General features: G+C 39.7%; 3 protein-coding genes across 8 annotated transcripts; 2 read left to right on the top strand and 1 right to left on the bottom strand.

Moving 5' to 3' along the window:
* Positions 1–6,199: 6,199 nt before the first annotated feature.
* LOC309448968 (sulfotransferase 6B1-like) lies at positions 6,200–14,689 on the top strand (the record flags this gene model as incomplete). Its single annotated transcript, XM_082070858.1, has 6 exons — positions 6,200–6,344; positions 7,143–7,327; positions 8,291–8,417; positions 10,880–10,974; positions 12,248–12,434; positions 14,571–14,689. The coding sequence occupies 6 exons, from the start codon at positions 6,200–6,202 to the stop codon at positions 14,687–14,689; spliced, it is 858 nt and encodes a 285-aa protein (XP_081926984.1).
* Positions 14,690–24,075: 9,386 nt separating this feature from the next.
* CMAS (cytidine monophosphate N-acetylneuraminic acid synthetase) lies at positions 24,076–38,855 on the bottom strand. Its single transcript, XM_082074733.1, is given in 9 exon segments — positions 24,076–26,755; positions 26,757–26,973; positions 27,729–27,879; positions 29,749–29,920; positions 30,734–30,828; positions 32,114–32,247; positions 34,556–34,711; positions 34,922–35,064; positions 38,596–38,855. Coding segments are annotated over 9 exon segments (1,305 nt in total). The 5' UTR covers positions 38,778–38,855; the 3' UTR covers positions 24,076–26,700.
* A 19,834-nt stretch (positions 38,856–58,689) lies between these two features.
* On the top strand, positions 58,690–134,053 carry ABCC9 (ATP binding cassette subfamily C member 9). Of its 6 annotated transcripts, XM_082043006.1 has the most exons (42): positions 58,690–58,878; positions 65,454–65,528; positions 67,078–67,243; positions 70,161–70,302; positions 70,676–70,797; positions 71,860–72,026; positions 72,690–72,932; positions 78,668–78,862; positions 81,532–81,696; positions 83,216–83,371; positions 85,660–85,794; positions 87,075–87,237; positions 87,872–87,912; positions 88,900–89,042; positions 91,784–91,892; positions 93,346–93,456; positions 94,395–94,467; positions 96,109–96,214; positions 97,811–97,849; positions 101,132–101,170; positions 102,807–102,908; positions 104,292–104,376; positions 104,873–104,953; positions 105,960–106,097; positions 106,593–106,718; positions 107,277–107,373; positions 108,389–108,633; positions 109,565–109,713; positions 111,423–111,492; positions 112,352–112,509; positions 115,193–115,285; positions 118,048–118,150; positions 120,477–120,578; positions 123,213–123,333; positions 124,302–124,432; positions 125,007–125,085; positions 127,866–127,974; positions 128,211–128,314; positions 129,020–129,153; positions 129,514–129,576; positions 130,749–130,928; positions 132,385–132,517. In XM_082043006.1, the coding sequence occupies exons 3-41, from the start codon at positions 67,099–67,101 to the stop codon at positions 130,884–130,886; spliced, it is 4,722 nt and encodes a 1,573-aa protein (XP_081899132.1). In that variant the 5' UTR covers positions 58,690–58,878; positions 65,454–65,528; positions 67,078–67,098; the 3' UTR covers positions 130,887–130,928; positions 132,385–132,517. The 6 variants fall into 6 exon arrangements, with proteins under 6 accessions (XP_081899132.1, XP_081899130.1, XP_081899134.1 ...); XM_082043004.1 differs by lacking the exon at positions 130,749–130,928 and having other exon boundaries at positions 132,385–134,053; XM_082043008.1 differs by lacking the exon at positions 97,811–97,849.
* The last annotated feature ends 10,126 nt before the right edge of the window (positions 134,054–144,179 follow it).

Genomic DNA, 144,179 nt, shown 5'->3' with positions numbered 1-144,179 from the left:
CCTTGAAATAAGCAAGGGCTAAGACAGTGCAGCTCTGCTGTGTAGGGAGGCAGAGTTGGAGGAGACCATCCCAACAAGGGGGCTGTGAGGCTGAGAAGTCTTCAGATGTCGAACAAACTGAAGAGCATGTTTGTAACTCAGGGTGGTGGGTTCTGCTGACCATGTATCTCTCGAGCATGAAGAAACAACCCCACCCCTTCACCATGTCATAGAATGTTGCAAGATAGTAAGTCCTTGATAATCTGACATGCCACATTTGTGATTATCACAGAATCCTCTCAGCTGCTGCAGAGGTGCCACTTCATAAAAACAAAGCATTTCTTCTGACCTTACCACTGTAGATAGGAGCCATGACGCAAAGTGATCTCTATACAGGTCCTGCAGCAGAGTCACTATCAGGTCTCCATGTCGATGACCTAATGGTACTGCCTCACTGACAGGGTGCAGACCTAGAGCCTGTGGGTCAGCCTCCTTAGGTCAGGGAGAGGTAACACGGAGATCGGCACTAGTTGATCACTGCTTTACTTTCTCCTGGGAGCAGGGAGGTCCTTGTAGAGTTGTCATAATGGGCTGCCTGGAGGGACAGTGAAAGTGGAGGTACATGCTCCTGCCTGCCAGACTTATGCTGCAAAACCTTAGCAGACCCTTGGCTGTCACAAGGACATGCGCAAGTGAGACATGGTGCAATGAGGCTATCAGCTGTCCTATGCGAGACTCTCTGCAAGCTTTATGTGCAACTTGGGGATCTAGAGACCTCCATTCCCTGGTGGCCAAGGTTGGCTCACCTCTGGCATTTGCATGAACCCTAGGCTTCCAGCCAGTACCCTGAAATGTGAACTGCATTGTCTCTTACCTCAGGATCACCGCACTCATTTGGGTTGGACCCACCAGACTGCTGGGACAGAGTACAACAGCCTGCACGTGGGGCCCTGTCTCGCTGTGTGTATGGACACAAGTGTTCCTCTCCCCCTTGGTACACTTCCAGTGGCTGTAGCCCATGAACCTTCCCAGATATAGTTGTGGTTAGCTGGACTGCTGGTATCCCAAACTGCTGGATATAAAGGCAGTATGTGAACTGACAGGACAGCATTCAACATCAGACTTGTTTGCTCTGATTTTGCTGTGTACAGTGATGCTCCACAAGGTGTAGGTCTTTGAAGGACATACAACTCAAAAGGCTTTTTTCCTGAATTTATCAGGCTTCCTATAAAATACTTAAGCCTACCATTATATGAATGCTTCAAAATATCACACATTTTCTGTGTACTTATGCTAACAAATCAAAACAAGGTGGAACCATTTCAAGTCACTGGCGAAGTTATCAGCATCACTCGAATTGCTAGTGCACTAGCAATAACAGGGTGACTCATTAGTTTCTGTCTTTTAATCCTATGTCAGTAAGCCTCTAAGTTAGATACAACAATAAAGATAAGTGGAAAATAAACCAGGCCTCCAAGGCCTCTTCTCTCTCCATAGGGACCTGGGAATGTCTCCAGGCAATTCTACCCTGACAGAGAAGCACTTGCCAGGGAGAACACTTACCTGGCTGAGCCTTTCTGCATGCACACAGCATTGCCTTTTTTACCACAATGAAGGTTAAAATCCTTGTTTGCTTTTCTTTTTTGCCACCTCCCCCTCCACCCCTCTACGTCTTCATTACGTATGTGTTCATGCTTTGAAGGTACCATCATGTGCAATTGCAGGACAGGAGCTGGGGCAGTAGTGGTAACCTCACAGCTGTGGCATTTGCCTGCCAGCTCTCCAAAGGGCACAGCTCTGCTGGCAGAAATTGAATTGTTATGATTAGCTGTATCAGTTGTGGATCTGACATAGAGTATCCTCGGGCAATGATTTGTTATGAGAGGAATAAAAGAAGGTCAAGGAACTTTATAATATGACACGTCATAAATGCAGTATCACTCTGCGCACACGGTTGACCTCCCCCACAGTAGGCCTAAAGGCATTGCTGCAGATAGCAAGGCCTATGAAATCAGAGACTTCTGAAATTAGAGTTGTTAAATCATAGTACTTGATTAGCATTGAACTATGGGACAATGCAGAGACGCTTCCCTGCAAGACTCCAGGCACTGCAAGAACACCCACCAGGTAGAGGACTGTTGTTGGAAGTGTAAAGCAATGCAATGTCCATCCCAGCGAAATGGTTTTGGCTGTCACACTACCTGATAGTTTGGACCAGCTCAGAGTGTGACGATGGATGACAGCTCATCTGTGTCTTGATGTGTTGTGGACAGCCCTACATCTACCCTACAACTGAGGGTTTTTTTCAGAACAACATAGAAGTCCAGAGTAAGGTTCCTAAATTGTCGACATGTAGGCACTGAAGTGCCCTAACTTCCAAATCACTCTGAGCACTCATGCTGTGTTTAACATTTTGTAGGCTGTCTCTATTAAATAGTCATTGCCCATAAGCCCAGAAGAGAAACTTCAGATGTAACATTAAAATAAGTAGGGATGTCATCCTGCACTATGGGAAAGCGAAGGTTGGATGGACTGATCTCTGCAGAAAAGACCGTGGGGTTCAGAGGTATGGAAAAGAAGTTGGAGCTGTGGAAGGGACTACGCAGCTTGCCCATAGAAGTGGATTTCCTAGCTGAACTTCTGCACTGGAAATCAGTTGTGCACACTTTGTAACAGGAGCTGTGTTTGATCTTCTGCACTGAAATAGTCTTGAAAGATGCTACTCCATCACTGTTGCAGGCACCGTGTACATATTTTACATAGATGCACAGGGACAATCTTTATGGACATAACTTCTACTAATTTCAGGTGACTGGTATATCTTGTGGAAAATTAGAGCAACAAAATCTTATAACCAGCCATATCAGTTTTATGTCTCCATTCATTAGCCAATATGACAAGACTGAAATATTTCATGGCATTAGGACATTTCAAAAAACGAGAAATCTGATGCTTGACAGTGTTAGCTAAAACCATTCAGAACCCTGAGGGTGTACATCCAAATTCTGACTTGTTTCACCAACACATATGACTTCATCTGCATATTTTCCACAAAGCCACTATTTCTTTTAGTATGTGCTGCCTGGATGGGAATAGTATTGAGATTGGCCTCAGCTGAAAAATCTTCAGTTGAAGGAGATGTACATATCTTTTATCAAGTAGAGAGTAGAATGGTGAGCCTCAAGTGGAGGTGGCAGGGTAGAGGCAGGTACAGAACACTCAAATTTTTTGAGTCATTTAAAGCAACAGGAAGAAGTCACTCACCAAGACAAGGGTGTAGATGGGAGAAGGTAAGTCAGATATGGAGGCAGAAGGAGCTGCACCGAAGCGGCCCAGGAGCACAGTGTCCAGCTACTGAGATGTGTTGTCCTCAAACCACAGGGAAACCCCAGACTCCAAGTTTAACGCTGCTGTCTTGCTAGCAAGTATCTGTGAAACCTGCTGGTAAAACGTGCCTTCCATTTGTGTTGATAGCAGGACAGAGACCAGGACAAGAACACGGGCAACCGGATGCTGGGAGAAGCTCTTCAGAGCCTGTGGCAGAGATCTAGGCAATAGATACAGGAATCCTTTGGTATTAGCTTGCCGTGCCTGGGTTCATCCAATTCAAAGTGCATCAGAGGTAGGCTATGTTCTGTGTTGCAATACCGATAAAGGAGAAAATTAAAGTTGGATGGAGGATTGGGCATGGCATTCTTTAAATCCATGCTTTGTATAATGTAGCTATAATAATGTACCTTTTATGCTAATGTAGCTAGTATAGTTTTTATAATAACTTTTTCTTGTAAGGTGCTGAATGCTCTTTTTCCTTAAGTCATTGCAATTCAGGATGCCGTATCTTTGCAGGGGTGGGCACTATTTTCCAAGTATAACCAGCATTTGAGTAGGAAAATTTTCAGTTTGATTGCTCTAGATTAACATTAGGCATGCTGAAAAGAGAAACTAGTATCAAAAGCAATTGAGATAAGAGAGTTGGAATTTTCTTTGCTACTGTATTGCTTCTGTTTTATACCTTAGCCATTTCATTTGTGAATGATTAATTAAGGTCCAAGTGATTAGATTAGGCAAATGTGCTGACTCAAAACATAATAAGAATTCAGGAAGAAATGAAAGCAAAAAGGCATAGTAAATATGCAACACATTTTGCAATAAGATTATTTCTGCTAGGTCAAGGCAATACAGTTTTATTAGCTTATGCTAATGCATATGGCTGGAATTATGACTGCAAAATAAACCTTAGAAATCTGTGTATTCAGACTAATGCAGAATAATACAGAAACAGGTGTCTTTATGTCTCCAAACGTACTTTGTATACCTGAACTAAACACAGCAAAATCTGTTGACAGAGGATGGGGTTTTAAGGATTTACACCTTAAGAAATGAAGAGATGGCTTACCTTTCAGATTGGGAGCAAGAGAAAAATGTTGAGCTCCTCATCAATGAGAGATCCCCCAACTGCTACTGAGCATTTCTTGTATGCTTACTGCCTCAGTTGATTACCTCCTGGAAAGCCTCTCATCTCCCCTTATCCCTAGTGAAAGGGAACACCTCTCCAGAGTATAGTTTCCATGGTTTTCATCCCCACTTGGCCCTGCGTACCTGGAACTCAGAGTTTACCAATGGAACAGGGCACACTTTGCAGGTGATAACTGTTTAAGGGCAACTTTATAGGCAATACAGGTGAGAAGAATTAGGCTTGCTGATTTTACTTCTCTTTGACTGGTAGGCTGGCAATACTGCAAAGAAATGCTATATTGCTGGCTTTTCTGGAGAAAGAAGAGAGTACAGAAGTAGGTAACTGTCTTTACTACTCATGAGTAATCTTAACCACTCAGGTGTTTCTTGGAAGGGCATCTCTAATCATTAACTTCTTACCAGGGTCATGGAAGGTACATTTGGTAGTCAGCTCCCATGACCAAAGTTTTATTTATGATTAAGGAGGTACATTTAGCAGTCAGCTCCCATAACCAAAGTAATTATTTATGATTAAAAAAAGAACTGGGACCTTGGTAAACTTTGGAAATTCTTGAAGGACTGTTTTATTTTAAAACACGATTTGCATGCAGGTTCTTGACTTGAAAATATTGAAGGGGCTCAGCTGAATATATTGTAGGAGGCTTTCAATAGGAATAGTAAAGCCACTTGATGTTTGAGGAAAATATTATAAAAATAAGTAAATTAATTAATGGCAATTGAAAGGAAAATTGAAAATATGAAGCATTCCAAAATGTTTTGATTCACAACTGAGCTATTTATTTTACTGTGATGCATTCACATTGCTTAAGGTCACTTTAAACAAAAGTGGAGCTTTCAGTTTGAAAAAGTTAATGACAATTTCCACAGATTCCAGTATTTTCAAAAAATACATTTCAAAACAGGTAATTAATTGAGAACTGCTTCTTTCCTCCAAGCAACTTTTCTTTTGATGAATCTACATATTTTGTGGAAAGATTCAAAATTCCTCAACAATTTCTAGTCATGAAACATGCAGAATTGAAGCCAAGGTTAAATATCTATTTTAAATTTGTGATTTTTGTTGCCTGTACTCCTCTTATGCGGACATGACAGCTTAAAAAGTGACTGTGTCTATAAGCGCCTCTGTTTTTAAGATGCCTCAGGATGAAATTCTAAAATGTTCAAAAAACTAGTTCCCGAACATCACAAAATTCAAGCATTTGGAATCGATCAGCACTTTTGAGAATTCAGGCTGGTTTTTATTTGGTAAAATGAAACTGAAAAGATGTAATTCACATAAAATAAAGAATTGGTTTTGTATTCATAAAAGTATTTTAAGATGTAGCTTTTTCCTTGGAAGCTAAAACAGCTTCCAACAAAATATACCTTATAGAATAACCATATTAAGCATATTTTGAGGCAACATAAAATGGTCTTTCTTGAAATTTTCCACAATTAATACAATTTGACTATGACCTCATTGCTTTATCTGGAAGCTAATAAATTACGAAAGACATGCACTTTTCATTACTCTGCATTTCAGTTATTTATCAGTTACCTCTAATATTTCAGTTGCCTTTATCAACTACATGGAAAAAGCAATATCTAATTGCACTCCTTGGTGTGTAGCAAAGTATATAAGCATGAGGTTTGTATTGCTTGGTCTCAGTCTGTCACTTCAAACCATCTGACTCAGAAGTGACTCTTAAATCCTCTTGTCATTTCACTGTTATCTGATTTGCAGGAATCCAAGACCTAAGCAAACATGTCCAACTCCAGTGAGGAAGAACTCATTCACATGTTTAAGGGGATTCCCTTTACCACCAGGTCTTCTCCAGAACTTTTAAAATCCTTGGAGACTTTCCATGCCAGAGAAGATGACCTCCTTTTGGTTTCCTATCCCAAATCTGGTAAGTTCTACTTTTAGATGTTAATTGCATAAGTCTCAATTGTTTGTTTTATGTTCTCTGCTTAAACTAGTTGGGAAATGTTTGTGTACAAGAAACAGGGAAGGATACTTGAGTATGTGTATATATTATTCTGTCAGTAAGTGTGCAAATTACAAAAAAAAATGGGTCATGTATCTAGATTTGATTGTTTACTTGAAAATAATCTCAGCTGTTTCCATATTGGAAAGCAAATAAGTATTTCTTTCTTGTAAGCAAAACCTGTACTTGAAAGATATTTCTGAGGATTTTCTACATTCAATTATGGGCAAGTCAAGAGTTGTATTAGGATGTTTGTATGGCTCTTGGCTGTAGATTTATTCATTTCTTGATCCCTCTCCCCCCACCTCACTCACACACAGAAGCACACACCAAAGAGGAAGCTCAATCAGTGCCTTCCAAATATGGACTCAAGTCCGCTTAGGAAAAAGAAAAATGTTGCTTTAAAATAAATGAAAAAAGTAATATAACCACCTCTCAGCTGACAAGCAATTTGTCTAATGAGATTGGATTGATACCAATATTAACACTTTTCACAGTTACTTTGTACTTCAAGTATAGCCCTAATTTTTCAAGTGTTTATACATTTGCAGCCAATAGGGTTATTCAGTTACATACAGTTTCTTGAATCTGGGGATTAGAAGTATCACTTGTGCACTAGCAAGCTCTTTTCATATGCAAAAACTCATGTTCTCCATATTTTCAAGTTTAAAACATTCCTTCCTTTTTTTTTTTCTTTCTCTTAAAATTACTTCTCTGCAGGCACTCACTGGCTTGCAGGAGTTATAACAAAGCTTTACAATACTCAAGTTACACTAACATCTCCCATTGAATTTGGAGATCTTTCCAAACTAGAAGAACTGAATAAACTCTCATCGAAGAGAATCATCCCAACACACTTAGACTACAACATGTTACCTCCGAATTTTAAGAAGAAAAAATGCAAGGTAAGGCAAAAAGATATAAAAGCAGTAAGATATGTTAAGTGTCTATTAGTGATCTATTTTGTCTTGCTGGCCCTTAATAATTTTTAAATTATTTACAGTTTCCAGAAGTGGTTTGTTGTGAATTTTGGAGACACAGCAGCACGAGCAGACACTTGTGCTAAGGACTGGGTTCTGCTCCTACTCCACTGCTCCCACAGGGTCATTTGTATACCAGGCACCACACAAAGTACACCATCAACATCCTTAAATCAGAAAAAAAATTATTAGGGAAGTGGGGTTGTTCTCATGGCCCCACTTCCTAGTGACTGGTGGCATTTCCTAGTGGCTTAGAAAATAGTTATCTGGGGTACTTACAGGTTGCTCTGGGGGTGAAAGTATTCTGCTCCTCCTATTGCAGCTTTGTGAAGGCCCAAAGAGATTTTGGGCAAACAGAAGAGAATTAAAAGGTAGGGGGCAGATTCAGATCACAGTTTTGGGTTCGTCCCATGCTAATGGTCTTTAAAAAATTAGCTTTAGGCATCAGATTTTAGGTTGGAAGTGCAGAATTTGTGGATTACTCGGATCCAGATTTTTGGCATAAGGCTAATTTGAATGAAGGGCCAAAATTTATGTTTTGCAGCAGTCCCGTGAATGTTAATTAGTAAATGGTTTTGTTTGTTAGATATATGAGATAATATACTGACTCGTGAGTTAAAATGAACACAACCTCTTTGATAAAACATAAACATTACCCCACTGTAGCAAACACACCTCTGTCCACATGGAATTGTTTACTAACCACTACTGACTTCTGCTTAAGCAGGGACAAATATATTTCTATGGCATGGTCACCAATGGAGGAATCCTAAAGGAAAGGGTTTTAACGCTGCAAACAGCCTATAAATATGCTACGTTTATGCACAGAGCTTCTCTAAAATAAAGGAAGGATATTATAATCAATAACCATATCATCTTCATTTACAGATGATCTATATAACCAGAAATCCAAAAGATACCGCAGTGTCCATGTATCATTACTACAGAGATAATCCAAACCTTCCTACTGTAGACACCTGGACTGCTTTCTTTGACTTGTTCTTAAAAGGAGATGGTAAGGATAAATGTTGTGTTTTCTCCCTGCAGTTTACATTGGATTATTATGCACAGAAAGAGTTAAGAAATGTGAACTGTGTGAAATCTCCTTATTGCACTCATTATTCATAGGGCTTTAGTAGGGTTTTGTTGTTTTTACTTTTTTTTTCAGGATAAAATCTAATGTCAAACTAAACAAGAGCAAATAATAGGATGCCATCATCTTCAGCCCTGCAAGAAGACATTTTGATAAGTGGCTGCATTATTTCAGCACAATTATTTCTTTCTTCTGCATTATTTCTTTGCAGGTTTTTGCTGTTCTTTGACATATCTGTTAAAAAAACATATTCTCAGAGACAAGTCACCGATTTAATTTCTTCCCACAAATCCTCTGAAACCCCTGACAATTTGTTGATTCTGATGTGGATATGCCTGTGTTAAAACATTTCCAACCTTGTCTTGCAAACCACAGTAACAGGCGGCTTCCCACCAAGAATTCATGTTTAAACTTTAATAGAGGAGCAATGTGTATGCAGCTCCTCCCAAGCAGATGTAAGGGCAACTGGGCTCCCCGCAGCCACTCCTGTCCTTGGCCAGCAGGCTGGTGGAGCAGGTTCTCTGAAGGCGCTCAACCCGCTCTACGTGGCTAACTGCCGTGCCAAAGTGCAGGCGATAAGGAACATGGGGACACCATCCCCAGGATGCATTGAGAGCTGTGCTTGCAGGTGTCATGCCACATCCAGGCTTGATGACAGCCTCAGGTGGCCCTTCAAAGGGAGTCCAGGTGCTTTCATAAAGCCCTCCTGCACACCACCTGTCTTAGCAGTGGGGTCCAAAGACCAAGGATAGGAGTGAGATTTTTATGAGTGGCAGTCGTGGCAGGGAAGCCGACAATAGGACTGTGTTTCAGTTATCCACTCCTATTTTTAGTGTTTTATTATTCCTTTGAGGACGAGTGTTCCTGCTAAACAACCATAGTGATGACAACAGCAACAATGATAGCTCAGCTTGAAAACTTGAAAAATAAATATGTCATTGCAGTCAATGGGCTTACATCAAAGATCCAGAAGTCAATTAGTCTACTGACTTTTGTGTGGGCTTTCTCTCAGATCTTGCATTCCTAGTTCAGAGCAGCCCTAAGGCACATGCTTCAGCGATTTTCAGGATCTTGGCTTGCTTAGCATCAACTCCAAACATAAAATAGAGAAAAAAAGAAAAGAGGATTATATCAAATTTTTAAAACATCTCTCATTTATCTGTAAATTGGTAACCAGCTTCTTTTTTCTGTGTTTTTACACATGGCAGAAAAAGATAACTATGCTGGTTACAATAGAAATTTGTGTAATTTGCTCCTAGCAGAATCACATGAAGGTCATGCTGCTTGATTCAGATCCTGTAGTACTCTCACAGAGTTAATCTCTGCTCAGAACACGGGTGAGGACACACAGAGACAACTGTGATGCTGTCCCTGGGGTCTCCAAGGTTGTGTGCTGTACCCTTGACGTCAACAGGACTATTCTATGCTATCATCAGCCATATCCCCAGAGTGGTTGACCAGGACAACAGGGTTTAGTTGCATATGGAGCACACCTGCCTTGCGGTTAGACCAGGACTTACACGCAGGAGGCAGCTACAGATTGGAGAATTCAGCAAAATACTTAATTACAACTCAAAATTTGCAATCAAAATGATACCCATTACATTAGTATACTTCTCCGGTGGAAGTTATAAAGCAAAGCCACAGTTCTGGAGAATGCTGGCTGTGGCTGCTCTGGCTAGGCCTCTTCTCATCGCCCTACAAGAGGCTTTCAACTTGGCTTTCGATGCTGCCCATCTTCTCTTTCAACCAGACAGGTCAGAATTTTGGGTTTTATCTTGTAAGAGGGCTGAAATTTAGCTGTCCTCCTGTGGTTCAGCAAAAGGAGCATTCAGACAAAGCAAGCAATATGAGTCAACTCTAAACCCAGTTATCTGTATGTCATTGGCTGAATAATGTCTTTGTATAACTTCTTTACATAATTCTTCTTTGACGTTCAAAAATAATACAGATTCCCCTCTGCTGGGACACAATGGAGCTAACAAAGTGTGCTTCATGTACCAGACTCTTCATTTCATTTCCTAGTGAAGTGATCGTATTTCTAGCTTCACCACAGACATGCAGACATTTAGTGAGATGCTCAGACCTTGTTAGGCCAGAACATTTTCTTTTATTACTGGCCTTTCCTTAGATTTAGAACCTGCTTCCACTGCAGAATCATATCTCAGAATAGTATCTGCATCTCTGATATGAAAATTAATTCCAACAGGAATGGTAACTTCCTCGGATTGCACTTTTGAATCACTTCACAAAAAGAATTGAATTTTAGAGGAATACAGAGTACATTTTATGAAAGGATCATCCCCCTTAAAGTCTGAGGTACCACCAGAGTTATTTATGAATAAAGTTTATAAGAATCTCTTTTACACGGGTTTGCTTTTCAGTTGTCTGTGGATCCTGGTTTGATCATTTCCTAAGTTGGGAAGAACATGAAAATGACAAAAACATCCTGTTTTTGTTCTATGAAGAAATGAAGAAGGTAAATATGCTCTCTGCTCTTATTTCTAATGCATTGCTTGTAAATTGACATAATTAAAATATCAAAGAGTAAATTATAATGAAAAAGAAAAAGAAGGAAAATGTGAATTTATCTTTGGGCATATTTTATATTTCCATAGAACATTATATTAGTGAACTAATTCTGACTGCACAAGTTATATAAACATCAAATCCTGTGACAGTTGCATTTCATAGTTGCAGGAGTGGGACACACACTAAATGATTTTCCGCAGGCTATAGAAAGAGTTTTAAGTTCCTTGTTCTTGGCCCTATAGAAGACCAACTAAGGATATCTGTTGAGGGCCACACATTAACCTGCCATGCCTGACATTTCAGGTGAAATTTTCAAAAAGTGATGTAAGACAACAACTACTCATAGTTAGTGGGATTTGTGCTCCCAAAAAAAAAAAAGAAAATTAGAGGCTCGAGGGGTAGGAAAAAAGTTTTGATGAAAGGAAATTATCATGCATAAACTGCTTTGCTGTTCCTAAAAAAAAAATCAGATACCAACATAGCTTTCAGAGAATTAATTTTGGGATGAATAAGTAGAGAATACTTTCTAGTGTTTCCATTAAAATAGTTTTGTTCATTTTTTGGAAAAACAAAACAATCCACTATGAGGAATATAAATGAACCATTTTGTATCCTGAGTCTCTTGTTGGACCTCTAGATATACCCTGTTTCTCTGAAAATAAGACAGAGTCTTATATTAATTTTTGCTCCAGAACTTATTACTTTTGACATGTATAGCTGCCTGAACACTATTTAAATTGACTTTTAAAATGAATTTTAACTAGGGCTCATTTTTGGAGTAGGGCTTATATGTCAAGCATCCTCAAAAACCCTGAAAAATCATGCTAGGGCTTATTTTCAGTGTAGGTCTTATTTTCCAGGAACCAGGGTAATGAAATATGCTACTTACACAAAAGTTGAGCTTTGAACATTTCTCTATTCCCAGTGAAAAAAATCTGAGAAACAGGAGACCATTTTAACTAACTTGGAGTAAAACTGGCAATGTAACTGTATTTTATGTCACATACTCAGCATTTACTAGTTTTTGTGAGTATGGGTAAGAGGAGAATCAGGTTTACTATATCTGTCATCTATACAGTGCAATGACATGTTCAGTTTTGCTTGAAAGAAAGTAAGTGTGTGATAAACTTTATATGTAATAAAAAGGATCATTTTCATATCAACTAAAAGTCTGATAGTCAGCTCAGAAATAGAAAACCTTTATTTTTTTTGTACCTTAGGATCTCCCTAAGACTGTAAAGGAAATTGTTTTGTTCCTGGGCTTAAACATCAGTGACAGTGATATCCAAGACATCTGCAAGAAGTCCTCATTCTCACAGATGAAAAGCGACACAGAAAAGGAGAACAGCGATCCCAGTCACACCGTTTGTACCCTGACATCCAACAGGAAGCTGATTTTCCGGAAAGGTAATTTCCCTGGGCTGGGCTTAACACAGCAGAAGGAGCAGAAATCCAGCCAGAGGCTGCAGTCCAGGTCTTTCCTGGACTGTAGTGACACTTTGGGTCAGCCCTGGGAAGCAGGGACAGGATCTTTCAATTTGAGGCCATCTTAAAAATCACTTTCTTTCTAAATTCTTTGGTTGCAAATGCAGACTTATACTAGAGAAGCACAGAGGAGTCTGAACAACAATCTAATATTGCTCTGTGGGAGCTTTTGAGCTAAAAGGAAAGGTTCACAAAGTATTACTCTCTATCTTTTTTCTTTATCTAAAAGTTGTCCACCTCAGTCTTTTACAACGTCTCCCCTCTGATATCACCTGCAAAGGTTGCTTAGTTTACTAGAACGAGAAACAGCAAGACACATTCCTCCTTGCAGCCTTTATCCTTCATACAACCTCTTTATCTTACTGAAATGGTCCTGAAAAATGAATATGCTGACAATTACACCAATGAAAGAATGGATGACCCAATCATCTGATGGCCTCAGAGGCAGCATTCAGACCTTGGCCAAACTGGAATATACAGTAAAATCCTCAACAGTGCTTAGCTCAGATGTGACTTTAAAAATACCTGCAGTGGCTCTTTTCTTGCTCCTGACATTTCAGAAGCTTCCTCCAATTTGGATAATAAGTAAATCAAAACAATCACGGTTATTTTTACTTAGTTAATTTTTGAGCAGTAATTGACAGTTTAGAGCTCAGAGTTGTTTCTATTAAGAAAAAAACTTGTTTTCATTTATCAATAGGGAAATGGTACATTCCACTCATTCAGAATGTTGACAATGAGCTGAAGGAAATGCCAAAATACAATCTGTCAGTAAAAAGCAAACAAACAAAAATCTCAGATATTCTTCTATAAGTCAGTGAACTTTGACAAAGCTATGTTGAAAAATTTGAAAAATCTCAACAGTTTTATTTCCAAGTAGTTCCTATGCAAATCCCAGGGTTTTAGCCAATTTCAGCCATTTTATGGAAGATTTATATATATATATACATATATATATATATATATAAAAATAATTATTCAGGCTCTCTTTTCTTGTACTTGCTGAGCAGAATGCTGTTTTAATCAGCAGTTATGAGATGCAGGGTCTTTAGAGAATGCATGATGGGAAACTGTAAGCATTGTCTCATTAAAATATGCCGGTTTAAAGAACAATTTCCTATTTGCTCAAGCCGGCTGATAGTTGAAACACTTTGCTGAACACAAGTGTGTATGGTCACCCAGAAGTTGTTCACTACTGCCTTAAGTAGTGGGACATTGATAGGATGAGAGGAAATGGCCTCAAGTTGTGCCAGGGAAAGTTCAGATTGGCTATTAGGAAAAAAATCTTCATAGAAAGGGTTGTCAGGCATTGGAACAGGCTGCCCAGGGAAGTGGTGGAATCACCATCCATGGAGGTGTTTAAAAGACGTGTACACGAGGCTCTTGGGGACATGTTCTAGTGCTAGATTTAGGTTATGTTTGGACTTGATGATCTTCAGGGTCTCTTCCAAACAAATTGATTCTATGACATCTCATCCATAGAAAGCCCTAGAGATTAGGGGCAGGTGTGAGAGTGGGATTCATCTGTCAGGTCATCCTGGGCTCCTTTTTTAAGGTTCTTCTTTAGTCAATGGAGAGATGTAGCTGCTTTGGGGGCACCATTCATTTGATGAGTTTTAGATGTTGACTGCAGTGAGATGACTTTCAGCCAGGAAGTAATCATTTCCCTCTACCAACTGTAAGAGGCCAGGTGGAGACCTTTAACTGCAGACACCTAAGGTACAGGAAGATGCTGCTCTGCTGAGAGGACCAGGAGCTCTAATTCCATCTAGGAAGCCTGCTGCTCTTCATGTACCACTTAGTGTTGTTGGCACTAAACAAGTCTGAGGCTGAGGGTTTAACAGCCTTTATGGATGATGATCCAGCTGCTTCCATCAGAGTCTCACCAGACCAATAAAACAATTACTCATGATCATGACCTACCACAGAGACTATGGTTAATAATATATTAATAATTTGTGCCAACCGAAACATTAAAAAAACTGGTCTGCCTTTAAATAATTTTCTGCACTATATATTGCTGTCCTCACAGTTCTTTCTCTGCCCCTGCTCTCCTAGGCACTGTTGGTGACTGGAAGAACCATTTCACTCCAAAACAGAATCGAAGGTTTGAGGAGATATTTAATGAGAAGATGAAACTCAGCAAAATGGCAAAAAATCTCACCTTTGAATTTTGACTTCATGTGAAGAACAGTACCCAGCTATCAACACACACAGATAGAGCAGTTGGTGGGAAATTCTGAATGGGGGCTCCTGTTCAGTTGACAATCCTCTCAATAGAAAGGATGGCACACAAGAGATTTTGAGGACAGGAAAATTCTGAAACAATGCCAGAGCTGAACTCAGTTTTCAGTGGGCAGATACATCTGGTTTTAGAGAGTGAGGCATCAGACCCATTTTTCTACAACCGAGTCTGCTTTATCATGTATTTATTTTTTGCTCTAGAGATAGAAATGGACTTAGATCTGATATGGGAATTTTACCTAAGATGTTAAGAAAAAAAGTAAACAAACAAAACAGCACACAACAACAAAAGAAAACACCTGTAAGAATCTGAATATATAAAAAGTCTAAAAACGCATCATAAGAAAATGACCAAAGATTTGATCCCTACTCACTCCCTCTCTGATGTACCATGCTTTGGAAAGCGCCTGTCTTATCGGGCTTTGTTATTGATACTGAATTTGAAAACTGCAGCTGTACATTTCAAGATCTGAAGTTTGTTCATAAAATGTCTTTTATTTTTAAACAATATGTGGTTCTTTGATTTAACTTATTTCTGCGTTAGATACTGTAGAGTGTTTGCATGTTAAATGCAACAGATATAAATCCATGTAAATTTCTGCACCATATCTTGGGGAACTATAAACATGGGTTTTTTTTCCATTTGACTTTCTTCCTGCAAAATACTCAATCCCAGTGTTTTGCTGAGAAGCATTTTACTTCCCATTCCTTGTGCAATACAACTCAACAGTTCCACTGTGGCAAACAAACTGCTACTCAGAGACAGTTTAGTCTGAACATTACTTACTTATTTACCCTGTCCTGATAAGACAGATTTTTCCAAGAATCAGCTGTCTGTGTTTACACCTTAGGGACTGTTCTAGGAACCCAGTGAAGATTTTTCTTGTGATTTATTCCGCGATGTTTTCTGTCCTCGTCTCTAATTTGCTTTGCAGGCTGCCTTTAAAGATTCTTCGCCCCAGACTAGTTCTCCCCAAACACACAATTCCAAGGGATCAGCAGGCAGAAAAAACATAGCAAAAGCTGATCGAAAGGATCACAGTCATGCAGACAAGCATGACTGCTCTGCTTTGACTCCTGTGTGCTCTGAAGGTACACATCTGCTCATCCTCCGGGTGTGTGGCTTCTGAAAGGCTGAGGTATGGCCTTATTTACCATGAACACGAATGCTCTCTCTAGCCATACATTTCACACTTGTCACATAGCCATTTCATACCTCATTTGTGCAAGCTGACATCAATACCTACTGGTTTTGCATCTGCACACATGATACAGGATTTACGTACTGAAGAGGTCAGTGAGAGAAAAGCCCGTTCAATGGCATTCCTTTGCTGTTTACCAATTCAACACAGTTTAAGGGGGATGCTGTCCTGGGCACCGTTTTATGCAAACGACCCATTTGGAAACCAGAAGTTAGTGTCGCTTTGGTCTTCCACACTAAAGTCACTCTCTCCCCCTCTACAATGCCACAAACCACAGTTGCCCTCCTTTCATGTGTCATTCTTTCACTACTAATAAATGGTGAGAGATCAGCTAATGATGATGCTTGAACATTTTACTTAAAAGACTTATTTTTTCTAGCTCTTTGAGCATTGAAAAAAAGCCACAGGGCCCTTAGGCAAATGAAGTCTGCAAGTGAGTTTATTAACAGTGTGAAGAAGACTGCTGTAAGCAGAATTTGTATTTATATTCACAATATGAAACTGTGTGTGAAGGGACAGGGTGAGGACATGCCATGTGGATCAAGGAGGGGGTTAAAGCCTGGAGTCTTGAACTGGCTGAAGGGATAGCATTCTAAGATATGGTGCTTTGCCTGCTGTCCAACCTCTATCACTGCATTGCAGAGTTAAACAGACTTTCGAAATAAAGTTCCTCTCAGTAACACTTTGTATCCACATGGCACTTTTAATCTCCAAATATGGCTTTACTCAAGCTTTACACAATGCAGCCACACTTGAGGTAGAGTGCATCGATTGGCTGGCAGCGAGTAGGCTGGCTGGCCTAAGAAAGAAAGCAGCTTCTGCTAGTAGAACTACAGGATGGCAGGTCCACTATAGGCACTGGCACAGCCCCCCGCAGCAAGACTGACCTGTGCCAGAGGTCCAGAACGATAGGCTGGGCACTATTCCTAAAAGAGGGGGGCGTATGATGGTAGCGACTGGCAACCAGGGTCTCCCAGCAGTTGCTACGCCTACCATTTCTTTCACCCTCTTCTCTCTTGCTCTCCCCAATGTGCTGCTGCTCCCTCTCTCCCTCCTGTGACCGTAGCAGAGGGATTCCAACTGAATTTTTCAAAGAATTATCAATCTAGCTTCACAGGTTTTTGGCAGGTCATGGAGACATTAAAAAATTTTCAGAACTTCCATAGTAAGATGTTGTAAAAATGTCTCTTCCTCTCTCTGTTTTGTTGTTGTTGTTGGTGGTGTTTTTGTTTTGTTATGTTTTGGTTTTTTTACAGTAATTAAAACTTTTGGAGAAAGATAAATTTCGGCCCTACAAAATATAAAAATAGTGGTCCAAAATGTGCCTAGACCACAGCCATGCTAGGTTTGGAAGAAACAAAGCCCTGTGCAATCTCTAGTACATGTGAATGGTTAAAATACTGCTTTCCTATTCAGGTAATATATTCCATCTTCCTGAGAACAGGTTCTTCTCAAGATTGATTTAATTAGAGCATTAAACATTTGTGCTTTGCTTGCTACCCAGACTTACCTGGCCTTTGGGGCAGATGAACAAGAGAGCAAGAACATTTAGAGGGCCAGAACTCTTGTGAGAGAAACATATGAATTCCAGGCCTTGCCTCGAGAACCTTTTCCCTGAAAACAGCACACAACTATCTTCTAAAGTAGCTCTCAGAGAAGAAAAGGTGCTCAGGTAAAACATCCTGGCAACCTGACTTTAACATTAGTTCTGATACAATGAGTTTGATGCCTAAAGCAGTTTCTTGGAGGAAAAAATCTCTCCGAATAGCTTCAGGAATCACCTTGTAGAAGATTCAAGTGAGTCTGGAGAAGTGAGGGCTGAACAACAGGCAGAGGAAGGAATCTGAGCTAGTTCTGGTAATCTTTGAAGCCAGACGTCATAGGAAAATAGAGAAGACTCAGGGAAGGAAATCAACCAGTAGGTTTCTGCTCTGGGTCTAAGTAGACAAAAAGATGCTGAGGGGATCAAGACAAGGGTTTACTTGTAACCATCTGTCAGCTGAAAAAGTAAACCTGGAGAACAAGAAAGAATTTGCATAGGACTTGTTTCATGACCAGCCAATAAGAAAGACAATCACGGACCACAGAGAGTGAAGGGCACCCCTATTTTAAAGACCTAGTGGGGACAGGACAGGAGGAATGAAGCCTGACAAAAAGAGCTGAGTGTGGGCTGAAGGTGACCACAGAAACACCACATTCAGAAAGGAAGAAAAGGACTGAGTGGCTGTATCGCTCTTCCACCTGTTCCAGCCTCACAAATGACCACAATCTTCCTTCTTTCAATGGACCAGCAATGAGAGACAATTCTGCAGCAACTTGTCTATTAACTTTGACAGGAGATAGTCCTCCTCTTTCCCTGAATCTGTTCACCTGTCATGTGTACTGCAGAGGATAAACTGTAGAAAAGACGGTGGGTGTGCTTGGTGAGACATCACCCTTCCTGGGCACCTTGGCCAAGCAGAGAGGAGCAGCAGCACCTCAAGGCCCCAGCAGGGAGCAAGCAGGAGCACCCAACAGCTGCTTGAGCTAAAAACCAGTGAGAGAAAAGCAAGAAATCACAAATTACATTGCTGTACTTCCTTTCAGCCTCTTTCCATGCTGATCCCGCAGGCTAATGCTAAGTGGAGAAATAGTCGCCTTGGGAGCAACTGCAAAAGTGTGACCAGCAGGTCGAGGGAGGTTCTCATCCCCCTCTGCCCTGGTGAAGCCACATCTGGAGCACTGTGTCCAGTTCTGAGCTCCCCAGTTTAAAAAGGACAAGGAATTACTGGAGAGAGTCCAGTGGAGGACTACAAAGATGATTAGGGGTTTGGAGCATCTTTCTTATGAGGAGAGACAGAGAGCTAGAGAAGGCTGAGAGGGCATCTTACCAATGCTTATAAATGTTTCAGGGGTGGGTGTCAAGAGGATGGAACCAGACTCTTCCGTGGTGCCCAGTGATAGGATGAGGGGCAATGAACAGACAGAAGCACAGGAGGTTCCATCTGAATACGAAGAGAAACCTCTTTAGTTTGAGGGTGCCAGAGCACTGGAACAGGCTGCCCAGAGAGGTTGTGGAGTCTCCTTCTCTGGAGACCTTCTAAACCCACAGATACGCATTCCTGTACAATTTGCTCTGGGTGAACCTGCTTTAGCAGGTGGGTTGAACTAGATGATCTCCAGAGGTGACTTCCAAGCCCAACCACTCTGTGATTCTGTGAACCCTATGGCACCAGAGACATGTCCACCCTGGCACAGGCTCTGCAGCCACCCAGGCTTTCTGCCAGTAAAAAGGGAAGCAGCCTCAGAAAGGAATGGAAATGTTTGTTCTTCACTGACATCTATTGACTGCAGTGTTTTAACCACAAAGCTCTGCACAAGAATTAGGCACTCATTTTCGCAGGATGCTGCAGTGCTCAAAAGCAGGAGATTCTGAAGGCAACCAGACACAGGTTTGAGGGGAGCAGGTCTGTCTCTGGGTACTTAGGGACAGCCCCAGTGCACAGGCTGCTTATGAAGTCTTTCATTTCTGACTGCCTGTGCCTGCCAGGATGTACCCAGGAATGATCAATCCATACCACTGAGAATCCACTAGCAGTCAGAGTAGAGATAGGATGATGGGACAGATGACAGCATTCACATGTAAGCAAATACTGATGCTTAGGAGTCATAAAAGCAGATTTTCCTTTTCTGCTGGCAAGGCCTTTCACTAAAACAAAGGATGACTGTCGTTCATTATTCTCTGTCATTTGTGACCTTAGTAAACTACTGAGACATAATCCAACAGCCAGGTAGGTGTGTATCACTGTGCTGCTCAAACTGAATTAGTTGCCTAGCTACTTAAGAGGGATGAGTAATTAATCAGTCTACAGCATTGCCTACTGGCTAAATTAAGGATCTACCTACATTACAATTAAGAAAAAAAAAAAAAAGGTATGGCAGGACTTCATTGTCAGGTGAATGAAATACAATATAAAGCTTGCTCATATATCTCTGTGCTATCCAGGCTCAGACACCATTGGCAGCAGCTTAATTGAAGCTGCCCAGAGGTGAGTTCCCCAGCTTCTCTGCAGGGGCATCACTATAGATGCACTGCAAGGCACAGATCCACTCAGCTGTTGCTCTCCACATTGCCACAAGCTGCCTGCAACTTTACCCTGAAAATGCCTAAAATCTCTTTGCTTTCATTACAAATCAAATGTGTGCTTTCTTTAAACAAACAAGAAACCCGAGGAGACTCACTCTTATAAGCTGCAAGGTGCTCAGTGACACAATGGTGAAAACCTGGCAGTACATGAAGTGTACCAGAGCAAGAAGTGAAAAGCAGCATGGCTTGCAGACAGCCCACAGGTTGTTTTCTTTTCTTTTACAGTGAGAGTGCATCAAGACACAAGGATGTGGCGAGTCAGGACTAAGGCTTGCTTGTGAGCCATCAGAACTACTGCCCATAAAACCCATTTATACTACAGTCTGGTGCAAGCATAGCTCCAGCACCTTTAAGAGAGCACATGGCAGTATTCATAGAATTTAATGAATCCAAAGGCAGGTCATGATAAACGTTTTTAAGAAATCTTTACCTTTGTTCAGTCAAATGAATGGGGAGGGTTTATATTTGTTTAGATGAGATTATTTCATCCCATTCTCAAGCTTTTTAGGCCAGGCTCCCTCTAATCAATCACAACACTCCAGCTGAGCATCACTGATCAGCAGGATCAGTGACTGGTGACGCATCCCCTTCCAAATTAAGACTGTGTTGCTGTGGACAAGATGTAACCAGGAAAAAAAGGTGACAGAATAAAAATAGTCAAACTCCTACATGGACTACACAGGCAATAAAAAGTTGTGCAACTACAGCCTTAGTTAAAAGCTGCATCCTTGGAGAGACGAACTCCACATTTAACTTTCATACAAGAGTGGCCATGCTAACTCAGACATGGGTCAATTTAGCCCAGAAACTTGTCTGCAAGAGTATGTGAACAAACAGGACAAGCACATGATATTTTCCAGTACTATTCTCCCAACCTCCAATTACATTCTGTCCAAGAACTTCCTAAGCAATTTACTGTTAGTATGTATGACTGATGTATGCTGATTCAGCTGATGTCATCATACTCTTACACAGTTCTGTGTGCACTTTTGCCCTATTTTCAATGAGTTTTTAAGATTAGATTATTAATTCCTATTGGTAATAGTAATGCCATCTCCTGCTCCTCACTGTGTCAGAGCTACACATTGACATTTTAGAATGAAGCACTGATTTTGTGAAGTAAGGATAAAAAAGCACTTGGGTATTTCCTATACAAGAAACAGGAGGAAGAACCGAAGGCTTAAAACCTGAGGAACTGTATCAGGTGTCAGACTCATGTAACACACAGCCAAAGGCTGGTTTAGGTGTGCCGAGGTTTATTAAATATCTGTAAACCATGTTCAGCCTTGGAAATCCACGAGCTGCAAATGTTTTGAGGTCACAGGAAAACCAGAAAGCACTGCCAGATACAACATGGCAAGTTCATATTCCTCGGGCAACTGCTTTTGGTCACTTATTTTCTTCAGTGGCTCCCAGTTCCTCTTAGTTTTACATATATGTAACAGAACTCCCTTCAGCTATCCTCTTCCACAATGAAGAATTCTCACTTGGCTCTTGCTCACACTGAACCTGATTCATTCCTTTCCTCATTCCTTTATCCTCCCACAAATCTTTTTAGTGCTATAACCTTTTTAACATGCAAGAAACAAAACACACAGTATTCAAGATACATGCAAATCACTACACAGGGGAATAATTACTTTCATCCTTTTTGTTCTGCATACTTTTCCTAATAATCCCTAAAATTCAGTTTGCCTTTTTAACTACTAGTACACACCTCAAGCCAATACATATTCTTCTGGATTATAAGTGCTCGGTAGAAACGTTTTTTACATATGACATTAGGATTGTTTTTCTGCTACACTCATCTGATGATATATTTCTACTCAGTTTCATCAGCCCTGCTCTCTTACTAACCTGAATAATTTGGATTCATTGCCTCCACATTACTCACTGCTCATTCTCTTTAACACACTCCTCATGAACAACTGAAAAATCCTTCTATCTAGCAAAAAATATAATGGCAACCCTTGCAGGGGAAGTGGTCTGCTATGCTAAAGAGGTGTGGGAGACAGCTATAGAATGGGATTCTTCCCAAATGTTTCTCCTGAACTACCTCTAGCAGCGGGAAAGCTCTACTAAACCAGAGCCACACACATTAACTTATCTAGGATCAGAAATGGGGATAAGACAAATCTGGCCAAGAACAAGAAACAAACCTGTCAGCAAAGGATTTTTCAGACAAGTGCATTAGTGACAAGTTTTTCTAACTCATTTATGCAACAGGTTCATGCATAATATTTTTCTTCCACTGGACATACCTTATTATTGCTCTTAAAACGTTAGACATTTAGAATAACTAGTCCTGCTGGGTTTGATGAGACTAATTTGGAGTTATTTCTGGAAACAGGAAATAGTGTTTTAAGGGAATACTAACAGAAAACATAATTTTTGAAAAGCACTTCTCTCTTGGGCTCTGGAAAATCTAGTTAATTAATATGTACTCAAGGTTTAAAAGTATTAAGAACCTGAAATCACAAGTATTATATAATCTCTCTGACCTCAAATACGACTCATATTGATTTCAAATGAACTAAGGTCAGAACACGTTGGATCAGCCTACAGGAAATAGCAGAGAACTGCAGAGAAACATATATTGAATAGGACAAAGATCAGATCAAACCAAATTAATGGTGCCAGAAGTAGGTGAAGGGCTAACTCTGCCCCTGGTGCCAAAGTTAGCAAGTGTAATGACAATATGTTATTTTTTATCCTTCTCCCCTCTCCTCAACTCTCCTGGCAAGAGCTACCAGACCACCAAAATCAGCAGAGACCTTGAGGTCTAACCAAAATGGAAATCCTCTCTGAGAACATCTGTTCTGGTTTAACGTGAGCCAGCAATACAACCACGATGGTCGCTCGCCTACTCCCTGCTCCTCCCCAGCCCCAGATAGGGGAGAGAATCAAAAGGGAAGGGAGAAACTTGTGGGTTGGGATAAACACAGTTAAATAAAATAATAAAATATCACTAACATGCTGCTACTAACAATAATATATACAAAATGGAAATAGAATATAAAATCAAGATACTCAATGCAAATCCTCACAAACTCTGTCCACACTGAGCAGCCAGCCCCAGGAACCAGCAACTGGTCCTGAAAAGCTGATCCCAGAGAGAGAAGAGAGAAAAAGGCAGAAAGGCCCAAACAGCAGGATGGCAAAAGGCCAAACTAAAGAAACTCCTGAACAAAACTGCCCCGAAACGGAGCAGAACCAGAAGAAGGTCCCGGTTCCCGTCTGTCCCGAGTCCATCTCAACTCCTAGCTCAAAGATCCCAACTCTACTTAAATACGAAGCATGATGCAAATGGGATGGAATACCCTTACTGATCAGAAGGATATCAGTCAAGCTCTGTCCCATCCATGTCCCACTTCCTTACTGCCTCACGCCTGTGGGCAGAGCACTCAGAATGTCCTTGGCTCTCAGACCAGAGCAATTAAAAACATTTACTCTGTTCTGGTGTGTTATTTCTTGTTCTCAAACTAAATACAAACATCGACCGTGCTAGCTATGAGAAAAAAAGATTTCTAACTGCATGAAGAAAATTAACGTGCTTTCAGTCAAACCAGCACAACATCCTGTGAAATACTCAATACATTCTACTCAATTTGCAAGATTATCCTTCTGTAGGAATATTGGGCTGTCTTTGACAGCTCAGAAAACAGAGATGAATCCTGTTCACAAAGCACACAGTGCTGTGAAACCAGCTATCTGAAAACATGGAACACAGGCAAGTGAAGGAATTTATTTAAGAGGGTATAACCACACACACAAAACACTCCAAGACCAGATCAAGATGAAGATTTTTAGTAACTTACTGTGTGTGCATGTCGGAATATATTTGTCCACCTTCGTTAATTTGGGAATAAAATTTGTCCAACTTCATCAGGTATAATCCATCCATCCATATGGTACATGAACTTGGAAGTGTATGATTTACAGTATACAAATTAATCATAAATCACCCCATCACCATTCTCTACTCAAAGGCTACAGGAAATTGTTTATTTCAAATTTCAGGTAATCAGATATTTTTTCATAATAGCTTATTACATAGTTTACTTCTTTTAGTTTCACAAAATTATGATAAAACAGCCCACATTATCTAAGATACTTTTTGGAATACACAAGGTAATTTACAGTAAAAAAAAAGAAAAAAAGTGCTCACATGAGCAAAAGAGATTATTCCAAACTTATCTTACCTTAAGAGAAGTGACCACTGAAATCTAGTCTGAGTGGACCGCATACTCTAATAAAAGGCAATCACGGTGTCAGGATATGTATTGAAACAGCAGGTGTCAGCAAAAGGCACTACATTTTGAAGCTTGCCCGTGACCCAGGAATTCCCCGTGAAGGTGACTGTTAGAGTTATCCTCACTATCTCTGCCCCCTGTGACCACTAAATCCTTCATATGATTGAGAGTCTTCTATAAAAATCAAGAATAGTAATTAAGACATCCTTCATTGTACTGTAGTTTACAGTTAGGCTTGCCCTTGCAATGTGGGCAATACAAATCTGAACCTTTCAGGCAGTGGATCATGCATCTCCCTTATCTTCAAACAGGCTTTATTTTGTAAATAGTCTCTAGAGCTCTTTTATTCTTCATATTCTTCTAATGTAAGATTTTAACTCATTCTTCTAAACACGAATTTGTAGAAGACAAAACACTTATGTATCAGCTACCATGTCTTTCTGCTCACTATCAACACTCACACAAAAGTGCTTCTGTGTCTATTTTTGATACACGTAGAAATGTAAGGTAGAGACCCAATGTATACACAGCACATTCCGCAAGCAGCTGAAACATCAGAAGAGTTCTTGATTGAAACAGTAACCTGCAAACAGTACTGCCAACTCATTCCTATTACAATTGCACTTAATCATATTTTTTCTTTCTCTAACATAAAAGGAAGGGGAATCAAGTTCATCATAGTCACCTTGTTTAAAGGTATTTATTTACAGGAAAATGTTATTGAAATTAAAGTCAGCAAGTTACTTGATGATGACAGGGTGAAGTAACCAACAGCTTGGTCAGTTCTACACGACATTATCAAACCCGAATTGTTCATCCAGTCCAGACTGCTGAAGCTTTACTACAGTCCATACAACTAAAATAATTAATCTATCTATACTGAAGTTTGTAGTACTGTCCAAAATGTGGCTCGCTTGTTATCAAACTCCATGGGATTTATCCAGTGTAGAACCCTAAAACCTCACTGAAAGGAAATACTTAAATGATAATGTAGAGCTAATTAGTAAACTAATTCCCTCTTAACCTTGCTACTGTAGATAGGCAGTAAAAGAATTTCAATTTAAAATTTTGCTTCATAAAAGAAAGTAAACACAATGATAATCAGAGGGTAAAATATCAGGTGATATTGTATTCAGAATGTCTGTTTAGCAGAGAAACAAAATAAAATGACAAGTCATTATTATTTACCTCAGTAATAATTGCCTGTGTACCATGAGGATTTTTTATTTTTTAGCATAACCCAAGGCAGAACTTGACTCACTTATAAATACTATGATTGAAAACTGATGCATATTTTTAGTGTCAGTTCTACCAATTTTAAGGATATTGAGTTATTTAAAACAAAACATGGTAAAAATTGTATTTTCCATAAATACAAACACACATAAACATCAGCTTTAAATTAACATGCTAAACATAGTCTGAATATATATTTTATATAAACCTACAATCAACAACTACACTTTGTTTGGTTGTTTTTTTTCCTTAAACAGTAGTAACTTTTCCATACAATAAACATTAAAGATTTTTTTTTCACTCATTTATGGTTGTAGTAAAGCCTTCACAGAAAGAAACTGAGTTTCTGCAAAGGAGAGATCTCAAAGTCAATGGGAGATTTAACTCCAGATTTGGCAAAGCATTTGGGTATGTTAATTTAAGCACTTCAATAAAACCCAGTATAAACAGATTCAAAGATAAGAGGCACGATTCCAAATGCCATTTAATTATTTATGAGCTTAAAACTGAACAAGTGCTTAGGTGCTTTTCTTAACTAATATTAACTGGTCTTACAGTAACTGATTTGTCTTTTAAAAATATAGGAAAAATTTTCATAGTTAGTTTATACCTGACCTCTCCAGCATATGCTAGAATTCTTACTAACTAGGGATGAATCCTGTAAAAAGCAACCACATAGCTACAATATCATGCTGACATTTGACAGCGGAAATTAAAACCAAATGAGCAACACTGACAGAATATTTTTTTTAAAGTCTGAATTACAAATCGTCAAGTCACGCAAAATCATTGATCCCTGAAAACATTCAGATTAGGAAATAAAAACAAATCATTCCTGTAGGACACAAGTAATGATTAAGGGTGGATGTACAGGACACTACTTTTCATAACATTCCTCCCACTGCACTTAAATGGCTTTTAAAATAATCATGAATATGATCACGATTATCAGCATATAATCGTGAATATCAGCGTGTGGGACCAGCGCGTGAATATCAAAGTGGGACCATAAATTAGAGGGAAATATCTTTTTAACTCTACTGCAATGTAAAACTTGAAAGATGAGCCATCCTTTGAGATGCAGACCTACTGAGAGAAGAAAAGAAAATCAGGACTGGCCAACCGTGTTACTCTTTTTTCATTAGATCCTTATTTCCCCTCCTGCTGATCTCATTTCCTCGTTTCCTTTACTGCTGAATTTATTTCTTCCAGTTGCTTCCTTGCAGAGGTCACCTTTTCTAACAACAGGAATATGTGTTCTGCAAACTCCCGGACAGCTCCACAGCCACCATTGCTTTTACAAATATAACCAGCAGCCTTCTGAGCAACGACACAAGCATCAGCAGGCACACCGCTCATGCCAGCTTTCCTCAGGCATTCCACATCAGACTCTTCATTTCCTATTGAGAAAGATGACAGAAAAGGCAAAATATCACAGCAGGGAAAAAACTGAGCAGACTCAATATTTTTCTGTGCACATACTGATTTGATTTTTAAAATTTATGTTCTTGCCACAATTTTTCATCTTAGCAGCTCAACAGCACTTTGCACGTGTGACTCAGTTCTCAGAAAAATCTTTGTGATACATGTAAACGCTGAACATAGTTCACACAATCTTCAGGTGAGAGAATGGTACTTTTAAGAGCAGTAAAATTATTTGAGCAACTGAATAAGTATTTGCAGGACTATACACTTAAGCTGTCACTGAAATACAGTTTTGTACAGAATCATAGGGTTTTCAGTTTTAATTCTGTCCTTTTGTTTCCATTTCAGAATATAATCCATACAATAGCCAGCTGAAATGAACTAGAATCAGTTCAAAATTGTGAACTGTAACTGTATGCTTGTGTAATATCAAAAGCTTTCCTAAATCTCATTATAAAAGCAACTGAGACTTCCCTTAACAAATTAGACACAAATTCACTAATGTCTTTAATATTAGATTAATATTATATTGTACCCTAGCAAGCCTCAAATAGGTACCTGCTTTTGCTGATTGTGTGCTGTAATTTGCATATCAATCCCATTAAGTTAAGTGTACTAACAGAAAGCAAAGTATTTGAAGCTGAGCAGCACTACAAAGTTTGTATTTGTGTATGCTATATGAAATTTTAGTAAAAAAAAAAAAAAAAAAAAAAAGAGAGAGAGAACTGACCTAGGTAAGCGACTTCTTTCCAGCTCAAACCCATGTCTTTTTGCCAGTCTTCCAGGACTTGTAATTTATTTGTTGCACTAGTCTTTGCTACACATCCCAGCTGCATGGCTGACAGTGTTTTTGAACAATCTCTTTCAGAGATAAGTCGAACCTATTAAAAGAAAGTCAAGTTAGAATAAATTCTACATACAACGAAATAAGATAGGTAAGTTGACGCATTAAAAACCCAAAAAAAAAACCAAACCCCAAAAAACAGAACAGTAGAAGTTTTGCTCATAGCTCTCTCAGATATCAGAAAAGCATTGAATAACTACTTTCTTCAGTCAAACCTCAGAGCAGAAGTTATTAGCATCCAAAGCCACATTACAGACTTGAATTTGCTTTGGGAAAGTGAAACACCATTCCATAGACTTGCCTGAGGTTCAAAAAAATAATTTTACATTTTAAAACGCAACATGTACCAAATAAAATACTGGATGTAACAGTACAGGGCCATACTATCTACTGCAATACAATCTAATTAAGCCACAGTTTGGAATAAGAGAACTCCCAATGAAATTTTTGTAATATTGGTAAAAGTAGAATATTATGAAGTACTTTCCATGACTCCTCTACCTAACAACACCATTTTCTTCACAGTAGGACATCAGAGCATCAACAGAACACTAAACAGACTGAAGCAGCACAGCGCATTAATCTCCAGAAGTTCATTCCAAATCTGAAATTTCAGAAATGATGTACAAGGTAAGCTAGATCTAGATTACTGAAGTAGGATTTAAAAAAAAACGGAGACACAACCCATCCAAATTTTCTGTCCAAGCTGTAGAAAAGTTTATCGTCCCTAGCTGCTTTTAAATACTAACAAATACTTGGCACTGATTTTAAGTACAGAATGAAGAGGAGCAGTGCACAAAGCAAAAATGTATTGGCAACATATACTAGAAATACATGAAGTGCAGCACAAAGACCAGGAGGGTTTTAAGGAAATATTGCAAGTCACACTAAGTATGGAAATGGGCTCCCACAGGCAACAAAAAAAAGTAGTATAAGCTTCCTCCCCCTTTTGCCTCACAGAAAATAAGACTGATGGAGTTTTGAAAAACCATCTACTCCGTTTCATTGCCCCAAGGCAGCAACAGCTGCACCAAAGTATGTCACAAACGTCTCGTCTAACCTGTTACAAAAAAAATCCTACAGTAAAGACTCCAAAAATGTATCTGGAGAAGTCTACTTGAGGTATAGCTACCTTTGTCTTATCCACGCCTATCTCTATGTGCAACAGAACTGAGTTAAGGCTCTTTGAAGGCAGCCTAAATCTGTGCTTAGCTCTTTTCCTCCAAAAATTCTTCTAGCTACATCAAAGGCAGCAGCACAGACAGAAAATAGCCAGGAGGCTAATTTTACATAAATGAAAGCAAAGATTCAGATCAGCAGAATTTAGTAGCAGTAATATAAACCAAAAATAATAGTAGCCATGTTACAATCTGTGTTGTTTCAGTGATTCATTTACACTGAACTCTTACAACTTCAAAGCACATAATCTATGGTTAAAACAATTATGCAGACAGAAATGTTTGGGGTTTGATTTCCCCTCTTTGCAACAATCATGGGCAATCTAGAATGAACCAACTAATTTGCCTGGGTATTTCTTCCTCTTCTGTGGCCAAGAGGTTACAACATATCCCTGCTTGGTAAAGCTGACTTCTAATTAATGAATATCTAGACTACACAGAATATCATTGGTGCAAGCAAAACACCATAAAAAATTCTTCCCACATTTTTCCACGGCAAAAAGAGAAAGATGCTATAGCTACTGTGAGACTGAGAACTTTCTCCAAACACTTTTATTTTTCTCTAAGGATCAAAGTAAAACCTTTGTCCCAATCCCGAACCAAGGCATTATGCTACTTGATCACAATTACTCTGAGAAACTTCAACTTGCATGTTGCAGGGTTTTAAGAATCTTTTAATGCTCAGGTTACACCAAACACAAAGCCTCACACTTTAGAACACCACTTACCTGGATTCCTCTTTTCTTTAATAGATCAATACCAACAATATCTCTATAATCGTAGGAGACCATTTGCTTCTGATCTTCTGTCACATAAATGCGACCATTTGTCAGGCATCCGTCAACACTGCAAACCAATAGCTTCACCTCTTTTAATGGCTCTCTGCCAAAATATCCAAAGCTAAACAAAGAAGTTATCTTTTTAGGATGCAAGTTTTTGAACACTCCAAAACCAAATATTTCAGATACAACTGTGACCTTCAGATAGAAGAATCAGCTTTGAAATTCTTTTTTTTCTAATGTATTTTCTCATCATCATCACGTTCCAATTATGTTGTCCCTCTTCAAAGAGAAGAACAGAATGATCCAAAAGACAGGTCAGTTATGTTGTCCATTCAAAAATTAGGATGATATTTATTTCCTTAGCATAAGAGATCAGGTTCTATAGTTTCTACTTGGGTCGTAACCAAAAAGAGTAAAGGATGAAAAAGGCACAGAAAACATATTCCATTCCTAGTCATTATTTCCTTAGAGAGATGCAGAGTAGCTGCAAAGAAAAGGCAGCTGGCAAGATGTAATCAGCTTATGCCTTCTACACGAACACTCTCAACGATGCGCATCAATAAATGTGGTCCAGATCTTGGAAGACTAGGACAACTGAATTGGAAAAGCCAGAGATGATGCTAACACATTACTGTGGTACAGTGGGGCTTACGCTTTTCCCCAAGCTGAACTTTCAAAAAAACCAAACAAACGAACCACCACCACCACCAACCAAAAAAACCCACCACAAACAAAATAAACCCACAAACATATAACAAAAGTAACTCAGATGATTTCATAGATAGGAAAAAACAAAATTATATAGAATAATGAAGTTATCCAATTATCTTTGACCATGATTACATACACTACATACATTATGAATTCACATGACCATACTTTGAAACAATGAGTGATATCAAATAAATGAAGGAATAAAAAGTGCTTTTACCGCAATACTCTCTGTTCTGCAATAGGCCAATCAATGTCTATATCAATATCCACACTGTGCTCTGCACGCATTTCATAGTAGGCCATTTTACCACCCTAAATAGAATAGAACTCATTAAAAATTTCTGCTTGGGTTAAAACAAAAATGTACAATTTGGTACAATGTAATGAAAACTAAGTATCTGGTTACAGAGTAGTCACAACTGCATGTATATAAGTGAACCATCAATAATGATGTTTTTACCAGTGACACAGAACCAAGCATTTGAAACAACTTTCAATGGCAATGGTTAATAAGCATTTTCATTTTACAACTAGAGAAAGCATGCAAGAAAAACCTTATGCATTATAGCCATGAGGTCACATTGAGTTCATTAGGTCTTTTAATACAGTAAAATAGTAATACCTTCAGCATTTACTTCATAAAAGTATGCTTGTTTGTTATCTACACGACTTAATTTTTTATCTGCATGACTTAATTTCAATTGGAAAAATATCCAGCACACCCCAATCTAATTAAAGAACTAAAAGCCCTGATACTCAGAGAGTTATGTGGCCCAACCTTGATAAAATGTAGAATTCAACAAAATGGTACTATCCAGATCAATACTTGCAAGTCCACACAGCACAAGCTGGCACTGTGTGGGTCTGTGCAGATAGAGACCTACAGTTATTATCTCTGTGTTAGTGAGGTATCTGGAAAAGAGAGAAGAATAAACCCGGTATTCTTGATATACCTAGCAACGTATTCCCATTAGAAATATAGAAATATCTACACTGGGGTTTTTTTCAGTTCTGCTAAAAAGTACTGGATATGATCTGTAAGATCATACCTTGTCTTGCATAAGAAAACTAAGAGACTATAGTTGTAGACAAACAAAATGAAAGCTGAAGTAAATATATTTGTTCTGTATTACTATACTGAGATGTAACCATCAGGAAAGGGAAAAAGACTGTTTAAGTACAAAATTGGCATAAGACTAAATTGGCCAAGAATACAAGTTTATAGACTATACGACAAGCCTACAACACTGCAAGAAGGTCAGTTTCACACCCTTAGACTAAAATGAACTATAAGATATGCACTTATATCCTGGCAAACTGACATGAAATTCCATATTGTATTATTTTAGGCTTATAGATATAAAATGTTCAATGTTATTTGTGCAAATTTGTTGACTGTGAAAGATGCTGTTACTGGAACTGTCCTAGTTACAGCTAGCCCTGTTAAGTTACAAGCAATAAGCAAACTGTCTGAAGGTCGAAGTGCTGATACTTCACACTGCATCAGAAATAGAAATACATAATTGTATTCAGAACCCTCTATAAAAAGAATAAAAGATGTGTTATTCTAAAGAGCATGAAAAACAGAAGCACTAACCTGCAAGTAGCCTTTCTCAATCAAATGCCTCTTGGCAAAATAAAATGAGCCATTTTCATACAACTCCCCAGGCCAATCTTGCCGCCGGTATCGTTTTGCTGGATTCAGATTTTGGGGCTCCGTCATTTTGTTTTCTATTAACAGAGAAAAATGTCAAAATAAGTTTACTAGAATCCCTGCTCAGAATCACTTAACTTTCTTTAAACAGCTTTCTGTTGAAAAATTAAGCAAACAATTCAGTCACCAACTTCTTTCATTATTGCCTCTTGTTGCTTATAAAGATCACTGAATTGCTTATCTTCCTTGAACAGTGGATGACAAACTAGAAGACTGTCCTGCATTTCGAGCAGAAAAAAAAAAAAAAGAAATTTTTCATTCCAACTTACCAAAAAAAAAAAAAAAAAAAAAAGAAAGAAAAAAAGAGGCCACCAGCTCCAAAACCATTTACTAAATGAGTAGGGGATGTATTCTTTTTGACTGTCCTTGCCAATGTGAAATACTATACTCTTTCCATACTCTATCTCCAAGTGCATGATAGGAAGGGGTTTAACTCTCACTGAGGGTAAATGAAAAAAAAAAAAAAAAAATAGAAATCAGCTACCTACACTTAAAATGAAGAATGCCCTGAATGAACTCTGAAAACTGAGAGGACTAATCTGGAAGATGAAAAAAGAGCATATGACAAATAATTTTGCTTATGAAAACACCTTGGCACTTCACCTAAATATCTCCTATTTAAGGATATACATTATGTTAACTTTTTATTAGTGTTTTAATCAGTGTCCATAAATAAAGAAACAAGCTCATTTGAACAAAAGTGATCCCAAAAGATCCCGTATTATTATCAATGCCAGTAGGGCAAGCAGCAGAAACTGAACCAGTGACCAAAGACTTCTGTCCTTGCATCACCCAAATTCACACGCACAAAGGAGCTAAAATTCAACAGGTCTCATGATATATTAATGATAAAACAGTTAGAGGGTATTCTCAAACACCCAAAACATCCTGATACTTTAGTATATATACACACCTTGTACTTCATAAATACACTAGAGCTTTGTGCTCAATGAAGTAAACATTTCCAGTCAGAGAGAGACACCTTTCTCTTTCAGGGTACATCAATATTAAACCTTAATGCAGAAGGAACAACAGAAATACACAGGAAAAGATATAAAATTCTTTTAACATAAAGTGATCTGGAAAAAAGAAAAAAAAAAAAAAGAAAAAAGGGAGAAAAATAAAAATAATACTAAACTGTATAATGCTTCTGCAAATCACCTGACACACCACACTCCTGAAAGGCCATTTGCTTTTACCCTTAAGCTGCTAAGGTTTGCACAAAGTGTTCCTTGTTCTCCTCACATATACTCCTTGCAAGTGAATGATTCTTTATCTCTTGCCACATTGAAAGACTCTAGATGTCATTTTATACTAAAGAATTATTTGCTGGTTTAGGTAGGCCTTGAGGCTTTTTTATTTTAGTAATCTACCTTGGTGGCACATAATCACTTCAGAAAGCCACATGGTACATCCAAATGAGATTTAGTCTTTCACAGATGTCCATTCCAGCATCTCAAGCTGTGAAGTGGACTTTTACTTGGTTGCCTAAAGTGCAATCCACAGAATCCTGAACTGCCATCCAAGATTTTGATATTCCTCTTCTACTTTATGAACGAACTGTGTCATATTATTTCTCCTCTTATGAGGAACAATGAGAATGCTTAAGCTATCTGCTTCTTCTAAACAACTTCTATTCCAACTTATCTCTTAAAACAAATCTTCGTTTCTTTTGCATGCTATTTTAGAGCATGCTTTGTAAACTTAAAAAAATTTTCATCCGAAGCAATTTAGATCTCAACAGAGTAAGTGTAATGTCTGAGCAACACATTCTTTTTTTAAAAAAAAGTAAAAATAACCATGTAACAGTGTCTGAACTAGCCATTTTTAGAAAAAGAAGAAAACATTTCTGCTCTAATCACAGAAACAAAACCAACATAGATAATGTATGGAATAGTTCTTTGAACAAGGACAAGAGGTACTTCTATAGCTATAACAAGGTACAATCTTTATTTGTAAGTAAAGAGTTCAGTCTTCAGCAACTGTAGCTGAGAGACGTATTTTCTCTAAAAACAGTCATATTCTTCTGTAGGAGCTGATTAAAATGAGTTCAGTCCTCGTGACTCAGAGACAGTGTCCAATTTGACATTAAGCCGGCAGCCAAACTACCAGGCTGAAAGCCTAACTCTCCAGCCTAAGAGGTTGCCACTTCCTATTCACTAAAACTTTACCTCACAATATTTATCATTCATTAGCATAGTAAGAACAAACACTGTCAGAGCCCCTGTCTCTGATACCACTTCCTTCTGTAAATACCACAGCTATGAAAATAAACCATTTGAAAAAAAAGAAGTATAACTGTAACCAGAAACAGTTAAATATTACCTCCTTTTTTTACCTCACTCCATCTAAATTGGTGCCGTCTCACAACAGAGAAGACAGAATCAAATCCCTCCTTCTGGAGCAGATCTGCCACTTTTATAAGATCACTAGGATGTAAACAGGGAGATGTTGCTTGAATATTTCCTACAATATCAACCTCTAAAGAAAAACAAAGAAACATTGATGAAACAATTAACATTTTTAATACACACGACTACAAACCATGGTATGAGTGGATGCCACAAAAGAAAGAATCTTTCTAGCTTGTATTTACTGAAGGAAGGCTTTACTTATTCTTTCTAAATAGTAAGCACATCATCCCTCTGTGTCAACAACATAAAAGCTCAACGTATTTCATTACTCATTTACCAGGATGCTGATTAAGAAACTCTCTGATAGCTTCTAGAGACGTTGAGGAGTCTTGAGAAACTTCAGGGCTTCTGCGATGAACTTGAGCACCAAACTGCTTTGCAACCTTCTCAATTTCATCATGGTCTGTAGAAACCCATACACTGTGGGCAGACAGTGAGAGAGATTAATATAAAGAATAAATCCCAGCATTGTTGACTTGCCTGCCATAATCTAACCTGAACTGCGCCCTGTACTATACCTTGCAGTGAAAGGAACTAGTTCTTATATATTTGTGTTGGTAAAATTATCCCTGTCAGTCCAACACGCAGCTTTTAACAACAGGGATAAAACACACATGTTCACTAGATCGTAAAATCTCAAGCCTGAGTTATATTTCAGTTTAGTACTGTAGGGTGGTCGATCTACCTTCCACATAGGAAGCTTAGGCAACATAAAATTCAGAAGTGTTACCAGAAAAATCCAGTGTCAGCACACCGCAATTTATTAGACATGCTAACAGATTGATGAATTGTGAATGTGTTGAATGAGGCATTCAAAATCACTTAAGAGTTCAGAAATAAGGCTGACAACAAGTAAAACTACCACACAGAAGATCAGCTTATTCTGCAAGAGTTTTAAAATGTGTTAATTAGGCTCCACACAATCCCAGAGAAAGAGCTGTTCAAGTTACAATCACACATGTTTTGGCACAGGAAACCTTCAATGCTGGTAAAGCAAGATTGTGATTGTTCAGGGATAATAAACGTTTACAAAAGGAAGGGCTAAGTCTGAATATGATGTGACGATAAACACTGGCTGAGTACTGTAAGGCCACTGCTGCCATCATTGTGACAAAAAGGCATGTGAGATATAAAAACAAAACTATGAAAAATAACCCTTCCTCTCCCAGCAACACTGGCATTCTCAATGCACTGTACACAGCAAATGGTGCTTTAGTTAAGTTTTTTCCTCCAAAGGCAACATGGGATTATCAGTATAAAAAAATATGTATGACAGTGACAGCCACGTCAAGTCACACCCATGTGAACAAATACAGAAGAGGTATTTTCCATAAACTGCTTCAGGCTGGTTAGTTTAAATACACACTCCCCATTCAACTAACAGAGGCTTGTTGTGTAACTAACAGCACAGCTGTTTCAAAGGTGACTAGAAAACACAGAGCACTTCCCTCTAATGCACCTGTTAGGCCTCAAAGTTAGGCTACATAACCCTAATTGGCTTCCTGTTGGGCAAATTCAGGTAATTCAGAAAATGAGGAGGTAGCTCAAACCACCATATCCACCATAGGTCATTAAGCAATATGGATTCACATGTACTAAATAACTATCAGTAAACTAAGTCAGAAACATTTGTGACTGCTTCTTAATTAAAACCAAGTCAGTGATGCTTCCTCTACTTTTCAGATACAGTAAAAAAAAATTTTCAGAATACATAATGGTATAGCTCTCAATCTAGCTGGGCTTCATTTCTACTTGACCGCATCGAGTCCCTGCTCTGAACATAATGCAACAGGTTTGCACTGGGAACCTGTACCTACCAGCTACCTACCAAGTGCATCCTAACCATGCACTAGTTTTAGTTAAATTTATCAGTACATGTGTAGAAAATTCTCAGTTTTGTTCTGGTAAAAAAAAAAAAGAAAATTATAATGCCCATATTCTTAACACTAACAGCATAAGTGGTTCCATCTGAATATGAGGAGAAACTTCTTTACTCTGAGGGTGCCAGAGCACTGGAACAGGCTGCCCAGAAAGGTTGTGGAGTCTCCTTTTCTGGAGACATTCAAAACCCACCCAGACACATTCCTGTGTGACCTGTTCTAGGTTTACCTGCCTATCGAGTGGAAGGAAGTAATCATATCTGCCCATGTGACAGGGAACAGAAGCTCAGTTTGTGGCAAAGTACACAAAACTTTGGTAGCAATAATTAGAGCTAGATAGATACAAGTATGTTCACAGAATCACAGAATGGTTGGTGTTGGAAGGGACCTCTGGAGATCATCTAGTCCAACCCACCTGCTAAAGCAGGCACACATAGAACAGATCACACAGGAATGTGTCCTGGTGGGTTTGAACATCTCCAGAGGAGACTCCACAGCCTCTCTGGGCAGCCTGTTCCAGTGCTCTGGCACCCTCAAAGTAAAGAAGTTTTTCCTCATATTTAGACGGAACCTCCTGTGTTTCAGTGTGTGCCTGTTCCCCCTCATCCTATTGTTCAGCACCACTGAAAAGAGTCTGGTTCCCCTTGACACCCACCCTTGAGATATTTATAAACATGGACAAGATCATGTCTCAGACTTTTTCCAGCCTGAACACACCCAGCTCTCTCAGTCTCCCTAAGAAAGGTGTTCTGGGACCCTGATCATCTTCATAGCTCTCCACTGGACTCTCTCCAGTAATTCCTTGTCCTTCTTCAACTGGGGAGCCCAGAACTGGACACAGCACTCCAGATGGAGCCTCACCAGGGAAGAGTGGAGGGGGAGGAGAACCCCCCTCGACCTGCTGGTCACACTCTTCCTCATGCACCACACCATTAACTAGTGGCTCTCAACCACAAATCAGAACAACTTTAATTTCAAATTACTGTGTTTTAAGACTTTGATTCCTTCATTCCTTTGCAGCTCACCCTCAGCAGGAAGGGACAGCAGAGTTCATGGCAGGGTGACACCTGCTCACCCTGCACCACATCCTGCCCTACCTCGTCCTTCAGCTGGTGCCACATTAACTGCACCCGAAGGAGCAGTTTCAAGGAAGCTAAATACAGCCCAGGGGAGACCAGCCCACAACTATAACTTGAAGGACTTGGGGTACTGGTGGATGAGAAATTATATGAGCCAGCAATGTGCTTTTGCAGCTCAAAAGGCCAATTGTATCCTGGGCTGCATCAGCAGGAGCGTGGCCAGCAGGCCAAGGAAGGTGATTCTGTCCCTTTGCTCTGGTGAGACCCCACCTGGAGTCCTGTGTCCAGCTCTCGAGCCCTCAATATAGGAAAGACATGGACCTGTTGGAGAGGGGCCAGAGGAGGGACACAAAAAATAATCAGAAGGATGGAACAGCTCTGCTGTGAGAGTTGGGGTTGTTCAGCCTGGAGAAGAGAAGGCTCTGAAGATACCTTACTGCAGCCTTTCAGTACCTAAAATGGGCCTATAAGAAAGATGGGGTTGGACTTTTCAGCAGGGCCTGTTGCAATAGTACAAGGGGTAATGGTTTTAAAATAGAAGAGGGGAAATTCAGCTTAGACATTAGGAAGAAATTATTTACAGTGAGGGTGGTGAAACACAGGCCCAGGTTGCCCAGAGAGGTGGTTGATCCCTGGAGACATTCCAGGCCAAGCTGAACGGGGCTCTGAGCAACCTGATCTAGTTGAAGATGCCCCTGCTCATTGCAGAGGTTGGAGCTTTGAAGGTCCCTTCCAACCCGAACTACTCTGATTCCACAACGGCCAGCAGTTCAGCTAGGACTCCGGCGCCAAGGCTCGGAGCCCGTCAGGAAGAACCCAGCCGGGCAGAGGGCTTCCCCAAGAGCCTGCTGCGGCTAAGGGCCGCTCCCCTCAGCACCCCCGTCCCGGGCCGGAATCCCCGCGTTCTCCACTCCCACTCCCGCCACCCTGGTCAGCCCACCCCGGGGGGCCGTGGGGGCGAGGAGGGGACACGCAGCGCGGCACATGCGCACCTGTGGAAGACCCCAGCGTCGCAGGCGGCGCGCAGCACCCAGCCGATGAGCGGCACCCCCGCCAGCAGCTTGATGTTCTTCAGCGGGATCCCCTTGCTGCCGCCGCGCGCCAGCACCAGCGCGGCCAGGTGGGCGCACGGCCGCCCCTCTCCCGAGCCCCCCGCGCCCGCCTCCGCCTCCATCGCGCCCCGCTCCGTGCCGGGGTGCTGCTCCGAGCACCCCAATCCCCTGCCTTCCTGCCCGCCCTCCTGCCTGCCCGCGGGGCGCTCCCTGCCACACCGCCCTTCCCCGCGCCGAACGTGCGTGCTGGGAAGTGTAGTCCTCCCGCGGGGCGGGGCGCTGGCGCTGCCGCGCCTGCGTGCTGCGAGAGCTCGGGGCGGGGGAACTTGGGGAGGCTGCGAGGGTGTCGCGGGCAGTGGGGGATGCGAGGACGTGGGAGTCTGGCACCGAGGGACACCCCGGTTTCGGGGGAAATTCGAGGCGAGGCGCCTTTCTTTGCCTGTGAAGGCAGGGCGCCATCTTGGCGCGGGGACCCCGCGAAACCCAGGCCAGGGGGTGGGGGCAGCTCCGTGTGTTCTCAGGTGACGCTTTCAAGAAGGGAGGGCGAGTCCCCAATGCCCCGCGGTATGCATGTGGCCGGGAATCTATATTTAGTACTTTAGGGAAAAAAAAAAAAAAATGCTAGCCAAAGGCGTGGCTCCGCTTCCTGCCGGCACATACGAGGTGGCTTTAAGGTGATCAGCCCTGGAACTAGAAAACTGTGGCGGGTGGGAGCTGAGCGGCCGCAGCCGCCTGTGCGTGAGGCGCTGCGCAAGCACCAGGCGACCGGAGTCGGCAGGTTTTGCTCGTCAGGCACCAGTGTGAAACCTCAGCCTCTCCCCAGCGTCACGGCTTTTTTTAGTAGGTCGAGGGAGGTTCTTCTCCCCCTCTGCTCTGCCCTGGTGAGACCACATCTGGAATATTGTGTCCAGTTCTGGGCCCCTCAGTTCCAGAAGGACAGGGAACTGCTGGAGAGAGTCCAGCGCAGGGCAACGAAGATTATGAAGGGAGTGGAGCATCTCCCTTATGAGGAAAGGCTGAGGGAGATGGGTCTCTTTAGCTTGGAGAAGCCTGAGGGGTGACCTCAATGTTTATAAATATATAAAGGGTGAGTATCACGAGGATGGAGCCAGGCTCTTCTCGGTGACAACCAATGATAGGACAAGGGGCAGTCGGTACAAACTGGAACACAGGAGGTTCCACTTAAATATGAGAAGAAACTTCTTCACTGTGAGGGTGCCAGAGCACTGGAACAGGCTGCCCAGGGAGGTTGTGGAGTCTCCTACTCTGGAGGCATTCAAAACCCGCCTGGACACATTCCTGTGCAACCTCATCTAGGTGGTCCTGCTCTGGCAGGGGGATTGAACTAAGTGATGTTTTGAGGTCCCTTCCAATTCTTAACATTCTGTGATTCTGTGCTGCGTGCGGAGCCCCGGCAGGGGGCAGCGCAGTCACACTGGAGCCTTTTTAACACGGGAAGGAAAACCTGCCCTCGCTCCTCCACCTCCTAGAGAAGTGCATTAAAATAGCCGGTGTTAAGTCCAGCGGGTAAGTTGGGTGGTGAGTTAAGTCCAATCTACCTATAGAAACTGGATGAATAAAGTAATACGCTGCCAATAAAAGGCTGCACGGGAATTTGCTTCTTAGTGTAATTTGAAAAATGGAAATAGAGGCTGTTGAACAGCATCATAAAGTCACTCGTGGAGCGGCGGGGTCTCAGTCTGCGTGAGCCAATGCAGATAGGTTGCAGGAATAGCCAGAGGCCACAGATGTAACGCAATTTTATTTTTGTTACCTCTCTAAATAGGCGATCTCCAAAACAGTGCTTAAGCTCCTGGGCAGAGGTCACACAAGCAGCAACACAGGTGCTGCAGAGTTCAGCCCTTGGTGAAGATCCACGAGCCTGCTCATTTCAGCCTGTCCATAGCTTTTTACCACACTGCTTTGATCTTTGCCTACAGGAATCTCAAGTATGTATCATAAGGTGCCTTTACAGCTTTTCTTCACAGGCCTGTGAAAATCTAAACACAGAGGTTCTACTTGTGATTTATGTGTTTTTCTACACGCCAGTTGCAGTTGCTTGAGCATAGTTACAATTCTTCCTGCCATTCTTGCACTATTCCCACATGCGGTTGGGATGGAAATGTATCACATGCAGTTCACGGGTTATTCAAGGTGTGTTGCAGAGAAGGACCTCGTCTACCACTGCTGAAGGAAATGTTCCCAGTTATATTCAGCTGTAGGCAGACATTAAAGAAGAATAATCATTTGAGGGATTGTTTTTTCTTTCTGAAGTCATCATCTGTTCAAAGATACCCAGCAGAGACAGACAGCTTGCTCTTCTGCTATGGAGATCAAGTCAGCACCTTTCAGGCCTCTTTTGTTTTGATTTTGTTTTTAGATGAAACTAATAGCCGTAAACTGCTAAGTATCATAATTCCTGCAGGCGACTTTCCATGCACTTAATTATGATTTTTCTTTTTTTTCTTTTAACTTAAGTGTTTCAAGCCTTTATCATATCTAAGTTCCTACCTTTTTAGCACTACATGTCTGTCAGAGGTTGCTGTGCCCATGACAGACAAAGTTCAACAAAATGTGTAACTGAACAAGACTGACTGCAGTGCAAAGTTGTCTGGTCTTGCTGAGAGCTGCCAAGTCTGCTGTGCAGGCAGGAATCTCCAGGAAGGTCTAAAGAAAGTGCTATCGGTGCTAACTTTGTAACCTGGCACAACTATGCTAGACCTTACCTGTCAAGTCTTTTAGACACAGATATAACAAAAAGGAATAGCAAATGCCTGCCAAACTTCTGAACAAACCTAACAGCTACAGGGTGCACTTCTGCTCCAAACCAACGTTCTTTGTATTGAGAAGAAAGATAGAAGTCCTTTTAAGGTCAGTTTTGTGGACTGACTTTGAGTCATATGATTTTGTGCAGCTCACTGAGAAATTCCTCTCAAGTAGCCAGAGATGGCACCTGTATAGTGTATTATGTTACAAAGAAAATATAAAAGACCTTAACAAATGAAGAAAGAGAAATCATATTGTTAAAACTGTATTAAAACTCTTTCAGAGTTTCTTAGATTTCTTAAAATATTCAAAATACCTACCTGTCAAGTAGCAATGTGTTAAAAATATGTGTATTTTATTCCATCACATTGTGAAAATTGGATGATTTATCAATAATAATATTTATACACCTCTACGTAATTACCTTTTCTTGCACAATACTAACATAATTCAGCCAGTGCTTCACTATGACCTAAGATTTGTTTCTGCAAGAGCTGTTGTGTGGCCACCAGATACTACCAGCCTTTGTCTTCACATATGGCTATATCTGCCCAAATGCAGTATCTTGCATTTATTCGTACAGCAACAGATCTGTCCCCACCTTAAAATATTTTCATGTAAACCGCATTCCCCTGATTTATTTATGTGAAAGCCATGTGAGACACTGTCAAGAGTTTTACTAGCTTAAGTTAACTGCTCTATCTTCCTCTAGCCACAGGCCTGTGTTTGTAGATTGAAACTATATTGATTTGACTTGTTCTAGGTAAGTTATTATTGACTGCTAATCATAGAATCATAGAATAGTTTGTGTTGGAAGGGACCTGTAAAGGTCATCTAGTCCATCCCCCCTGCAATGACCAGGAACATCTTCAACTAGATCAGGTTGCTCAGAGCCCCGTTCAGCCTCGCCTTGAATGTCTTCAGGTATGGGGCATCTACCACCTCTCTGGGCCATGTGGGCCAGTGTTTCACCACCATCATTGTAAAAAATTTCTTCCTAATGTCTAAGCTGAATCTCCCCTCTTCTAGTTACCCCTTGTCCTGTCATTACCCCATGTTACCCCATTACCCCTTGTCCTGTCATAACAGGCCCTGCTAAAAAGTCTGTCCTCATCTTTTTTATAGACCCCTCTTAAGTACTGAAAGGCCACAATAAGGTCTCCCTGAAGCCTTCTCCAGGCTGAACAACTCCAACTCTTCCAGCTTGTCCTCACAGGAGAGGTGTTTCAGCCCTCTGATCATCTTGGTGGCCTCCTCTGGCCCCTCTCCAACAGGTCCATGTCTTTCCTGTCCTGAGGGCTCCAGAGATGGATGCAGGACTCCAGGTGGGGTCTCACCAGAGCAGAGTATAGGGGCAGAATCACTTCCCTCACGTGTCTTTTGCTACAGGCCAGGATGGGGTTGGCTTTCTGGGGTGTGAGTGCACATTGCCAGGTTATGTCAAGCTTCTCATCAAACAACATCCCCAAATTCTTCTCGGCAGGGCTGCTCTCAATCCCTTCATCCCCCAGCCTGTATTGACAATGGGGGTTTCCACAACCCCGGTGCAGGACTGCTGTTAGTTCCTTTGATTTCTTTTATGCGCTTTCCAAACTTTGTTTATTATTTATTCCAGTGTGGTTTTTTTTTCCCAGGGTTGAGTGTATGACTAATGGTCTAAATGCATCTGTATCAAAATTTTAGTTCAGATCAAGAGTGCACTTCTGAACCGAGTCTCAAAGCATGTAAACTCTTACTGTGTCACACTACTTGGTAAAGCACACATAGCAGATAGTTCTCAGGCTCTTCCTTTCCTCCCATTTTCGACATAGGGGACACTTTGTGCTTTCCTGTCTCGATAACTCTACCTGGGTCTGAGATTTCATCAGCCAGCTGCTTCAGTATCCAAGGATGGTACTCAGCTCTGAGCTTATTTGAGTACATATTACTCACCTAAATACATTCTGACTCTTTTCTTCCATATTTGTACTGATATCTTGCTCCTGAAGGGACTGTGTGGGTAACAGCACTCAGTGAGATAAGAACAATCGCTCCTCTAATAATAATGTAGCAGAGAACAAAACAAAAAATATAATGCTTTCCGCTTTGGAACATTTACGTAATCATGAAGTGGCCTGCAGGCACATGTTTCTCAGCGTGGAGGAAGGGGTTTCAGCTCTCCTGTCACAGCGAGCTGGTACAGCACACATTCCCACATCACATAACACAGTCAAGGTCTTGTGACTTTACAGCCTGCCTGCTCCTGGTCCTGTCATGCCTGACTGCCCCTGAAGAAGTAAGGCCAAACTGGCTCATTTCAAGGAAAGATTGATATACTAGCAAAATTAGTGGGAATAAATCTATTTTAAAAACATGTTCCATGCCATACAATTCCATTGGGGATAATAAAATCTGTGCATTTCCTTTCTGGTCACTGTTCAGTTGCTATACAGTATCACATTGTAGTTTCTCTCAAGAAAAAAAAGTTCATTTATTCAAGTCTCTGAGCAAAAGCAGGGAGAAAAATGAACAAAACTGGAGGCATCAAATAGGTCTGTACTGAGGTGTTACTGTGATCACTGTTTGAAAGCTATAATCTATTAATAAGGAGCTCATCGTGGAACTTAAGCTATTAATTAGGCAAATGTTTTGTTATGCAGTGTGTAGCTGTTATTAATGTGTATCAGCCATAGCTGAACAAGAAACCTCATTAGTAATGACAGCTGGGGTCTGCTTTCAAACTAACACACTCTGGATTGCCAGTCATGAGATCTGCCCTGCCCTTTCATCTCCTCAGTTCCCAGTCTTGAGATTGGCCCTGCCCATTCACACTGGTCACAACACTGTTCTTAGGCTTTAAGACAGGAAAAGTATGATAGTGATTCTTTGAAGCTCACGTTGGACTCCATGGGCCTTGTGGTGTGTTGGTGAAAGCCCGACACCTTAAAAACCAAGGTTAAAACTCCTGTTGACCTAACTGTGGCCAGAATTTAACTTTGTATATATGATACCCGATTTGGTTTACATGAGTAGAGCTCCACAAGTAATGGTGCAGGTGGGTCCAGTTGTCTTTTTCCAGGACATACCTAAATTAATGAACACTACACAAACAGATAAGAAAGACTCAATGGAAGCATGTAGTGGAAGCTTCAGAGAGTTGCTACATCTGGGTAAACTGGGAGTTACTATTTCTAGGCCTCTCTCTGCAGCAAGAGAGAGTTCAGAGGTCCAGATCTCCTTTCCTGGCCTTGAACCATGGGTAGCTCCAGTGAAATCCCTGGAGTGATGCTGGAGTCAAACCATTGTAAAGGAAATAAGGAATGGCCTTGAGAAAGTCTGGCAAATTACCCATTCCTGCTATTGGAAGCTTCCTGCAAGTCTTGAGTTAATATAATCTGTTCATACATGAGAATTAGGTGAATAAAGGTTAACATGTTGATAAAAAAGGAAAAGGAAGTATTCAAGGGTCTGAGATTTCTTAAAAGCAGGCAGGAAGGAATATGATTACTTAGAGCTTAGAAATGAAATGGGACAAACTACTTTGCTGCACCGTATTGAAATACACTGTGGTTAACTGAATGCCTGATGAATGGATTGTTTTCCCTTTGGCCATCTCATGTACATAGAAGAAATCAGAGAGAACTGAAATATGTACATTTAAGAGTAATTTCAAACTGCTGAAGTCTTTATTACCAAGACTATGATATGATTTGACAAATGGTGTTGACATTACCTGTCTGGCTAGAAAATAATTATTAATTCTTGTAATAACAACACTGATTTATATTTAATCTTTACTATAAAAGAATCTAAACAACTTTGTAAATCAAGTCAATGTTGCAGATGTTTACACTGATACATAATTTTTGATACCATGATTTAGATTCATCCTACCAAAATCCAGGCATCTAAATGAGGCAATAAGCTGAAAGTCTGAATACCTCAGGTTCTTTGTATAGCCAAAGTATATAGTTCAAGTATCCTTCAGAAGGTACCTTTAGAGAACAGTTAAAGGCACCTAAACTTTGAATTGCCTTTAAAGAGGGTACGACAGGAGTTTTCCCCAGCTGGAAAGTGAGTTTTAGCAGCACTGGTTATTCCACGATACTCAGCTTTTTCAGCTGCCAGGTTAGTGTGTGCTGGTTCCATGGGCAAGGTTAAGCTTTTAGCCAGATGTGGAAGCAGACAGAAATTTTCCCCTAGTTCAGACTTGCAAAGACCATTGTTACCTTGATAGTTGTTTTAAAAATTTTCTTCTGTAGTGTGATTTAGTTGTGATCCTCCATAAAACCTTCCTCAAAAGTTCCTTCCTACTTAAGGGACATAGTACATGAATTATATTTTCTTCTGTGGTTGGTGGCTTTTCACTCTTTTTATTGCAACTTGTATGTCTTGTTACACTGTCAGGAAATTTCACAGTTCAGCATTTTGTGATTTTTGGACTAACTCTCTATCACACTCATGACCAGGTGATTTTTTTAGACTATTGTTCTTACATCTTCCTTACATCAACTAGCCTATGGGAGGCTACGTGAACCCCAAAAATATGAGATAGTTGTTGCCAGCTGATAAAGGAAAGGACCAAAAAATTCTGCCAAGTTTTGCTTCTTAGGCTGAAACTGTGAAGAAATGTTGAGGGAAACAGAGCTCTTTAATCAAAGAATGAGTGAGAAGCTGAAAGGGGACATGATAGTAATTGTCACACAAGTAAAATATTGCTGGGGAAAAAAACAAACCAAAAAAAATTTGTTATGTCAGTTTGCCTATGACAAGAAGTTACAAGCTAGAGTTACATCATAGGATATTCAGATGAGCTATTAGAAGTGGTAACTGGAAGGGCGATTACCCCTGCATTGCTTAGGGAGGTTACCTCCCCAGTAGGCAGCTGACACTGACAAGGTTGTTAGGATTTGTTCTAGGTATATTGGGTGACGTAAAGAATCTCTTTAAATCCCTTCCATCTCCCTTTGGGTTTGTTATATTTTATGAAAATTATCATTTGCAAGGAAGACAATTTAACAAAGAAAACAGAGAGAGAACCCCAAACCCACTATCATACACAGGTCTCAGACAAGATTACAATAGAGAGGAGTTAAAAGAGGAGAAGGAGTCAAGGGATATAGGAATATAATTTTTTTAAAAAGGAAAATTCATCATAACAAAACCTAGTGCTAGATCTTAGAGAACTTTTTATCTATTTACAAAATCTCTAGGTAAGTTGATGGTGTGCTCCACCATTTCTTTGAATATTTCACTCACAGTCCCAAATCACAGTTCCAAGCACCTACATGTGTTTCCCTGGCAAGTATCACTTCTGTGCAACATAGGTAGTAAAGGACACTATCAGTCACATGTTCATAATTTCTCTGGAGTTCTTCTTGACTGACAACAATGAACCTGTTTTTTGACAGATCTTTGATGCCCTTTAGGAATCAATCTTTGTTATAGGGCAGTCCTTTGTTTTGGGCTCTTACATACTTCAGCCTTCATAAATCTTAGGCAAAGCTGCTGGGTTTTCTTGTTTGTTTGAAATGTATGTCTGTTTTTCCAGCAGGCCAATGGGAAAAGAAATGCTGTATGTCATATGCTGCAGCCTTGCTGCCATCCTCCTGTTGTGAGGATACAGCATCTTCTGCTGACAAGTCATCTTGTCCTGTGGTCTCAGTGCGGCCTTGTGAGCTTGAGTGCAGGCCTTTGCGGCTTGACCTAAAGATCATATTACTCAGTTTTACTGCTGAGAACAATGTTCTGGGAACAGTGTCAAGGGAATAGTGTTCTTCATTATAAGTACAGGTTATTCTTTTACCCCTTGTTCTGCTGTCTCTTCTGGTGCTTTCACACACATATGTTTCCGTTCATATTGTGTTCATAACACTCTTAATTTTTCTTTTTTTTTTTTTTTTGTTACAAATCTCTACAACTTTAGCAGCCAGCTCCCTCATTTTATCTGTGCACAGGGTCATTAAACAGTTTATCTGCCTGAGTCCATAAATATCCTCAATCTGCTGCTGCTGTTTGCCCACAATATGTGTCAAAACTATTTATGAAATTCATGTTTATTTTACAAATTAACAAATTATTTCATTTGAAGCACAGGAATGTGCATATAGTGCCTCCTTTTTTGCCTGACACTGAACATCCCTGACTGCTGCTCATGGTTTTGGCCTGCCAAATGCAAGGCTCTGCACGTTGCTTATCAGTAGAAGAGAAATGAACAATATGAAGTTGTGGCCTAATCAGAACAGAGCTTGCTTTATTTGCACCCAGTCCACAGAAATTTATACCTTCTTCTATCTAAAGCAGTAGATTCATACAGTTGCTAGTCTGCCATGTCTTCTGAAACTTCTCCTGTAACATAGTCTGGTATAACCCTGAGTAACTCAAAATTAGCATATTGGCGTGTGCTTTTGGCAGCTGGTGGGAACAGGGCCATCTACTGCCATTATTACAGCAGTGTTAACACCATGCACTACAGAAGCAAGTAATAATCAACAAAGAAAATAATCGTCAGAGGTACAATAAGAACTCTTATTAAATTACCCTTCTTATTCTAACAATGATGTTGAAATGTGTCCATGGTGAACTCAGTAAAATCACCAGCTATTTTTACTATAGACAGATTTCCAGGCAGTTATCTATGATTATTACAGATTAAATAGCTTCTGCAGATGCCATTATGCTATTACTGCTTGCAGTTTCTAATCACTGTATTTTTTACTTCTTTTACAGTTGTGTTGAATTGGAATTCCTGTTCCTTGCAGAGCAAGACTTATAGGTACAGAGCAGACAATAGTTTCACTTTACGTGAAATTAATCCCTTGCGCATGCATGTTGCTCATCTTCCTTTCAATATAAACACCCTCCCTCTGTTTAGGCCTCAAGATGGATGGGAAACAAGTACAGTAAAGTGTTGTTGTTTGGACCAGTTCCTATTTCCAATCTCACTGCTGGCTGATGACCCGCAGAGCAAGCCCTAGATAGAAAGCACATGCGCAGCTTGAACATAATTTTTCGAGGTCAGATAAATAGTCCTCTTAATAATTTCTCTGTGAGCATGTGAATCACACAAGACTGTACAAAAGATCAGGCAGAGATCAGGGTGTCCTGATACCACCTTTGTCGTTCACGCTATTAGGAAATCTACTTCCCACTCTCCATTGCTTGCGCAACGGCCAGTAGTCAGAAAGTTCTTGTTGCTCTCGTGCCCTCGTGTTTAGCTGACTGTCTTCTCAGACCCAGAGATATTTTGTGTCACATTTCCTTAGGGTCACTTGCCTCAACACAGCTGCTGAGAATATTACAGAGCTCAGGTCTGCACGTACAATCTTCCTGTTTCACTACAATGGAAATTTTTGAAATATGTTTCTCACACTCTGAGTTAGCAAGTAGTCATTTTGGACTACCCATACCATTGCATGAGACACATTTCACTCGTAGTTGCTGCTAGGAAGGCAAGTCATTGAATACGTATTTATAGACATATATAGCCATATAGCATTTGTGATAAATTCTGATCTTTCATTAATCCTCCCCAAAAGTAGTGCCATGCTCATAATGGAGTAAAGAATTATTTTATTCTGTTAATGAAGACACAGAACATTAATAATATCTGTAATATGAAATGATTTTATAGATAAAAAACAAACAAACAGGAGGTTCTGGTGTCGTGGGACAAAACCCTCAGTCAGTTCAACCATGTAACCTCAAATCATATTCCCAGACCCAGTCCAGGTGTGGTCTAGAGCTGCTCTTTGAAATGTTCTACCCTTCAGTACTACACAGTGGTCTGCTTTCAACTATTTAGGCTACAATTGGCTTGTATTGTATGGCATCTGTTATATACCATGTCTTAAAACAAATTAGGAGATTCACTATAGCTTGTTCTAAGTGATCTGAAGCAAAGATCTGTGTTCAGAAACAAGATGGAGCTTTCCTGGGAAGTCCAAGGCAAGTCAGACATCATTCTGTACCTTGTCTCTAAGGAAAGGACTCCTGGAAAACATTAGTAACTATTGACAATACAGCACTTGCAAGGACCTACCCAGTGAACGGTGCCAATTAAATCATTTACCCGTTATGGTATTTGAAGTGCATTACATCTCCTTTAGTTGTCACTAACTGTGAAAACTACCTAAAATATAGATCTTTGATATGAAAAGAAGCATTTTTCTGAGGCTGGATTAATTGTGCTCAGGCAGAAAGTGTGAAGACAGCTGCAAGGGGATGCTGTTCTGGAGCCAGAGCTCCTCCTGGTGCTGACCATGGCCATGCAGACCACAAGAACTAGCATCCAGCTATTCCACCAGCCATTTTTGTTTTCAGGTTAAATTGCCCATGTTAATGCAGGCTAATTTTCCTGCTGTCTGTCTTCTCATTTTCCCTAACCAGCTACTCTGTCAGCTCAAGCCAAGAACTTCTTGTCTTCCTTGGTGGGTTTCTTAGAGCTCAGAAGGAATGACACTTATTGCTCTGACAGCAAGCACTGTTGATAGGGAGGAGGAACATTCCCCTGTATCACTCTCTTCCACAGCACCATACAAAGATGGAAGATGCCTGAGTACTGGTACATTTTATTTTGGTACCAGTGTTGAATGCTTCAAAATATGTATGAAAAGCAGTTGTTTTAAAATGATAGCAGGATCATTATTAACAGTTACACACCAAGAACTTACAGGAAGGTGCAGCTGCAGTAGGCAGACTAACTTGCCTTGGAAGACTTCATCAGCTCCTGTCTGAGCAAGATAAAGTTTTTAAATTTGAGACTGCTAATGCTTTTGTATTTTATTTATTGAAAGAACATAATGTTTTAGGTTCTGAGAATCCACCAACCTCAGTACTTGGTTCAAAAGGACTAGAGGACAATGTTGTAGATATCTACATAACATGATGGATGCTTCTATTGGTGATACCTGATAATGAAACACATAATGTTTTGTTAAGGGAACTATTCTGCCAGTGTTAGAAGCTTTGTAAATTTCCATGGGAAAAGCGGAAATGCATATTTGCAGGAGAGAAAGCTTTCTCAACAAGAAAGTTGTTTTCTACTGCTCAAAGCATGTCCAGCAACTGTGGTAAATGTCATGGGAATATTATCTATTATCTATTATCTGGTTCCTCCATACATAATAAAATATGTTAGTACATTAAGTAACTACATCGTCCCATGCATTCCCCATCTTCTTTTACTTCAATTAATCTCTCTCTTTTTAGCTCTGGAAATTTTCTCAGAAAATTTGATCCTATGTGGTGTCAGAAAACTTCATCTCCTCCCACCTTCAGTGGAAATGTACTTAACAGCCTTAGCACTGGTTCTTAAGGAAGTAAATTAAGATTTTCAAAATATGGGGCCTAAAGTTAGTGTTTTGTGTTTTGAAAAGGCTGAAACAAATGTCATAGGAATCAGAAAGATAAATTTGTCATGCATAAGACTTTTCACAATTTTATCATGGTCTTCATCTCAACAAATATGAGATACTAAGGACTCTTAAAATGCCTGAAAAAAAAAAAAAAAGGTTTTCCAGCTTCTCCCTCTGTGTTTTGCTACTGAAAAGAGGGAGGAAAAGACAGAAATGAGAAAAAGGCTGTATTTTTCATAAGTCAAGAGTAAAAACATTACAAAAATACTTTGAACTTTTTTTTTTAAATGAGTTAGACAAAAGCTTCTCAAAGCAAAATTCCTATCAGCTGGTATTGAACCACTTTAATTAAACACTAGTTACCTGGGCTGAATGGTAAGGATTAAGCAGCATACAAATCTGAGAAACTTCAAAACATGGCTGCTCCACAATGGACCCGCTTGTCTTCGTAATCCCTGAAAGTGACCAGATTCTTCTCTCTTTTTTTCCTTGGATCTCACCTTTTGAGTTACTTTAGCCAAATACTCAGCTCAAATGAAGCCACCTTGTCTTACAAGAGGGTCTGCTTAATGAAGGTAAGAAGGGTGTTCAGCTGTATTTTTCTTCAAAGACACAAATGTTCCTGGAGAAATCCTCTAAAGCATCTCTCCTTTCTCTTCCCTTCTCTTTTTCTCACAGTTTCTTTCTCTGCTCTGTGGAGCAAAACAAATCAGAATATCATTAACTACTTTTTCCACCAACGTAATATTGCTATAGCAACAGATAAAGTGAGCTTGGATTTTATTTAGTCTAAATAAGAGTTCACATACACATCAGCTCCTTGGGACACAATACAATGTATGAAATGTGTATCGGACATATTGCATTCCAGTGTCATGAACTCATACTTCCATCTAGGATTTTTCTGAAGAGGGAAATGGGCGTTCTACCTCCTGAAGATATCATTTCCTCTGTTCAAACATAGCATGTCATATGTATATGATACTTATCACTAGTGGCTGTTACCTTATATTTCAAATCTAAAACCAGTCAAATTTTACTTCTCTCAGACATGCCTTAGCCACATCTAGCAGATAGTTGCTGCAAGGTGGTGCACAGAATCTGTCTCACAGTAGATAAAAATCCACCCTTTAGTTTGAAACATCTGCTGGATGATGGTACATCTTGCAAACCAGTTTTGGATCTGTGTTGTATGGATGGGCTCATGTTTAATTGCAGTTAGAATGATAAGCAATACATTACTTAACACATAACCCACATGCTCACGCATATAATAGCTGCTTCTTCATCCCTGAGATAACTGGGCGGAAAGTTAAATTAGTTCATCAGAACAGCTAAATGCAGAATCATGTGCAGTCAATTTACAAACCAATTCACAAACTGGAAATTTGGCTGGAGTGATTCTGGTCGCATTTGTTCGATGATCTCCAGATTGCCTCAGCATGTCAGTATTTCATAGGCAAAGTTGCAAAAGAATCCGTTCGTCCACTTGAAATGAGATAGTGCTCCCTATCAAACCCATGACTGCTACAGGGACAAGATGAAAAACAGAGAACGTACACTGATGAGGCCCATTTAATTACTTTTTACATTTCTCAGAATATTTGCTTTATTACAGCAAATGTGATGTAGATCTCCCTGAAGTCGTATTAATAAATCTTATATTGTCTGCCAAGAGTCTGCCTTGAAGCAAAATACACTTTACAGTGGTGTTTTTCTACTACTGTTCTACAGGAACTGCTATCATTTTGTACCATATGGTATTATCTTGTTGCTGGTTTTGAACTAGACCAAGTTGTGTTGTAACAATTTATCCCATTTTTTTTTTGTACCCTTTGACCATGCTATCAGACCCCTGATACAGACTCATGATGAAGTATTACAGAAGTACCTTAGATATATCCCGCCGAGGACCTTCAGAAAGTGTTTTAGGAGAGTCTATGGGGCACCATTCCTTGTAACATAATGATTCTGCAGTTTGCTGGATCATTTAGGATGTTTTTATTTGTTTTTATTAATGAGCTTTAGTGTCTTCTCCCAAGACATTACTTTCCACTGCTGTGCCATTGACATGTCCTGCTGTAGAGTTATTTTAAATTAATCTTAATCCTTTTGACTAACTTCTATTCCAGATTTTAATCCATATAAGCATGGGATTTAATAAAGTTCTGTGTGCTTTAAGACAGACTTTAGGTTTACCATTTCCTGATTTCCAGCAAGGGTTGCAGAGGACATCAACAAGAGAGATTAAGAAAAGATCAGAGATCCAGAAATTTTAGTACCCACTAACTACAGGGGCAGTTAATAACACAAATAACAGGGCGGTGCATATTAAAGCCTCAATTACTACACTTACTACTGCAGCAGTTAAATTACCCAGGTGACATATATTATTAACTGAAATGCAACATAAAGCTTGGCCACAATGATTTTAAATATATTTGGGGTTTGCCTTTTCTATGAAAGTGAATTTTAATAGAAGGTCTGGTCTTTTTTGTTCCCAGAAACCTGAACACAGACTTTGTTAAAAAGCTTCTAGCTTTGTGACATGCAACTTCAGAACCTGGAGTATGAGAATTTAGATAAAAGGCAGATGTGGGACCCTTTACAGTTGAATTTTTTTGAAAAGCAAGGTGATTGCTCTATGTATCTTGCCTGAAAAAGAAGATACGGGTCTTCTTAAGGATCAAATGCATCCCCTTATGGTAGTGGCTTTTTGAAGAATGTATTATATATGATGCATATAATGACCAAAAAATGCTGCATTTTAGATACATCGATGTCAGATTTCAAGGTTAGTATAGACAAATGAATTTCATCTTTTCCTATAAAAGAGATTTCTTATAGTATTGATGACTCATCTTTGCTTATGCTATACATTTTTCCCAACATTGAACATAGCAATGCTCAAGTATGACAACTTCTGGAATTACAGTCAGAGACAGTAAGGCATGTGGGAGAAGCATTGTATGGGTTCTACCAGGTCTAATAAAATGGTGGGGATGACTTCAACAAGATGCTTGTCATGATTGGTACCCTTTTACCATATTCTCTTGCTGTGCACAATAATGTGAAGTAGATACATGCAAAAATACCTCAGGCTGAAAATTTGATACCTCAAAGAAAAAGAAAAGATGTAGGGTAAAATTTTCAAAAATGCTCCAGTGATTTAGGTTCATTTCCAAATGCAGCATAGGCTGCATAGCAGCAGGAGTCTACTTAACTAATTCTTACCCGTGTGAGAACTACTGAAGCCTGTAACAATCATATAGACTCTCTCCTTCTCCATGGGATGAGACAGTCATATCCAGAGGGGAAAGAGGTCTCACTACCTTATATTCCTGGTTTAGAATGAAAAGAATTATCAACTGAAAATGTATTTTTCTCTCAAAATGCTATACAGGCAGTCTAGGCAACTAGCAGAGACGTAAGCAATCAAATATCTGTCATCTTATCCTGGGTGAGGCAAGTTCTGTGTTCAGTATCTAACTCACTTTTCAGGCATTCACACTGAAATTAGACCACTAAACATCTTTTTGTTTCTAACTACTATGTATATAAAAGCCAAAATTTGAAAATGGGACCAGTCAATGTAGCTGCCACATTGAGTTCAATGGGAGAAAAATAACCTGTTCCTAGTTTAGTCCTGTCTTGTTTGCAGAGGGGCTAAAATCTGACTGGTAGGTTTGCTAGTTTAGAAATAAGTGAAGATTTTCTGGGCAACACACAAGAATAGTCTGAATTGTCCAATATCAGCCTGGGGGACACAAATTCAATACAATACAGATAAAACCAAAAAGACAACCCTTTCTTCCAGCTCCATACACACAGACACACATGCCAAATCCACAAAATAATTGTCGTTTATACTACAAGTGGATCTAAGGGTTTGATAGTATTTAAATTATAGTGTAAAAAGTCTACTTGATGATATTTAGGATCAAACTCCCGTATGCTTAGAGGATGTGCAAATCTTACATTGTTCTTGACAGCATCAAAAAGCCCTCCAATATTAAAAACAGCTCTCAGGTTTTGTGGGGTTTTTGAAACTAAAAAGGAGTGTAATCCAAACCATACGTATTTTGTTGCCATTGTGACTGATTTAAAAACAAACAAACAAACAACAAAACAGCAAACCTTTATTAAACAGAAGCAATAAAGCTGGAGATCTGAAAAGTTATATTGTGCACAGCGTCTAAGCTGCAACTCTACAGGCAGATTCGGCCAAGATTAAGAGCTACCAAGACAATCTGCAGCATTGCATTTGGTGCCTCTGACGCCACTGCTGTGCTTATGTGCCGTTGTCCATCAAAGATCAGAAGGTTTGTAAATCTGTGTTCAAGTCCTGTTGCCTTATACGTCTTTCACAGTTATAAACTCTGAGGTCTGGGATTTTCTTGTAGCTCTACATATAGAATTCTTCTCTACTGAGGTTGCTGTGTTAAACTTCTGCTGTATATATTTTCCACAACAGTTTTCCCCATAGAAACCAGGAATAATTACTTTCAAAAAAGCTGTGGAAAATATTTCAAATAATACGAAGCTTCTACTGCTTCCCCCTCCAAGCTTAATCACAGTAAATATTTAAAAGGGACAGATAAGTTATTCAAAGACCAGGCTGCATTTTCCATTACATTAAGAAAAATTAAAATAGAAAATTGAGTCTTTGCTACTTTATTAACATTTCCTTGGTAGATCCATATTTTGTAGATAAAATGAGCAATATGTAATTAAAATAAGTGCACCAAACCTTTCTTTTTATTAAACAGGGTTGTAAGCTTAAATAAAATTTATCTTGAAGCTGTGTCAAGCTGATCTTTTAAATGATGGCACAAGTGCTGACACAGCACTATGGGGATTCTGTCACCGTGACAAATTTAGAAATAAAGACTTGATAGACTGTAACATATCTTTTACTCTGAACTTTTTATATATGTTGCTATATTAGCATAAGGCTCTGGTATAAATGCTATATGTAGGTTTAAAATAAGTCAAGGAATTTATCACCACTTGCTCAGCACAATATCCATGAGAGGCTTTCTCCAAAACAACTACTACTGTTCACAAAAAACCGAGCTGCACATATGGGTGAAATGATGGTGATTGCAGCTCATCACTTAAGAAATTGGAGAGACGAGGAGCCTACATGCAGCAACCTGAGTTTGGCTAATGAGTGGTAGCTTGTTACGGCCCAGTGACTTGATTGCTACTGTTGGTGTGTCATAAAGTACACATAGAGGGAGACCTATGGACTGGTGTGCAATATGGAAAATGGCAGGGCAAGCTGCTGTCAGCTGAAAACAGAATAAGTTTGTTATGTGAATACTGCCCAGAGTACAGATACCCTTCCTTTCCTGTTTAGCGAGTTAAATAAACCAAGGCAATTCAAGTGGAGAGTGCTCAGCTGGGAGCTATGGCAAGTTAATCCATCCCCACAGCAGCTGCCGGGACATCTTCCTCACATTGGTGAGTCCTATTTTATTAAAACATTTTTTCCACTCCCGTTATTCCTCCACCAGTTCGGTTCCTTCGGGTTTAAGACTGCCTCACACATGGAAGCCCACCCACAGCGGGCCGCGGGTTCCACCTGCCTCGGACCGAGAAGCGGTTTCGTTAAGATCCGCTTAGAATTTTTTGCACTCCTCCCCCCAACCCCACCCCCAACGCCATGAGCTAAAGCAGCGTCTGTCTTTAAGCTGCATATCCGCCGTGCTCACCTACACCCGCCCCCCCATCCCCAAGGGCCCGAAACACGGGGCCTCCATCCCGGGAGACAGCCCCGCGCTGCCGTGGGCGCTCCGCGGGGCCGGGGCGAGGGGCGGCTGGGGCGGGTACCGGGGCCGCGCCGCGCCGCTGGGCAGGAGGGTGGCGCGTCCCTCCCCGCTGCCCGGGGCTGTGTGGCTGCGCCGGCCGCCGAGCATGGCGGCCCTGCAGCTGGCTCCGGCCCCCGGCTGGCCCGCGGGAAGGGGCCCAGTTTGGTTCCGCAGCGCTGACACCTCGGCGTGCACCCCAATACACCCCAATAGCTGCGGCTGTGGGAGATGTGGGTAACAGAGCGCTTGTCTGTTGGAGGCTGACCTGGGAAAATTGGTGATATGTAGTACCTGGGGACACCTGAGAATAGTTGGGCTGTGAGTTGTTGCATTCTCTTACAGGTCCAAACATACCCTGAACCATTCCCTTGCTCCTTTCCTTTCCTTTCCTTTCCTTTCCTTTCCTTTCCTTTCCTTTCCTTTCCTTTCCTTTCCTTTCCTTTCCTTTCCTTTCCTTTCCTTTCCTTCTTTTTTTCTGTACTCCCTTGGTAAATTGAAAAGCCCAGATTAACAACAACAACAAAAAAATCAATCATATCAGAGTAGGACATGTTCTAACATTTTAGAGCGTTTCATTTTTTTTCTTAATCCTTTTAAACCTGCATTTCAAAACATTTCCGCTTGTCGTGTAGAGGAATGAAAGTGCTTCCTTCAGAAACGGCACAATGAGGCATGCTGGTTGTTTCCATATTTGTTTACCTTGCTTTTTTTTTTCCTTCCTGTTAGACAATTTGGTAGAAATTACAGAGCTGAATAACAATGAACCAAATTTTCATGTTTTGGTAAAGAAAATGCTGACCATAAATATTAATACTACTCATTTCTGAAATTATAGATATTTTCAGAAACACCACATGACACCACATGACTATTTTAGGTGATGATTAGGTGAGTTAAAGAGTTTATCTTCTTTAATGAAACATAGGCATGTAGCAGAACTCAGAAGCTTTCAGTCCACAATATTATTTTTTTTCTTTTGCAAGCATCATACTTTAATATGTGAAAGGAAAGGGAAAAAGGCAAAAAAATTAAGTGCAAGTAAAACATTTGAAGTGCTCTGGAGGACTCTCGACTCACCACAGTCATAAGGTAAGAAACATCAGAGAAAAAGGAACAAGCTGGGTTTGCCAAGATTTTGATGAGTCCAGCTAGTGTTTGGCCTTAGCCATCCCCATATTATACATTCCCAGCTCACTGTAATCCCTTTCAGAGCATGAAAGCAATTTTGACTGCAATCCATTGGAAACCATTTGCTCTCTAGTGATCAAGATGCAACCCCTGGATTCTGCAAGGTCTGAGCAAATTCTGTCCCAAGGGCCTCCAGCTCAGGTACCTAATGACTGAACAGCCATTCTCAAAAGCACCCTGCGCTACCATGTGCCCTGTGACGCACCACCAAGTTCTGGATACTTGCCATTTGTGGCCTTGAATTGGAGGGCTCAAGTGAAACTATCATGATGGAAAATTTGAACCCTTGTATATCTATCCAATAGCACTGAAAGAAAATTAGCAAACAAACCAGCCAACTGCATGTAGACTCTCTCGGGACTTCGTTCTAAATAAACATATGCAATGTATTTTGCAGGCAAAAAATATGTTAACTGTTAAATAAGGGCTATTGTACTGAAAATAATATTCCTGGTATGAATATCAAATTCATTTTGAATTTTATTTCAAGTTTTAAAAAATCCGTTTCAAAATAAACATATCTGTGTGATCAAAAAGTGGGATTTGTTCTGTATTTTAAGCAGTCTGAAGGGATCTAGGGTAAAGTAAAATATCTGAGTGCACTTGTCTTTTCTGCTGAAGATGATGGAAGATGTGCAAAATTATCCAAGATTAATTCAAAAGAATTCAAAAGCTGAAGCTCCCCAAGCCTGCCAAAAGTTAGACTACCTTGTCTAAATCAATTACTTCAGAAAAAACATCTGATAATAGTCTGTGCGCTGTAACACAGCCTCTTGGAATCTTACTACTCCAGTGAGGGAAAAATGAAAATAAAAGCAAGCAAAAGAAATCCTAGGGGACTGTAGCTTCAAGAGGCAAAAAATTGGTGTTTTTTGCTTGCCTGTCTCTTCCCAGTTTCCTGCCCCCTTCAGCATACGAGGAAGACAAGAAGAGTTTGTGCACTTTGGAAACTCGATAGGAGGCAGCAGCTGATCTTCCCATCACCAGCCTAAAAATAATCCACTCCAGGGCTTGGAGCAGCTTCACTAAGTGGAGGAAAATCCTGCCATCGGGATGATATTGATCACATAGCACAACCGAGTGACAGTTTGGGTTGGTATTTTGTTTTTGTGTTTACAAAGGTAAGCTACGGAGTTTGATCTAACATTCAGCAATCAAACGGAGCATGCGATGACCCTCCCCCATTATCTCCCACTAACCACCTCCTCCTCCTTCCCTTTATATCTGTGGGACAGGGCTGCTCCTTGCTCTTTCCTGGGATTACAACCCCAATCTCTTTTCCTTTTCCATTCGCAGGCATTCTCAGCCTTTACCGTCCCCTCCTGCTGATGTTTTCTTTGCTGCCGTTCACAGGGTTATGTTTCTTTTTTTAAACTGTCCTGCACTGGCATGTGAAGTCAAAGGTTTTACAGCAGGCAGCATTGCACGCTGACATTGGGAATTGCATTGTGTTAAGAAGCTTACCAAAATAGCGAAAGGCGATGTGTTAGATGTGTGCGAGACCAGTGCAGATGTTTGTGTGAAATGCTTTTCAGTGCTAGTAGCTTCTTTAGCACATCTGCTGTTGTGATTTTTCTCTGTCTTTGGAGCATGATCTGAAAACCTACCCAAGTCAATGAGATTCTTTGCATTGATTTCAGTAGTGTTTGGATCAGGCTGCTGGTATATGCCAGAGAGTGATGTGAACACTGACAAGTATCAGAGGTAATTCATCATCTAAAGGCCCAAGGTAACTGAGACAGTGCTTAGTGGGAAAGCAGGGTCTACCTAGGATAGATGGTCACAGCTGAAATAGGACTAAAAAGGAAAATTATATTTTGTACAGGATCATTTTTGATAAAATAGGCTTTAAAGGGGCAGCACTTTTTGCCATTACCTTAGCAGAACTCTTTGCAAGTAGCATGGATCATATATGTTGTGTTAGGTCCAGTGCTTTTAAGAACTTAAGAACAAACTAGTAGGTTTATACCTAGGAAGGAAAAAGATTCGGAACACTAACCTGAAATCTGTGGCAAAACTCAGAGTTAGGCCTTCCATTGTGCTTATCCAAACCTATAAGTTAATAAATTGTGCTTAGTTAAATTTTTTCTCTGTGAAATTCAAGAAGGAAAGACAAATTCTTGCTTTTGTAATGGTTTAATTATTCAGAAGATAAGAACTAATTGCTTTTGTAAAATGCTGACTATTTTCTCCATCCTGCATCTGTATGCATATACACATGTATAGATATGTGTATATACATGTATATATGCAGATGTGGGCATATAATGCACATTATATGTAAGACAAAAAAAATCTGAACCAAGACCCAAGTATGCTTTGGAAACTGATATATTTTAATTAGGAAGTGTAGCTATTGATTTTTTTTTTTTAATATAGGCAATAGTACTACTGAAATAAATATTTTTCAGAATATTATTTCACCCAAACAAAGTCCACCTGAGGAGTGTATTTATACTCATTTCTTTGTAGTCATAAGTATCTTGCAGAGCATGCTGAACAGAGTGATAATCCAGGTAAGATAAAGGTCTTGAATATGAAGACTTTAAAATCCACTTTGAAAGACCCTAAAGTAATTAAAATGTCTTTAACTAGAATCGTTAGAGTTTTGCACTTGGTGAGGATGTTCTCATCATTTTAATGGAAATCTAAATTATCTACTATTTTCCCATTGTCTTCATCACAATTGTTTATGGAAACTATATCTCAGGAACTGGCTTGGTGCCCTGAGAATCCCCATTTATGCTTGTTAAAATGAGGGTTGTAAGTGTTTAGGTTCAATGCTGCATCGTATTGATTTCTGTTTATTATATGATGACAATGTCAGTACACCTTAACACAAAACCAGAAAGTCTCAACTTTGCCAGCGCTGGGGATTTTAGGATGAAAATTTAAATGCTTAAAGGACATAAGGTTTTTTAGCTATTTCATTACAAGATGAACTGCTTTTCAGATAGTTCACATGCTCATTAAAGTAAACCAACAGGGAATCAGATTCCCAAATGATGTAAAGGGGAGCTGAAACTTGCCTTCCAGTGGCACCATCATGGGCCCATCCTCCTGACTGTTCTTTCCATTCCCCTCCTCTCTGGAGTTTTCCTTGTGGCTTTAGCTTGTAGCTGACTACTCAGCAAGGTCCATTTTCAAAAGGGTAAAGAAAAAATGTCTGAAAATTTCTGAGCAGTTCTAGAGTTTGTAAAGACTGAAATTAAAGTGAGTGATTTGTCAATAACTTTGAAGGACAAAGGCCTTCCTGCCTGCAAGTGTTAAAATGAAAAATTGCATGGTATTTGGTACCCCTATAGGAGTGCTGAATGTAGCTGGTACCCTCAGATAGCAGGTGCTTGTTATTGGAAGATCTTACCACATCACTGCATTTCCTCTGACTGAATTTCCTCTGATAGGTTATACCTAGTATGCTTGTCAACATTATTATAAAGCATAACAGTAAGTTAGCAAATAAGTAGCAAAGCAAATATATGATCCTGTACTCACCTTGGTGTAGTCACCCCAGCATAATTTGGTGGCCTACTATATTCAACAGAAAGGCAAATTAGCTCTGGGAAAGCCATTTTGTGTAACTACTGTGAATAATGTTGTCATCTTAAATGAGTATATAAAGATCTCAAGAGTTATTCTGAAAGGCTGCTGATGAGAAATAGTGTTCACTAACTTCAGATGACCAATGAATTTCCAAACAATTTGCTACTCTTCCATCTGTTCACTCTTGAATATTCATGTTTGGGTTATGCATCTTATCATTTTAGTATGGCAGTTGGGCTGTTCCTGATTTTGCAGACATTGCTCTTCGCCAGACAAAGACACCTGCCTGCAAAGAAGCCTTCGGCTCCAAAGATTCCAAACTGAATATGAGTATAGAGAAACAGTCTTGGCAATCTGTATGCGAAGAAGAGGCCTTTGCTTTCCAGTGAATATCCCTTCCAAATAGATAAAGATTTGCTAAGAAACTAGTGAGCACTTATCTGCTGTTATTTCCTATGGCTCATGGGTCCTTGAGCTAGTCCTGAATGAGCTAACTTTGCAATTGAATTATGGCAGCTGCTCAGCCCCAACCTCACACGTGCTGTGAGCAGGTCTTGTGGGAATTGCACCCATGGTGAAATAAGACCATTAATTCTGAGACTGAAACTAGTATTTATGTAGCTCTCCACTAGACTCTGTAGCCTACAGTGAAGCAGGCAGCTGCCTAGAGCAGCAGACTGCTGGGATGATAAAAGCGCCTGTCTTTGCTGTTTAATTCACCCATGTGAATTAATCCAGGAAACCCAGCTTTGTGCTGCTGCCGGTGTTGCCAAAGAAGGCGTGTTGGCAGGTGTAAGATGGCAACCGCTTCTATGGATTGCGATAACCTCCTGAGTTGCAGCATTCACTGCTTTTATCTCTTCCATTCAATTCTACTTGTGTGGCTCTGCAGCACAGTTTTTCCTCTTTGATCCCTCCCTGTGTGCTTACTGTGGCCTAAAAAATCTGTCTCCTCATCTTTGGTAAAGAGAAAATCACCTTTGGCTGCACTGCAGGAAACCTTGAGTCAGCTCTGTACTCTGACTTGTTTATAATTACTGCAAAGATCTTCATCCTGACTATTCATTACAGGGTTAGACTGTTGTCCTGTCTGGTCAATATTTTGTCTTTGGCAATGATCAATAATTGGCGCTTTGGAAAAATATAAAAAGTCTTCAGTGTATTTAATTACGTACTAGCACAATGCTCAGCACTGCGTGAAACTAACAGCACTTCCTCACACAGGCAAGATGTCTCTATGCACCTGTGCACATCTAGTTCTGATGGAAGCCCAGCATTGCCTTACTAGAAGAGTTAAAGCAAATGGAAGAATAGTTTAATTACTATTAAGGGATCCAGATTTCATCAGTGATTGGTCAAAAAAGTGTTCAATCTTCCTTTCTAAATCCAGCTGCAGTTTTTGGAGAGTTACAGGAGTAGCCACAACTGCAATTCTTGAGTTTTTTTCTATATTTGGTGTTCTTCCATTTCACATTTTCGTTTCATGAAATGAAATCTTATACTATTACAGAAGAGGAGTGAATAGTGCCTTTTCACTCCGCCTTTCATTGGTTATCGACAGTCAAGGTCTTCCAAACTGTCTTCATTTCCAGGCTCAGATTTTTGAGTGAAAATTTTCAAAACTGGGACTCATTAAAAGTCACTATAGCTGAAACCTTTTAAAACTCTTTAAAATTTTTAGAATTATTAAAGATATCTTTAACATTAACTCCCAGTACTGAAATATTGTTTGAAAATGCAACTCGAACTCTCAAATTAATCTGAATCATTCTGAACATGCTACTTGCACTGTTTGCAGCCCTAAGAATGTGTACATTTGTAGCTATGCTGAACTTTGCAAACATCAGATCTAAGTGTGGACACAAAAAAAATAGCTGTTATTTTTCAGTTTTTCCTCCGTAGAAATCTGAAGGTTACACTGTTTCCTTGGATGAGGAATTGCATCTGGAAACCTGTCATGGTCTGACTCCTGTTAACTTTGGTGAAGCTGCACAAGCGTCATTGTCCTGGTTTTGTTAAAAACAAGACCAGTTCTCTAGAGCTGTCTAGAGAAATCAAGGACTTGTTCTTCTGCCTTAGGGGCTTTTCTTTCTGTCCTTCTTTCAAAACAGCTTCTTAAACCTTGAGGCCAATGAAAATGAGCTTCTGGAGGCATGCCCTAACACAACAGAAAGTAGCAGCTAATTTCTGCTTCAAACCAAATGGGAATCTCACTCGTGTTGACTGTAGATGCAAAGTATCCTAAGTATTCTCCCTTACATGCCAGTAAAACTTCATCCAATGTATTTCTACTATCTGTGAAACTTGAGCAAAGAAGTAGAAACTGCATGACATGCTTTATGCCTAGGGTGATGGGCCTGTGCATTAGTGCAACTCCAGAGCCCACCGTGCACTCAAGTTTTCCGAAGATCAGAGCAAGGTCCAGTGGTTTGAGTCACATGGGCAAAGCTGTGGAGGGTATATCAGGTCTGCCTTCTGCATCAGAAATGGATGGGAAGGGAATGACGGAGTGGTTTCTGGCTGCCTGTGAGGCACACGGGAGATAAAATTATTTCTTAGAGCTCCAATGTTACACTGTATTTTCATACACCACTCTTGAAGATACAGAGAACTACTAGCAGCCTGTTTGTGTAAATGCCAGAAAACACCTATGGAAGTTGGTATCCATTAACAGATGCACAACAAGAGCCCCCCACTTCCAGTCACGGTTCATTTCTAGCGGAGTGGTAATGGACAAATGGGTGGAAGAAAGGAAGGAAGGGAGCAAGGAAGGATCACTGGGCTATTAATGCTTCTACAGTTCTTATCTCCTCTGCTCCCTATTAGCGTCACACTGTACTAGATGTGTGTCCTGAAGTGGATGCTGCTAAAAAGGGAAATTGGGGAAGTTGTACCTGGTGACTGTTGTATGAGGCCAAATCATAAGCTGCATTGGGTCAACACACCATCATGGCACTAAGCAGAATGTGCTGATTAATTACGAAGTGTTTTATGATCTAGAAACTTGGGAAATTATTGTCAATTACCCTACCTCATTTAAATGGTAATGCAATCTTTTTGATTTTCTATGGGTTTTGGTTTTTGTTTGTTTTTCCTCTTCTTCTTCTTCTTTTTTTTTTTTTTTTTTTTTTTTACAAGCTAGCGAACCTAGGCACTTTGATTTTGTTTCCCATTTATAAGAAGACAATCAAATTCTACCTCTTTTTTGAAATGAACCTTTAACAAAAGCATTGCGAATAAACTGCTTATACCTACTGTTGAAAGCTATCATCAGTATGATTGGCATTGTCTCTATACATCAGTATAAACAACAGGACCAGATTCTTTCCTCAGCCCTGCCAATGTGAAAAAGACAGTTGGTGTTAAGAGGATGCTATCACAAAATCAGGCGCAGCACAGATTCTTGTGAAGACTCAGATGTGGTTCTTGAAAGATGCATCTTTCTCGAGAACTTTTAGGGACCATTGTTTGAGGTGTAATATGAAACCTCTACAAACTGATGGTAGGTCCCAGATAGCAGATAGCACTCTTCATGCAGTTAGTAGTACTTTCTTCCGTAGGAACATCTAATGCTTATATTCCATCTCCCTTCCAAAAAAATGGAAAAAAAAAACCCAACAATTCCTTTATTTCTCTTGGACATGGTTTTAGTCCTTTCTCCCAGATTTATTTTTGACTAGAAGCCAAAAGCTACACTGGAAGTCAATGATTCAGTGCTCATATGAACCCAGGATCTTCCTGCCTTTCGGTACCAATCCAAGCACTAGACCACAATAGTGTCTTATACTGTCTCAGAAAAGAGTTTTCTTTGTGGGAAAGGGAGGAAAATTCCCAGCAGAACTCCCTTTGACTTCTGACCTTTGATAAATATGAGGAAACAACACTTCTGATTTTCGAGAGATTATCATTACCATTACGTTTCTCTTAAAGGAGACATGTCAAGCTTTTAAAAATTAAAACCAAGCTATCTCTGTGTATTTTTTTTAAAGTTCCGTATTTGCTTTGCTAATAACTCCTCAGTCTATTAGACAGAATTCATATTAACATAATGTGGGGTTTTTTGTGTTATTAGTCATATACATTAATGAATATTTTTTTAATATAAAAATAAAATGATAGAATGATAGTGGTCATATCACTCTATCCATTATAGACAAATGGTCAAACGCTCCATCAAATTGTGTTCTATTGAAGGTTGAGTGGGTTGCTCATCAGCTTTTGCACCACAGTAAGTATATGCATGCATTTTTGCAGTATGTCGTCCACCATATGACTCTGAGTTATGCTTAACTTCTGGCAAATCTCGGACCATAAATTGCTGATATGTTCAGAGAAGGGACTGCGTTTATCACATTCTTTTCAATGAAACGCTTTTACAAATTTCACTGATGTATTTCAGTATGGATTATGCTTTTCAGATCCAGCTGAAGTTAGTTAAAAGCAAAAGGGGGTTTTAGCAGAGGTTCAAAGTGCCTCTTTGAACTTTCTATTCTTTTGAAGATCTGTATCTCTAAGGGAGTACTTGAGTAGTTTGTGCTTACCTTGTTTAAACCATGAGGCTCACAGAATTAATCCAAAATATTTGAGGAAAGAAGGAAAGCCCTTTTCTCCCTATTCAGCTAACTTTTTTTAAACTGTGTTCATGCAGTTTTGCATGTCTATTTTGTTCCACAAAACTCATTAGTGACAATGTTCTTGCAGAAAAATGCATTCACCAAAATATACGTATACTTTTCTGAATTAAAGGTATTCTTTCCATTATAGTATGTATAATTTGGAAAAAAAGAGGTGAACAAATGAATTTACAGTCTATTCTACAGCATTATGTCACTGTGTAGAAGTCTCAGGCAAAGAAATCATCAAGGAAACGTTTTGGTTGCAGTCTTCTTTCATCTTATAAAGAAGAACAAATGAATAGATAAACCATGCACAGGTTGACAAAAGCCAGAGGCTGGCCATAACTCTGTGTCATACCATGGCCCACACTCAGCAAGCACGAACACATGAGCTTATCTTGGTGTACAAAGATAATCTCATAAGAAATCATGGAACTCAGAGAACTGCCTTGATAAGGCTAAGCACATGCATAAGGATTTGCAGGATCAAGCTTAAATGCTGATTCACTGCCTATGCAATCTTTGCAACCTACTTTGATTAATAGTTTGGCAGTTATTTGTAATGACTCGTGTATGTGATCATTGTTCTATGGGACAATGAAGAAATACAATACCAGTGAACACAAAGCTGCCAAATAAAAAATATCAAAGGTTCAGAGCTTGCACTGAGGATGTAGTACAACAAGTCATATGAAAGGAGATGTTGCATAGAGAGTGTCGGTTCATCAAAGAAGCAGTAACACACAGTCATCAGCTTATGTGCATTTGAGGGTTTTTATGAGAAATTGAAATAATTTTTTTTCAAAACTTTCTTGTTCTTTCTCTATATTCTCGTAGAGCATTTGAAGCATAACATTTGTGCATGCAGAAAACGCTAGAAGGCGTAGCATAGTGTTTTAAAAAATAGTACGTATAATAAATAGTAAATATAAAGAAATATAAACAATATTAACTAAATATGAATAATATTAATTCAATATAAACACAGGCTTCATTGTAATATGCTTGTACTTGATGGACCCCAAAAGGGTTTTCAAAATACTACTGAATTATTCTCTGTGTTATTCAGTGTGTGTCTTCTGTATCTGTTTTATTTATTTTGTGTTTGGCTAAAGGGGATGCTAGGAGTCTTGGTAGTCAGCTGATCTCTCTTTTTTGTAGTTGTCAGACCTTTCGGAAGCAATGAGGCTCGCGTTTTGTGGTAACGACAATGCTTCAGCCTATAACATCAGTGCTGGTGTCTTAAGAAACGTCTGCTTTGTGGATGCCCTGAACTTGGTCCCCCATGTCTTCTTGCTATTTATCACCTTCCCAATTTTGTTCATTGGTGAGTTATTCAATGGAGTTGTGCAATCCTACAAACACTTGAGCATGTATTTATACTCAGTCATGGTTATATGTGCTTGGAGGCCTGTGGTGCAAACCATTAGATGCTTTGTATTTATTAATTTTAAAAAAGAAGATACAGAATGTTTTGACCCAGAGGATGCGATGCCGACCCACTTGAAATGTTGGGAACTATAGATATAAATCTGAACTAAGCAGCATGAAAAAAATGTACGAGAACCAAAGAAATCAGATTCAAATGCTTTGAAACTGCTCTCTGGAGAAATTTTCTTCAGATTTGAAATTAGCAACTTGCAACCTTTGCTATTATTAGATATTAGAAGGCTTAGGGCAATGTGTCTAAATTCCCTTCAAGTTATCTGAATTTCAGAGAATATCCAAAATGTGCAGCTTGGATCTAAGCCTAGGAGAAGTGTAGGACACTTTTAAAACAGAATAATTACTTATTTTGGTAACATTTGTAACCAAAAGTAGAGTAAAAGAGAGAATCTTCTACAGGAATGAAAATAAGAAATGATAAATTTATCTTGAAGAATTTAGGATAGTGGAGTGGCTCTAACTCACACATTCTTGCAAAAAGTCGTGTGTAAACTAGTACTGTAATGATAATTTTTCTCTATAGTTGTCTCTTTATCCCAGTTATTTGAAGTGATGAAATAAATACATTTTAATACTTTTTCAGAGGTGTCAAAGAGTGGCATTCTAACTGATCATAGAAGATACACTTGAATAGCTGTCAAAAGGCAATAAGTATTCATAAAAATATTCTTTCAACAACTGCATGAGAAATGGCATGTCAACTCTTCCATGTTACCTTCCTGGTGTTGCATGTATACACAGTAGTACATCTCTTCCATCACGAACATTTGAATTTGGGATGTTAGTTGAACTAGAGATTTAAGGATTTCCATTATGCGAAAAGAGTCTGAAGTGATTTAATAATAGGCTACAGGAACCTGTGGGCTATGACACTCAGTACCTATCAATCAAAGGTATAAAAAGATCCAGCGACTGAAAACTAATTAAATAATTAAGAAAGGGAATACCAAACAGGTTCTAACAAAAGAATAACTAAAGACTGGGAAAACTCAAGGGTTATGGAGAACTCTATCTGACAGTGCTAGATCTTTATGGCAGTGCTGGTTCTTTCTTCAAGATGAGATGCAAGTCATCCTTGAATTACAGGGCTTTCTGCAGAAGTGCTTGATGGAAACTCAATGCAAGGTCTGATGGCAGAGATTATCTTTTACAACATTCTGTGTTACGCATGAGGTGGTAGCAGGCTGCTTTAATATTTTTACAGGTATTAGCCAATTAATTTTGAAATAGCATTGCAGCCACTGAAAATTCCCTCTATTTTTTAACAATCTTATGAAAAAAACATAATAGCTTAAGTTGTATGGTATATCTGTAAGTATGTAATTCTTTGTTTTCTGTTTTGTACCTTGATTATCAGGACAAAAAGCTGTTGAACAGAGCATTAAAACCCAACTGGAGTCCACGGTATTGACTGACTCCAAAATAAAAAATTGATGATGAACCGTGTTTGTGCATATGTATGGGCAAAGAGGAAATAAAAATGAAAAGAAGCTTGGAAGAGACAAAGACAGGAGCAAGGCCAAAGAATGCCACCCTAGATTAGGAAAATATCAGGATATTATAGAAAATTAGTGAGATAAATATGGAGAAGAGAGAATATATTGTTCCTGCAGTACTTTGCATATTAAACAAGGTCAAAATGGTGAAATCTTGACAGTTTCCAAGAATGAATAAACCTAGGTTTATGTGTCACCTGATAACCCTCTAGCCGTGATGAGATGCTGCATCCTTGCATATCAAAAGCATATCCTGGATTTTCAACTCAGTTCTGCAGTTACTGAAAGAAACAGGTGCAATGCTCACTGCCCTAGTTCGACAGCTTCGGCTTTGGTTTTGGTTTCTTTTGTTTTGTGTCCTTACTTCCCCAAAACGTGCTGATTTTGGGATTCTCTTCGGGCTTCAGGAAGCCTGTTAATGAACTCCAGGAGCTGCTTACAGTAAGAGGGACATGTACCGCCATTTGGGCTAACTGATTCAGGACAGCCCTGTACCAGGATGGGAAGGGACAGAGGACAAAGAAACATGCAGGACAATACTTGCCATCATGAGAGGCTAACCTCTGACCAGTCCTCAGCTCCCCCCAGCACTGCACCCCCACCGGCTGCTTGGTGTCCCACTTCTTGCCAGGTTGCTGGCTTCAGCTCGAAAAGAATAGGTGCCATCTGAGGTGGCGATGTGAAAATGGGCTTCGGCATTAATCTGTTGGTTAAATCAACTGAGTCCTGGTGCTGTGCTGGGAGCTTTTTTATGCCAGGAATGCACGGGGCAGGGAGGCTGGGCTGTGCCTGAGGAGTGGAGACTGGGAAATCTCCGCTCAGCATCCCCTGAGACAGCACTCCCAACCAAGCCTGAGACAAATATTATTTGTTTGAACTAAATATATCTCTTTGAGGCCTTATTGGAGGATGCAGCTTTTATATCAGTTGGAAACTTTGCCAACTCTTGTCTGTGGCTGGGAAAGACATGATGACGCCATCACTTAAGATCTATCAGTCCTTGTTGTGCGAGGGTGAGACTCTGAGATGTTTCTTTTGGTTGTCTCATCTTTGTTCTTGGCCAGGGACCTCTTCCATTTGATTATGGTTGTGGGAAGTCTGTTGTCACATTGTCTAGAGCATCAGATATAAATTATGGGGGCCACATGGCAATTCAAACACTCCTGGGTCATGTTATTAGTAACAACAATCCCCATCGTCTTATAGGGGTTTTAGGTTGATTATAAACTATTGTGGCCTATGCGTTAGAATAGGGAATTGGCTGTGTGATAACTTTCCTCTTTCATTACTGTTATTTCCCAGGCTGGGGAAGCCAGAGCTCCAAAGTCCAGATTCACCACAACACCTGGCTGCACTTCCCTGGGCACAACCTACGGTGGATCCTGACATTCACCCTCCTGTTCGTACATGTGTGTGAAATAGCAGAGGGCATAGTTTCAGATACGTAAGTGAAGGTGTTTGGTTGGATAGCCAAGCTAATTGCATTCATCAATGGATAGTGTTAATGTGTGAGAGACTGGCTAGTAAGGCATAAGGAGTTTTTCCCCAAAAAACAGATGGGGCATCATTTCATGAACTGTCTAGATTTTAATGGGATGAAGGTGAAATGCTTGTTCTTGGCACATTGTTACTTTCCTCTCAAGCTAGAGCAGCAAGTGAATATTGACAGAAGTTAAAGCATTCACCTGGAAAAAATCTTTTTGTGTCTGGGGAAGTCATATTTGCCTTGTTAAATAGATTAACAGAACACCTGGAAGTACAACAATGGTGAAAAAAAAGACATCAAATTCATTAATTTATACCTTATTAATTTTCAGACAAATGAACTCTCGCCATCTACATCTGTTTCTACCAGCCATAATGGGATTTGTGGCTGCCACTGTGTCCATAGTCTATTACCATAATATTGAAACATCTAACTTTCCAAAGTTACTGTTGGGTAAGTCTAAGTCTGATATTTATGTAGTCTTACAAAACCTAGTAGTTCAGCCAAAGTCAACTTGCATAAATTGCAGATAATGGTGAAATGCATGAGAATATTAAAAGAGCTAGAGATAATTCTCTGCTCTTTGAACTAGTAGTGTTGTAGGAGTATTTGCATGTTTTATAAGGTACACATTGAAAACTATTTTTAAAAATGATAACAAAAGGGAAAGCATAGTATGCCTATTGTATTTCTACCTTAAGCTTTTAGGTATTTTTTAACACTGCTTATTATTTTGAGGCAAAATCTTGTCTTAATTCAAAAGGACTGTTTCAAGGGCCACTTATTTCTCAGCATCCATTGCAGCTGATCCTGAGATTACCCAGTCTAATGAAGGATACCAGCCCTCACTTTTGCCAAAGTGAGGCACTCCTCACTTTTTCCAAAGTAAGGGGAAAAAGGTTTATCTTTGAGAAGCTACTACCTCGTATTTATGGTATTTATCGCAGCCAGGAAGGAGGTGGTTAGAAGAATTTGACTAGATGTTGCAGGATAATGTTTCATAGAAGTATATGGTCCCAATTACCTATAACTCAACAACCTGAACTGGCCATTGACAGATACAAAGCAGGATGCAGGATGTAATTACATCATATTAACTCTTTTTCAAAATGAGCTTACCTGCAATGAACTGTTCTTTTTCAGAGGCAATATATTTGTCAAGTTAAGTGACTTTTACTTCATTTCAATAACAAAGCTCCCCTTCAGATTATCTTCAATGGACTTTTGTATAATAATTGTGTGAAGACCCACCAGTGTGGATCTGTTTGAAAGGTGGTGGCCCAGGAAAGAATATAGTGACCTGGGAAAAGAACGTGCAAAGCAAATATCTCAGACCCAATTTCCTGTAATCTTAATGTGCCAGCCTGCAGGCTGGTGATATAGAGGATCACCATGATTGCATTGAATTAAGCCAGGGAATATTTCTGTTTGAGAGAGCTAAAATTTCTGCAGCACTGCTATAGTTTTGTTTTGGTTTTTTTTTTTTTTAATTATGCATGTGCACTGATTTTACAGCTCTCTTTCTTTACTGGATAATGGCCTTTGTCACCAAAACAATCAAGCTTGTCAGATACTGCCAGGACGGTGTGCCTTTTTCTCAGCTGCGTTTCTGCATCACTGGAATTATGGTCATTCTCTATGGGCTGCTGATGGCTGTGGAAATCAACGTCATTCGAGTGAGGGTATGTGTTTTCTTTATCAGGATCTGAAAGATATGGATAGTATCCCGAGGATGAAGATGGGTCTTTAGTCCCAGTAACTCTGGCTTTCATCAAGTTTAGGCCCAACTTTAATTTATCTGTAGACATCTGGTTAATTGTATAGAGATCAAACGGGACCTGGCATCTCTTTAGAATGTATGTCCTCAATGTGTCCTCTGGATTTGGTATGTGTGTCTGTGTATACACACAGAGAGTTAATACATATTTGTATGTATTAGTGCATGTAAGGGTTTGTGTGTGTGTGTAATCTATACGGTATATGCTATGCTAATACAGTTAAACTACATATGTAGTGAATGTGCAAGTTAAAATACATTCTTACACATGATAATTTAAAATATAATTATATCCCAAGAGTTCTTTTTTGTTGTGGTTCAGATAGAGATAGGTAGTACTGGTAGGCTACAGAGCTGTGTCCACAACCCATCTTGCTCAATTTCTTGCCAGTTATGCTGTGAAAATGGAAATGCTCCTATTTACATTCAAATTTACATTTAAATTCAATGTTTAATTACCTTTAAATGCAAATTTGACACTGTAGTTGTACTATACGTATTTTTTTACTAAAAATTGCTGTATATAAGATAATTCCTGAGCACATGCTGTCTATTTTCTCCTCTCCAGAGGTATGTGTTTTTCATGAACCCTCAGAAAGTAAAGCCACCAGAGGATCTGCAGGACTTGGGGGTGAGGTTTCTGCAGCCATTTGTTAATTTGCTCTCAAAGGCGACTTATTGGTGGATGAATACTCTTATTATATCTGCTCACAAGAAACCTGTGGACCTGAAGGCAATCGGAAAGCTTCCAATTGCAATGAGAGCACTGACAAATTATGTTCGTCTCAAAGAAGCATATGAGGAACAAAAGGTAACCAAAGATGTTCATGTCACTGCTTGGCCTTAGAAACTGTAATGTCACTTGGAAATTTTTGTGCTTCTATGAAACCTTAGTTTTAGGAATTTTTAACTTAGGACTGTTTGTTCCAAGGTGAAACTTGGCTTAGGAAGCTCCAATTCAATGGTTACTGTATGGTTTTAAGTGAATTTACTGCAGGGGAGAGTTGCCAGATTGAGAGCAACTGGAAACTAAAACCATAAGAGACTGATCACTCGCTAGATTTCATTTTAAAAGTGAAGGCTTTGTTTAAATCTTAGCTACTTATGACAGCATCTTAAAGTAGAAGACATTCTGTCCATAGTTTCAGCTGGAAACACTCATCCTCACTTTTTTCTTCAGAAAGACGAGTAGCCAAAGCCACACATTGAGAACAGCCAAAACACTGGTGTCCCGTCAACAGTGTTTTAGTCACCAATCCAAAACACAGCACCATATGGGCTGCCATGAAGAAAATTAACTCCATCCCAACCAGACTCAGTACAAAAACCATGGCTGGGCAAACTCACTGGGTAGGGCAGGAGAAAGGAGTAGTTTTGCAGAAAGGAGGGAGGATTCAGGAGTCTGACTCTCTGATTTGTACATGCATACCAATTCTCAAGCATAAACAGAATACAGGCATTCAGAGGCCAGTTTGGAAAACATAGCACGTAGGACAAAAGCATATAAATCCTGCACACACCTACATGCCCCAAGAAACTGAGTTTTTGTGGCATTCTTAATGTCAGGTGTGATGACTGACTGCAAGCATTTGTCTTGTAGCTCATTGGCATCTGCAGATGCTGGGTGTGCCTGCACAAATAGGCAACTCAGATGCCAAGAGGCAAGTGTGCTATTGCTCATGTCCACAAACCCAAACATTCAGTGTGTAGCTTTCCTCGTGCGTCATGCACATACGAAGACTTTCACAAATGTACCCATGCAGTTGCATGCACCTACATTTATAAAGCTGGCTTACAACAGATTTTTTTTGTTTCCGTAATTGCTTAAAGTCTTGAGATTACGACAGCCTCTAACACGTTTGTGCTTTTATTCAAAATCAGGCTGTAACCCTAAAGTAAACTGATACTTCATAGATAAAGTTAAAGTAAACCAAAGAGCTGAAACCAATCCAAAGAGCCAGGCAGTGGAAGTTTCTACAGTTCACTCCCACAGAGAAATGTGTTGGTTTGTGCATGCTTGCGCCAGAAAACAGCCAAAGAATTAGGAAAATTCTTCACATTGAAGTGTGGTCTGCAATCTAGAAGAGATTGTATGTCACTGTCTCTGTTGCCAAGGTGTATTTTTCACTAATCTTCTCCAGCTGTCAAGGGGAGCCCCCCAGCATCCTCTGGATTAAGTGGGGTTGCCCTGTCTGTGCCTGGAGACAGCTCATCTCTGTTGTGCTCCCATTCCTTTCCAAACCCTTATTATCACACCTTGATGAAAGATGCTGAATTTGACCATCAGTATTCTGTATTGTAAAATGCCTTTGAGATAGCTCACATGATGCTGTCTCGCTATCTCCTCTGCATGCTATTGAAAGCAGACAAGGCTCTCTACCAAATAAGAGAACAAGGGAAATGAGTCAGGTTAAATTTTGATGACCATTTTCTCAAAATCACTGTTTTCCAAATCTGTGCTCCAAGCATATAGGAGCATCAGATAGATGGTCTGAGCTAACTTTTTATGACTGCTCTATTCTACTAAAATAGCATATTGCCACTTGTATAACCATGAAGTCTATGAACATTGGATTCAACCTTTGCTTTGTTTTCTTTGATGTCAGCGAACAACTCCTGAAATGCATATTCAGCTATTCACACAGATTTCCTCTGGGTCCTGCCATATGAAGTTTTGTCCACTGACATGAGAACTAAGCTAACACTTCTGAGTGACAAATCTGAATTTGCTATTCTCTTCTAGGTTTTTTTTACATTTTGAATTTTTCATCAAGCAATGCTTAGCATTATGAATACATTCACTACTTAAAATTCTTTAGTTGTAGTTTTTTCAAAGCATCAAGTCATTTAATTCTAATATTTTCTCCTGAATTTTATAGAATGTTAAAGCCTCTTATCAGTAATTTAATTACAATATTAAGTAATATAAAACAACACAACGCAAGGCTAAATAACTGGTCATGGACATTCTAATTAACTAATAGTCTGGTAGGCACTATTGCAAAAGGCATTCCAACCCTTATAGTAAGATATAGGTAATTTGTTTTATAGGTAGTTTGTGTTTGGCATAACACAGCATATTGTAAGAAAAGAACATAGCATATGTTCATTCAAATTAGAAGATATTATAAAACTACAGTTAAAACAAGCTCTTTTGATAATTAAGCTTACTTAAATATGCTGTTTGAGATTTTACCTGAATGAATTATTGCCAAAAAAACACATTGAAATTGGCTTTCCTTATCCCATTATTTCCCACCATCAGTAAATATGCTAGAAGACGGACATGCTATATTTTTTTGCTTTTCTGGAAAGTCTCCTATAGAATCAGGAATACTTAATCCTACAGTATTTTTATCATACCTTTCTAAGACTCCTGGAGAAATTGTAACTGTATATAGGAAAGTTGCTTCTGCAGAATTAGCAGAGATGCACACCATATATAAAGTTAGACCAATGAACTTGAAATCATATATTATCTTTAATACACATTCACAGTTCCTACTATATTAATAAACATTTTAGCTGAAGATAAAGAATTCATTAATAAGATTAAGAAGATAAGTAAATCCTTAATGATATAATGAAACTCTCACAGGCAAATTTTAGGACCAATGTACTATATGTGGGTGGTCCTTGCCACATAATCTTCCCCCCTCAAAGTTTGATCCTGTTTCTGTTGTTGCTTGGCTTTTTGTTTTGGTTTCTATAAAAGTCAAACCACATACTACTGCATCATACATCATATATCCCAAAATAGGTTTAGCACATTGATATCACATTTGGTTTACTCCATCAACACAAATCCCCTGTAATTTGCCCTGACGGTCGACAAATTTTTTTCTTTTGGGATGGTGTAATAGAAAAAACAATTTTTAAGCCAAGGACTGTTAGTTTCCTATACCTGCTATTCATGTGCCACTGTGGATTTCACCCATTATGTCAAAAAGAGGAGGAAAGAAAATTTGTTAGACGTTACAGGGACAGAGCATTGCCCTTCAGGTCAGCTATTCAGCTGACACTATCAGCTCCAGCACTAAGGGAACAGTCAGATTTCCATACTGATTGAGGGTGACCTTACAGGTGGCTTAGTTTACCAGTTGGTGCCATCTCACTGCCATTAACTCAACCCTTGAGTGCCCAAGGTAGAGAAAATTACAGTGATTTAAAGGGAGGGTGACAAAGACAAGGAAAACCTAAGCAAGTGCCACAGGTGACAAAAGCAGTCCAGCCAGGTTAATTAACAGAACAACAAATGCTAATGACCATTCTAACAAAATAATTCTTGCAAATTAAAACAAACACCAATATGCACAGCTGTGTAAACTGTTTAAATTCATATTTGTGTTGTTGCAACTCTTTTCTGTCTGAAGTATAACTCCTTTTCTGTAGCTCGATCATTATTAACATTATGTTTTAAGATCCTTTTTCTCACCTTCCAAAAGTAAAGTATGTCCTTCCAGCCTCCTGTGACCATAAGGAGATGCTCTTGGCTTCAGTTGGTGTCCCAAGCCACAGTGACTTAAAGGGACTGAGAAAATGCAGAAAATAATCATTGTGGTCATAGCATTTTGCTCATGCAGAAAGGCCAGACAGAGCTTTTTATTTAACTCTTATAAAATTGGCCAAACTTTCAATTCTGGATTAACTGAAACATGCCAGCAGTTGTCAGAGAGCTGTAATGAGTGGTGATTGACAGATCATCCTTCAGCACCTAAATACAGGATAGGCTTGGCAAATGCAACATACTATACTGCAAGCCCATAACACTGGGCCTCAAGAGCCATTGTGGACAAGATCTTAAGATTAGAAGAAAAATCCACTCTTCTTTCTTCCTCTTCCCATGAGATATTTCGACTAATTTAAGTCCTGATTAAAAAAGAAGAAACATCAGTGTTTAGCAATAGAGATTACTAGGTAATTTAATTTAATGTAATTTAATTTAACTTAATTAGTATTTTTCCAGTGAAAACCAAATAGATTTCTAGTACTGATGACAATTATGTGAATTGTAGTAGTAGTAGTGAAAATGGCTATTGAAATAGTAAAATCTCATTAAAGAAATAAGGATTTGCCATTGCCATTTACCAAATTTACTGTTAATTGAATGCCCAGAATAGTATGTGCAATTTTTTCCAAAAGACGGCAGATGTGTTTTCTTAATAAGTTCGCTTAGCTCCTATCAAGCTGTTAAAGTGCAGACTGTTTATCTGAGGAGGATGACAGCAGCCCCTGTAGTGCACTCTGGCTCAAAACCCATTAGGCAACAAATTCAGAGCTTTTTCTCTGGGAAACTCATGTGAGGCCCTTATGCTCTTTCCCGTGTCAGAAGCAGCATTTTCATTCTCACCACCTTCTGAAATGTTAGCTCTAATTTGTCCCCATGCTGCTTGTTTCTCTGCACTAGCCTTCTTGGCATTGGTTATGACCAGCCTGGTCTAATCTCTAGAAGCCCATAAGCAACTATCTGGCTCTCCGGTACACTTATACATTTTTGGCATCATGCACATGTTCTGTTTCACTGTTGAAGTGGCATACATGGAAAAATTGAGAAAAGAGGGCAAAAGACTCGAGGCAGCCAGGCAGGGTACAGGCATACTTGCTTTTCTTTCATTAATTTGCTGGGGCAGGGCGCTGCTATTACTGGGCTATATATGAAATGTCTCTGTGAACACTCAAGAGGGCTTGGCTTGGCTTGCAACTTGCAGGCATCTGTGCTACTTGAAAAATGACAGATGCTTTTTTCAAGTGCCAAAAGCTGCTTCCTGAAGTGCAAGGAAGCACTCTGCAGACCATGGGTCTGCTAAGTAAAATTCTTCCCTTTTTATATTGAAAGGACCTCAGAAATATCAGAACTCCACCGAATAGATACAGAGTTATCCACTGGTTGGTATTTTAGGGCAAGAGTTGCGATAATGCATAAATTCACAGAACCGAAGGCTAGAAAGGACTGTTAGTTGGTTTAATCTTACCTCTCAACATAGCCTGTTACTTTCACCTTTTTGAGCCCAGTGATTAGTGACTGGCTGAAGTGTATCTTCCTAGAAGGCATCCAAGAGATAGAAAAAAAATCCAGATAAATTAAATTAAACTATATATATGTCTGTCCATGTTTTTTCCTTCAATCTCTTTCTCACATCAGAAGCCTTCCCTGGATCAAGTGGTTTCACAGCTACTGTGAAAGTCAAGATAACCCATATGAGTGAGGGCTTGAAAGGTCAGACCTTTTCCTGAATGCACATGTGACAAGGAGCAATGGCTACATGCCAGTGCGATTAATCTGTGTTTGCATTCCCGTGTTTGCAGGTTGAGAAAAGTGTTAGGGTTTAGAGGTAAGGAACCACAGTTTTGAAGAGGCAGAATTTGAATTTGCTGTGAAGAATGGCTGGAACCCGTTGATATCTACAGCTTGTTTGCTACCTCGTCTTCTCCAAAACACCCTTCAGGAACCATTTGGGCATCCAGACAGGGATGGAATGGAAGTTGCTGTGTAGAGCCGGGGGGGTCTCTTCGTTCTGCACTGATACCTGTTTCTCTGTTTTCCAGAAAAAGGTAGCAGACCAGCCCAATCGGAGTCCCTCCATATGGTTAGCCATGTACAGTGCTTTTGGACGACCAATTCTTCTCAGCAGCACGTTCCGTTACTTGGCTGACTTGCTGGGTTTTGCTGGGCCATTATGCATTTCTGGCATTGTCCAGGGCTTCCAGAATACAACCAATAATACAAATACGACAGAAAAGGTAACCTGACAACATGGATTGAAAGACTTTGTTGGTAGTAGTTCTAGTTTTATATCAGATATTTAATACATCTGGCTGCATGCTTTTTTGTGTTTGTGATCACCATTGTGTTATTTCTTTGTTTCTTTCAAGGAAACCGAGTGGTTTTTTTTGTTGGAGACAGTTTAGTGGAAGTCTTTGGTGTAAATGCAACACAGTTAGTGCAGGCTTCCCCCAGTTGCCCAACTCTCTGCCTCTTGGTGGAGTCATCCCTGCAGTTCTGGGGAGAAGAAACAGCTTTTCTACTCCTCTTCAACTGTGCCTGCTGGTTTCAGGCAGGACACCTGCTGGTGGTGCCTCAGTGATGCATCCAGCAAGGATGGGTCTGCGAATTTTGCTTAATTTCTGTCCATCTGTCTATTTGTAGTTCATTGACAAGTTTGAGCTCTCTGAATTCTGTTTTCCACTGGGAAGTAGTAGTCAATCCCTGTTTGTGGCTGATTACACTGGCTGTTGCTGTGATTAAATGCATTGGTGCATGTGGGAAAGTGAAAAGCATTGGCATTCTTGATACTAGAGATGCACAAAAGATGCTCGTTCAGACCTCATTTCAAGTTTCACTGAGACTGAACTCTCAGACACTATCACTAAGCACTGAGCAAGCCTCTGATACAGAATATTTTCTATCATAAGAAAAAAAGCATTTTGTTATGTAACTAGTGAAAAGACACAGGTGAAATTACTTTACTAGCTGATAGCAGAGAAGAAGTGATGAAGAAATTTTCCTACTTCTTTTTTTCTGATATGGAATCATCCCCATACACTTTAGGCAGTGAGTGTCTTGTATTTGGAGCAGACGGGTATGTAATGGAATAATATTTTCTTCTCCAGATAACACATTTGACTGTCATCACTATCCAAACATCATCTCCTTGGCTGCTTGCTCCTAACATTAATTTTCTTGACTGATGGTCTGAATTTGGCTTTAGCCTCTCATTCAGCCATTGCGTTGAAGAATGAGACTTTAATTGTGTAGCTTATAGAATAAATCTCTTTATCAGCCTTGAACCTCCACATGTTGGATTTGAGCCACAGTATTAAAAGGCAACATGTGTATTTTGTCTCCATTTTTTTCATGTTGAACAAACAATATATTTTAGGTTGAAAATTATAATTTCTAGATCGTAAATTTAGGAATCTCTACATTTTCCACTTCCTTTATCCTTTGTACTCTTCAGTGTAGTGGTTTTAGTTGTGGGGCTTTTTTAAGTTTTAATTAACACTGGCTAAAGGGAAGATTAAAATCATTGGAGAACTTGAAAAAACTCTGAGAGTCTGGCTTGTTGGCAGTCACTGTTTCTCTTGGATACATTTCAGAATACATTTTCTTTTTAATTTATGAATTTTGATAAACTCTCTCTTGGTTGTTCTTGCTATTATGTGTTTCTCCTTTAAATTGTCTCTGTCTCTGTGAATTCATTGAATTTTATGCTTGTTCCCCCTTAATTCCTGAGAACCCTATGTGCATTGTTAAAGGTCTCTACAAATGTTATTTTATTATTGATATCCTGACTATGTGAACATGGGGAAGTCAGATGCACCGGAACGTTGAGAAAAGAGTTTTCAAATATATTTATCTAATCAATGATGCACTTAAGCAATCCTCATTTCAAAGAGTATTGGGCTGGTTGAGTGACTGAGTCCGATTATTTCAATGGGATTTAGTTGTCTTAGAGAAACTGGACCTGTTAGGTGCTTAAAGACACCTGTGAAACCCTGTTAGGTGCTTAAAGACACCTCTTGGGTGTCAGCTGCCTCTGGCAGAGGGAGGGGTGTGTGGTGTGGAGAGGCTGTGCCACTGCAGGGAGATGCGCCTGCGTGGCTCGGAGCACCTCTCTCCTCCTGCCTTTCATCTCAGAATCAGTAGAACAGGTGGTTTGGTTTGGTTTGTTTATTCTTCCCTAAGAATTCCAGTACATCCTGCTTCCAGCTGGCTCGGAAATACCAAGGGAACAGCCTTCCTTGTAGTATTTTGGTGCATTTGTTTCCTTTTTCTGCCTGAAACAAGACCAGCACAGTGAACATAAAAGCTAGAAAATGAAAAAAAAAATGAAGTTATTTAAATAAGATTATTTCTTTTTCCCCATTGAGACGTCTAAACTTCATTTTGTGGGAAACACTGGCAAATATATTCTTATTTTATTCAGAATTCACAGGTATCTTAGACTATATTTCAGGAAGGAATTGTTTCCATAATATGAAAATTCAACATAAGTAACTAGTACCATCTAATGAAAAATATTTTCTTGCGACTTCTTTGTGGTGCAGGTAGAAAGAGATTTTTTTTCTACTGAGTAGCGTTTCTGTCCTACAAATAATCAGAATTTGGTGGAGCAACTAAAGATAAGGCAGACATGGTGATCTCATTGTCCCTTTCCAATTAAAACCAATTCATTATAGAACTGCTAAAAGTTAAGATCCTGTCATTGGAACAGGAGCAGAGTATTTAATTTGTGTGCAAGTGGTTTTGATACATTGGACAGTGAGAAATCTGTTTCCTATAACTTTCCCATAACGCCATCAATATTTTTTATTCTAATCAAATGACTGTATTTCCTTGTTTCCAGCGTCTCAAGAGGTACAGCCCCTCATATGCCACTTTCATTGTTTTTTTTTTCCTTTCTTTTCAGGTAAAGGATCCATCAAATTCCTATCTTTCCTCAGAGGAATTTCTCAGAAATGTTTATGTTTTGGCAGTTCTTCTCTTCCTGGCCCTTATCTTGCAGAGGACATTCCTGCAGGCATCCTACTATGTAACTACAGAAACTGGCATCAACCTACGAGGTGCTTTGCTGGTGAGCAAAGATGTTCTCATGATCTACCAAGAAATTCACTAATAATAGCTCCAGCTTTGTACTTTCGTTTGTCTTGTTCTTTATCTGAAGACTCAGTTAACAATTGTTTGAGAGAAGATATGCACTGTGTTTTTATATAGAAAACTGGAAAAAGTAGTATCACTGACGTAACCAAACCAATGGCAGCAATTGCTTTTGCTAAAAACTAAACCCATCATACTAACATGTAGAAGTTGAACACTCACTCTGTATGTATAACAACATATCTTTGCAGATGGTGTTAGGTATATGAAGATAACCAGTGTCGTTTTGGCTCTGCATCTGCTTTGTTCATTCGCTGATGAGGTTACTTCTGCTGACTGTGAACAGAGTCATCTGCAGAGTATCTTTGGCCGAGCTATGTTTTACAGTAGTATTGTCCGTGTATCTTTTGCACAGAGCCGTGTGGGATGGGACAGGAGTGATTCATTTCCAAAACCTTGTCTCTAAAACCAGCATCCATTAACTGTCTGTGAAAGTTGTGTTTATGGACTGGAGCCAGCAGCTCCAGCTCCGCACGTGGGTGGGCTGCAGCAGGGATCTTCACAGACCAACCTCCACAGACACCCGCAGCACCCTGTGCGAAACAGAAGCTGGAACTGATGTCTTGCCAGGTGTAACTACCCACAGAAATACCATCTCAGTGTGGAAGCTCCTTTTTTTTTTTCTTTTTGTGCACACTGTTTCAAACATTTTCTGCCTTCTACCAGGACAGATGGTACAGACTCGGTGAAGAAAGACTACCTGAGTATTTTCTTGTGATTTTGTGACTCGCTCTTGACAGAATGGGGACTCTTAGGCTAATATGAAGCTGATGTAATTTACCATGGTTCTGTAGGCATTTCTGATTAATTTTACAGGATCTACCTTGCTCATGGAAAACACAGGGCAAAAAGCACAAATTATTTTAAAATCTTCCTTGAAGCTGCAATGTTTGATATTCAGTCGGAACTGGGTTCACAATATTTATCTTTAAAATTCTGGTAGATAGAAGCCCTGATTAATTTTAAACCCTGTTAAGCTCCTGCAAATTTTATGGAAATAGATGACCGGGTAAAGGAGAGACACCCAAAGCGACACATACCAACCCCGATCAAAACTTCATAGCGTGAGTTTAACTATCTTATCAGAAACAAGGAGCTCTTTGACAGACAGTGTCAGAGAAAAACAGACTCACCAAATGTTTATTAAAAAATGAGCTTTGCCCAGCCTCCTCAATTTTGATGTTTTGTTGTCGTTTTGTTCTATTTTAGGTCTGCATTAGGCGACAAACCTTTTAAGAGGAAATGGAGTTTTTTAAAGTCAGTTCCCTCTCTTGTGCTTTCTCTCTCTCTGTTTCCCTCTCCCTGTCTCATGTGAGAGACCGGGAGAGGGGCTGTCTTAGGTAAAGACTGATGCAGCAGCTTGAAATGTCCTGCAGCTACTGTTGTGTTATAATTATAATCATTTTCATATCTTCCATTTTATTCCTTTCCTACAGGCAATGATATATAATAAGATCCTGAGGCTTTCTACATCCAACTTGTCCATGGGAGAGATGACGCTGGGACAAATCAATAACTTGGTTGCTATAGAAACAAATCAATTAATGTGGTTCTTGTTCCTGTGCCCCAATCTGTGGGCAATGCCTGTTCAGGTAGAGCATCAAAGTAAGGGCCTGATTTCAGAGATCCTCCAACCTGGTTGAAAAGAGTATATGTCTGTGACACTACTACGAAATCCAGAGAGGAACCTGAATTTCACACTTATTTGCCAGGAAGACTAACAAGCAGAAACGTGGCTCATCATCTCCTCTGAGGGCAAATAACTAGAGAGGCTTTTTTTGAGCAGGATTTCAATGTCGTGGATGTCGTCTGTGACTTACCCTGCTCATATTTCTCCCACTACTGACACAAGTCATTGCTTTTATTTGTGCCACATGGCAGCAGCACAGGCACCTGATCAGCACCAAGTATTGCATTTACAGTGCCCACTTGTAACTGCGTTTTTGTGGCAGGAGCAAAAAACAATTGAATCCTGCTCAAGTGACTGACAGCAGCACCAACAGTGCGCTGCGTGAAATGCTCAGAGGAGCTTTCATCTAAATAAGCTTAGATACTGTAAGTATCTAGTTCTTACCAAGGCTGGGAAAGATCTGTAGGAAAATCTGTAGGAAGGAAAGATAAAAATTATTAACCTGAAAGAATTCTTCAAAAGTGCTAAATGACTTAATGTCCTAAGCCATACTGATTTTCCATGAAGTGTGGACTGCTGTAGCATGTTCAAAATTTTAGCTTGTGGTGGGATTGACATGGTTCTTACCTATAGGTGATCCTGCCAGCATTAAACAAATTTAAAAGGGGATAGAAGCCACTCTTATACTAGATTGGTTTTGCTGAAATTTCTGGAACTCTATCAGATTATAATAGTCAGCAATATTACTACTACTAATAGAAAAAAAATACAGGTTTTGTGTGTCTATTTTAGGGTTGGGTAGGATTTATGGAGAAAAAGACAAAAAGTTTGCATGATAACTGAAGTCAGTAATAATACGGAGGGTTTCATTTTTAGTCACTGTTTTATATTCAGGTTTATTTGGAAGTATTGCTGATAATACTTTGAATGTTCTTAAATTAACAGGTGGTCTGATTCCCGTTGCTAGTGCATTATTATATGTAGCCTAATTCACCACTTGTTTGTCTCTTTAATAAAGTCTCTGTGTCAGCCACTGTAGAAATGTAATGACCTTCCTCACCACTACTGTAAAAAGATGGTTTGAGGAAGCTTCTGTTGATTTTACCTTCAGGCAGTCAGGACCTGAGATCCAAGGGATGTTCCAAAACCCATCAGTTGTTAAGACTGCCCCCTCCACGAGCAGTAGCAAATACTGAATTTCTGTCTTTCCAGTGTGAAACAATGCAGCTATAGCCTGCTGAAGATTGCTGTGATTCTTAGAAAATGTACTGTGTATCCACCAATTATGGCCTGCTATCAAGAACAAAAATTCATTGCAGGATCAGGTCCCCACTAAGGGCTCCGGTTTACCCCAAGTAGTAATTGCTACCTGTAACTTGTATTATTCTACTAAGAAAATGGCATGTAGGTATGCTAATTTGCATTACAGAAGGCTGAAAAGCTAAATAATGCTTTGAAATTGTTGAACTCCACTGATTCTAATTCCTGGTACTGTATAATAAGAAGGCAGATTTAAAGGCAAAACTGACTCATTGAAGAGATAGCAAAAATACAATGTAGGAATCTAGTTCCGTATGCCCTGTTACTGCGGACATCTCTGTACCATAATGTACAGCTTTTTATAAAAATACTTATATAGTAGAGCTTGTATGAACACAGGAACCAGAATTGTGGTAGTCGCATCAGACCCATTCCCAGGTAAACCTGTGTGGGAAGTGTTCCCAAACTCTATGCAGGGCTAAGGTAGCATCTTGGTATTGTCCTACGGAACTACATGGCATTGATGCACACACAGGCTCGGGTTTGTGCTGCTCTCAGCACATCGGCATCATGCTTCAGTGCCTGTCTTAGTTGTGCCTCTGTCTGCAGCTGACAGAGGAGCACTGCGGCAGAATGCGTGACAGTCCTAAGACCTTTGAATACTTCCAGAGTGATGTAAGGAGCGCTAGTGTAAATAAGACTTGAGGCCAGTGATGCTGTAAAATGCCTTGGGGCAAATACCATAATTTAGTGCTTCTTTTGCTCTTTGGAAGCCTTCATCTAGAATTAGGACTACCAGGCAGTAATGCAAACTATGTAGTTAATGTCAAAAATAAAGGCTTCTTGGGTTCATTTCCCACACTTATGGTACAGGCTCAGTTGATTCAGACGAACCATTTAACTGTTTACTGGAAAAACGTTTTTTTTTCTTGCTATCATTCTGGCACATTAAAATCTACTTTTTTTCCTATGTTGCCTTTTTCTTCATAGATAATAATGGGTGTGATCCTCCTCTATAATTTACTTGGAATGAGTGCCTTGGTTGGTGCTGCTGTCATTGTACTGTTAGCTCCAATACAGTACTTCATAGCTACGAAGTTGGCTGAGGCTCAGAAGAGCACTCTCGTAAGTAAATTATTTCAGTGACATTTGTGATCCAGAAATGAGAACAGGGGACGAGGGGTTCTGGCTTCTGTTCTTCTTGTTAGTAAACATTCATTGTGGAAGTTTGGGCAAACTACCCCTTAATTCTTTTGTCCCTCCCTTTCTGTTTTTCTGTGGTTCAGAATCCCTTACTTCCTAACATTTGTCAGACAAGAATTTGAAATTACTATGTGGTCCTTGACCTGCCTTCTCTGCAGAGAGTATTTTTCACCCAGCTAGTACAGTTTCATCTTAAATCAGTTCCATGAAAGGGTGTTATTTCAACATTCAGATGTTGTATTTCATGGGATGTTAGCAAACAGTACAAATGACTGGTAAATTAGAGGAGCACAGTATTAAAGAAGGTGTATAAGCCCCCCTCAAAATGGCTAGAAACTTTATGCTGTCACTCCAAGCTTTGGTATTCTCTAATCATCATCTGGCACTGCTGAATTAAAATATATTGTACATTCTTCAGTGCTATAAGCTTATATTGCTGTCTAATTTAGTTCACCAATTAGAAATGTTTTCTGATACTTTGTCTAATTTTTAACTTTATTCTCATGGTCTTTGAACTTTTAAAATCAACCTTTGATGTTTGAGCCATCAAATATTTAAAGATCCTTTTTATCTTAATATTCAGTGAGCAAGGTATACGTACATGGATCTAATCCTCAGCACGCTTCAATCCTGTTGAGTTGTGCCAATTTATACTGACAGAGGATTTATCTTTGCATAATTTGAGAAATAGTCTGAAATTTTCTTTTTTCTCTTTTCTGAGTTCCTCTGACTCATAATATCCTTTGTATTATGATTTTAACAAAATTTAGGATTACTGTTTTCTGGTGAGAGGCAATTACCTACATATATCAATAAACATCTCACTTATTTTCATTACTAGTCTGTATGAATCATGGAAGGAATCTTCTATCAGCAATTACATCCATGTAGTCTTCTGTCTATTGTTACAGACATCACTGACCTATTAATCCAAAGGATTTGCATGTTTCGGTTTATTTTTCTTTTCAGAACAGGGTCATTTAATTTCCCCCCATGATTGTAAGCATGTTAGTATCTCCAGAGAACATGGAATTTTATATTGTTTTACTCAGTGTGACAACTAAGAGCCTGTGAAAAATCACAAACGAACAAAATTATGAATTTCCAATGGATTTTACAACAGAAGTGAAGGGAAAAGATCATTCTCATTAAAACTACAAACCATTATCAATTTCTTATCCTTGTTTTCTTTTGAAATGAAGGACTATTCTACTGAGAGATTAAAGAAAACCAATGAGATACTAAAAGGCATTAAGTTATTAAAGCTGTATGCCTGGGAGCACATATTTTGTACTAGTGTGGAAGAAACGAGAATGAAGGAACTCACTAGTCTCAAAACCTTTGCTCTTCATACATCTCTTTCCAGTAAGTAACTGATTTTAGTGCTCAGAAATGGATCTTGTTCTTCATGTCAGCATTCCTCCTAACTTCAACTAAAGTGAGATGCAGCTGTGCCTGTGACACTTTTGTGTGCGTGTGTGGAATGTGATTAACATAAAATGACATGACAAATATATAACACAGAAACTTGAAAATATAGAGCATGTCTTTTTGATTTTTTTCTGTAGCAAGTTTTCTATCACCTTCATTATGACATCACGATTATGAGTTGCTTTACAGTTAGAAGGCTCCAGATAATATTAGCAGCTCTGATTGTAGCAACAGACAAATTAGTGTCTGAAATAAATTGTATTTTCTGTAATGCAGAAGAGCTAGGAGGGTAATGTTTTAGTTGTGTTGCATAATAATTGTGCACATGAAACTTTTTATCCTAGTTCACTAAAATATACAGATGAGATAATTCCTTGGCTTATTTGTTTATATGTTTAAGATCTTGCTCTGTCATGGAAGGAAATTTGTTCCTGCAGAGCATTTTTCCTTTGGGAGTTTTAATTACTTGAATTGGAAATAACTGGATTCTTCTAGTGCCATACAACTAATTGTAAAACTGTTTTTTCTTATTTCATATACTCTGATGCCCATTTTATTTCCCTTTCAGTTTTTATGAATGCAGCCATACCAATAGCAGCTGTTCTTGCAGTAAGATACGGGTTTTTTTGCTTTTCCTTATAAAAAAGGAGAGAAAAATAGGGCGGCGGGGGGGAAGGCGGAAGAAAGGACACCATTGTTATTGTATGACATATTCCTCATAAAACCAGCAGATGAGTTAATGTGTCCCTGCTAACTGCAGGATAGCATGACACTGGAAGTGCCCATTCCCAGAGGTGGTATTTCACCAGATGTGGTTTGGATTGGTAAAAACAAACAAACAAACAAAAAATTTTTACTATAAGAAATGGGTTGGACTAGATTATCTCCAGAGGTCCCTTCCAACCCCAACCATTCTCTGATCCTGTGATAAAGAGGAAAATCACTGCAGCTTGAAAGAAGACCCATTTTGAGAAGCTCTCATTTTGAAAGGGCTTTGGTGGCTTTGCTTTTGTATTGTCTAGCAGCAAAAATCATTGCTGTTTCAAAGTGCAATATAAGACACCATTTCAGTATTCAAGAAAGTGCAGTTTAAGGAGAAATAAATTTTGCTTGTCTTCTGGCTAGGTTTAAACCTCAGCCTAATGCACTAGAGGAACTATGACATGCCAGTCAGTAAAGAGTCTTCATAGACCAGATTCTGAGGGCATTACTCAGAGTATGCTCACAGTATGTACCCGAGTTGGGTAAATATGACCATAGTTCTGCATCTATGGAAAAGAAAATATTTATTAGATTCTTATTGATTTTTTCTCGGTTGTGTGCTTCATCTAAACCCTGAAGTCTATTACAAAACTTTACAAAACTGAATCCCTTGATTTTACAACAAAAGAGTTTTTCATTCTTAAATGTGTAAATCTCTTGAAATCACTGGCAAGTTTTAAAAATGTTTTTCATTTTAATAGAAGGTTACTGGGTTTCCCAGTAAATTGAGTTATATAGTTATTGGCCTTAGTTAGGCAAAATATTTTGCTTGCTGTCCTTGCCCATCTTTTTCAAGAGTCCTTATCCTGACATGCTCTTTTCCTAATGTGACAGACCTTCGTGACTTATGCGTATACCAATGTCAAGCCACTGCAGCCTGCCCAGGCCTTTGCGTCACTGTCCTTGTTTCACATCCTGGTCACACCACTGTTCCTGCTCTCCACTGTGGTTCGTTTTGCAGTCAAGGCTATCATAAGGTAAGTGGCCTCCTAGTTTCTCTAATTCTTGAACACCTATGTTCTGCAACACAACAGGGAACGTGCCGTAGGAAAAGTTTGTTTCTACCTGCTCACGTGGGAGAGGAGTAAGAGGTGGGACTCAGATGTTCACAAATGTGAGAAAAATCAGAGTAATCCTTTCTTTTTACTGCATGATACAGGGACAAAGGAACTTTCCACTCATTTTATAATTTCACCAAGTTTGGCAGTCCAGATTCAGAGCCGGACTGTCCTTCCTTGAGTAATGCTCCTCTTCTCACGGTGTGGCCACCCACCCTCATTCTCACCCAGTATTTTTCTGGGCTTTTGTCCACGCAGAGGTAAATGAGAGACTGACCCGAAGCTGCCTAGCAAGACTGGCCCTGCTGATGCAAGGAAAAGCAACTGGCTTAACTCTACCACAAAGGGTGCATTGTGCTTTAAGTGAGAGTTTGGTATTGTCCTGCCTCTCATTGACTAGCACTAGCATGGACTCTCTTAGGAAAGAGAGTGAATGGAGGAACATTGGACACTGAAGGAATAGTTTCTCAAGGGATACTGAGCCTGAAAAGACTTCTCTTGCAGAGGAAATGCTGTTGCCCTGAATGACACTAAAGACACAGGAGAGGAACCATGGCAAGACAGATGTTTGGTAGTTTTAGTTTTTGAGGGTTAGGTATCTGCATAACAGGAAGCAAGGAAGTGGGCACGAAGTGAAAAATACTAAAAAAAAAAAAGGAAAATGATCTCATAAAATGTGTTGCTTCATCAGAAACTTATATGTTCCAGGCATTTCTTTCTGCAAATAGCCTGACAAAACAAATTCCTTTGTGCTAGGCTATGGAGCACTTAATCTCAAGGGTGCTCATTGGTAGTAAGTCAAATTCCAGACTTTTGGCTGTTGCTTCAGTGGTCTGTATGGAAAGACGCATGGTCACGGAGCAGTTACGTACACATCCACACTGCCAAGATGTCCCAAGAGGCACAAACTGACACCTGGCTGGCAGTAAAGTGTTGGATGCCAAGCACTAGCAGGATATGAAGACCAAACTAACTTACCACCCAGAAATATAGTTCCTTCTTGCCAAGACTGAGGCGCATTGGCAAGGTATTGCATTGCTGCTGCCACTGCCTCTTTTTGGTGGGTAAGAATAATAACAAAGAGCAGTCAAGGGGACTTGAGAAATCACACTGACTGAAAAAAATAATAATTAAATAGGGTTTGTGTTTATCAAAGCAGCAGCAGGGCCAGATGATTTTCCCTAGGTTGAAAATTATTCCTGACTAGTGGAAAATCTCAAGTCTCCTTTATAAAGCATCCCAGCCTTTACATCTCTGCACTATGTTTAGCATAGGCCTAATATCAAAATGGTATCTATATTTTCCTTAGCACTACTGGCCATCCTTCAGGACAGTATTTAAAGACCATATTTGCCAAAACAAACTCTACCCTTTGGCAAACTTATTTCCTAACATCTTTCTCCCATGAACATCATGTCCCCCAAGTAAAGAATTAAGAATGTGTTCTTGGCCACTCTATTGCTCTGTCTTCAATCAAATACATGTATATGAGCATGCACTCATTCGTGTTATGATTAAGTGCTTATACTTTGGTTAGAATCTCCATTTTAATGTAAAGAGTAGTTCTAGTACCATGAGAGCTTTTGAGAGTACCTGTTCTCATTCAAATGCAAAGTAATGGTTGATGTCTGCTTAGGCAGATGATCAGAATGAGACCTCTTATCTTCTACAAGACGATAAATTCCCACTTGATGCACTTGTGTAAGCCTGACATTCTGGTATGGGCATTAGACATGTATGTTTTCCTTTCAAAAGGGGAGATAGGAGCAAGTATACTGCTAGGAGGAAATAATGAAAATAATAGTGCTGTCTTGCTAATTAGTATCTCTGTAGCCTGAACATTTATCGATAATTTCATATGAAATGGTCACATAGGCCTTGAAACAGGATTGCTTTCTCATTTGCAGATTAATATTCAAATCACTGATCTGAAGTCATATGTTCTTGTTTTCTCGGTCTCTGGCTCTATGCACCTTGATTTTATTTTTTGAAAACATAGCTTCACCATGCCCTGTGGGTGCTTTTGTTCATTCCTTCCCCAGAACAATTAAGATGACAGCACTCTGAAAAGAAGTGAGGCAGAAAGCAGATCAGATCCTTCTGTGACAAAGAATGGATTGAACCCATGCACTGTATTTCTGAGGGGACAGTTTTAAGAAGCGAGCAAAGAGAGCTTTTGCTCTATTTCTCCAAGGCTGGCCATGGCTGTGCTGATTTGTGCAGTAGTCAGGCTTGTTTGCATGCAGTGTATGCAAAAGCTGGGTTCAGCAGGCACCATTGACGTTTTCAGAGAGTGTAGCTGGGTGAATGACAAATTTATGCATACTGTCTGTACATAGGCAAGAGAAATGCACAGAAGAGATAAGCCTGCCTGGATGGAAACCATTCTCACAGAGCTCTAGTGGCACTTGCATTACTAGCTCCCCTCTTCATTCCCAGTTACTAATACAATATTTAATTATTTTAATCTGTCCTTCTTCCATGTAAACATTTTTTCACTTGCCATCAGGGTGGTAGACCATCCAATAGGAAGCCAAAAGTATCCCATGAACTTCTTTTGGAACACTTCTGATACATCCTGCTGGCTGGGCTGCACCAAAATGAAAATGTACTCATGGAAACCTGGGTTTATTTAACTCACTGTCCTGTTTCCTTTCAAGTGTACAGAAGCTGAATGAGTTTCTCCTGAGCGATGAGATTGGAGATGACAGCTGGAGAGGTGGGGACAGCTCTGTAGCTTATGAATCCTGTAAGAAGCACACAGGACTTGTAAGTTCTGTTTTATGACACTGAATTTCAAAGCAGAGAGGCTGTATAGCCCTGTACAATACCAATGGACTACCTGATAGGGCTTGGGAATTTTGGCTTCTAGCCTGACTCCAGCATTGACCAGTTTTGCCTCTTCCATGTGGGGATCTCCGTGTTTCTACAACATGAAGGATCCAGAAACACATTTAAGGATTGCTGAAGTGCCAGTAGGAATAAAAATCCCATAACACACCAGCACATTTACATAGGGCTCAAATTCAACCTTCTTAGTTTCTATGGATTACTGAGGTGCATTTCCTGTGGTTATAGGGTTTGTGCTGCACTTCACTGGTACAGCCCTTTGTATGTTGTGCATCTTTAGGCAGGACTGATTCCTGCTTTAGGAAATTCTGAATTGGAGGTAGGAAAAAAAACACCAAACTTTGTGAAATAGGAATTCATTCCAAAATTTGTTTTCAGAGTGCTAAACATATAGTGAATTTGAATGAAATTTGAGGGGAGAAAACCCCAAGGATTGGAGTCTGTGATCTTAAACCAAAATGTTTCTATTATTCGATGATTCTACGATTTGGGAAAAGATATTTTTTCATTTTGTCATTTTGCTAAGGCTAGATTTTTCCACTGTTTCAAACTAATTTTATTATTTGAAATGTGACTGAAAACTTAAAGATGGCAAGAGAAAGAAAGGCTTAGCACAAAATAAGTTTTATTTTAAGCTGAATTGAATTAGTTTGTGAACCTCCAACAACATTTTCCTTGTTTTTCTGGCTTAACAGGAAACAAAAATGAAATTGTTACAGCGATTTATTTTACTTCTCTTGTCTACCTTTTGCCCAGCACTACAGAGAGAAACAAAGTCTAGATGATGGGGAGAGGGAAAAACAAAAGTAATATCTGTAAAGGTTAAATCATTCACTGTAGACAGCCCAGTTCTAAGGAATCACTTAGATTACACAGATTCAGCTGAATATTGTGGCACTTATGAAAACCACAGGTAGCTCTGAATGAGCTAGTTCCACAGTCACTGTAATGCATCAGTGAGGTACTCTGCACAAGCTAGTTCGATGTGCTTCTTGCTCCTGCAGCCATTCTACTTCCAAGAACCAAACTGGTAACTGCTTTTGACACAGCTTTGTCTGGAGCTACCTTGGGTAGGGCACACTTACCTTGTGGTTTGAGGAGGATGTTAGAGCAGAAATTTGGGATTTTTATGCATGGGAAACCAAAATCAGAAAGATATTTCCTGTGCTTCAGTTAAGGGTCTTTAAAACTTTACAATACATGCATCTCAGTAGTACATCTTTATTATCACACAGACTGAAAAGCACTGGTTTCTTCTTGTGACCTAGAATGGTGGGAGGAAAGGGAATGGATTGTCTGTTTTATAAGGGAACCAAATGGTGTCCTCTGTTAAGAATTCCAACTTTTCTCCTTTCTTCATCTCACCGTGTAGCACACCAAGGCCATCAACAGGCGGCAGCCCTTGAGGTATCAGCTTGAAAGCTATGAACAGCCGACAAGGAAGCAAACACGTCCTGTGGAGATAGATGATACCGCAATCAAGGTGGTTTGAAAATATAATCTCATTCTTTACATGGAGCAGGTCTGCCTGCAACACTTCTAGATAGTGCCTAATTGCTGCTGTTCTTCCCAAGGTGAATTGTCCAATGCAAGAACAAGCCATTAAGTAAATTAGTACTTTAGCTAAAAATGAAGTGAGAATTGGCTTCAGACCAGGTCTTTGTAGTGATTTCCTGTCTTCTCAGGAAACAAAGAGACACCATGAGTCTAAAGTAGCAAAACCTAGATAATCCGATGTGCAGAAATACAGATATTTTTAGACTTCCCTTTCATTAAATTTCTTTCACTCTTAGAACCAAAACTAAAACTGTTGAGTGTTGGGTGGGGTTTTTTTTGACATTTATTATGACATATCATTTATTATGACATTCTTTTAAATCATGTTGGCCAACTTTTCCCCACGTATGTGCTCTGGGCAAATAATGTTTCATGGCCCTGTCAACTCCAAAGGAAGTAGGCACAAAAAGGCTGGGGTCCACTGGGGAACATTTTTCTTATGTCCTGCATAAACCTTGTGAATATTTAATTTGTACTTTGGGAATCACAGTATTGAGAAGGATTCATTCCTTGATAAGATATGCTGCTTAGATTATCACTTGTGACGTCTTGTGATCGTTGTTCTTAGTCTTTAATCTTATACATGGCAGAGTGAAAGTATTTGGTTAACAGAGTTCAACTCAAGATCATCCCTTTATTGCATTTCATACAGTATATATATATTTGTGTATATAACTTTCCTTATTCACAAACTTTTCTGTGTTTGGCAATCTTTACTAGCCTAACTTGCTTTTTTCATATATAAGTATACCTCACCACGTTTATTAATTGTGATTTATTTTAGTAATATATTTTAAGTCCAAAGTAGACATTATGTTTTTTCCCATCATGTGTTCATAGATCTGACATGTAATTTTTTTGTAGGTGACCAATGGATACTTTTCATGGGGAAGTGGTTTAGCTACATTGTCCAACATAAACATCAGAATCCCAACAGGTAGGATAAATGCACACCTTAAACATGAAATATGTGATACCAAATTGCTACTAATTCAGTTCCTTGATGTGGTGAAAAGCACAAAACCACACATTTAGATTTCTATAAGAAAAAATGAAGATTAAAAGTGTATACAAGGTCATGAACTGTATTGATCATATAACTGTATCATTAATGTAAAGCACTATAAATAAACAACAAATTACATGGGTTTTGAATACCTATATAATTTATATAGTTTTTATAACAGCAGGAACATAGTCAAGAGTAGTTTTTATAACAGCAGGAACATAGTCAAGAGTAAGAATAAATATGGAAAAGTTTATTACAAAAAATTCATTATTATTTTTAACAGACAAAAAAAAAAGTAAGAAGGAGAACTCCAGACTCATTCAAATCAAGGGTCCACCTAATTCAGTATTTCCAGCAGTGGTTATCAGTGGGTGCACAGGAACACAGCAGTCATGGATTATACTTCTGCTACCATTCTTCAACATTACAGTCTTCCAGTTCATAACCATTTTCATCTCAGAGTATTCCTTGAGCCTCATGCAGTTTGTCTGTCAAGAAATCCTCACTGAATTTCTTTCAATTAATGTCTCTTTGTCCAGCTGATCTCCTGTAGCTTCTTACATTCTCAATGCCTTTTGTCTAGGAGTTTCACAGATTTACAAAACATTGACTTGTTTTGGAAGACTTACATAGCAAGTGAAAAAAGTAGCAGCTTCTTCTGATTATTATTATTGTAAAATTCCTACCAGTGTTGGTATTTCATGTTATTAAATAATCTTACATTTTATTTCTGTATCCTATGAAGTGCTTAGTTTTAAAATACCTTATTACTTTGGGTGGACATATCTTAGATATCACGGTTATTAAGTAATTCCAAAGAACTATACATAATCCCCAAGTCTATATAATTTGTTTCACTGTAGCATTAGGTGTCCTGTACATGGATGAACATTTCTTTGTGCTAGTCCAATGCATCTTACAGCACCAACAAAAACTCTTTGCTCCAAGGAGTTTACAATCTAAGGCCATAGGTGTGCAAGGTGGGTAAGCCAGTCTAAGAGTTTACCTCCTTTAGAAGGAATGAGACCATTCGCTCGCCAGCTGGTGAGAAGCTTACCTGGCAAATATACTCACTACCACAGTTAGTGAGTTCAATTAGCTTATGGGAAGATCTGAGAAGCAACATTGCCACTACAGAGTAGGACTGATATAGGAAAGTGGAGGGGCAAGGGGGAAGGAGTGCAGAAAAGATTAATGGATTTTCTTTCAGTTGTAGTCACTTATTAGGTTGGCCCAAATTTTCATGGAACTCCGGACTGAATAATCACTCCCCACTTTATAACATAAATTACTTTCATAAAGTAACATACTCCCACACAATGTATGATAATATATGTCAAAGCAACAATCTCATTCCTTTGGAGACTGATGTGTACCTGGACTGTCCATTAATATATATTTCTATAGATGAATACAAGCAATGCCACCGTTTTACCTAGTGGATGCTAACTAATTTAACCAGCTACTACAAGTGCTCTAGATTTGGATCCAATTGGGCCTTGTGGACTTAAATGCAATTGTTTGTTTCTTTGTTTTTCTTTTTTGAAAATGTGCTCATTATTATCATAGGTCAGATGACAATGATTGTGGGTCAAGTTGGCTGTGGCAAGTCGTCACTTCTCCTTGCCATACTGGGAGAGATGCAGACGCTGGAGGGAAAAGTTCACTGGAGCAAGTATGTTTCATATAGCTATTAATTGCTGCATTCATTTAAGAAGGAGGTAGTTGGGATTTACTGCAAGAAATTTAGACTTCATGTCTCTGAACTGCATGTTAAATGATTGTCATCACCCATATCCTCTCTGGAAGGCATCACCTGGAAACTTATGCAGGATTTTCATGGATTTTTGTTCATGTTTTGTTCATGGTTCAGAGCAGAGTGTCTCAGGAAGGGAAAGAGAGTAATCTGGTGATTAATATCTAATATATTTGCCCTAGCAAATGACCTGAACAGAAAGCACGTACTATTCCTGTTATGCAATAGTCTTCTCTGGAGGGAGTCAGCTCTGGATTTATGGTACTTACTGTAATTGAGGTCAGCATTGTTATGCTGCTACTGTACACACCTGTGAAAGCATGACACGCTTGAGCTTCTTCAGTCCATTGATATGTGTGGGATACCTGCATACAGAAAAGGCTTTCTCACCCAGTGATGCTGCTGCTAGCAGGGAAAAAAAAAAGTGATAGGGTAACACGTGAGCTTTTGTCTTTCCCTGGTATCTGCCCAAGCCTCACCTATGGAAGTCCGTGTCCCTCTTCATAGTTACATCTTCAGAAAGCAGCCTGAGGACACCAAATAAGTAAAGAGTCAAGGCTCTGAAGAAGCTGTTGCTGAAGAGGAAACTGCCTGTGGGGTCAGGCCTTGGGATCCACACAAGTTCGGACCCAGTGAGTGCAAGGCCAGGTGGGGCGGCGACCACTCTTCCAGCCCAGGCATGGCAGAGGCTATAGAAGGGATGTGCTGTAACCCCAAGACTTGTTCTTTGATTTTAAAGATCAGTTCTGTTTCCTTAAAACTACCAAGCCAAACTCCTCTTTATTAGTTTTTTGAGAAAAAAAGGGTGAATTTTGTGACAGAGACCAATATTTTTTTGCCCCATCCCTTGACTAGTAACCTCCTTTGTCGTCTTTTTCTTACAGCAATGTTACAAGCTGGATATTTTTGCTTTTCCTGTGTTAGTATGTATGGCATTTTCTGTTCTCTAGCCATATTTCACTGCTATTCTAAACGTATGATCTCACTGGAGTAGCAGGTACAGTTGGAGCCAAGGCAAGACTTAACGTTAGTTTCATTATATGCGAGTTTTAGCTTCGAAGGAAGAAGAATATGTGACCTACCGCAGTTAATTTCTTTGAGACATAGAATAAAGATTCTGACATCATAATCAGGCATTTTTTTTCTGAGTAGTTTAAGAAAATACAAGGACTGAGTAGAGTGTATCTTGAAATTATTCTCAGAATTGTTTTCAAAGATATATTTGAGAAAGCCTCAAAATTGTCTTAAAGAAATAGGATCTTAGGAAGAATAGAGTAAATGGAAAATCTTAGAAAGATACTGAAGGAAGTTTATGAAAGACTATTTAGATTTCAAATTGTTCAAGAGAAATTAAGGTCATATTGTCAGTTGATTAGCAGTCTGTAAATAACCAGCTAACTCAGACTTTAGCAAGCATCTCAGGCCTTACTGAGTGACTTTTTTTCGTTGCAAACTATAATTTGGTACTGTGATATAACTGATGCAAATACAGTTATATTTTGCTGATAATTTCAGACTGCCTGGCAGACAGATGAATACAGAAGGATACTTCAGGTATTGAATTAAGTGGATCCTGTACTTTACAAAAGCATAATAAAGGTCCTATTTACTCTCTTAAATCCTTTTCCATGTGATTCCACATGCATGACTAACACAGCTACTGATACAGGGATGGAATACAGACTAGACAAATTCCTCAGCAAATTTGGATATAGCAACACAGTAATAGTGATGGTGGATAAGATTTCAGCCGCAGTTATACTGGGCTAATCCTGCAGTGCATCTTTATGGAAGTTCATCACGGGGCTTGAACACCCTGTTGGTGTGTGCACGTTTTCTACATATCGGCCTGTTTTCTGTGGAAAAGGGTTGTTGTGTACTAAGTGAAAATCACAGGAAACACAAGAACTATGAAAAGAATCCTCCTATATGACCTGTTCTGCCCTCAAGCTATGGAAAGCTTCAAGAAAAATTAGGAAAAGCCAGCGCTCCCCACAGAAGAATTGCAAGTACAATTATTTATCAAAAGGTTGCAACCACAGTAGTGTTATCCACAGATGGATAAACAGTCATCCACATAAATGTCAGTAGCCAAAGTCAGCACACCTACTAGTATTGCTGTGCTGTCAAGGCTGGTTGCAGGGACAGGAATAAATTCCTCCAAACTGCTGGCTAGCATTTGTGTGGATGCTCAGTCACAGAATCACACAGAATCACAGAATCGACTGGGTTGGAAAAGACCTCAGAGATCATCGAGTCCAACCCTTGGTCCAACTCTAGTCTGTTTATTAGATCATGGCACTAAGTGCCATGTCCAATCTCAGTTTAAAAACCTCCAGGGACGGCGAGTCCACCACCTCCCTGGGCAGGCCATTTCAATGCCTGACCACTCTCTCTGTAAAGAATTTCTTTCTAATATCCAGCCTAAATTTCCCCTGGCAGAGTTTAAGCCCATGCCCCCTTGTCCTATTGCCTATAGTCCTTGTCTTGCCTCAAAATTCTTGCCTATATTAGCAGAGGAAATTGTTCATTCTGCTGGTACAGTGGTATGGTAGAGATTTTGTATCCCTTTATTCTTCTCCCTTTTCCTTTTGTAGGCTGAGGGAATCTGGGCCTGGGTAGAGATGTATTTTAAAACATCCAGAGTTAGCACAAAAGTTTTCCAAACTTCAACAAGGTCTCTTTGACTTCTCCTTGAAACCTTGATTTAGATTCAGTTCTGTAGTATTTCAGCTTATATATTCAAAATCTTATAAAAATAGCTAATCAATCTAATTAGTTTGGTCTTTCCTACTATTTCATACTTGAATTTACCATGCTCCATTTGGGGGAATATGTATAGTACAGACTAAAAATCAGTATAAATAGCCACATTTCATTAAATTAATACATTAGAGCAAAGATTACTAAATGCAGCAGATAAATAAAATAGTCTTTTTAGAATTCTCAGGAGCTTCAGTTTTCAGTCCACTCTCATACCCTGCAATCACATCAATCTTTCAGATTCAGTAAGGTAATAAAGTACAAGACCAAATACTTCATCCCCTTATTTGTGAAGGCCCCAGCTCAGCAAAGGCCTCGTGTGTTTATTCATGAGATGACTGATGGGCATGGGTTCTCACAGAAATCTCACTCATAATTTGGGAGAATTAAAGTGTATTTGTCAAGCCAAGCATGGAATCAAATTTCTAGTCAAGGAAGAAGAGTTTAAAAAACTGAGAACCTAGAATTAGTCCTTTTTCAGATAATCCACTTGATTGTGATAGCAAGCATATTAAATCTGGTATGGAATTGAAAGTGGTCTTGCAAGGCTTGTGCCCAGTTTTCATTAAATTGCACTTCAGAGGGCATTCCCAAACATATACATGAAAGCATTATCCCTTTCTCTGCCATTGCAATGCTCTGCTGATAAAAGTTTGGTGTTTTTAATAGAGGAAATCTAGGTTTTCTTCCTTTTTGTTTGTCTTGAGCTAATTTTCAACCTGTTTTTAATCTCTCATTAGACTCTATCTTTTGCTTCCTTGTAACTTTTTTCCATTATAGAGAAGACTGGAAGCTTCTGCTGAATAAAGGATCCGCTCTGCTGAAGCAATGTCTGTTTGGGGCCTCAATTTATGGCTCTCTGACCCTTCTGAGATAACCAACGTGGCTTATTCACCTCAGATGTAATATCTTCTCTGGTGACTGGCACACAAAGGAAACACACTGATTGTGTACTTTAGGAGGCATGAATTACCAGCACAGAAAGTAACATTTCTCAGTCCTGGCATTTTGGGAAGATGCTTAATATGTGACTCTGGAATTATGAGGGCTCTGCTATTAGAGTTTTTATGCCCTTTGCCAGACTTGGATCCTCTGCTTATGAGTGCAGCTGCAATTACTGGTATCCTAGCAGGCAAGCAGACATGTCTGTCTCAGCAGTAAAATGTTTCATCTGGAGGATTTGTAGGCTAGGGAGGGGAAGATTTGTTTGTTTGTTGTTGGGTTGTGTTTGTTTGTTTGTTTGTCAGGTCAGGCAAAAACCACATTAATATCAGTTTTCTAGTCCCTTCTGATGCCTGTTTCCATTTACCTGGCATAAACTTACTCTTTCAGGTTTTGCACTTTGCAGTGATGTGTTGTCATGCCTGGACACAAGCACCATCACTGGTCCAGAACTGCTTTGGCTGCCATTCCACACCCTCAACAGTGTTAATAAGTCAATTAATAAACAGAGGGAGCTGCAAAATAATTCATGCCGTTGCTGCCATTGCATGCTATTCAAAACGTATTTCATGGACGTGATGCTCAAGGCATGGAGGTTGACAAGGAAAGCCTAGGTGTCGTAGTGCCATGCATGGCTTGATGCAGCCTTACTGCTAGTAACAGGTTCAAAATCTGTTCTGTTTCAAAAGTGTATCTGCAAAGCTTATCTTCGCTCCAGGAGAAATTTGATGTTAGTTACCAACTTTTGCAGGTCATTGTATAACACATTGTATAACATGTGGTAAAGCTAACTTACTACTTGTCAGCCTTTTATATGCCTAGGCAATAATGACAATTTCCTTTTGAATATGTTTTATAATACACTTTAAATTTTTAATACATTTTCTAACAACATAACTTACCTGTTTAGCCACCATGTGCTATAGATATGACACCATTTATTTAGAAAAGTTATATACTTTTAATTAGACCTTGTTTATTTTCCCTTTAAGAACAAAAAAACCCGCAAACTGATGTTGAGTTCTTAAGATATGTAGTGAACTACAGTATGTATGTATGTATGTAATACTTGCACAAAGTGTTATTCTCTATACTTCCTGTTTACTAAATGTCATTTACCATAACTTACAGTGTAAATGAAACTGAGCCTTCTTTTGAAGCATCCAGAAGGTATTATTTCTGTTTTTGGTGTATCATAATACACTCATTCATTTCTTCAGAATTTCTTCAGGCATTCATCTTTGTACCCTTAAACCATCTCTGTGTTTTCTTGCCATGTGGGTAATCATTTACTGTAGGATTAACTGACAGAATGTGTTAAATCCAGTGGATCCCAATCTTCTCCAGCCATTGTACCACTACCTCAGTCCTGTCTGAAAGACATTCAGTGCTTCCAGCTCCCGTTTAACATCACTGGGAGTTTAGTGTGCTCCATACCTTGCAAGACAGGGCCTCCAGATGTGAGACATCATTACGTGTACCCTCCTATGTGTTTGCGTATTTTCTAATCAGCACTGGGTTTACTTTTGCTTGTAAACCCAGCTTAACAACCATGTGACGGAGCAGGGCACAGAGTGTGCGAAGGAAGCCAGCTGTGGTCCAGCCGAAATCAAGCAGTGACTCCACCCCTGGCTTCACTGAAAGGGGCTGCAAGTTTAAAAGAAAAGACAAGCTAAACTAAAAACACATCGTAAATGATAGAGAAGTAGTGGCACACATAGCTGTGGTTGGGAGCCATACCATGATTTACTACTTGATAATCCTGAGGACATATTTCATACTAGTGCATACTGAACTTCTAAAACTCCTTCGGTTTTGGGGGATACTACTGACTGCTTCTAACCAGCTATTTCTCATACCCTAGCACCCTCTCTCTCAATAGTAAATCCTAGATGCTTGCATACAGAACTAGATCAAATGTGTGGTTTGAAGCAGTATCATCAAAGAGACTGAGAAGGAAGATAAAGTGTTTAGGTCCATTAGCCAGTACCAGTTCACACCTCCTTCCTCACACATCTCGGGCTTCTCAGAAACATGTATGAAAATACATGACCTTTTTTGACATACATAGGCAAAAGAACCAGAAGTAAAGAATATTCACACCCCTGTTGTACACATTTCATTAGGTATTTAGACACAGACACAGTTAAAGTATGTCTAATAAATACTTGGGAGACTGTAGTGATTCCTTCCCAATCAGTATTAAACTGCCCTCTTTTCCAATATCATGTCTGTCCAGTGAGGATCTAATTAATAGACCTGAAGGAAAAAAGCATTAACTCAGAAAAAAAATATTTCATGTGCACGCCATGTAAAATAATATAAAACTTCCAAAACCAGCAAGTGAAGTGTCCTGATGCCGTTTGGACTGTGCCTTTTCACTACTTGTTTTGATACTAGAGAAAAAACAAACAAACAAACAAAGACCAAAAAACCAAAGCCAAAACCAAACAAAAAAACCCACCAACCCCAAACAAATAACTATGCTTGTTAGGATTTAATAATTTTGATTATTTATAATTTGCCTTTGGATTGAAATTGCAGTTACTAAACTGAGGTATGTACCAGGAGAATGGAATACAACCCAGAGTGTAGATTTTGCCATCAGGGGAGAGAGTGGGTGCTGTTCTAACAAAAGCATCTAATTTAAAATTCTTCCTTTTACTTTTGTAACAGTTGCTTTGTCTATGTGTTTCTCTGTATTTTTATGAGTGCACATTCATCAAATTAATTTTTGAAAACTGATTCTCGGGCATTTCATAATGTCGGCACTTTGCTTTTTACTAATGCTCTTATCTGTCTACAGTAGAAACAGATATTCCGTGGCTTACGCAGCTCAGAAGCCGTGGCTGCTGAATGCAACTGTGGAGGAGAACATTATCTTTGGGAGCCCATTTAATAAACAGAGGTAAATATCACCCTCCTTGCAAGAACACCTGGCAGCTTTTTTTAAAGAGGTTTTTGGCTTCTTCTGGAGGGAGTTTGTAGGTTTTGAAAAATATCAATGCACATAAACCCTGGACTGGTGTTAGCTAACCTGACTTTAGCCATCTCAAAGGAAGGTTTCTGTTTAAACTTAGTCTTTCAAGGCTCCCCCGGTAACCAGCGTGCATGTCTAAGATGTTTGTGAGAAATCACACAGCGGCAGTGGCTCTCTGTGGAATACAGCGGAAGCCATGTGTGTATTTTTCAAGCAGCTAAAGTTAGGTGAGATGAATGCCATCTTTGGAGATTACTGACATATTTTTGTTTTGTTTAATGGAACCTGAGGTTGCCAGAGGACTCTGGAAATCAGAATTCTAGGCATGTTTGCACTGAGTTTATGTGCTAATCCTGCTGTGATCAAGTTACGGGAGCAGCCACTTTACAAAAACACTGCATGTATGAAGATGGGGTGCCTCAAGGAAATAATCTTAATTCTTTCTTCAGAAATTCAGGAGAAGTGAGTGTGAAAGTGAAGGTGCACAGCTTCTGTTGTGCCACTTGCTTCTTGTGTCCTTCTAAAAGATCAGCTAACAAATGCAGTGGAAAAAGTGACTTGACTTAAGGAAAACAAATTGCTGATGTTTTCAAAGACAACACTCTTTTTTAAAAATTGTTAAAAATGCATCCCATTCATCTCGGTGTGAGCCTTGCTAAGATGTATAAATCCATTCCCACTTAATAAAACTTAGCAATGACCAGATATCTCAAAACCCAGGTAAGCATTTAGAATTTCAGTGACCAGATTCTTCAACTACTGCATCCATCAGCCTAACTTCACTCATACCAAAGGGGCAAGTCTGAATTACACCACTCAGTCTGATCATCTACAATATATCCACAGACCTGGAAATCTCACAGCAAATTTCAAGTTTGTGCAAGTGGTTTCCTGATTATGGAAAGATCAGAAGCACTGTAAAGATCCTTTGTCCTGTAATATCACACTGAAGTAAGTGAAGAGGCACCTAAACGGGGAAGCATAATAACTCATTGGAAAATGGCTTCAAATGATCCAGAGTCCAGCAAAACAGCTCTGTAATAGGGAGGAATGTACTCAATAATTTACGTAATTGAATCTTTAAAAAGTAGGCTTACCAAGAAAGATCTCTAATAAATATGCCATTTTTTACAATGCTCAGTTTACAACACTCCATGATTAACTGCTTAAGGATCATTTTACCCTACCTATTTTTACAATTATCTGGCTATCAAAGAGCCATAATAACTTAGCAGTGAATTTGAGCTGGAGATTTTTGTGTTGGCAAAGTAAGTGACTGCTTAAATAATTGCAATGACCATATTTTTACAGGTACAAAGCTGTTACAGATGCATGCTCTCTGCAGCCTGACATCGACTTACTACCATTTGGTGATCAGACAGAAATTGGAGAAAGGGTAAATAATATGAATGCTTTTATATCTGCTTAACCTATGTATTACGAAGGCACTCTCTGATGTCACTCAGACAGATCTAGTCTGTATTGGGCTACCAGCCTGGTAAATAGTTGTGATTCACTGGGGATTTGTGCAAAAAAATTGAAAATTCTTTTCTGTCCTCAGCTGTTTCTCAAATGGGATTTTTTTTTATCAAAGTCTCCTATATTTTGCTTGCAGAATTTGATGCTGGTATTGGTTGCATTTTCGAATCTAAGAAGCTCACTGTTCTTAGAGAAGCTCTTCATAATTTACACTTACCCATGATTACTTGCTAAATAATTGTTTTTCTTCTGATATTATATGAGGATTATGCTTGTTTATCAACAGGATTAACATATTAATGAGGCTTTTCATTTTTATTGGAACTCTGTGTAATTGTAAAAAATCACATTTCCAAAGTTCTATCATAATGTTTATTCAAAGATACATATTTCTGATGTATTATATTCATTAGGGGATTAATTTAAGTGGCGGCCAACGACAGAGAATCTGTGTAGCTCGAGCACTCTATCAGAACACCAACATTGTCTTCTTGGTAAGATTTTTCTTTTTCACATGGAGCATGGTAAGTCAGTAATAAAACTGTCATTCCTAATATTTAGCTTTAGGAAAATTTATGTTAGATTTAGAAAACTATAGGGACTCATATTTAACTCCAAATCCAAATTACAGAGATAGGAAATAAACATCCACCAAAGGTAGCATCAAAACATAGTGGGAGACTGATGAAGGTGGGATTTCCTACAGAGACTAACACTGCAACAGCAGAACATATTGTCTAACTTCTGCTTGCTCTCAGTGGTGAACTGCTGTCAACATAGTTCCACTGAAATCAGCAGAACTTCTAAGGAAAAGCACCATAATGCAGCCACTTGTGAGCAATGAACAGATTGGGGTTCAGCTCTCTCCTGCAGACTGCTGTGGATTTGGACAAACTTCCCCTCCTCTGTTACTAAATTCAAGGCATGTCAGGAATTTCAGGAGTCTACTGCTCACGAAGGGGCTCTTCAGAATTAAACAAGGACTTCTGTTCTCAGAGAAGTGTTTGCGTATAATATCCTATAATATCCTTATCTTAATATTGTCTTGTTGCTAGCCACACGTACCCAAAGTGAAAACCAAGGACACCTACACTTTAGTTTACAGGAAATTAGAATAGTTCCTGACTCTGCTTTATCTTACCTGTGCCAGTTTCCCATTAAAATTAGGCCCAAGCTTGGCTCTGGATCCTGGCATTTTCAAATTTGGGCAGGAAATTCCAGTTCTCCTGTTCCTGATCAGATTTACTCCATGCTGTCAGTGTGACAGCATCATTGCACACATCTAGACACAAAAAAATTAACTTAATCTATTGCTATGATTTGAAGAATGATGGATTCTATCTCACTGTTTCATGGTGCAGCCCTGTGACTAGGTCTTTGTCATCAGAGAGAGATGAAACAGTAGTGATGGCACATTTTCTCTTGAAAGAAAAAAAAAATAAACAACTAGTTTTCATATCGTGTTCTAATTTTTTTAAATTTTATTCTATTTGATTGCAGGATGACCCATTCTCTGCACTGGACATTCATTTAAGTGATCATTTAATGCAGGAAGGGATTTTGAAGTTTCTTCAAGAAGACAAGAGGACTCTTGTTCTGGTGACACATAAGTTACAATATCTACCACATGCTGACTGGGTAAGAGAAGAGATATCATGATGCAGATTTGCTAATGGTGAACATACACTTGATGTTAGCACCATAACGTTTGATAACGTAGAGCACTACTTTTCTCTGTAAGAGTCTCTCCTTAATTCCGTATGTCATGCAATTAACTGCAGCTTTACATAATACAGGCTTTATAGTAGAAAGAACAATTTTATTTTTACATTATCTCTGTAGTTTTTTTGATTGAAAGCCACTGAATAATTGTGACTTAATTGCAAATATGACTGTTACTTATTATGTCTTGTCCATGCTTTTTACAAGTACGGGTAAGCATGGCTAATAGAAATTTCAGTTCATGAGGTGTGTCAACAAACTTAAAAAGTAATTAGCAAAATACTGGACACAGTGAACACAGAAATTTCCATAACGGTAATATCACAAATACCAAGATGTGTTGTAGAATCCATATCAGTGCTTATGGTGTATATGTTGCTAAGTAGACCTCTTGAATGCTTTCTGCCCTAGATCATAGCAATGAAGGATGGAATGGTGCTTAGAGAAGGGACACTAAAGGATATCCAAAACAAGGATATTGAGCTATATGAACACTGGAAAACTTTGATGAACCGCCAAGATCAAGAATTGGAAAAGGTAAACAGGAGCATTTCGGCAAGGATGACCTTTCTGAAAGGAAATATTTCTCAGTTGATTTCTGAAAAATAACCCAATGTCAGGACACAAGTTTTAAAGTAGTCATTAGGGAAAAGAACCACATGAGCTGTAAGGAACTTGAAGGACTCAAATAGATTGCCTAGGAAGTGTGTAGTACCCCTGTAATGAGTGGTTTGAAGGACACATTAGACAAACATCCTTTTGGAATGCCGTGCACAACTGATCCTCTGCTGTGGCAAGGGACAGACTGAGGGACTTCCTCAAGTATCTCTTAGCCCTTTATTGTGTTATTGCTATGAGCGTTTGGGATTCTCTAAATACTATTTTTGAAGTTTTTATCATTCCAGAAGCGAGGGAATGAAAGAATGGAAGAAAGCGAGAGGGAGGGATGTTCTGAAAGATAAATCATAAAATACCGTGCTTTTGCATTTTGTGAGCTAAGTGATCCAAATAAAGTCTCTCTGAGGTTACTGTTGGTGCTACAACAGTAGCAGAGAGCTAAGCTCTCAAATTAATAAATACATTTCCTTATTACAGGATATGGAAGCTGACCAGACTACTCTTGAGAGAAAAACCCTTAGGAGGGCCATGTACCCCAGAGAATCCAAATCACAACTGGAAGATGAAGATGAAGGTAGGTTTTAACATTTCACTTTGTTTACTCTATTACCAAGATGGCAATTCTTAGCAATGAAGTGTGAAGATTTTGGGGACACTTGGCAATAACAGTGAAAAGTCACATACTTTTATCTGTTTAGAACATGACTTGTTCAAGGGATTCTCCATAGATTTCTGTAAAAATTGTGCAGGGATAAAGGTGCAGCAAATTAAGTTCGTTCAGATCAAAAAACACATATCGGTAACTCCAGGGCAGAAATATAATCTGACATTGCATTCTCTGTGACCTAGGAAATGTACACAAAGTCTCTGTATTCCAAATAGTGTAGAATTTCAACTTTCAAGAAATCACTTACTAATTCATTTTTAAAGTTCAAAATCAGAAATGGATGGAAATATTGTCAGTTCAGGGCTGTCAAGAGCAGGTCAACATTTGTCTTCCCCAAGTGTGGCTGTCAGATGTATATTCTTATTACCTGGAAAAAAAATACAAATGCAATGTTCATGCACCTATGAAATATGTATTTCCCATAGCAGAAGTCTTCCACCAATTGTATTTCGGTATAATGTGAACAATTATCATATAGTCAAAGGTCAGAGTAGAAGAAATGTTAATCCCACAGCTGTGCTCTTTTATATAGACAAAATTTTGGTACTCAGGAATAAAGTAAAAATTGAGTACTTTTATGCAACAGGTGACAGAGTCTCTGAATGTAAAGCTTTGGAGAGCTTTCTAGAATCTTCCATATGACCCAAAATGCTTTGCTGGCTGTATAATAAAAGCAGCTGAACAGGTTGGGAAAGGCCTAGTCTCTACTATAAATAGTACTGAATGCCTGACTTACAAAAATTTGTCAGGACAGGGGAAGTCTTGTGAAGATATGTCTGAAGTGTTTGCTGGTTTTGAGTGGCAAATTTACTTTCGACATTAAAACTAGAATTCAAATTAAAAAGTCAACCAAATCCAGTAAAAACAGGTATAATCCTTAGTGCTGCATCCAAGCTAACTTGATCAAATTTCTGAGTCACAGAGGAAGAAGAGGAAGAAGATGAAGATGATAATATGTCAACTGTCTTGAGACTCAGGACAAAGATGCCGTGGAAAACATGCTGGAGATATCTAACCTCTGGAGGATTTTTCTTGCTCTTTCTGATGATTTTCTCAAAGTTGTTGAAACACTCCGTTATAGTGGCCATAGATTATTCGCTTGCTACATGGACATCCATGGACAATAAAAAAAATGAAGTCAAGAACGTTGATAAGAGCTCAGATAAGGTGAGCCATATCTTGGAGCTTGACAGGGGAAAAATGTTCTAAAATAATTATTTGCTGTTCATCTATAAGCCAACTAGATTGGAAAGACAGATAAATACCATAAGACTGGCCTTTGTATAGGATGGATGAATTGTTTATGCTAACACATATGATAATTCAAATTTTATCGGTCTTTTCAAACACGCAAAAGTGAAACAGAAGCATATTTGAGGTTAGAAAAATGATTGGCTTTTCGAAGGAAGAAGCCTCATACTAAACTCTTCCATATGGACTTTTTAACACCTAAGTCAGTGACCCCGTTTTCCCAGGTACTGGTTGTCCTGTCATGTCCTGCAGAAAAAAAAAAAAAGAAAAAAGAAAAAAAAAACCTCTTCAAGCGCATGACTTAAAGATGATCTGCTTATAGCTGTAAATTTGACTCATATACAAATATCTCACTGGAATTCACTTAGTAAACTTTCAGAAGGCTTACTTGTATTATAGCCCTGGCAGATTAGTTTAGGATTTGCTCTGGTAATTTTAGTGGTGCTTTAACTTAACAAAGTGGAACTTTCCAACATCTCTCAAATGCCTTAATTCTTGAGAGGTTCTACTTTGGTTGTCTGAGTTTCTTGGCTAACAGTTTACATACTTTTGTATTTATGCAGTTAGTTTATCTTCACAGTTCTAAGTACTATCACTTCAAGGTCTTGAAGGGTACTCATCAGTAGACTGAAGGATCTTAGAGCTGCCAGAACTTCTGATTATGTGAACTTAATGAATTGCAGTTCCACCATAGCTTTTTTATTTCCAAAAGATTATATTAATATAATTATGTAATATATGTGATGGGACATACTAGCTGATTGCTACCAGTTACCTTGGGAACTTCCAAGTAGAAAAGAGAAATATGTGTTTATTTCTAGGACTGATGTATTTGTTCTTTTATTAGACTTATCATGTAGCTGTCTTCAGCATCCTCTCTGGAGCAGGGATTGTCCTTTGCCTCATCACATCTCTGACTGTGGAGTGGATGGGCCTCACAGCAGCCAAGAACCTACATCATAATCTCCTCAACAAGATCATCCTTGGCCCAATCAGGTACAACGAAAATAATATTCCTTCTGAAAAGCTACATGGTCAAATCCTGTCCCCTTTGTAATAGGGAGAGTACCCCTGTGAAAAGCTCCTATATTTGCCTTGTTTCTTCGAGGCCCCAAAACATGAAAATAACTAGTGAGGTAATAAGAGAAAAAAAATTCCATGTGAGAACAGGTGAAGTTCTTCCCCCCTTTTTATCTGATTGAAATGTGTCAGACACCTCATACCCCCTTCCAAGCTGGGGTGTCAAGGATGGATTTGAGTGTGGTTCTAGCTCCAGGACACCCAGCTCCAACTCTGAGAAACAGGCATGGTGTCAACCTATGTGGACACCAGGCTGCTTCTGATGGCTGGGGACAGGGTCTGTGCACAATAACCACAGTCCCTCACAGGCTGCAGGGTGGCCAAAACAATGCTTGCATCAGCAAGTTTGCTGATGATACAAAACTGGGAGGAGTGGCTGGTGCACCAAAAAGCTGTGCTGCCATCCAGCGACACCTGGACAAGCTGGAGGGTTGGGTGGAGAGGGACCTGGTGAACTTCAACAAGGGCAAGTGTAGGGGAGGAATATTCCTTGAGAGGAATAACCTCAGGCACCAGTTCAGGTTAGGGGAGAACCTGCTGGAAAGCAGCATTGTGGAGAAGGACCTGGGAGTCCTAGTGGACAACAGGTTGACCATGAGCCAGAAATGTGCCCTTGTGGCCAAGAAGGCCAATGGCATTTGGGTGCATTAGGAAAAGTGTGACCAGTGGGTCGAGAGAGTACTGGGAGTACATGTGACAAATAGATGTTCCATTCCTCCCCCTCTACTCTGACCTGGTGAGGCTCCATCTGGAGTACTGCATCCAGTTCTGGGCTCCCCAATTCAAGACAGACAAGGAACTACTGAAGACAGTCTGGTGGAAGGCTACAAATATGATTAGGAGTCTGGAGCACCTTTGTTATGAGGAAAGACTGAGAGAGCTGGGTCTGTTTAGCCTGGAGAAGAATGAGAGGGGATCTTATCCATGTTTATAAATATCTCAAGGGTGGGTGTCCAGAGGATGGGACCAGACTCCTTTCAGTGCTGCCCAACAACAGGATGAGGGGCAACAGGCGTGGACTGAGGCACAGGAGGTTCCAGCTGAATATGAGGAGAAACGTCTTTACTCTGAGGGTGCCAGAGCCCTGGAACAGGCTGCCCAGAGAGGTTGTGGAGTCTCCTTCTCTGGAGACATTCAAACCCATCTGTACACATTCCTGTGGGATCTGCTCTGGGTGAACCTGCTTTAGCAGGTGGGTTGGACTAGATGGCCTCCAGAGGTCCCTTCCAACCCCAACCAGTCTGTGATTCTGTGACAACAAATACAGTTATCATGATGCTTTAAAGAAATGGAGTCCTGGTGCACAGTACCAAGCAGGAGGTTGAGTAGCAGCCAAGGACAGGCTGTGTTCTTTGGATGGGATCTTAAATCTTGAGGGAGTGTGGATGAAAAAGCAGAGGGCAAGATGGTAGGTTTTTTGAAGAGGAGACTTAAAAGTTTTGGGGGTAGAAATATCAAGAGAAGCATTTAGATAGGATGCAGGCATTATGATCTCATTTTATTCATATTTACTGCTTGGGTTTACAAAATGGCAGGACACGGCTCTGTGTTCTCTCTGATCAGACTTTTTATCCAAAACTGGAATTCACTTTCAGGTAACTTTTTGGTTTTAATTTCCTCAACAGGTTCTTCGATACAACCCCATTGGGACTAATTCTGAATCGCTTCTCTGCTGATACAAATATAATTGATCAGGTAGACATATCATTATATTCTGTTTTATTACATCTTGGCTTTGTAAATTTTCATTTATCTACTGAATAAGGTGATGCATTCAAATATTCAGTCGAGAAAGATATCAAAAACAGGCTCTGGGAATGACACAAGAAAAATTCAAAATAGAAAGTACACACACGTTTGTAGCAATGAAGGCAGGTAACTATTACAATAAGCATGGCATGAGATGGTGGCTCTTAATTTTTTGCATATGCAGACTAGTTATTTCTAGTGGGAGACCTGGGTTAGCAAAACACCGTATTTTGGACTTAAAACAGGAAACAGGGTAAAATACAGTAACTTGAACTATATGGGACAAATAGATGTTCCATTCTGGCTGCAGCACATGTGAATTTAGAGCATTCAGGGAGAAGAAGGGATGCTTTAACCATTGCTGTGAATTAAAATGTTTGGATGAGCAATAATCCTGAATGTAAGGGTGATGGGAACACGGAAGGAAAATGAAGAGGCTCTGAGAAAGAGCATGCTGTTTCTCTAAATATTTGAGATATAGAGAACAATTTTCTCTTTCTTGCCTGCAGTGGAAATGGCTCCTATTTCTCCATGATCTTTGAAACACTCACCTTTAGAAATAAAACTACTGACTCATTTTTTAACCTCTGCACATTTGAATATCAGACCCAAAAAAATGTAAAGTCTCTTGATATAAGGAGAATATTAATGAAGTGCACAGCAGTATAATTCCAGTTTCCCTGTGGTTCTGTATAGAAAAAGGCATGTCATAGAATCATGGACTCATAGAATTGTAGAATCATAGAATGGTATCATGGTACTACTGGTGACTTTTGCCTTACGTTTGTTATTTGTTTCGCTCCAGCACATTCCTCCTACCCTGGAGTCTCTTAGCCGGTCCACCTTACTCTGCCTGTCAGCCATTGGAATGATCTCCTACGCCACACCATGGTTCCTTGTCGCCCTCGTGCCTCTTGGAGTAGCATTTTATTTCATCCAGAAGTATTTCAGAGTTGCTTCCAAGTACGTGTTTAAAAACCTACCTGAAAATTTATTCTAAAAAATTTGTACGTAAGAATTGTGATGGTATGTGATGTTATAGGAGCTACTATTAGGGGAAAATAGCCATAGCATCCTGCTTTTGATCCTGAGTCTGAGACATATATCAGAGGATGTTTCCAGCTGACCTGACTACAAATGGGCTATTTGGGGAAGTAACACTAGTTGCATCACTTTTGTACATGGTTGGCTATAGAGTCAGAGGAGCATGAAGTTTGTTAATCAACTGAGCCAGCCCACATCTGCTCAAAGCTCCTCTTTGACCTTTTGAGGGTTAGTAGAGAATGTAAAATAGCTTCCTGGATTAACGTCAGTCATGGCTTTTTCTTCATATTGGGAAAAAAACTCTACAGGAAGTAATTTCCACTGTACAGAACATTTCATATTCAGAATGGTTTGCTGGCTGTAAAGAGTACATTTTTTTTCAGCAAAAAAGTGTGTCATGGCTTCTTAGGGTCATGCTTCTAGTGCTAAATCCATTATGTAATTTAGTAGAATATCTTAAGCAATCCATTCCAAGTTTTTTCTTAAATTCAGTCATGCTGTTTCTTTTTTTTATCAGCCAGATTTCTAGCTGGATTTACTTCACTTTCTGATACTTAAAACCACCTGTCAAGGTGCCTGCTAACCTGCTAGGAGGCCAAAATAGCCTACCATCATTAGCAACTGTGACTTTTGGCCCTGTCTTTGCAATATGCACATGGTAACACATCAACAGCTCTTTGGTAGCATCCCCTTAAGAGGCACAGTGATTTTCAACTGAGCGTTCCAGTACAGTTGGCTTCATGGACAGCACTCTTATTCAGGTAGCCTGAGCCTTATATCAACAGAGCAGGAGGGGCACAGAGCGACATATCAATGATTTAGGTTCGCTATAACCTACTTTTCATCAGCTTCACTCAGAATTCCCAAGGAGATTTATTAATAAGAAAACTCTATAATCAGAATTCACAAAATGAGAATGTTTAATTCTGAAATAATTTGCTTAAATTCTTTGAGATTTTATAGAAACCTTGTTCTTTCCCCCCCAAGTTTCCAAACTAATACTCTACGTGGCAGTACACTAAGGTCTCAAGGAGGCTAAGGAATCAGGAGACTTGGTTTTCATTCTTAAATGCATTATGGTCTTCTGAGTGTCACCCTGTCCTGCTACACATAGCAGTGCACACTGTTTGAACTTCTTAAAATACACAAGAGCAGGCAAAATCTGAGATATTAGACCACAGGGAAACAGTACAGTTTCTCTCTGTGATTTTATATTTGATAATAAAGTCTCCATCTGTGTCCAAACCTGGTTTTCCCACATGCTGTACTGATAGCCATACCATGCAGGCTAGTGAGAAGTTGATCAACCCTGTAGGTCAGCAGGTCAGCACACACAGACACGTGCATGCATTGGCTCTGCAATTGCTGATCTTCTGCATGTCCATATTTACCTAATTAATTTTATTCCCCTACAGTTTCCTAGGAAAATCTGTATCAGCAAGTGCGCTTTTTTTTTTTTTTAATCTGTTTAAATTAAACTCTTTTAAATCACTTGTGAAAAATCCAGGGTTGACTTGTGTTCTTTCAATCTACAATAGAAAATAATAAATCTAATTTATTTCTAGAAAAAATTGTCTTAGGAAATGTAGGATGAAGGAATAGCTTCAGCAAGTATTTATAACTTACTTGCATGCAGTAGTTTCCAGGCTTATAAGCTTCACTAATTTTTAGAAATGCAAATATTTACAGTATTTATTGCAGTTCTTTGATTCCTTGTTGTATTTTCCATTACATCTCTCAAAAACTTGTGTGTACTTTCCATCATAAATTTGAAAGAGAGCATATTTGTAATCAAAACATAAGCAATAAATCCAGTTCTGTACACTGTAACATTCAGCATCGTGGAGCAGTGATTTCTCTTGGTCTATTAAATACAGTGTGCGAACATAGTAAGATTTTAATATATAGTTTAAATATCTAATGATCCAACCTCTCTTCTGTTTATACAACTGGCTGCTATGCCAATGGCAGAGTGTTGCAGAAAGATGTATTTATCTCCATGGTTTGGAAACCATTTCTGTTTCAGAAGACTGGAACTTTTTAGACGTAAATGTCATTGCTCCGTGCAGGTCTTGAAAAGACCATTTCTCAATAATTGAGGAAATTTCTCATTCAGATTATTTCTCTGTCAGTTTTGTCTCCGTTTCAACCAATGTTGAAACGCTATAAATAGAAAGTCTGCTATAGTCTGTTATATTTTATGTTCAGCATGTTATGAAACTTACAGATACTCAAAAGGAGGCAAGGTTTATATGGAAAGGCACCCTTTTTGTTAGGCCAGCTAAAAATTAACAGCAGGTTTTTATCCAGGACATATGTGATAATGTCATTATTGCTGTGAGACAAAGAAAAGCTTAGTTGTGACCAAAAGCTAGATATGTGGAGGTGGCTGGGAGGTGATTCAGAAGCTCCTCAGTCAACAGAGAAACGTGCTATTCCCATGTCAGGGTCTTTCTAGACTATAGAAAATACTGGTTTGTGTGATCCTGAAAATAATATGTGCAATAGATAAAATTTCTGTTCTTGTCTGTTATGCAGTAAAATTTCTACAGACAGAGATGTTGACATTGTACTGGCTGCCTGTTGCTTTTTGTGCTCCCAGGGACCTCCAGGAACTTGATGACAGCACCCAGCTACCTTTGCTCTGTCACTTCTCTGAGACAGCTGAAGGCCTTACCACCATCAGAGCATTCAGGTCTGTAAAACAAATGATTAGACTCTCTAATCTCTAATCCCTAGGTTTGAGTTCTGCTCTGGCCTGTGCAGCTTGTTGGAGTATGTCTGAGGGCAAATTATTGGATTTGGTGGACGTCAATTAAGTCATCTCAAAAAAAGGAAGATATTTTTGTTTTCGTGTTGCTTTGCCGTGCCTCTCAACACCTGTGCACATTTAATTTACCTGTATCGATTTTCTGCTGAATTAAAGCTGATTAAAACTTTTTTAGGGTACAGTATTGAAACTTTAAAGGTGTTTAGTTTAACCATGCCATACTTGGAGAGCAGAGTTCTCCTTTGCCAGGCAGGCACAAGCACCATTCTTTCAGACCCCCCCCTTGCTATATCCTACAAGTTGCGCTATCCAAGTGCCCCTGAAGCATTTCTGTATTTAACCCATTCCTCAGGCAGGGAAACATCACTATAGTACTCTCCAGCTGAAAGTACTAATGCAACTAGAAAGACTTTCCAAGAAAACTACAGCAGAACAGAACTTCATCTTAACATTGTAAAACCTAGCCTTGCGAATCAAAACCAAAAAATAAATTCTGGAAGGTTCAGCTCAGTTTTCCAACATTCCATGAATATATATTTTATTCTCCACTTACTACATGAAATATAGGCTAAATTTTCATTGTATATGCACTACATTGTAGCCAGCACGAGTCCGTCAAGGTGCCAGCTTGGTGTTGCTCCCCAATAAGTGTAACTTGCACTCATTCTGTACACTGTAGGATTTCAAACGAGTGCAGATCTCACTGCAGTGCTATTTACACACCTATTTGATCAGCTTAAGAATGCTTCATCACTTCAAGCTAGGTTTAGGACCTAGGCTATTAGTTCAGAGTGCTGTGGTAAGGACTGTGGCAGGACAAGCAAAAATGTTACTGTGTTGAAGAGATGTGAGCCAGTGGTCAACAAGAAATGTTCTAACAAGCTTTATCAACCAGAAAGATGTATTGAAAGAGTAAGTCATGATTAAGAGCCAATGCTGGTGTATGGTGAGTGCTTCCTGAGAGGTCCAGAGTGGCCTTTCATCACATTATCTCCTGAGGAAGATGAAGGAGCTTAGCACTTCTTAGGAGTTGTTCAACTCTTCTTTGCCTTACAAAATGGCAATGTGGGCTTGGATAGCAGACACCAAAAGGCAGCCCTAGGGCAGGATTTGGCATCATAACTGTCACTTCAGTTTTCCAGGATCTCTGGTGCTAATCAAAGCCATTTAATTTCCCTGACTGTGCTCCACTGTCAAACAAACCTGAAGTCTCCAGTACTTTTTGTTAGTAAGCTCATATTTGCTGATAGTCTTGTTAGTCATTCTCTGCAGTTTGAGTTCAGTATGTTCCAGAATTAAATAGAGTAGCTCCTCACATAACTTACCACAAAGCAGCACAGTTGGATCAGAAAGCAATTTCAGTGACCTTTGCTGTTTGTCATCTGACAGGATAAAAGTCTAAAACTACCCAGAAGATGAGCTGGACGTGGATGAAAAGATACAGATTAAGCATGTCAGATTTTCCATTAGGAAAACGGGAGTTTCGCTGCCAGAAAGGCAGATGAGCAGAATAGTCCGTGCATCTTTGCTCCTCCCCACGTCATCACTGTTACCAGTTGTTTTGGGGAGGTTGCTTGCCATGTTTACAAGCTGCGCAGAGGGAAATAAAGCATCAGTGGGAAAACGCAAAAAAAAAAAAAAAGAAAAAAGGAAGATTTTTGGCAGAACAGGGGTTACAGGTGCTTCACAGCAGGGCCTTGAGACTTTGAAACAGTAGAGCTTGCCATGACAAAATAGATGATAAAGCTGCTGAATGAGGCCCAACTAGTTTATTCAAGTGAGGGTATTTAACAAACTGTAGAATATGAAACAACAAAATAGTTTCCATCTGGCTGCAGGTCATACCTAAAGTACTGCAAGGTGCCATGAATTTAGAACACTTAGACCAACAGAGATTTCCCCCTCCCTCCCCAGTTGTACTTCTGCTTTTAGGCACCCTGTCATCCTTGCACTGTTTTATAAACATAACAGGCAGTAGGTGGGGAGAGAGAAACAAGTGACAGTGGAGGTAGCACCACTCATTTTTGTAATTCGGAAATGGTGTACAGCTCTCCCTCATTGTAGTTTTCCAAGTTGCTTAGGCAATGTGTGACCAGCTGAGAAAACAGCTGAGCTGAGTAGTTGAACGGTATTGATCTACTGATCAATGTACAGTCTGCGTTACTCAAAACTGTAGCGATGTCTGCTGTTGAAGATCCTGCAGCTGGACAGGTGACTTCTGAAATCCGATTTTAAGCTCACAGGTGAGCCCTCTGCTCTTCTCTTGCTAGTGGCTTGTGAAGAAGCAGCTATGGGCCATGGCAGCACTTGCCTGTGAGAGGACTGGAGGGCAGCAGCAGCCACAGTCTGCAGCTGTAAAAGCAGATACGCTCTGGGAAGTAAATCCTGTCCCTAGCACCCTGGCATTGAAGTCTCTTTGAGGGGCAGGCTCTGATCCAAAGTCTAGTCCAATATAACGGCTTGTTGAACAAATTCTGCCCCGCTATACGTGTAGTGCTATCTGGTTATGAAGAGTCCTGGCAGCAGGTACAGGTCCTTAGGGAAGAGTTTTTATCCCAAACTTTGGCAAAGGCAGAGGGGCAATAGTTTGGGACTGGAGGGAGGGAAGGGAGAGAAGAGTTTAATGCTTCATCCTCTTGTGTACAAGTGTGTAATGTGTTGTAATATAACAACTTTGTTCTTGGCAGGCATGAAGCCAGATTTAAACAACGTATGCTAGAGCTAACGGACACGAACAACATTGCCTACTTATTTCTATCGGCTGCCAACAGATGGCTGGAGGTCAGGACGGTACGTTCGGTTTAGTCCTAGCCATGGTTTTGAAACCTTGGAAGCAAACAGAGACTTTGTCTGATGCAGAGAAGATAATAACGAGAATTAATCTCACAATGAGATTATACACACTGTTCCTTAAAATAGATCTACGTTAAACCCATGGAGTTTTTTCAGCTTTCTTGGCCAGGAGTAAGAAAATACAAGTCTCTCTCATATTTTGCTGTTGTGATGTCTAGCGTCTGAGGAGAGCACAAGAACAAACATTTACATAACTTGAAATAAAGCCTTCTCTACTACTGTGCAGCATCTGCAGACCTGCAGCAGCAGGAACTACTTTTAAAGAAGAGCAGGGCTTTTAAGTATTGTGAACTGTGCCATCATTCTAGTGGGGCTGTTTTAGGCACCATTGAGCTTCTGGGTCCTGAGGTATCTCTCCAGCAACAGATTTTATCCCCCAGGTGTAATTCAGAGCCCTCATTTGCAATGCCCTTACTGCAGCTGTGAGCCCATACTCTGCCATTTGCAGTACTGTGCAATATCAAGAAAGATGGCAGAACTAGTGTCCAGCTGAAAAACAAATGACAGCGAGGCACAACACAGCCAATGCAAGTGAGACAGGCTCCTGGCTTTTATGAGGTCTCTTCGGGGACAGAATATGAGAAGGTTTCCTGATTTGCAAGGCAAGCAAAATCACTGTGATTTTCTTCTTCATCTGAGACTAAGAAAACAGTAAATAAACAGAGCAGTGACCTGATTCTGCTCTACACAAATAATAATAGACATGATTAATCCTCACTTCAAAGGCTGTATTCTTACCTTTGTTTCCTGGTACACTGGCAGAGCAATAAGGTTGTGCTCCATTTTCTTATGATGGCACAGCTTTCCTTTGTGCATGGAGCTTTCAGCTTCCTACAGCATCCAAGATCAAGCTGACCTTGCTTCCAAATCAAAGACAGATAAATAACACAGCAATAACCAATCCTGGAATAAACTGTGGCAGTGCCTGCTAATGCCTCACAGTCTTAGACTTGCTTACATCCAGAATTAATTTGATCCAAGAATACATATCGTTTCATCATAGCATTAGAAATAATGCAGTCATGCCAAGGAATAGTTTATTTAGCTCTGCCTAGAGGCACAGTGGTACTTATATCACTCAAAACTTCGTAGGGTTTAGTAACAGCTGTGAAGTCCTGTTCCAACTGCTGGTGGAGACTTGAAACCATTGTCCATTTACTCCTCAGCAGATGTTATGTTTGAATCTGTCATGTGCTCATCAACACTTTTTACAGACAGGTGAACTAGGCAGCCTTCATTTCACATCTCAGAGGGAAAGATTCCAGACAGGATTTTATCAGACAGAAGGAAAAAAATGGATGGAAAATGCTAACCCTGTAATCCAAAGTAAATATGATTCAGGGAGCAGTGGGAGAGTGGGAATACCAACAGTCTCATTAATCAGGCACCTTGACAACTACATGAGATCACACGTGGCATTCACTTCACAACTGTGGTACACATCAAGAAGACGGGTTCAAGCTCCTGCAGAGCTTGTGAGAAGTCAGATTGTTCTAATACATTAGCCTATGCAGAAATTTCTATAAAGCAAGTCATCACCACACAACAGAGCTGAGATCCTTCAGGTATCTACCATGGAGTCACTCCAAAACTCAAAGTGCTGTGACAGGAGTAAGTCTTAGTAGATCGTTTGCAGCACCCCAACTACACAGCTGTACTGCTTTCAGAGTCCACACTGCCAGTACCCACATAGTATTTCACTGCAGGCTGTGAGTGTACAGCAGGCTTGGGGATGCCTTCACCATGCACAGTGTCCCTTTGCACCATGTAGACACTTCATGTCAGTCTGCCCACTTGTGTCCGTAAAACGCAAGCATTACCTGTATAAATTCTACCAAAAGTCTTCATGGATTTTGTGAAGTCACTTGTCCTTTTTGAGAAGGCAAACCCATGTTTGAGAAGACCTGATGGAAAGTGGAAAGAGTAGAACTGATCTGTTATAGTGGTAGTAATCAGGGGTGTCAGTATTATGCCATTTTTATGGGTTTTTTTTAATGTGCTCATTAGATTTTTTTGATACCTGCTCTTTTTGGGGTGACCACAACAAGATACGCAAGCCCAACTGGATTTGCAGAATACACTGGCCTGTTTCACTTGTGTTCATCAAGTATCAAGTTCCATGAGAGTGTTTCAGGTTGGGCATCAAAACCCCTGACCTTTTCCAGGAAAAAAAAAAAAAAAAGTGCTCTGTATCTGAAGAAATTGTCTTATTGCAGCATTTTAATGTTGTCTAGAATCTTTCTCCTCCTCTCTCTCGTTCCAGGATTACCTCGGTGCTTGTATAGTTCTGACTGCAGCTGTCACTTCCATCACAGAAGGGCCTACCTCAGGGTTTGTGGGGCTAGGTCTCCTGTACGCTCTGACGGTATGTACCAAGGCAAAGCATAAGAACTTTCAGACCAATATATTAATTTTATGGTATTTCTTTAGATGCTTATACACGGTTATTTTCCAGCTTTCTTAATCTTGAAAAAAACAGTCCTGCAAATAGTGGATTCAAGCCAAAGTTGAGAAAGTTCAGGGCAACTTGGACTTGCTTCGTGTTTTATGAGCCAATTAAAAAAACACAACCATTCCCAGGCCCTGCGTGCTCCCAAACAGACCAGGAAAATTAAAAATGCATAAGGGGACCTGCTGTGCACTCTGTTTTGCACAATGCGGTGTTGGTTCCACGTGTACATGGAAAAAACAGCCAAAAAATACTATTCCACAGACTGTCATAGCATGGGTAATGTTTAACCAGAGACCAAATAAAATAATTGCTGAAGAACCAGAAATGCCAGTCCTACCTTTGGAAGGAAACTACTCAAATGCCCAATATTGTTCATGAAATTCTGAATGGATCTGGGAATTGGGACCTTTCAGGCTGGTAGGCACGGTTCATCATGACAGGTAGCAGAAAGAAAGCAGTGCATCATGAGCATAGAGTACAAAGCACCATAGTGAGGAGAAATATCACTGAATTAACCATGAGAGAGGGGACAAAAGTAAGATAAGGATAATGGCAGGAAGAATTTTTGAAATAATGGTTGGCATGGCAAAAAACTGGCTGCTTTATGGAACTGGTATGAAGGAGAGGTATGGGTACGAATCTAACACTGAGGTTTGGTTTCGCACATAAATGCTGGCAAGCCCATGGTTGCAACAGAAAGTTCTCAGCAGCTGCCTTAGGGTGGCCTTAAATCCCCTTTGTGCCAGTGTTGCAGCACTGCGAGAATCTGCCAGCAACTGAGAATCAATCCCAGTGCTTCAACTTCACTCTGAAAACATTCCTGGTTATCCTGCTCCATTAGCAGAGATCTGGAAGATGTCTGCATCATCTTTGGCTACTTTGTATTTAGTCTATTTGTAAGCAGATAAGTAGAGCAAATTAGCCATTTGCTGAAGTCTGGCATAGCAGAGGAAGAAATGCTTTAGTCACCAAGTGATTACTCTGTGGTGCCCCGCAATAACACTGATGAAGCTTTGAATGCAGTTGTATCATCAGCTGTGTCCCTTGACAGGTTTTTATATCATTTCTCTTTGGAGCTAAGAAAGGCCTGTTGTTTGGACCTGGATAAGAGTAAACTCTTTGTACCAGCCTTTTGTTTACAGTAGACATCCATAAGCTTATTCTCTCCCCTTGTATAAACACTGCCAACTCTCTGGCACAACTGTGATGAAGGTTGAAATAATGGGATGCCAGGCTCTGTTATCAAACCTGCCAGCTCTATGATTGCAGCCTGCTTCTCTGCAAGCAGCAGTTCTGCCAAGTGTTTAGCTTACATGCAAACATGCTCATTTCTGTAACTTCCTGACTGAAAAACTGCACACTGAATGAGCGGGTTTCTGAACAACAAAGACAACAATACCCCCTAGAATAACTCTGTCTTAAGGATAAAGCAAGCAGTTAAATCCTCTAAATTGATAAGAAATGTTATCGCTGAATCTCAGTGAAAATTATTTATGGTAGACCTATTGCATCAGTGTTAGGTTAGTGGAAAAGAAGCAGGGCTTCTTTTATTCATAATAATAGTGTGATTTATTCATAATAAACTTATTTGGCAGATGCAGCAATCTCCCACAATGACAAAACCTTTCTCTGAATATGTTTGTATATAGAATGTTTTTACTGTGTAAGTTGAGTTTTCAAACTTTATTCAGACATGTAAAGTATTTCAGTTTTCAAAGGTGCTTGGCAACAAACTGTTTCTAATAAAATCAGTTGTTTGGTTTTTTTATATGAACACTTAAATACAGACTTAGGAATATTTAGGAAATCAATTTATGGTTTTCAGCCTTTAAATAGTCAGTCTTGACTAGAGATCACTTTCTCTAAGCTACTGGGTATTGTTAGATAGCAAATTATCAACTATGACCTACTACAAGTAATACCTTTACTATTCATCAAATCCTTTTGATTACAAATGGGAATAAAAACCAATAAGTAAATACCGTTGAGCTTATATTACATTTTTGTCCTATATTTCTATGCTAAAACCCCTCAAATTTTCCACAGAGAGAAATGAATTATCTAAATATGCACAGAAGAAAACAGAAGTGAAATGCAAATAGCAAACTTTCTTAATCTTTAGTTGTAGTCTTTGAAATATTAGAAAACGCAGTATTTCCAAACAGCACTTCCAATTTTGATCGTTTCTGTATTTAAAGATGATGACTTTCAGTTCTGATTACTAGATGCCAAGAACAAGAGATTCCCTTAGTCAGTCACATCTTCAAACTCTAGCTACAGCTTTTCCATATTTCTCCTTCAAAAACCAAGGATGAGTATACTGAGCACTAAATTATTATGTCAGAGTAATTTCTGTTAGAGTACAACCAGCTTATTACATTTTTGATGCTGCTGCACTTAGTCTTGAGCTGTTGTAACATCAGTAAGAGACCCACTGTGCCGAGTCAGGCCAAAGACTTTTCCAAACTTATCCAACCTTTACTCGTAAACAGGTAGATGAACAGACAAAAGGCTGAACCCTCTCCTTGTTTTCATTTTGTCATGTAGATAACCAACTACTTGAACTGGGTGGTGAGGAATCTGGCTGATCTGGAGGTGCAGATGGGTGCAGTAAAAAAAGTACACAGCTTCCTGAACATGGAGTCGGAGAACTATGATGGCTACTTGGGTATTGCACTCTAATCTTTTTGGATTTTAATGTGGTAATGTGAAATCACAATAGACTTGGTCATGCAAAATGTATAAAACCCTTTCACCCAAACCTGTTCTCATTGACATGTAGGAACTCCCACTAATCTGAATGACAAGGACAGACAGAAGTAGCTATGAGATATGTAGCCCGTGCCACTCTATTTAAAAAAAACCCTACAAAATGCCAGGGAGACAGCATAGCCCTGTAATACCATCAGAAAGTACAAGGGTATAGTTACAGATGGGATGACTGAAACATCCAAGTAGCTATTCAGAAAACAAAAATATGGATAAAATTAGAAAAGCACTATCAGTCACATGCTTTGCAGCAACTGGGGTCTACAGGACAGGACCACATTGGCAATCAGACCTCAGCATCTCTTCTCTGATCTGCATGTTGTTGTTCATAATCACCATATTTCAAATTGGCTTTGATTGGTATTTTTTCCTTGAAATGCAAAGCCAAAATGCTCGCAGGTCAGCAAGTTTCCATGGAAAGCCAAGCTCCTTAGACTAGAGAAAAAACCTGGCTGTGTATTTGCAGATCAGGCTGAAATATGAGCTGTGATAATGTCAACAGCTCATGTTGTATGGCAATAACAACATCCTTCCTTGCACTGCCCTTCCTGTGCCAGTTACTGACCAAAGAACATGTTAACACTGCACTGACACTGCATTCTTCTCTGCTTGTTTGGCTTCTCCCTGTTTCATTGCCAAGAGCGACTTTAGCATCTGCCCTCTCTCCTTACGTGCCAAGATCTGGAAGTGAAGTGCTGGCATTCCCACCAGGCAGTTCCAAGCTCCCTTTTAGCATGGAAGTGGGACTCCATTTCTCAAGTGGCCTAAGGAAGGTGCCCAGGCAGGAAAGAGGGGGAAAGGGGAATGTCATAAAGGGTGACCCTCTGACAGTATTCATTTTGGTTTGATTTTCTGTAACTATTTCAGATCCCTCTCAGGTCCCCAAAGACTGGCCCCAGGAGGGGGAAATCAAGATTGAAAATTTGTGCGTTCGATATGAAAACAACCTGAAGCCTGTTCTTAAGCATGTTAAGGCGTATATCAAACCAGGGCAAAAGGTACCGTGTCAAGCAGTTGCCTATTGTTCTCATTCTGCAGTAGATCCTTCCTTATTGTGTTTCCTACGGTGGCAGAAGAACAAGGTGTGTGACAGCTATATACACTGATGGTCCTCTCTGAGGTCCCTGGGAGTGGTTCAAATAATGACACTGATGTCATTTCATTCTTGGATGGAATCAGTTTTACTTCTGAGAGTCCTACTTCTTTCCAAGTCCATCTCCCTCACATTGAGTGAGCCTATATGGCCAGATGAGATTAGATGATCACCAGACTGCAACTGAGTAAAAATGCAAGAACGTCTCACAATTTCAGCATATAGTGTCACTGCAGTCCAGGTGAAAATGCTGAAGTTTTAAAAATGTTCCTGGGACAAGACCTTACAATGCTGAGAGGTAGAAAGGAGGAGTGTGCTTACCATGCTCTTTCGTTTTTTTCCCTGGTGTCTACCACTGGCCATTGGGAAGGACCTTTCCACTCACCAGCAGGACAATCCAGTCCAGCTTTCCCCAAAGGACTGCAAGTCTGATTTTCAGCTTCCCTTTGTAAGTAACAACATCTTGCTTTCTTTTGCAGGTTGGGATCTGTGGTCGTACTGGCAGTGGCAAGTCATCCCTGTCTTTGGCGTTCTTCAGAATGGTGGACATATTTGATGGTTAGTTTTCACTGCAGTATGTTGTCACTCCTGATCTGCTCCCCCCTTATTTCTTGAGAAGAAGCAAGGAGACTTTTTGATAGTTTATATCCTGGCTCAGAAGGTACATGATTAAAATGGGGCTTGTTATGCCTGATCCTTCAAAGTACAAAGGGTCCAATTGTGAGTAGCTCTTGCTTCTTTCAGGAAATGTTACACACAGTTTTGTTTGTGTGTTTGTGGGTTTTTGTTTGTTTTTGGGGGGGTTTCTTTGGATGCTCTGACAAAACTATATGCCATTTTTTGAGATAGGAGAAAAGAACATGCAACCCTCTGGAGCCTCTAAATTTCTACCTAAAGAGTAACTGAATTAATTTATGATAGCTGTCAAAATATTAGGAGAATATAAACTAGAACTCAACAAGTCCATTCCCTTGATATTTATTTTTTATTTTATTGTGGTTTCCCACAACTACAGCTGAAATTGACTAAAAGTTTTGGAAATATTTTGCTATGTTTTCACTCCTGCAGAACTTCACTGTGGCAGCTAATGGGCATGAATTGGTATACAGCAATATGCACCCTGGCATTTATAATACATATGTGTACTGTTAGAGGAATATGGAAACCTACTGGAAAGTCATTTTTTTGTTTCAAAGATTTCCATGTTTCTAATTTAGCAGAACATTTGCTAGGGAAACCCCATTAGGATGTGAGAAGACGAGTAAATATGTTGCAGCTAATACTTGCTTTTTTTGTGGTTCTGTGTCTATATGTATCTATGGTAATACGTTTCTAATTCATGACCAGGATTCCTGGATATATGAATAGTGCAAACAAATAATAATTATTTTCATGGCCAGCTCTAAGTTTCCTTCTACTTTAATCTTCTTTCTGTATCTTTTTGTTGTCTGTTGCTTCTGTCTCACTGATTTTTTCCCCAATGGGAATGCCTAAGCCTTTTCTAATTGAGCTCTAATTGAGCTTTTCTAATTGTGCTCCTTTGTGCACATCCTTCTCTCTCTCAGCTAGACCAAATATTGGCCTCTATACCGGTCCACTTTTGGGTGGGGTTGTGACGCTAATATAAGTTACATAACAAGATTTCAGCTGACTTTACTAGAGCCAAGATTTCATTTATGTTGTCCACCTTGGTCCCTTATGTCTCTGTTATTTTTTTACATTTGTATGTGTTCTATTTGCTTATTAATTGTATTCTCATTAGTCCCCCTCATCTTCTGCTAACCCTCTCTCATGTCCTCATTTGTGACGAAAAGGAATTGCTTAAGTTTATGCAGTCACTGATGTCTCATGCTGAAGTCTTACAACCAGATTCAGACTTTCTGAAAGTCTGAAAACGATTGGACTTTGCATGCTACAGATGAAGTCTTGGTTCCCCTGACAATCTAATAAAAGCAAAAAACTATTGGTAATCCAGCTAGGTGGGTATTGTGTCATTCACTGGAACAGGGCCACACAGAGTAACCTACAAAATGCAGTATCATGACAATTGGGAATGACAGAGGAGGCATTTGTGCACAGCTTTGGATATCCATGTATTTGCCAGTTCATGGTTAGGTCCTCACTGTTGGGAGAGAGAACTGGTGAACTTAATGTTAGCTACTTCCCAAGGAGGAGCACAGCTGCCCAGTGAAGTAATGCACAGGGAAACTGCAGAAATGAGCCTATTAAGAGTACCCCCTACCATATCCTCGTTCAGTTTGCCCTGGCCCATCCCTTCCTCATAACCTGGAGGAAGTTTCTGTGTCCAGGGGAAGTCAGTGGGATCAGTAGTTCCCAGATTTTGTTCGAGGATTCAAGGAATGAGAATTCTTCTGCCCTTCTCACCCTATTCTACTTACAGGGCAGCAAACCAGTTTCTCTTGTATGTTTGTCCCACCTCCCTTGCCTGAATATCAGCAGTTGCAACACTCAGCACATCATAAATCACATTTTCAGATGAGATCCTTATGCTCATTGACCTGAAGTAGTGACTAGAAAAGGAAAAATCCTCTTACTTTACCAAGTATCCCAGCTGTTGCAGCAGCTTCTTGTCAGGGAATGAACTACTAGGTTAAGGAGTGATTAATGTGACTGCTTCCAGTAATCGTCTGCTAGCAGAACAGTGTGTGGCTAATTCACAACCAAATACTCCAGGGAAAATGAGCTGTAGGATCCAGCATGAATGGTATTAAAATGCCTTGGAGAAGGACATCCTTTTTGTTTTTCTGATCTACCTCTTGTTAAAAAGTTAATGCCACCCCATTTCTTCTAGAGTGTGAAGGATTGTTTTGGCTTCTTATATATAGATTGCAGATACATACCTATTTTATGCAGAAGAAATTGTGCAGAATCTCAAAATAAATATCTTCTGCAACTGTTCAAGTCAAGGGGAACAGAGAAGGGCGCAGGATGTGGCTAATTCCATACATTGCTCTTGGTTTTGCTCTGTTTGGCTGTAAAGCTCAGGTTGCCCCATAATAAACTGGCCTTCTGCTCCTGTCATCAGTCACATAGCATGGAAGCCACACATTTCCTTTAAGGGAAGGTTTGGAGGGAAAAAAAGAAGAAAGAGAGCAGAGAAACAGCATCACTAATAGGCTGGGTTCTCTCTGGCTTGCGTGACTACATGCATTCACCTTCCCCATGTTTAAATAACACTGCCAAGAGGTCACAGAGGCATGCTGCCTCATCAGCTGGAGTCCAGCCCAAACCAGCTGTTGTCCCTTTCTGTCTGCTACCTGCATGTCACATGCTTTGTGCAGTTCCTTCACATGTCTTCTGCATGTTATTTTAAACAGGGAGGATAGTGATTGATGGAATAGACATCAGCAAATTGCCTCTTCATACTCTCCGTTCCCGACTCTCCATAATTCTCCAGGATCCAATACTGTTCAGTGGCTCCATCCGGTAGGTGTATGCCATCAGGGGGTGACAAGCAGCGTTGCATGACGTGTTTGTGATGGGTGCTGTGGAACTGGAAGGGATGTAAGAGGGAAAGAACCTTCCTAGATCGGTCCAATCTGTCTTCACGGCCTGTCCAACAGAAGTCAAGTGACATACAAAATGCCAAAATGTTCATTTGCAGAAGACCCGAATTAACAGTAATTGCAGTAGGAAGACTCCTCTTATGGTTTTCTTTGCAGCTTTAATTTGGATCCAGAATGCAAGTGCACCGATGATAGACTCTGGGAAGCTTTGGAGATTGCTCAGTTGAAGAACATGGTCAAGTCATTGCCAGGAGGCCTTGGTATGTCTGAATCAGCTCTCTGGGAACATAGGCCAATAATGAAATTATGCATGCATAAGCATGCACACATATAAACAGATACATGGGATCTTACACTCTGAACCATCATGCAGGTGTTGACAGGCACCTAATGAATATTCTGTCTCTATCCTAGAGAGATTATTCTTACTAAAAACCTGAAGAGTTGTCTGGTTTTCCACTCATTGCAGAAAAATCCTGCAGCACTTCAGCATTGTAGTGGGGTGACTATCAGCAGAGAAATAAAACAGAGCAGCTTTACCTCCACTCATTCAGCAGAATCTGGCTCTTCTAGCTCTTGTCTAGAACATTGACAGAGCATTTTCCATATCATTTCAGATCTGGTTGATGAAGGAAACTCACACATTTCCTTTCATATTTAGTGGATTTCATATTACCATGATATTATCCTGCAGCCTACCAGATTTGCTAAGTATTTTGTGCCAACTACTTGCTTAATGACGTGTTGCTCCTTTCCCAAGAAGCTGTGCTCACTTTTCTTGGTATCACTCCATTACAGTGTTCAGTCAAGATTATGCTTGTAGACTTTTTCACAGATTTTTCTTGACTCTGGAACAGTGCACAAGCAGAGATTTCACGATGCCCACTCAAAATCACTGGGTTCTGACTGTACGACCATACAGCATTTCAGTGGTGTGACATTCAAACTAGCTGATTTTATTACAGATGCAATGGTAACAGAAGGAGGAGAAAACTTCAGCGTAGGGCAAAGGCAGCTGTTCTGTCTGGCCCGAGCCTTTGTCCGCAAGAGTAGCATTCTCATCATGGATGAAGCCACAGCATCTATTGACATGGCCACAGTGAGTATAGTGATTAGCACCATTGATGCGTGGATCTACTAGGAGAGGAGGCATCATCTTCCCTAAATGTCAGCCATGGGATCTCTTTAGCAGAAAAAACTGACAGCTTTTTTGCCTTTCTCTTGTGTTTGGTTTCAGCTGTTGCTATTGATGTGTTTTGGGGACTGATGCCTAAGGTGAGGGGAAAAAAGACAAAATGAAATGTTTCAGAAAATCCCCTATTTGGCATTTCATTACTGAGAATCTGGTGCACAGATCAGAGATAGTATGGAACATGGTCCTCTCTCTTGTGTGCTTGAAGACACATGAAATAAAATGTAAAAGAATGAAGTAACTGAAGTAAGCCTTTTCCTTCCACAGGAAAACATTTTGCAGAAGGTTGTGATGACTGCCTTTGCAGACCGCACAGTTGTAACAATAGCAGTAAGTAGTGATGCCAGCAAATGCTCTCTTTCCTCATTCCTGAGGCAGTTAATCTTGCCTCTCGCTAGTTAAATATCGCTATATGAAACTGAAAACATCAAAAACCAAAACTAAAACACAAGGTCAGAATATTCTCAGATACTAGAACAAGTCAAGACACTATTATATCAATGTGAAATTTTGCAGTAGGCCAAACTTAAACACTTCAATCTTAAGAAGGAATTTACAAGGAACTTCAGCACTTACACTGTCTCCAAGAAAATCTGAAGTCATTCTCACTAGACGATTGAAACCGAACCCATGGGTTAAGCCATTATTGAAAGTTGCATCAAAATCTGTATTTGAATTTTGCCTCTTAAGTCTAGGTGTGGATAGTGTCTGCAATCATGGCACAAATTTATAAAAGAAGATGATATTTCTAAATCTTTTGGGTGTGGTTTCTCAAGTTGGGTTATCTTTTCTCTCTTTCAGAATAAAAAGTTTGGTTTATGATAAAGGTTTTAAAAATAGGAACCTACAGGAGTTGCTCAAAAATTCAACTAAATGTTTATGATATTTTTTCCTGTTTTCCTACCATTTCTAGTGACACAGAACATGCCCAAAAGTTCCATATATCTGTGCAGGTATGCACATCTATGTGCATACCTATACATGCATACGCATGCACACACATACAGTGGATACTGTTAAGAATAGTTCCACCTTGTGACAGGAGACTTACTCAACAATCAGATGTTTTATCCATGAGATAAATACGTGTTTCAACAGCTGTTTCATTTGCTGTGTCTGGAATCCAGTCCTGCGGTATAGAGATTAGAGTTATGCCTCCTGGACTCTGGTTTCAAGTCTGTCAGTGACTCAGTTGTGTCAGGCAAACTGCTTAACCTAACTCGTTTACAAATGGCTCTGAGGTTCTTGGATGTGTAAATGCTGAAGATTCTAGCAGTAAGCATATTCTCTTTCAGTTACATGCTGTTTAGATTTTCAGTGTTTTCCTTCTGACTGGAATCTCACTTTTCTTTTGCTTTGCCTTGCCAAAGTTGGTGTCTCAAGCAAAATGGCACATGCTAATATTTAGTTTTTCTTGCAGAGTTGGCTTCATTTCCTTCCTGTCTTCATTCATGGCTGATCCTTCTTTCACCCACCTGTTTTTCTTTTCTTTTTTTTTCCAGCATCGGGTATCTCACATCTTGGATGCCAATATTGTCCTAGTCCTTTCTGAGGGCTCTCTAGTTGAATGTGACACTGCCTCAAACTTACTCCTCAAAGAGGACGGCCTGTTCACCACTTTGGTGAAGACTCACAAGTAGACTCTCTCAGTCCACACTGTTCATGAGACTTCTGGCTCTTTGGTAGTTATTTTCACTTCTTTAGTTTCCTTTCTCTCTGTTTCCTTTCTACTACACAACTTCTGAGATGACAGTGCAAGAAGGTGTTTTGTGTGCTTCCTGGGTTTGCTTAATTTCATGACTATTTATGCTAATCGTATTTAACTAAAGCTTAGACCAGCACTGAAACTATCATGTTAGAGGAATCCACCCCATAAAGTAATGCCTGACCTTCAGCCTATATAGTGAAATACCACACTTTTAGAGTTCGTCCTATCTATAGCTGACTGGCTGTATTCATACAGCATTGAAATCGGACTCAGCCTCGTTTCATTCCTGTTGCCTGTGGGGCTAAGCTATTCCCTGTAGCGCACACAATTTTAATCTCAGAGGGAGCTAATTGATTTACAGGAGGAGACAGCCCAGATGCATTCAGAATACACACTCAGGGTAGAAGGACCAAGGAGCGGAGCAGGACACTAAGCCACCTGACAGCCAACGCATACCCAGGATGTTTCTCTCCCATACTTCCTGTCGAGGGTTTAGATTGTGGGGTGACAATAAAACCATGGCAGATGTATTGTTAACCCCCTCTCGCCAGCTTCCCCTTTCAGCCCCTCCCTCTCCCCCCTTCCCACTCAGGACAGGTGATCAGGAAGGAAAGAAGGACAGAGAGAAGAGAGTTGGAAAAGTTAAAAATGTTTTACTAATACTACTAATAAGAATAGAGAAAATAATACAAAATATACAAAACCAATCTTGAAAGTCTCAGCAACTGCAGAGCCGGCACCCAAAGTCCTGGATTGGACTCTGCAGCCAACCGGAGCTGGATTCAGTCTCTCACTAGGCCTCAGTTCGCAGGGACGACTCGCAAGGTCCTCTTCTAATGTCGGCCATAAGGAAAAAGGGACGAGATCCTCATGATTTCCTACTTTTATATGAAGTATTCATGTGAATGGGATGTTATACTCTGCTGGTCAGTTTCTTGGTCACCTGTTTCTCCTTGCCCCTCTCGTGAGAGGTGCATCAATTAGTTATCAATAACTTCACATTCCATTGCTATGTTTACCAAAACATGTATCTGGTTCTTCAGGAAAATGCAGCTAATAAGAAGGCTTTAGCTGACAGACAAATTCACTAAAAGAGAAACTTGTTTTTAACAAAACCAGGACACTTCCTAAAGAGGAAGATACATTTCAGTGGTGCCGTAGGTTTTATTCAAACAGCTGTGCTGCCCATAATGGCAATTAGCGGACTGAAAGTGAAGTACATGCTGAAGTACTTTCAGGCTTAATGCCAGGAGCTGTAAAGTAATTAGAGATCTCTTCAGATTAAAGATCTAGTACAAGGAACTACTCCAAATACCACTGTAAACAAGGATAGCCTTTCACCATATTGGTATGCCTTGGATTAGACCCATTAATGAACTGCAGTGAAAATTATCGTAATGAAAACTTCTGTGTGCTTTTCTTTATGGCAGCATCGGGTTCACACCATCCTAACTGCAGACCTGGTCATCGTCATGAAGCGAGGGAACATTTTAGAATATGATACGCCTGAGAATCTGCTTTCTCAAGAAGACGGCATCTTTGCTTCTTTTGTCCGGGCTGACATGTGAAGAATCACATGATGCATTTTAATAGCTTATTTTTAAACAAATGAAATGCAAATATTTTCTATTCAATGTAACATCACTTCTATCTTTTTATAAGAGCTTCTTTCTTCACACGTCCATCTTCCAAAATAATAAAGACTATTGCAATACATGTATGCCTCAAAGCAATAAAAATGTCACTTCATTCAAAAGCTATTAAACTTCACACACACCCACATGCACACAGAGGCAGCAGAAGTTTTTATTTCCTGGGAATTTGGCATTTTCCTTAGACTTTTAGTGACTTATTTTCTTTTATAGAGAGCAAAAGAATGCACTGCTCTTATAAACTGCATATGCTGTACTGGACCCAGCAGTCAAACCGTGCAGTTTGTCAAGGAAGTGAGAAATCCCCAGAAGTATTGTGTCCCCAGAGGAGAGGAAGAAAAAAAATCCAATCCTGTAACACTTGGGGCAATCCGCTGCATTCCAAAGGCACAAACTTTGCTCTTCAAGTTATAGTGGAGGAGCAGTGAATGAGGGAAAAGAATTTCGTCAGATATAAGGAAATTCTTCCTGTCCTTCAGTTCACACACGATAGTTGTCCCAGTACTATTTTTCAGTGCAATGATGTCTGATACCTGCAGTCAGTTCCTAAATCCGTATGTGTTCTGCCGACTTTCTTCAAAGATGCAAATCGTCCTATAATTATGCATACTTTGATAAGCGTATAGAGGAATTTTGTACAGCATCTGAAGACTTTGTATTAAAAATAATCTGAATTTATAAACTTGATATTAGCCAACCTTTAAACATGTCCACTAAAATGTACTACTTAAAACGGCATGTACTTAGCCAACCACTAATTGTCTTGTATGTCTTTAGTCCCTCACATAATTTTTTTACCCTGGGACAATCTTTTGTTTCCTTTACACGTTTCTAGAGTACCTCGAAATCAGATTTAGTCCAAGAAGGTATTATTTTCATATTATTTCTCTATCTTCAAGAATTTAGGTGAATTTAGATACATATTTACGTCCTAGAGCTTTGAAAAGATTACCTGCGCTTGACTAATGGATATGACTAGATTCTGAACCGTGACAACTGCACAATGGGCAGTAAGTCTCCAGAAAGAGTTTAATGGGCATATTTTCAAAGGCAGAGCTAGAGACATCAGATTCACTAGTTGTATTCAATCTGATTATTATGCATTTGTTGTTCTAAGGTTTTGGAAGAACATGATGTGCACTTAAGCCTATTTCTAGTATAATGAAAAGAACATAAGTGACAGTACTTGGCAAAAAAAAAGCCATGAATTTGGGGGAAGTTGTAGGACAGTGGTTTATCTTTTTCTTTTTTTTCTTTTCCCACTTCAATGATTGGAAATAAAAGCTCTGTGACACAACTAAACTCAGTCTTTAACATTTTATGAAGGGAAGTACTTCTGTGATTTCCCTGTCTACTGCTGTGAAAAGCTTTTGCTCTTTTCTGGATTAATTCCTTGTGTTGAACTTTGTCATACAAAGAAAATAAAAAAATAAAGCAGATGTTTACAGCGGAAGCACATGTTGTCACACAGATATCGGAGCTAAACGGCCAAAATCACTCTTGATTTAATTTCCTTGTCTTTAGTGAAATTGGATTTATTGTTTTTAGACTCAGTCAGTATGAAGTATGAATAATAACTTTCTTTATCTGCATATCTTTTATGATGATGCAATCCTGATTTATTTTAAGTGGTGCCAACTAGTTTGGCAAGATCCTGGCTCCCACTACAATAAATGGCTCCTGTAGGCCTGGGATTGTGTCAGGTATCTTGTAATACTTAAGAGAGGCCAATAATTAGGACCTCCTTCCTCTTCTATTTGTCCCTTACAGAAGTAAGAAGCACCTTCTTTGCTCCACCATCCTTCCAGAGCTGTAGAACTTAGCACTGCTGTTGAAACAAGTAGAAAAGAAAATACCTCAGGGGCTGAGAAAACAACTGAAAAAAAATGTTTCATTCATTTCTATGTTGGTGTGCAGGAATATTTGCCCTAGTATTACGTCAAAATTGCTTAGTCAAAGTGCTTGATGATTGTTATAGCATATCCCACAGCTGTCTAGCAGGTTTAGAAGCATAATTTGAGTCCTGAAACAATCCTATTCAACATACACAAATCCCAAGAGAGACAGCATACATAAACCAACTGCTGCAGAGGTACCAGATCTCCCCACATCACAAACACTCTGCATATGATGGTATGTACTCACCCAGGGCTTAAGCTGAGCTTTCCTTTTTTGTGTTTTCCTCTAATGGAGGAGGCTGTTCCCAACAATCACACAGCTGTTTTGTTACTAAGAAAGGTGAGAAGTCTTTGAAACAAATTTACCTTAATTTAATATAAATATGTCCCCTTTGGGAGCAGTCTCTTTAGGCTGTGGCTGAAACATGGTAAAGGAAACATCAGTCTGGAGATTTTGCTTCTTCAACTCTTGTTCCACTGCCTCTTCTGCCAGTCGGTCCATATTCTCTTGCCACAGCCTCTTTGCTTTTTTTTTTCTTCACCACCTCCTTGTATCATTCCCTCTTTGAGTCTCCTGCTCGTATCCCTGAACACTCCTTATTCTCCCTGTGGCCTCCCACTCTTTCCTGATTTAACTCCATACCCTCTGCTCCATTTCCTCTCTGACACAGCTCTGCACTCACTCTCCTTTGCCCCTGGCTTTCTCTATCTTTCTGTCATAACATCCTTTGTCTTTGTGGGACACTTAGTCTAATGTCATCATGTTTGGGGTTGCCTTTTTTTTTTTCCCCCAAGCATTAAACTAAGCAAGCTTTCTTTTTTTGTGTGTGATATTATGCTCTAGAACTATTAGGTTCTTCCTTTTACAAAGGAGCTTTGAATGCTAACACTGACCTTGTGTACATTTCTTTTAACTCTGGACAGTGCAAAGTAATCTCTATGAGAGATCCTAAATTATGTTTCTCATCTCATCTGCATTTCTTTTGCTGTGAATTGTTTCTGTGACAGAAGAAGCAAAATAGGAGTAATATCCCTTTTTGCCAATCATTGAAACCTAGAATCACAGAATGGTTTGGGTTGGAAAGGACCTTAAAAATCATCCAGTTCCAAATCCCCTACCATGGGCAGGGACACCTTCCACCAGACCAGGTTGCTCAAAGCCCCATCCAACCTGGCCTTGAACACTTCCAGGGATGAGGCATGCACAGCTTCTCTGGGCAGCCTGTTCCAGTGTCTCACCACTCCCACAGCAAAGAATTTGTTGCTATAATGATATCTAATGTAAATCTACCCACTTTGGTCTAAAACTGTTACCCCTTGCAGTATCACTCCACTCCCCGATGAAGAGTCCCTCCCCATCTTTCCTGTAGGCCCCCTTTAAGTAACTGAAACTGCTTGTGAAGCCACAACAGTGCTTCTCAACCTTTGACTTGCAACCAGTGGGTTATCTTTGCCACCCCTTGAGCTAGATCTAATGGCTGGTATGGATGAAACTGCTCCCTTGATGTATGTGGCCTTTCATTAAACTCCTAACAGCTAGCTGCTCATTACTGCTTCTTCTAAACTAGAAATATCCCATACAACCTTTGTGTTTATTACTAAGCCGAAACTTAATTGTGCTGGGAAACACACCGTAGGGGTTTTAAGTACATCTTGAGGCAGGTCCACAAGCCTCTGCCATAAGTGACACTGTTGACAGGTAGCAAGGGGAAGTTTTTCCTCCTCAAGATCAAGTGCTTAATGCAGATCTCTCCATCTATTCACTTTGCCAGGGACCTGCATCAGTACAGTGGATCCTGGGATTCATATAAGGTGAATTATTTTGATGATGTTTTCCACACAATCATAGATTGAAAGATGATGAGAATCTCCTCAAGAATAACTTTGCCTGAACCACTTGTGTTCTGCTTCAGGGATTTTGGGAGCATGAGAATTAATTTGGACTTGACATTTCAAACAATACAGTTAGCAAATGAGAAAGTCACCTTTTTTTTTTTTTTTAGGAAATAAATCAAGTCAGTGGCTGTGAGGCCTCCTAATTCTGAGCTGAGTTTGTTGCTGATTTTTTTAACTTCAGACTTGTTTTAGATTAATATTGCACATTATTTCAAAAATTCTCATAACGAACTCTTCACAGTCCCATTTCTTTGTTAAGAAGACCTCTTAAAACCACCAGGATAAGTTTTCTATTTGATATACGGTACGTTGCCTATATGTGTGTTTGCTTATACACAAAAACCTACATGTGATATTTTATTCTAAAGAAGTGTATGCTGTAAGCAACTCAAGGTTCATTTCCTTTCTCTTCAGAAGAAAGCTTTCTAAGAACAAAAGTATACTTTTTTGAATACCAGGCAAAGATCCACATCACATCACTCAATGGGGTGATTTGCCTGCTGAAGGTGCCTGTTTCTCACCCATATCTGCAGAAGGACTCCAGGCAATGAGCTTGAACTAGATGTCTGCCTTTTTGATCGCTAACTTCATAGCCTCAGGGAGCCTCGGAGAGGTAGAGATAGACAATCAGTGGGATTTTTAGTCACGTATAAACCGAAGAGGGTGTACTAACCCACTGACAATTCTGGCACGCCAGGAAACTTCCCTATAGAAGTTTGAGATGGCTCTGACAAGCCAGGAGCATAAGCAAGGCAAAGTCTGCAGGGAGAAACCATTGCTTTGTTAGGCAAACTGATAGGCAAAAAGAAGTACCTCAAGTGTTTGCAAGCTCCAGTTTCATTGCACACCTGAAAAAGCACTTTATTTGCAAGAGCATGCCTGCTTTTCCCAACTGTATCATTCAGCTGAAAGAATATATTATCAAAAGCTTCTCATGCACTTAGATGAGCCCCTTTTAGATTAGATTAGAGCAGTTGTATTGAATTATGTTTCCTTAATACACATGAGATCAATTTTGTAGTGTGGTCAAGTAGGTCTCTTTAAACTGCTTATACAATAAGTTGTTTGATATAATTAATTGTGTTCTTTTTGCTTCCTAAAGCAATGGACTCTAATGCTTTGTTGTGCAAAGACACCAATACATTCACATACCATTCTGCTAACATGCCATGAGAAGCTGAAGGAAAGACCACACATACATTTTACATATTTTATCACAAATGGAGATATAACGTATTTGAGGCAAAGAGCTACCTTTATTAGAAAGATGTGGACAAGGGCCATGTTTTCGTTATGTTTCCTTTATCTAGTGGCAAAAGTTGGAGTGTGTTTCCCTTGCAAGCACTATGGCCTAGCGTCCCCACTGTGATACTGCCAATAAAAATATGTTCTAAAGTATCTAGTGAAATCACACTGCTACTTGTTAAAATATCTCTGGAGTAATGACTCTCCCACAAAATGTATTTAAAAGCAAAAACTAATTCAGCTCATTCACTATTTTATATCCTCAAGTAGTATCTTTCGAAAGATGAATTTAGAACCAAAATATGTTATGTAAATTCTCTGATATTAATTCGACGACGGCATGTAAAGAGCCCTTTAGTTCCTTTGGAAATAAATCCTTTCAAAGGCAAAACCAAGAGAGTACTAAAAAAGGTCTGAAAACAAAACTGTAAATCAAATTCCTCACTGCCATGCAAACATCCAAATCATTTCCACATTAGTTTTTTACTGCTCTGGTTTTTCTCCACCAGAACTGACCTCTGTGTGCAATTATGGGGAAAGATTAACAGTTTTTTAATTATTAAAAAAAATGTTATAAGAAAGAAGTTCTCAGACCCTTACAAATTAGCAATGTGCTGATGCTGTTTTGGCAGGACAGGTTAGAATATTGGCTTGTACAAAGCCGTGGAGTTCAGAGAAGTCTCCAAACGTAATTCTTCAAGAGAAGAGAGATTTTTAGAAAAGTCTTTATCTATTTACTACATAATTATTATTAATTATTCACTGTTGATAGCATCTGTCTGCTGCTAGACACTGCCCATGCAAACATAACAGACATTCCTGGCAGGAGCTGTTTATTTCTCTAATATAATAAGCCCCATTCTGAAGATAATATAAACAAGAAGTCATTAAAAATAGAGCTATTAATAACAATTAGCTTCTGTTTGCTGTATTGACATTTATCATGTCCAAGATGCATTTTTTCATTTTCATTGAACATAGATATTTTCTTCCTGTGAATTACTATATAATAATGCAGCATTCAGCTCACATTACCATGCTGCACATTTCACTGCCCAATGCATTCATTCCCATGTATTTATATTAGTCACTTTTTTAATATAAATACATCACATGGTTATAGATCCTTTTGATGAAAAGTGTAAATAAGTCATGAACAGTGCCAGCTAGCACTGCCCATAAGAATGTCTCATTTCTTAACTGTCCCTTTAATTTACTTCAGGGTTTTCTGGCTGTACCAGCTTACATCCATAAATATCACTTAAACATCCAGTAAAATATTTAACCATGTAACTAAGGAACTAATGCAGCTTAGTGTAAATGACACGGTCCAGAAACACCACCCTTCAGTATCACAGATGCCCCAAAGCAGCATATTCTTTGAAAAGCAGAAAGTTACAGATTCATGTTCAATGATTATATGTGTTTTTATCATACTAGCTAGATTAGGCCCTTACTCTTTCAGCAATACCAACTATGACCTTTAGAGCTCTCTATCAAAGGCAGGAACCTGAGGTTCTAAGAGGCTCTGTGTAATGCAGATTTTCGTGGCTGAATCATCTGGGTTTGGGGCCACCTACTTCTCCAGGTCCCACCACAGCACCCAAGAGCAGAGAGATCAGAGTTGCCAGTTATTCTGTGATATGATCTTAAAATGAGAGATGGCATCTATCTTCCACCAACGGCATAATCTTAATTTAACCCTCACTCTGCAGCCAGCGGAGATAGCTGATATATCAACCACTTGTAGGCAAGGAGATCCAGAAACACAAAGATGGAAATTCATAAAAATTCCATTTCACAAATCTGAAGAAAAAGCTCCTTCAGCTGGTAATAACACTAAGCCAGCTCCAGGCTTCTCAGAAGAGGAGACAAAACGGTGTTATGCAACTCTGAGTCTGAAGCTGTGCAGAAGCCTTCTGGCTCCTGCTACACAAGAGGAATAAGCACAGTTTGGACAAGGAGATGGAATGAAAAATCCTTGATACCTGGCTTTGTTGTTCCAGATGCCACCAGAGGAAAAGGAGGAGAGAGACAACAGCTATTGTTTGTCCCAGCAGTTGGAGTACATACCGTCTCTTAGCTTCTGGGTTTTTGCTGCCTCCAGCACTTTGACTCCTGAGGCAGCCTTACTTGCTTCTAGAGCCAACTCTTAGGCTCTACCTACATTGATAAATGAAATGGGAAAAGTGCCGCAGCCCACCTGTGGGAGCATCTGTGTGTCTAAAACCACAGTAATCCCAAAACAAAGTTGTCTCATCCATCCTGTGCATTTAGAGCAGTCTCTGGATCATGCTTGGGGCGTCCCACATCCAAGCCATGCCTGGATACCAGCTGGGAGGGTGCCACCTGACATGAATTGCAGAAGCAACATGGCAGTGGAAGATGTTTAAAAAAATTCAGGTATTAGACCCTTTGAGCCATCATTTGGTGAGGAAATCCCTGTCCCATGAGACTTAAAATCCAAATGTTGTTTGTAAATCTGAGATAAGACTGAGCAGAGGGCAACGATGCCAAGGAAAGCACAGAGGTATGCCTGGCTGTTGAGGAGCAGGTTAGCAGACATTGCTCTGAGACTCTCTTGGCTTTGCAAACAGCTCAGCTGTTTGGAGAGCTCTGCTGTTTTCAGTGTAGTCTGCTACAGGTAGACCTATGGGGAAAAGGGGAGGAGTGCAAGAGGAAGGTGCTACGGAGGCCAAACCTTCATTTGCCTTTTGCTCAATACACTGGTGATAAGAAGGACAGCACTGAAGCTTCCCAACAGCTCTTTCACCGCAGCTGCAGGGAGTCACTTTGGCACTGGTCAGCAGGTTAGGAGCTTGTAAGAAGTCCTTCTATACTGTGGTTTGACCTGTGAATGAACTTTAGCCATTTGATTTTTCCATGCAATGACTGATCGTAATGGTTTGGCAAAGAGTGGGAAGAGAAGCACCCACATCTCCACCAGCTAGAGGAGGCAAAGTGTTCACATCTCTGCTCATCCTATTCAGGGGCTGTTCTGGTCTGTAAGCTCAGAAATGGGAATCATCACAAACAGATGGATCAGCAACCAGTTTTTCCATAGGAAAAAAGTCATCAAGCAAATAGCCAGTGAGGCAGAGGGGAGAAGCAACTAAGGGAAAGAACACTCCAGTTAATTAATTAGCAACATGGCTAGAGACTTATTCTAACCATGTTCAACCTAGCTAGAAATTGATTTACAGCCTTTCCATAAATTATATGACAGGTAGATACACACAAAAAAAAATCCCAAACTGCTATCTTCTCAGAGCCTCAGAAGAAACCTTTATTCCAGAAAAGAGCATGTCGTGTGAAGAAGTCACTTCAGGGCATCAGGAATAGGAAAAAAGACTGCACCACTGTGACTATTGCCATCCCAGCCTGTACCAGAGATTGACTTGGGTAAGTCCCAGATGTGACAGTGCAGTATGTCTGTACTTTCAGCTAAAGGCTTAAACCTGAAGTATGTGGGACCTAATACCTGCTGAGAACTGAAAAATGAAAGGTTTATCTAGCTTTGCTGATCAGGGATATCAAGACCTAGAAGGTGGACTGGGTAAAAGAAGTGCCCGCATTCCTGATACGGAGATGTTGTGACAGGCTGAGCTCCTGTAGCACTGAGGCTCAGCAAAGTGCAGTCTTTGGTTTTCAGCCTGCACTATAAACAAGAGATCTGTGAAGAAACAAACACACAGCTAAAATTAAAGACAAAAATATGGAGATTGATAAGTAGTGTGGGCCTGCAATAATTTTTTCCTGGGTTTTGTGCAAGGATTTAATATGATGTGGTGGTCTCCAGATAGAAATGAAGCTAGGGCTTATGGCAGAGACTGAGTATAAGGTATATCCTGGAACACAAGGCATTTATTCCAACTAGCCCTTTCTTGGCTCATGCATGTCCCTGGAGCAGAGGTGGAGTTAGGGAAATAGAGGCTAAAAGATGTTGGATTTCATAAATCAGATGACTTAAGAAATAATGTAATCTGAGTGTGATAATCTTTCTTCTCCTCTCCGCCCTTCTCTTCCTATACTGCTGACTGTGCAGAGGACCAGGGGCTGCAGCTGCAGCCCAAAAGAGTTCTTGCCAGCTCTCTCATACTAGAGGACGCAATGCATTTCTCTAAGACCATGCCCCCTCTCACCAACACATGCTGTGGCCCACACACTGACCATCTGCAGAGTAAAGTCTGCCCTCAGAAGACAACAACACTTCTTAGGAGAGGCCAAAGGAGCCAGTGGAGTTTTTGCAGCTTTGCAAGCAGCATGGGAGACCCAGCTCTGGGCAAGTTTGGCTGGAGCACCACCAAGCCCATACAGGCAAAGGTAGTCTGAAGTCAGCCTAATTCTGTTCCACCTATAGCAGGGGTGTCAAACTCATTTTTGCCAGGGGCCACACAGTACTAAAATTACATTCGGCCCTTCAAAGGCTGATGTGGCCCTCGGTGAACATGAGTTTGACACCCCTGCTCTATAGCAAGCTCAGACTTGCTTGAGGAGTTAAAAGGGATACAGCTGCTTCTAGTTAAGACAGTTCATCCAAGATGGTGTGGCTCTCTCTTTTATCCCCATGCTACACAGGGAGCAGATAAAAAGGCAGGAGATACCTTTCCCATGGCCAGCGGTGCTGTGTAAGCCAAGCCAGCACATCAGCTCACTGGGCTGCAGATCCTAAACCACAACATAATACCCCATGTGCTACCTGGCAACTACATGCAGGGAGTGGGAAAATACTGAACTCCCAGTTACAAATGCACCAGACCAGTTTGTTGGCACTAGAAACAGCATAACAGAGATTTACAGTACAGCCAACTTATTGCTAGTTTGCAGGGGGTCAATAGCCTGTACCCTGTAGCCTGACACACACAGAGAAGTCAGAGTAGCAGATTTTGTCAAAAATGGCAAATGTATCATTTCTAAACCAGATAGTTCTAATGGGAAACAACCCCTCTGTCAGCAAAACCACAGAATATCTACAAACTTCACTATACAACTCAGTAACATATAACATAGAGGCACTAGTTACATGCATTTTGATGATAAAAACTATTTTTGTCCTGCTGCTCTTGCATGAAATAGGGCAGGGGGTGGGAAAGATGGCTCGGGGTAACAGATGCCCTTAGGTTGCAGTTTCTCCTTTTTCATGTTTGATGGATCTGCTGCCAGTTCATCTGGGGAAGAGTTCATCCATGCTATCTGAATATGTCTTATCAGCTTTGTGTCTTAGTGGAAGCCTTGTGCTGAGTGCATGACATCTCTGGGCGCCTGCGAAGTCAGCCTATCTCTAAACTAAGATTAGAATTTCAAACAAAACTTATTACAAAGCAGGATTTTCTGGAATAGATGGACACAGCTATAATGTGGAAATTTCAGATTCATGGCTTGATTCTTTTTTAGGTAGGCATAATTGTAAAGTGATATTTACCATAATATCAGTAACTCTTGTGGGTGAAGGGGAAATAAAACAGCAAGAAGAGAGATGCATCACAGGCCATAATAAAACTAGATCCAAATCTGCTATCAGTTCTGATCATTTTTTGCCTGAAAAGGCTGTGTTCACAGCACTCAGACACTATGTTCCTTACAAAAAGTGTTAGGAGATATTTTGGGAGATTTTCCCAGCTATTACTTAAATATCAGACTTAAATGTGTATGTGGCAATCAAGCAAGTATTTAAAAGGGCAAAGGGGAACATCTTTAGTAGCTGTCACTCTCCAGAGCATGTTCATACACTGTAACTCAGGGGATTGGATGCTGTGCTTGAAATCATGTCTCATAATGTTTAATCAGGAAGAGGAAATGGTTCTGGTGCTCCTGATCTCCACATCCCAGCGGTCATGGCCCAGCAGTCTTCCTCGAAACTGATCTTAAGTTTAAGAGAGGAGGAGGATATTCTGCTGTGGATTTCAACAATAACTTCAGAGGAAAGTGTGCAATTGAGCATGTGACATGAGTAAATTGGTGTCATAAGCAAAATAAGATAATTCAAAGATCTTATGAAAAAGCAGGGGGAGCAGGGGGGAGGGATTCCATGCAGCTTCCAGACATTTCTTTATTTTTTGGAACTGCAGCTAGCGGACATACTGAGGAACATCAATCATGTTTCTAGCCCTAGCATGGAATAAATACTTCATAGGAGCTAAAAGAGAGAAAGGAGGAGAAAGTGAAGAAAAAGGAAAAGGATAAGAGCAAGGAGAAGGAAAAAAAACTGGAACTTTTTTGCATGTGCATTAAATCAGTTATTGAATCAGTTCCAATAGTGGCACCCAAGTGAGATGCGCTTTTGGAGGCTACATCGAACAAGGCAGCCCTGCAAGACCAGTCTCTGCCACTCCATTTGTAGCAGGAGAACATCCTGAGTTCTCCAAGCCCAGACCATGAAGTGTCATAGTCGGCACCAGCAACACTGATCCTGCAGATACCCACCCAAGTTACTTTATGCATGTTACTCAGAGTCTGGTTAGAATCTAAAGGTAATTGGTTTAGATCCTGACTTTTCAGACTGGAGCTGGTCATCTGCCTGAAGTTAATTTCATA

The sequence above is a fragment of the Streptopelia decaocto genome (assembly GCF_964273445.1).
Source record: "Streptopelia decaocto genome assembly, chromosome: 1".
In the NCBI taxonomy this organism is placed as follows: domain Eukaryota; kingdom Metazoa; phylum Chordata; class Aves; order Columbiformes; family Columbidae; genus Streptopelia; species Streptopelia decaocto.
This window is presented reverse-complemented; position numbering and strand designations above follow the sequence as displayed.

Coding starts and splice junctions, on each gene's coding strand:
- ABCC9 (XM_082043005.1), top strand. CDS start 67,099: ATGAGGCTCGCGTTTTGTGGTAACGACAATGCTTCAGCCTATAACATC. Junction 104,377..104,872: donor AGACAGAAATTGGAGAAAGG/GTAAATAATATG, acceptor TATATTCATTAG/GGGATTAATTTAAGTGGCGG. Junction 124,433..125,006: donor ATATCAAACCAGGGCAAAAG/GTACCGTGTCAA, acceptor TTTCTTTTGCAG/GTTGGGATCTGTGGTCGTAC.